Here is a 110,000-nt window from a genome sequence, read left to right on the forward strand (position 1 = left end):
AGATAAGGTCATGGAGTGGTCCATGCAGAATAGAGTCAAACTCAATCGCGAAAAGGGTAAGGAGCTCAGAATATCTTTTGCAAAGAACGAGCCACAGTTTGCACCCATGCTTGTAGATGGTAAAGAACTAGAAGTAGTGACTAATGCGAAACTTCTAGGCGTGACCATATCGAACAACCTTTAATAAGTGGAAAGAACATATTAATGACGTAATCAAGAAAGCGTGAAAGCGTCTCTACTTTTTAGTACAGTTAAAAATATCAAGAGTTCCTAGGCATGATATGTCCACCTTTTATACTGCCCGCATCCGCTCTGTTCTTACGTATGCTTTGCCAAAGTACTTAACAGACGAGTTGGTGCGAGTCGAGAAGCGGGTATGTCTATAATTTTCCCTGAACTGCTCTACCAGGAGACCATCGAACTAGTGAACATCGTTCCCATTCTAGATTTTATCATGAGGCTATGTAATAATACTTTCGACACCATTATAAAGGTCCCTGAACATCGTCTGAACAAGTTACAATTCAACTTAGTGGTCCGTCACGCTATGCCCTAAGGTGCAATAGGCGCTTCATCGCACCCAAGTGCAAGACAGATCGTTTTAGAAACAGTTTTATTATAAGATCCTGTACCGTTGATATTAATACGTTGGTTTTTTAAGTCCCTTTATTTTATTTTATCCCTTTTTCAATTGCATACTTTAATATGTAAAGTATTTAATATTATGTACCCATTATATTAGTTTAATCTTTTGTATATACGCAATTCAGCCTTCGGGCTGCAATGTATATGGCCATTAAACTATCTATCTACCTATCTATCTGTCTATCTGTCTGTCTAGCTATGTCGGAAATCGTTGATCGTAAACGTCATTCAACTCTATAATTAAGAGGGATTCTTCTTTTAACAGGTTATCTTGTAACGATTTGAAATTACACGGAGTGAGAGGTGGTATCAAGTATGACGATAGTTTTCAACTGATAAAAACCAGTGATACTCATTACCTCCCGGTCTACTGTGATATGACAACAGCTAAAGGAGCTTTCACTCTTATTGTGACGAGTGCTCACAACAGCTGGATTCGAGCACAGGTCCCTCGCAGGTAACGATGCATAATACTTCCCCTAGTTGGAGGTAATGTCCAAATTTGATCGCGAACCCACTTTCCTGCGCCACATTAGTCCACATAATTTTGTTCATTGTAATGACGAATATCGTAGTCGTTAAGAGTACAGGCCACGCTAAACCACAGTCGATTTGTTAATTAAACGAATGTCAGTCACTTCGCCATTTTTCCATTTTAAAGAGTTATCATTAGCATTTGGCTTATAAGTCTGCATTCCCGCGTAGAGATATAAGTTTGGAGAGTACTCAAGGAGCAAGGCTGCTCTTGTCTGCGCCTCGCAAAGCTCTTACAAATTCTTCGTTCTCTCCAAACTTTCCAAGTGCCTCATATTTCGATGGATGCCCAGCTGAAGTATGAACCAGTTGTTGTCGACCTTGTTGTTTCACTGTTTACTAGAAATAAAATAACTTTTTAAAAATACAGTGGGCGATGAATCTAAATTAAATAATTTTTTTTAATTAAAACAAGCTCTTACGAAACAAAACAATATGATACCCTAAACTCAAACATAAATTGATGATATTTTTTTCAAAATGTGCTCTGAAATCAAGATTTTGGATAAAAATTGTAGAAAGTGCTTGGCAATCTGATTTCAAAGTCAATAGGCCCATTTGTCGAGGCCGAATAACCGTCTGCTGACCGAAAATTGCAACTGTAAAGTAAAGCAAAGATTACAAAGAAATATTTCGACATAAAGGTTTTTATGAGAAGGAATGCTCAAATTGCTCCGAGTAAGAAGCTAAAATAATTCAGAACTTCTTGCATGCAGGTGACCCGCACGAGAGATTCACCATGCTTGAATCGTTGTTTACTAGAGTTTTGTTTGCGTTGTGTTGACAATTCTGAGAGCTGTTGGGAAAAATCTTGTATACAATGAATATATGGAATTCATATATTTTGAACTGCGGTTGTAGATACGTATGATGCACGATCCTCGCAGTACAGGCCTGATTTTTTTTTTTTTTTTTTCAGGTCTGATTTTCGCAATTGCGAGGATCGTGCATCATACGTATCTACAACCGCAGTTCAAAATATATGAACTTCATATATTCATTGTATCTGATTTATCATCATGGGCTTATTACGAATCAACTTAACGGCCTGCTTCCAGTTGGCTTGTTAACTCAATTGGTAGAGCGCTGTAGTAGTATCGCAGAGGTCAGTGGTTCGAATCCCGTACAGGCCTGATTTTTTTCAGGTCTGATTTTCGCTATTGCATAAATAGCGCTCTCTACTGCGAGGATCGTGCATCATACGTAAAATCTTGTATCTTAACAATTTAAAAGATTACTTTAACATTATACTTTTTGTGTAGTGTAGGACCTCCATTGCCATTAAGCAGAATATGATACAAATAGAAATTTGATTGCAATGAAGTGACAAGAATGGGAAACTGAATTCGTAATGTTAACAAGAAAGTACTTATAGAAAAACTTATGACAGTTGGAAAGCGAATGTTTCGTACTTGTGACATTTCAAATGCAGAATAGAAACTTTCAATAGCTGCTTCTCCAATACCAGTGAAGTAGCCTTCATTTATGTTTATCTCAGCCTCTTCAGTTCGAACAGCAGAGAAATGTTTCTCGAGTCATTTTCCAAAGCCCACCTACCAAGACCATTTCAACGAACGCTGTCACTCGAATCGGATTGGTTTTCCACTTTTCTCTTTCATACTCGGGGTTGAGTTTGGGTGTTAATATTTTACAGGGGATCTAGAGTCCTATTATATTATCACCTGCCCTCTGCCGAATCATTAAATAAATAGATAAATGAATGAATGAACTCCATTCAAAACTCAACTATCGAGATGGAGACAAAAAACCAATATCATTTATTGTCATATGATTCCGGCCACCCAAGTGAATATATCTTTCGAACTTTTGTAATGTTTTTTTGTTTCGTCGTGTTTTGTTTTATTCTTTTTATTTTTTTTTATTCTTTTTCTTTTTTTGTGTGTAGGTTAGTTATTCTTTTCTCTTCTGTATTTGGTCTTTTGAAAATTGTGATCAAGAAAAAGCTTATGCATTAAGACGGATAAAATGAATTAAATTTAGTTGCTGATATCATAAACACATGTATATAACATAGTTTAACATATTTCAAATAAATTTCATTACACTTACTGGAAATTGAAAAAACAAAGGGAAGCAGAACAAAATCCGTATTCTCAGCAGATTTCGCTTCTGCTCATCAAAAAATTTTTGGAAACCAGTAAATAGCTCGTCAAGGTTCAAAAAGCTCGCGCACTTGTAAAACAAATTTAAATCAAGTTGAGAAGCCATGATGTTGGAGTAGAGAGATAACAGGAAACTTTTCATCTAGTGAATCAAACAAAGCGATTCATTTCGTCCCGCAGAACTGTGGATTCATGTCGTGTCATATCACTTGAATCAGACATTTAACAATCGCAGCCCTTTAGTATTTCTTGTACTTATGTTCTCTTTGTTTTCTTTAATTAAGGTGGAAAACAATTGCTCCGGACTTTGTCTTGATACCCAGCAGACGGTAAATCTTTTGAAATACCCATAGCATTTGACAACTCAACCCAAGCGTTGCACCTGCTCCATGAGTATCGGAATAGCCGCCTGCGATGTATGTAAATGTATAATGTTTTTCATTCGTATTCAAAGTGTATATTTTCAGATAGTGACAGTCCAAGGGTCACTAACATGCAGCTCTTTCCAGTCTGGCTGCTTTTTCATTCTTTGTTAAAATTGACGTTGGCAATGCAAGGTAGCGCTATTTATCGAAATCCAACAAGCCACGTTTATTTGGGCAACTTCAGGCGCGATCACTTCCATTACTTGTGGGTTGAAAAACTTACAACCTCCATGGTGGAAAATGGGTTAGAATGCACTCTCCTCTGTGTCGGAGAACCAAAGTGTTATTCGTTGAACGTAGCAGCGTATCCTGACTCCAAGGGCCTTTATCTGTGTGAGTTGTTATCTACCGACAAGTACAAAGCGACCGAAAATTTCCTCGCAAATGATGCCTTTCACCATCAAGGACCGTTGGTGAGTTTTTGGTGATTGTACAAAACAAACTTAGAATGCAGTTGAAAGAGGATGTTTCTTAATATTTCAGTCTCCATGTGAAAGCGCTCCTTGTAAGAACGGCGCTGTCTGTGTTCCTGAATATGTACTGAACTCCTATCACTGTAACTGTAGACCTGGATCCTGGGGAACTCACTGCGAACGAGGAGGTATTTCAAACATTCATCATTTTCTTTGTCGAGTACTATGGAATTTGAGAACAAAAAAAGTTGCAAAGGTTAAAATATTATTTGTTATTATACCTGTTCAGTATACCTATTTCCAGCCCTTTTCTAAAAACTAAACGAATGTCAGTCACTTTGCCATTTTTCCAACTTATAAAGTTCCCAATGAGCATTTGGTTTATACGTCAGCTCTGCATTTTCGCATTAAGATATGAAGTACTTGAAAAGGTTAGAGAGTACTGAAGACGCTAGAGTTCCTCTTGTCCTTGTCGCGCCTTGAGAAACTCTAACACATTTTTCCTTCTATCCAAACGTTCCATGTGATTCATACCTCGATGAATGCACAACTGCCGTAGGAACCAATGAATAAGTTGCAAGTTATCGGATCCTTGTGTTTGCAAAAATATTTTCGGGATCGTCCAGGAGCAAACATTGCAAGTTGCTAGAGGAGAATATGTGGCGAGAGGTTGTTTCGACGTCCAAATACACGATGTTTCGCAGAGAGATCATCACACTTTCGCCGCCATTAAATCTTATTACAAATGAAGCGTACGTTTTTGCGTAACGGACTGAATAAACATGATTAAGACGTGAAATATGTTAGATATCTATCGATAAACCTGTCACTATTCGGAAGGCTTTTTGTAAAATTGACATCGCGTAATGGTTTTGTTACAAAATCATGTTTTTGATAAAAAAAATTACGGCGGCTAAAAATTATACCTCCTCAAAGGAAAGAAGTGGTTGGCAGCGGAAATTTAAATTGTTTTACCGAGCTGCTACTCTTTGAAAGAATGAAGTAAGCGAAGAGAAACACTAGATCATTAGGTCGAGCTCCAGTTCGTTTTGGAGAAATCGAAAGGTTTTTTAGCTACCACACTTTGCTTCGGGATTCTTGGAAGATCTTCTCAGGAACAACAAGATCACGGGAACTCGGGCAAAAACTGAAGAAGTCTGAAGACATGTATTCAGTAAAGACATGTATTCCCTAAAGCGACCCAGTTGTACCGACTCAAAGGAGCAAAGCAGGCTGGATATTCACTCACTTTAATGTATCACGATGATCATGCACAAGCGCACCACTGAATCTCCTGTTGCTTCGAGGTAACTGTTGTAGCGCCCTTTTGTATTTCCGAGCCAAGTAAAAGCTGGAAGTAAACTTTATACAAGTTATAAAACTAGGTAATGTACGTAATGTTATTCTTAGGAACTCTCAATAAACCTAGTACAAGGTAAAAAGTTTATCGGTAAATTTGTTTACATATTTCATGGTTATTCATACGAAAACGTACGCTTTCTCATTACCTCAATCCATTTTTATTTCAAGAGCGAAGTATTACAGTCTAGTAAAGTATGACAGTATAGTTGTGTCTCAACTATATGAAAAGAATTTTGTCGGATTTTCAAGGCAAAACGTCAAATGGAATTCATATAGGAAAGATAAAAGTCCTTCAAAATATTTCAAACATTTCCGGTCTCTTGGTGAAAGAAAAATAGAAATGCTTCATGGTTATGACATCACGCCCTAAACTATTTGCAATATGGTGCATCATGGTGTCTCTTTGATGTGCTTTCTTAGGGAGCGGAATACGAAGCCACATGGACTTTTGTGTGGTCCCAAACGAAGGAGGTTGTTCTCCTCCTGATGGGAGCTATCTTATCCTCACCAAAACGGAAGGCACAGCTTGTAATGCAACCGATCAGATTTTTTTTTTGGACCAAGATGGAGTTATCTATCATACATGCAGCAGGAAAGTAGTTTGTCCACAGGGTAACAGTTTTCTCCATTTACTTTACATAGTTAGTTTTGTTGTTGTTGTTGGCATCATTTATGAACGTTATCTAATTTCTAATTGACTGTTTTCGATGTTCTTGTTATCGTTGCTTATTATTTTAATATAATCAATCATCGACAAAATTTAAGTGAGCTTTTAAATTTTATCTGACAGTAACAACATTTCTAAGGAATTGTTCCCCTTTTCGACCCATTATTCTCCTTTTTCGAGAATAGATTACTTTGCATAGGCGCCAATATTTCAAGGGGGAGGAAAATATTAAAAATCTTATAGTCCAAGTGAGATAAACACTTTTTGATGATCTTTCGTCTCGAATTACACTTAAATTCGTGAGTTCGTCATGCACAATCCGTTTTTGAAACTCAAACTCTGTTCGTCTGTTTCTCCTTCTTTTTGGGTAGACAATAGCCCTACTCGTCAAAAGAAACTTATGTTAAAGGATATGTGCGATCTGAGCATTTCAAGGCATGTCAGGTATGTTGAGGCTGCAACACAATGACAATTTTTGCCTCGTGTTCATACTATGTTCATTCCTTTCCTCCTTTTTTTCTCGTGGTAATTCTTTCCCTGTGCATAAGTTCTCTTTCGCTTCGACATATTCATCAACGAGTTGAGTCACTTGCTAAATAGCAAGTTCCTGGAAGTTGCACGTTTCTCTCTAGAAAAACCTAAATAGAATCGAATTCGGGTCAATTCTGTACGGTTCTTTCCCTACACAAGACAAAACATCTTTGTGTTCACGAGTTCCTTTTTCTGATTAATATCTCGCAAAAGTGAAGTGATGAAATCTTCAAATTGTTTTTTTCTTTTTACATTCCTGTAAAATTACGTTCGTGCTCGTGAAGAGCAATAGTTTTTTAATACATCGCGTATCTGGTCATTTCAGGTTGCCAGTCCATAATAACCTGAAGAATTTAAAGAACAATTTCTGTGTTCATCCACGTGGTGGGTGGCCATTTGAGGGAGTGCATTTGCTGTACTGGCCAGAATGTGATATGGCAAGATTGAAGCTCAACTTCTTTGAACTTGGTAAGACATTAACGCGAAGATTGGAAGAAATATAAAATGAGATACGTTTAAGAGCGCTTTGGAGTGTCGCCGAAACAAACTAATCACAATGTCCAATAAGAGTAAAGGACAATAGAACAAGAAGCCAATGGGAACGTACGATAGGAATAGCCGTGAAAGGTCTAAAGCGCAAGAAAGTGCACGTGACTAAGTCCGGATTGTTGTTTTACATCAGCCACTGATAGCACTAACAACTAGAAAATTCTGAATGGAGATCATTTCAATTTTTCCTTGCAGGTGCACCAACTCCCTGAATTCCAGTGCGAAGAAATATTTATTCCCTTATTGGATATTGTAATAACACAACAAATGCCAATTGCCGCGGGAGCTGCGGTAGACTAGATGTTAGATAATAAAGGCACGAGTTACTGCATTTGCATTCTGAATAGTTGTTTCTAGATCTCTGACAGCAATAATACGGGAAGTCCTACCTAACTCAAAATGCACCACTGAGATGTGTCATGAGAGAGCTAAAAAAGACTGCCCCTGCGTCTTCTGCTGCGGCAGGAGACTGGGAATGACAACACAAAACCATAGCAACGTTACGTAAGATTGCGAAATGTTTGAAATATAGGACAGAGTGGAGGATTTTCTCCGGGGTAACTTAGGTGTAGGTAAAAAGGCTTGGTTAGAAACTTTGGTTAGAGAGAGGTCGATTATCTTTAGCTTTGTAAACCGAATCTTTTGCATATTCCACCTTTACCCATGCGCGCCAATCGTTGTTTTATCTCGGACAGATTTTGTGCCGCGAAAGTAAAACAAACATTAACAATTGCAAGGCCCACAATATCTTATTTTAAGGTGTATTAAAATGGGTTTTCCAGAAAAAAAAAATCTTATCATAGAAACCCAGCAGGAAAAAGTAGCTTCAATTTATATTTGAGAAGAAAAATAATTTTTCATCACGGTGATTGTAACTTCTATTTTCAAAAAAACAAAGAAGACAAAAACTTGATTCTACACATCTTAGTCGCTTTTCCTGGAAATTTGAGAAGAATAGAGCAAATTCTAAATATTTTCCCCTATTTTATGCATGACCATATCTGTCGATAAAAATCAACTAGGAAACTCTAATCCACCTTGCTAAACTAGTGCTAATACTCAATTCGGGGACATCTATTACGAACAAACTAATGGCGCAGTCATGGGTTCCAAATTGGGACCCAGCCACACCAGTCTTTTCGTATTATCGAACACCAACTTTCCAGCGAATACAAGGTCCCCAAACCTGATCCTTATGGTCGCTACATTGACGACTGTATCGGTGCTACCTACTCCCGGGGGGGGTACTCGATATATTCCTGGGTGGGGAGGTGCGGCGCGGCCTCTCATACCCTGACCCTGTTTAAGACAAATATCGCTGATTTCCCTACCCTGAAGACAGAATTCCGATTTTTGATACCCTGTTTAAGACATTTAATGTGCGTGGTATCAATGCCAAAATCAACGGAATTCAATAGTAATTAAAAATTAGAGTTTGTAAAAATTTTGCTGTTTATCTTCCAAGAAAAGATATCCTGTTTAAGACAAAAATTGATAAATCGATACCCTGATTAAGAAAAAAAATGATAAATTCGATACCCTGTTTAAGACATTTAATGTGCGCGGTATCAATGCCAAAATCAACGGAATTCAATATTAATCAAAAATCAGAGTTTGTAAAAATTTTGCTGTTTATCTTCCAAGAAAAGATATCCTGTTTAAGACAAAAATTGATAAATCGATACCCTGATTAAGACAAAAAATGATAAATTCGATACTCTGTTTAAGACAAAAATCTCGAAAAACATACCCTGGCTGGCCGCACGTCCCCATCAAGCCCTTATAAGGGAGCACCCCCCCCCCCCCGTACTTACTCTACCAGAAAAAAGCTAATTTAAATTATTACCGCCGTCAATCCCTATCGCTCGGCTCTGAAATACAACTGGGAAAAACTTGGGAAACTTCCGACACTTCTATAGCTCTTTCTTTTTTTTTTTTTACATCAAAGTTTCAGTTGAGGGCAGCGGTCTATGCACTGGCGTGTACTACAAATCTACAGACTCACATAATTTCTTCTTGTATTAATCTTCGCGTCCATCACACATCAAGAATTTCATTTCTTTTCTTTTTTTTTTTTTTCAGTTTCTTAGACTGACGTTTATAAAGTGACAACTCTAATTTCCCCGACAAAACAGAGTCATCCCCGCGCCCAACAAATTGATCGACAGTCAGCGCTACAAATTCGGATATAAATCAAAACCTGTAAATTTTGGTCAGCCTTTAAAACATAACGTCATAATTTGGATTCACTTTCATAAGTACTCACCTGTAAGATTTGAGGCAGATTTTTAGACACCTCTTCCTCTTTTTCTGTATAACATAATACCATTACCAACAGGAACAGTGCTCAAAGTAAGGTAAGGAAGGTTATGGACTACAAAAGAAAAAAAAAGGCAGTTTTCTTGCGGTGGCATATAATTTCATACTTCAGATTAATACACTATAATAACTATATTTCAAAATTTAAGGTCAAAGATATGCCTTGCCAATGACTTTTCTTTAAAACAAGATCTGATTGTTTTAAATCACTCAAAAATGTAAGCAAAAAGGATTCATTGTATGTTACTAGGGAGTTTAAGCAAATCACTACGGCTGGCGCTGCTACGGCTACCGGAAGTAAAATTGTCCAGAAACGAGTCATTGCGCATGTCAGTGGTACCCATCTAGCCGTAGCGGGAAATCCTTCTACGCGAGTGAGAAGGTTTCGGCGTAGTCTGTGGTACGTGAACTTATCTCGCTTCTTTCTTCGCTTTAAACATTCTCCTGAGCAATTTTAACTATTGAAATACGCTTAACATCTTTAAAAATAGCTTATCGGGAATATTTATCAAGCTTGCTGTCCCATACCGAGTGAATCTACCTTTATTTTTGCAGCCGGGTTTGTCGAAGGATCGAAGCAGTGTGCACATAGAGAACGCAGCGAACGCAAGGAGAAATGCGTTAGTAAAAAGTCTAACTTTTCCTTTTAAAACCTCAAAGACTACTTGAAATTCAAATAGCTGAAGCCGAGGAATGACGAGGGACCGTGTAGAAACTTTGCTTTGGTGTTTATAAGCTCCAAACTGGCAATTTTACAACACGTAAGCTTAAATATTTGAATTCACTCATTCACTGTGCACAGGATCGCTTACAATTTTTTTTTCCAAACGTTGGAATCCCTCGTCCCTTTGAACGAAGTCATTTTGAGTTTTTAGACGTGCAAAAACTACCGCGAAGACGCTTAATTTATTGGTTTTAAACTTCTCAGCCGTACTAGGTTTGTAGTTCGCGTTGCTTAAAGTTGCATTTTGGCGGGCTACGGCGACGTACTCTCCCCAAGCCTCGTCAACCACGATAGCCCTAGCAGCGCCAGCCGTAGTGATTTACTTAAACTCCCTACTTTTACCTTGAATACTTCTTCACTTTAGAGACTTGTCAGCTCCTGTCTGAGCACGAAAAGAAATTCAGGAGCACAGAAAATCAGTGTTTTTTTAAATTGGTAAAGCAATGCCCTGACCAGCGGACTGGTCTGGTTAGTGTTATCCCAGAATGAACATTACAGAAGAAAAATCCCATCTTTTAAAACAATCAGTACTGCCAGAACAAGGACAGTTTCATGTAACCCTGAATGCTGCAGAACACAGTTTTTATTTTTAAACAATTTTTTTGTTTAACTTTATGAATGTGTATTTAGACAGAATCTTCCCAAAATGCCAAAGCCATATAAAATGACAGTATCTTTAACTGCTGTTTTATCAGGGTGGATTAAAGAAGCACTCTGATGAAACCGCCCTATAATTAGAAAACCCAAAGAATTCAGTTATTTCATTATAATGTTAATTTTTAGTGATTAATAAAGCCTTTTCGACAATAATTTTAGTTGAAAGTCAATTCTAGGGCGAGAAATTACGATTTGAAAACCGTTCCCACATTAATTTTCGTAATCTCGGCCAACTTATCTTCGGTCAGCGGTCACTCCCATTGTAACGTGGATTACTCAACACACTTTTATATTTATACGGAAACCTCTTGAAATTTAGTGAAATAGTCTTAGTCTTAGTGTTATAAAAAACAATATATACGATCAAAATACTGTTTTTGAAAATTAGCCACGGGCACTGCGCGTCAAATGAGTAATCTAAGTCACGGTCTCTCCCATTGTGACATAGATTACTCAACACACTTTTACATTTATACAGAAACCTCGTGAAATTTAGTGAAATAGTCTTAGTCTTAGTGTTATAAAAAGCAATATAGACGATCAAAATACTGTTTTTGAAAATTAGCCAAGAGCACGGCGCGTCAAATGAGCAAGACTAGAATATCTAACCATTTCTTCATGTTGTAGAAAGGTAGCATATTCTTCTCAATTATTTTAAGACCTTGAGTGTTGGTCCGGCCGGGGCTCGAACCCTTAACCTCCCGCACAACAGTCCAGCGCTCTATCCATTGAGCTAACCGGAAGGCGGTTGATAAAACTCGATGCAGGGATGATTTGTAAATAAAGAGTTTGAGCCAAAAGGTCAGAAGTGCGCCGTTTCGCAAATTACAAATATGTAAATCTGTAATTTGCGAAACGAGCTCTTTGAAGACTCTAACGATATGTAACTTATGTCTTCCGATTCTATAACCCTTTTCGAAGATAAAAATCGACGCAATGATGAATTTTGAACCTAGAGTTTGAGCCAAAATGTCAGAAGTGCCCCGTTGAAATCAACATCAACAACATATAATATGTATGACCTGACCGCTGACCTGATATATCATCAGGTCAGCGGTCAGCGATGGCGGTCGGTCAACTAATTTTTAGCTCCGTTCTTATGTTTACTTTCCTCGTGTTTTTACTGTTCAGCTGCTTGAACAATCTAAGCCACTACTCTAATTGGCGGTTTTCCTCAATTGGGCATGGATTTGACACACCGGGAAGCGCCCCAGAACCTTCTTCGATGTCTTATCTCGATCCTAGTAGTTTTTGCCGAGTCCGCCATTTTGGATTGAAATCATGGTATATAAGAATGAAGCGAAGGCGGTTTCTCCGAAGACGGCTTCTGTACTCAGCTAACGGAACAGCGTCTTTTAACCCATCTCTCCTGGAAAACAATCTTAGCGGCGACATTCATCCACATCCTGGACCAAACTCTACTTCTAATTCTTCATCTACATCGACGAACACAAATATTAGCTTTCCCTGCAACACGAAGTCAAACATCAGGATTGCTCATTTAAATATCCGCTCCTTGAAGTCCAGGGAACACTTCACTCTGCTAAAGGACTCCGTTGTCTCAAATAATTTCGACATCTTTACGATATCAGAGACTTGGCTGGATTCTTCAGTCAACAACGAGAGCATTCATATTCCAGGCTACACTTTGTATAGACAAGACCGTGGCCCGCACAAACCTGGCGGCGGACTATGTGTTTACATTAAGAAAAACTACAAAGTTTCATCACTGGAGAATGTATCCTCAGTTTCTGATAATAACTTTCAGCAATTGTGGCTAAAAGTGCAAAGTCGCTGTTATAAGTCATTCGTCATCTGCACAGTATATCGACCACCGAGTACTCCATTAAATTTTATAGATGATCTTGCCAACAGTCTTATCGAATCCCTCCTGTCAGGTCTTGATGTCATTATATTGGGTGACCTCAATTGCAACCTCCTTCAAGATAACGCAGAATCCCGTGCTTTAAACGATTTTTGCTCTACTTTTAACCTCACCCAATTAATCAATAAACCAACCAGAGCCACGGAGAATGGGGAATCGTTAATCGATGTTGTGATGACCACGAATGAGAAACTAATTGCTTCAAACGACGTCCTTATGTCAACTATTAGCGATCACAATTTTGTTTACATCTCGCTGAAGTTAAAAAAGCCAAGGATCAAGCCCTGTTACGTCACTATTAGAAGCTATACTAATTACAGCGCCGACAATTTCCTACGTGATTTGTCATATGCGCCTTTTCACATAATAAGCCTATTTGACGATTTCAACGATCAAGTTGATGTATTCAACGAACTGTTCTTGGAAGTACTAAGTCAACATGCTCCAGTCAAGAGGGTTAAAATTAGATCTAAACCTAACCCCTTTATAACACCAGAAATTCGTCAACTAATGAGAACGCGCGAGCAATGGCGCAAACTTGCGGGAAAAACAAATGACCCTTTCCACTGGAACGGATACAGATTTTTTCGTCAAGAAGTGAAAAGGGAGATTCGTGTGGCCGAAAAAGTTCACGTCAGGACTCAGATCCTGGATAGCAATGGAAATTCTAACTCAATTTGGAAAATCATTAACCGGTGTCTACCACGTAAACAACAAGATAGTTTTATGGCTTCTGAGGATCCCACTGGGTTAGCTAACGAATTAAATGATTTCTTCATTTCCGTCGGCAGTATTACTGCTCAAAAAGCCAGGGACTTATCTTTACATCATGGACTTAATGTAAATTTGGATGTGCCGACTCCTTTACACATATCCACCGACGTTAGCCCCGAATTATTCGTTCTCCATCAAGTCACGGAAAATCAGGTAGAAAGGGTGATTAGAAGCCTACCATCTAACAAAGCTCCTGGAATGGACAAGATATCTTCTAGAATTCTTAAAGACAGTTTACCCAGTACGCTAACAACAATTACCCACATTGTGAATAACTCCTTTGTTACCAACACATTTGCACGTGCATGGAAAACAGCTGAGGTTACACCTATTCTCAAATGCGGTAATCCAGATGTCCCTAACAACTATCGCCCCATCTCATTATTACCAATAGTCTCAAAAGTCACTGAAAGGTTGGTACATGGACAACTTATGGAGCATCTAATTAGAAATAATAAACTGGCAGCACATCAGAGCGGAAATAGAAAGCTTCACTCGACAGAAACAGCTCTGTTGTACGTTACAGATCAGTTGCTCCAGGCTATGGATAACAAGAAAGTTTCCATCATGGTCTTATTAGATATGTCTAAAGCATTTGATAGTATTCGACACGACATCTTGTTATCCAAGCTACAAAATCTCGATTTTTCCCAGGGTGCGTTGAATTGGTTTCAGAGTTACCTTTCTAACCGACAACAGTGCGTTCGAATTGGTGACGCAGTTTCTAAAGTACTCCCACTTGAGTTCGGAGTTCCGCAAGGCTCTATTTTAGGCCCGGTTTTGTTTACAATCTATGTTAACGACCTCCTTTCTGTTCCTAAACGTTGTCTATCTGCCTCCTATGTTGATGATTGCAAATTGTATTTGTCCTTTTCACCTGCCGAATTACCCACGTCCATCCTCGCCTTAAACGAAGATCTTACGAGAATATCTCAGTGGTGCTGTAAAAACTCTCTTTTGATTAATCCGGACAAAACTAAGGTTCTAGCTGTTGGATTACCACAACTTTTAAAGAAACTGTCATCATTCAGTATAACACTTTTTGACAAGGAAATAACACCTGTGCCTGTCGTTAAGGACTTGGGTGTTCTTCTCGACACACACCTCAGTTATAACCAACATATCACTGAGATTGCCTCTAAATGCCTTTTTAAATTGTACCAAATTAACAGAATCAAGCACCTCCTGGATAGGAAAACACTTCTGTTAGTAATAAATTCATTTGTCTTTAGTAAACTCCAATATTGTTCAACTGTCTGGAGTAATACCAGCAGCAGCAATATTGACAAGTTACAAAAAGTCCAAAACTTTGCTGGGCGAATTATTCTGGGACTAAGAAAGTATGACCATATTTCGGATGGGTTGCGATCGTTGAAATGGCTTCCTATTAGAGAGAAACTCATTCTAAATGACGCTACTATGATGCACAAATGTATTAACAAGCTTGTTCCAGACTATCTTGCTGATATGTTTAAATCACGTTCTCAAGTCCATAATAGACAAACTCGATCATCTGGTGCTTTGGATATACCTTTATGTCGCCTGTCAACAGGGCAGCGCTCCTTTGCTTTCAGAGGAGCCAAACTCTGGAACTCCTTGAATGATAACATTAAGTCCTTAAAATGCCCCAGGAATTTTAGACGTCATCTTGCAAATGTTTTATTAAGTTGATATATTATATTATTGATATATATTTTGTAATTATAATATTATTGTATTTACATTCTCAATTAATTTATATATTTGTATTTTTTTTTTTTTATTCTATTGAGCTGAAAAGCCCACTTAGGGAGCATCAATAAAGTGTATGTATGTATGTATGTATGTATATATATAGGTGCAAAAATGAGTATACAAAAATATGAATTATCTTACTACCCCATTATATCCTTTCTTTTTCTTTTCTTTATCAAAAACTGTCATCAAACGTACATTATAACCGTAAGACTTTTCCAGAGAAGTAAATGAGAATTAATTCCAAGTAAAACAAATTATACACAAACTAAATACATCTACATTGAAATGCTGCTTTCACTTTTGCCTGACAGAACGCCACTGTTGTCGGGACAGTTACTTTCACTGACATTTTTTAGATCTGCGATATAGCTCCGTCAGCTTAAACAAGTGAAGTCGCCTCTAAATTTTACATAACCCGCAGTGTCATCCTCAAGGATTCCATTTCTCGCGTCAACCTTCGAAAGGCTTTACGAAATCATTTCTCTTGTAGTAGTACAACACAAAAGTTGGATAAAGGAGGAGTGTCAATGGAGTGTATTTTGTTGCCAGTTATCTCTTTGGCACTCCTCTCTGCAACATTTCAAAAATCCCTTTCGAGTATTGTCTAAATTCATCGTCGGCAAAACAAACCAATACAGTTCCACATATATCAAAAGTTATTTCGCTTTCAAACGTCTTAAAAAGAGAGGCTACTGCAAGAGCTCGCCTTTTTTTCTTACTGACTTGGAACGAACGTGAAGGTTCAAGCTTATCAATTTCTCTTGAATTTTTTATTCCTTTTTTTCCGCTTTTCTTTAATATTTTCAGCAACTGGCTGTATGAGAAATGAAGTTACGTAAGAAAGTCCTGTCCAAGGTTTTAGAACTAAATCTAAGGTTGTTTCTTTCTTGTTCCACCTTTTTCAAACTTTAAATGGCCGTGCGTGAACATTTGGAAGGCACTTCATTTCAGAAAAGCACTTTTATAAGCGATCTCCATTACAGGTGGAAGCAGCTTATACCTTGAATCGCAAACCTTTCAGCAGTTCCATTTTATGACTATCGCGGAGCCTATCCTTCACGTCGGTTTTAATTTTTAGCCGTCCCTTCAAAAGTATGGATGCCGTGGCAACAGACACTCTTTCTTCGGACAGTAGACCCTCGCCGCCGTCTTCTTTCTAGTGAGAGTATATCTCAAAACCTCTGCCGAGTTCTCGGGATCTTTTACTTGGTAGAGGTAGCGCTCTTTATGCATCACACATATATCCCATAGTGCGATGGGCAGGGTCCGAGAAAAATTCACCTTGCACTGCTCACAGCTTTTGGCATTTGGGAAGTCGTTGACAAAAACAATATTGAACGGTTAGTCGTTGTGGTAGAATTCTGTAAAGCGATATGGTTTTGCAAAGTCGAGATCGGGATCATGAACCGAATTTGGATCTATTTCCTCAACAACTGGCTCCTGCTCGACGTTGTTATTACCTCGGCGAGGCTACTTCTCAGTCTGGCGACAATTTGCACCAGCACTTCTGGGGACATTGTTAAAAGCGAGCCGAGACTCCAGGTCGTTTTGCTACGCATAATTTTGGATGTGCCGCATTAAGTTCCCTTGCGTTTCAGCCACGGCGATGGAATGCGGGCATAATCCCCCAGTTGCCACAGAGGAAGCACAATCTTTGCAGTTGAATTTTCCTTTCTTATTTTCAACGGTAAAGGCTTTGTCGCTTTCAGTAACACAGAAGTTTCCGTTGTCCAATGGAATAACCTTGAATCGTGCGAGAATTATTTCTGCTTTGCGCCAAATATCTGCTACAACTTGCGATGCAAGTTGTTTTGGCAAACCGCTTTCTTCAAGAGAAATAGACAGCTTCTTTAAGGCCATGTCGTCTGAACTCTTGTCGTCAAGTAATCTTTGACCTAGGACTTTCTTTATGTACGCAGATATTTGTTCGCGTGTCATCTGGGAGCACCTTAGGGGGTCGATACTGAAATTCTCGTATCCTGGTGCAAGGCGGTACTCGCCCATTCCCTACACTGCTTTTATAAATTCGCTGTTCTGCTGCTGGACAACTCGATGGTTGACATTCTCTTAAATTGTAGCCTGATCTATCGACTGCCCATGCGCTTCTTCCTTCATGACATGATGCAAAGCCTCGGTACCTTGGTTATGCCATTTGTTAGGCGGATTACCCAGTCCTGCAGCCACTCGTAAAGGTTTCATCATGCACATTTTCAGCGTATCAGTCAGTGGTCTTATCCGTCCTTTTGTGCTAAACATCCATTTGGTAAATTCAGCAGGCCAACGCAGGCGTGATAACGCCAAAGCGACGTCAAAAGAGTCGTCATCCTCACAATCCACAAGACCCTTGATGCGTCTCCCGTCTTTTTCTCCGCCAAGAATTTGGGAACAACTAGTTCTTTGTTCTTTCGAATCTACTTTCAGTTGTTGAAGTTTACTGTTTAGATCAGCTTCTACGTGGGTAAAACACCTCAGGTGGATGTTTTTGTTCGCTTCTGTTGCAACATCTGAGCTGCTTGAGATGGGGAACACATTTTCGAATCCTTGTTCGAAGGCAAGTTCTCCATCTGTCCCATACGTCAGGGATCGGATGCCTTTGCGATATAACGACGAAGCAAGGTACTCGTAATCTTCCCTCTCCTTGGTGACACTTGTCATCATAGCAGCCAGAGTTATTGGGTGCTTATTAGGCTTGTTTCGGTAGACAAACATTGGATGAGGAAACGTCAGAGTTGTAACATAGAATGGACCCATGTTATAAGTCATGTCTATCCCAATTTGGCTTTTGGGCTTCTCGCCAGAACAATACCTCTTCATCCACATCATCTGGTTGTCGGTCATAGCAAAGGTATTTGGGGCCATAAACTTATCTCCTCGCTTTGATTTCACTCCAAAGGAGACGTCCCAAAGGAAGTCATCATGCTGCATTAAATTCATGGGTTGACAAAATCTGGTCGGCGTGGTGGGCCAGTGTTCCGACTCTTTTTCCGCCCTTCCACATTTCGGCAAGCGTTGTATACCTGCTCTCTATTACGGATTATGTCCGCTGGTGAACTCACGTTGAGAACACCTCCAGCTTCCTCCTCTATGGCGCTGATAATATGGTTTGGTGTCTCACTTGCTTGAGCTACGGCTTTCGCTTTCCGTATCACACTTAGTTTGGTACGATAATACGGCTCACTTTTCTTGTGGCAGTTACCCTGCGCTTTTAAGGATAGCGAACTCGCATCCGGTGGAGCTTTGTACTGCCCAACAGCATACCTTGCAAGCACGCCCTCAGTTTCCACTTTGGCTACTATTCGACAAAACTCTTTTGAAGTATGGTGCCAACTGTACTGCCTTCGCACTTTGTAAACTTGCCCATCAACACTACACTCTTCTGGATGAGCTGTTTTCAAGCTCTCAATAGCGCCATTTTCCCGTAAAACAGCCCTGACTATATCACATGGGGGATGAATGCTTCTTATAACCGCCATTGTCATCTGCAGTCAAATCGCGATGGTCTACAGAATTCTTTATGTCAATCACAAAGACAACATTTTCTCGCACTGCCCGAGGTACTGTGTAGCAAATCCGGCTTGATGGTACTTTCTCGCCAACACACGCTTCCAAGATTTCCGAAATGTTCAAACCTCTCTTGCCTCTACGAAATACAGGGCAACCATTTACATTTTCTGGTACAAAAAAAACACAGTAGATATAAAATATGGAAACTAAGACGGCGCTGTGTATCACTTCAAAACGTAGATTGGGGATAACGAAATTATAATAACATGGCTTTCTTCAAGGAAGATCTGCAATGCACCTCATAATCCTTAAGTGTTTTTCTTTACTCTACGCAGGTTTAAGTTCAAGATTGGGAAACTGCAATGGGAGCGCTCTTCTGTTCAACTTCACCGACCGAAAGAAAAAAAAAACTATTCGAACACAACAAACTATCGCAAAATTGACTTTCATCATGGTCTTTGCACCCCATGCCCCCGCGTTGTTGTTGTTGTTGGTTCTATCTCTTTTAGTGAGGGTGTTTTTACCATGCGAGTCCAACGTGAGGTCTATGAACGAGTTCATAAGATGATATAGACACTTACGTGGCATGGACTCATCATCATCATCATGTTCTCAAAGAGAAGCAGCTTCACGGGTCCTTTTTCGCGACTTGGTGAGCAATTTCTAAAAAGGAAGAGGTAACATCACCTCACGATTTCTCCGATGTGAAGTTCACCACAGGTACAAATAATAATAATACTAATAATAATAATAATAATAATAATAGTAATTTTTATTTTTAGATTTTTTTATTTTTTCATACACTTTAAAGTTAGATTCCGGGTTGTAGGAAGTTACTGAAGAAAGGTTATTTCTCGCATTAAAAAAAAAAAGGAGTAATGATAATAACAATAATAATAATAATTTTTCGTATTAATTTTATTTAACAAAATCAGTTAAATAGTAATAGTAATAATAGTAATAATAATAATGATGATGACAATAATAACAATAATAATAACTAAAACTTAGATAGCGCAATTTTCCATGACGTACATGATCAAATGCGCTTTACAATTAAATAAGATGATTCAAGATAGGCTGAATATACAAGTAATTAAGATAGATAAAATTATCCGTTGAGCAATAACAATTTACAGCGAATAATAACAAATAAAAAGGCTGTTTAAAAAAATATGCTTTAAGATAGCACTTAAAACTTGAAAGCGAGTCAAGACCGGATATGCTACTCGGTAGATAAACTGAATCATGGACGCATGCCTTTTTTGGCTTCTTTGGCTTGTTTCTTGACGGCGATTCATCATCATCGTCAGAGGTAATAGAAATGACAAGTTTTGGTGTCGTGAGTTTGCTGAGAGCTTTGGTCACCCGGAAAGCCACGTCTTTCACCTTCTCTAAGACTCCCACTCGCACTTCTCCCCTTTCTGCACGGCTCGTAAATTTTCCTTTGACAAATTTCTTAATTCTCCCTTTTCAGAACTACTCTTATCTTCATTGACCACTTCAGTAACACTGTCTCCGCTGTCCTCTTTCTCTGGGGGCACACCATCTTCGCTGTCTTCTTTCTCCTGGGGCACACCATTGTACTCTCCTTCCTCGCCTGACTCATTTGGGACACACCCATCCAAACTCGCGAGGGCACGCCTTATAGAGTAAAGGGAGTCAGTGGGGTGAACAACGTCGTCTTCCTCGGCTCTACTGGAATGCGGCCTGAAATAAAAAATTCGGAGAGATATTTAGTGATTGGCGAAAAGAATACTTTTTTTTCCTATTACCTTTACTTCCGGTTTCTGCTCTTTTGTCTTGATAATGGTATCGTACATTTCCCGGCAAGCAATACTGGAATTTATTAGAAAAACGTCCAGGCTGTCACAATTGTCAAATGTCCATATTGTAATGCACTTGTATCCTTTCCATTCTTACTTCCTAATAACTGTCCTCATTTCTGTAGTGACGTTTTCAGAGATAAGGCCATCCCAATAAAATGTTTCGTTTCCCATCGCCTTTTCGTGAAGTTAGGTCGGTCGGTGAGGCCCCAAAAAAAAAGAAAAAAAGAAAAAAGAATGAACACATGAAGGGGTCTGTGTTCCACTTTACTTTTGCAAATTCAATTTGACGTTTAGTCTCCAAGAGATAATTAGATGGTAAAAAATGTATATTAACAGGACTATCAAATTTCTAAAAAGGCTACAAAAAAGAAGTATCGATGATACTTTTAGACAACTGGTGTTAATAAGACAACATCGTGTTCTTGTAAATTAAAGTACTTGCTTCTTTTCAAGTGATTCTGGAAATTCTTTTTTTTTTATTTTTCCAAAAAGAATGGGTCGGTCTAGCGATCGGAAACGAAGTATTAAATTGAGATGGCCTAAACCGTTATTGGTGGGAGGTATATTTTTCTCGAAATCATGCTTTATGGTTACAGTACCCTTTTATAAACGAATATTTTGAATGAATAACTTCCTACTTTGTCCATCCTAGCTACTTTATTCCTGATTTCGATCGTAAAGTAAGTCTGATTTTACACAATGAATACCTCATTCATTCGTAAGTTTGTTCGTTCGTTCGTTCGGTCATTCAGTCATAATAACACTAGCCTGTGTGATTCCTCAGAAACCAAAAATGACTGCGGGGAGTCATCTGGAACACCGCCTAGCAGTAACCTTTTCCATACCCAGGAGCAGAGATGACATGCCGAGTGCGAATCCTGGGCGGGGTATACTTTGAGAAGACCGGTACCCTCACCCCCCAATTCTTTTGATATGGGATGCGTGTCCACGATGAAATACTGGTCGCCATGACAACCGATAACATTAATGTAGCGGCCAGAGCTGTAAATTGCAACGTTGGTAACCGAGCAGGCAGTGGATAATGCATTAACGCCTTTGAGGGGTGAATCCCGTCCATCTTTGGAGAATACTCCATGAGAAGTAACGATCTCTTCACGAAAGTCAAGCTCTACAGATGAAATATTTGCTTTTCGTAGAATAGTGTAAGCCTCTGAAACATCGTACAGCTTTGTTACATCTCGAAAGGGGTTGAACCGCGTGGGTTGAGTCATAATAATCTTGTCGATTTCTCTGGACAGCGCGTACTATTGTTCGGCTGCACAAAAAGAATCCCAATCTCTTCCCTTCCTAGCAATCAACTCTATGACGAGGATAGATAGAAAGGCGCAGCTGTTGGTAGCATCGTCTGGGATATTTTGATCCAGGGGAATATCTCCAACTGCGACAAGCCTATCATGGCGCTCGATTACGGTGCTTTGGCTAGTCGAGAGTGGTATGTCACTGCATAGTGGCTTGATTTTAGCAGCCTGAAACAGCTGGACTACTTCGCGAACTCTAGGCCTGCTCTTAGAACAAAAAAGAGCGCATTGGCGAAAAATTGATTCCATTTCTCGCCAGATTGTTGCTTGAAATCTGCTGTATTTGGAAGATCAAGTCGGTAACATACGTTCTCTGAATCTACTCACTAACTCATTTCGTAAGCTTTGGAAGTTCTTTTGCGGAACCTGGTCAAGCTCGTATTGGTAGGGGAACTCCAAATCAGGATTCAATAGCAGGAAGATAATCATTCCCAATGACCAAACATCACAGGCCTTCAATTGCTCAAGGGACAAAGCTTCGCCTGTGCTAGTGATTATCTCCGGAGCCATATAGACAACAGTTCCGCGGTCGACGTTGGTGGTTCTCGAGTGACATAATGTCTCAGTCTGTTTTTAGGGAAGCTCGACATTCTCCAAAGTCCACCAGTTTGCAAAGGACAGCTTCCTTCTCCCAGGCTTCTCGAATTTCATCCTCGTTGTTATAATGGCAGTAATGCTGGTTAGAAATAAACACTATTCCTGGCTTCAAGTCTCTGTGCGCGTTATTTCTCTCGTGGAGGTACTGTAGGCCAAGAGAGGTGTCTTCCGCTATCTTGCTGTGTAAGCAGGCCAACACTGACAGTACTTCTTCTTTCCCACTCCTGTAATCCAAGTAGTCTTGCAGTGAACTTACCCGACCTTCAAGACCGAATGGCGTGAAATCAAAATATACGTACTCAAGCGTCATTGCTACAGGACATTCGCATACAGCTTTGATTTCGACGATATGCTTGCAATGTAGGGAATTGAGGATCCGCGCCTCTTTCATGAACAAACGCTTCTCACGGTCATGCTGCCGGATGAGCTTCTTAACAACAATCGACCCTCCACCGCGTCGTTTGGCGCTGAAAACGCATCCAAAGCCACTCTGGCCAATCTCGTTCTTGTCGATAATTTCATCCCAAGAAAACTTAGGGATTCCATCTAAATCGGAACTTTGCTTAACAGTTGAAGGACGCCCAAGCAAACCAAAGGATGGAAGCTTGAATGCCATGTTGACCGACAAACGAGTTTCCCACCAAATCTCACACGTGTCACGCATTCCATTGCGTAAGAATGAGAAATAACTAGTAACCTGATATGGAAATGTTTCGGAAAGACTAATATGGTAATTAAAAAAAAGGTAGCAGACAGGAAAAAAGTCCCAAAAGATAAATTGCTTTCTGTTCATAAACTATCAACTGGAATAGGCGGCCGGTAAAAAATAACAAAATTGTTGTAGATTTTAATAAATGTACAAACATACATACGAGGCGGTGCGCGTAAGGTTTCTGACACATGCTACAGCAATGTCAAAGGGCAGAACTCCAATTTTGACCTGGTTTTCATCTGGTACTAACCAAATGATATTAGAGCCTTCAAAGAGCTCGTTTTGCAAATTAAATACTTACATATCTGTAATTTGCGAAACGGCGCACTTCTGACCTTTTGACTCAAACTCTTTATTTACAAATCATCACTGCATCGAGTTGTATCTACGAACAGTGTTAGAGAATCGGAAGAAATACGTTACATAACGTTAGAGTCTTCAAAGAGCTCGTTTAGCAAATTACAGATTTACATATCTGTAATTTGCGAAACGGCGCACTTACTTCTGACCTTTTGGCTCAAACTCTCTGTTTACAAATCATCACTGCATCGAGTTGTATCTACGAAAAGTGTTAGAGAATCGGAAGACATAAGTTACATATCGTTAGAGTCTTCAAAGAGCTCGTTTCGCAAATTACAGATTTACATATCCGTAATTTGCGAAACGGCGCACCTCTGACCTTTTGGCTCAAACACTTTATTCAAAAATCATCACTGCATCGAGTTGTGGCTATGAACAGTGTTATAGAATCGGAAGAAATAAGTTACATATCATTAGAGTCTTCAAAGAGCTCGTTTCGCAAATTACATATCTGTAATTTGCGAAACGGCGCCCTTCTGACCTTTTGGCTCAAAGTCTTTATTTATAAATCATCACTGCACCAATTTGTATCTACGAATTGTGTTTAAGAATCGGAAGAAATAAGTTATATATCGCTAAAGTCTTCGAACAGCTCCTTTCGCAAATTACAGATTTACATATCTGTAATTTTCGAAACGGCGCACCTCTGACCTTTTGGTTCAAACTCTTTATTCAAAAATCATCACTGCATCGAGTTGTATCTACGAAAAGTGTTACAGAATCGGAAGAAATAAGTTACATATCATTAGAGTCTTCAAAGAGCTCGTTTCGCAAATTACAGATTTACATATCTGTAATTTGCGAAACGGCGCACCTCTGACGTTTTGGCTCAAACACTTTATTCAAAAATCATCACTGCATCGAGTTGTATCTACGAAAAGTGTTACAGAATCGGAAGAAATAAGTTACGTATCATTAGAGTCTTCAAAGAGCTCGTTTCGCAAATTACAGATTTACATATCTCTAATATTCGAAACGGCGCACTTCTGACCTTTTGGCTCAAACACTTTATTCAAAAATCATCACTGCATCGAGTTGTAGCTACGAAAAGTGTTACAGAATCGGAAGAAATAAGTTACATATCATTAGAGTCTTCAAAGAGCTCGTTTCGCAAATTACAGATTTACATATCTCTAATATTCGAAACGGCGCACTTCTGACCTTTTGGCTCAAACACTTTATTCAAAAATCATCACTGCATCGAGTTGTAGCTACGAAAAGTGTTACAGAATCGGAAGAAATAAGTTACATATCATTAGAGTCTTCAAAGAGCTCGTTTCGCAAATTACAGATTTACATATCTGTAATTTTCGAAACGGCGCACTTCTGACCTTTTGGCTCAAACTCTTCATTAAAAAATCATCACTGCATCGAGTTGTATCTACGAAAAGTGTTACAGAATCGGAAGAAATAAGTTACATATCATTAGAGTCTTCAAAGAGCTCGTTTCGCAAATTACATATCTGTAATTTTTGAAACGGCGCACTTCTGACCTTTTGGCTCAAAGTCTTTATTTATGAATCATCACTGCATCAAGTTGTATCTACGAATTGTGTTTCAGAATCGGAAGAAATAAGTTATATATCGCTAGAGTCTTCGAAGAGCTGGTTTCGCAGAATACAGCACGGGTTTACTCGTTTCGTTTGGTTTCGTTTGGTTTTGTTTGGTTTCGTTTGGTTTCGTTTTGTTTCCCAAAATACAGTAAGCCGCTGAAACTTCAATATGACGGCTGCAGCAAATCTCGAAAATAGCAAACTTCAAACAGGGTTACCGCAAAACCGAAAATTATCCCATAAAATTGAAAGTATATCTGAGAACGTCTATCTTTAAACTGTATCTGCAATATAGTTATTGGGTTCTTCTTCGCGTATCGACGGGCGTCTCTAGCAGCTGTTTTAGGGTACCATAGAGCTATTAAAAACAGCCGCAAGGTGTCCTCGAGAAAAAATTCATAAAATATTTATAACTAGAGCACATCTGCTTTTCATGTCATCAATGAATTGTTCAAGGCCCTACTATAATGTTATTGCAAAGGAAAGTTCACAGATAATTTCCGACTCATGATGACAAGCCATGGACATGACAGAATTTCAATATTTCGAACATCGATTTTGGCTCGATACGCACTCAACCATTTTTATTTAATTACTCTTAAAAAATAATGATTAGAACAGACTAACCCTGTTTTGGTTACTTTGGTGCAAGTGTCTATCAATATAGAGAGTCCGTGTGATGTGCGATCCTCGCAGTAAATAGCGCTATTTATGAAATAGCGAAAATCAGACCTGAAAAAAATCAGGCCTGTACGAGACTCGAGCCACTGACCTCTGCGATACTAGTGCAGCGCTCTACCAATTGAGCTAACAAGCCAACTGGGAGCAGGCCGTTAAGTTGATTCGTAATAAACCCGTAAAAGTGATAAATGAGATGCAATGAATATATGAAGTTCATATATTTTGAACTGCGGTATTAGATACGTGTGATGTGCGATCCTCGCAGTAAATAGCGCTATTTATGCAATTGCGAAAATCAGACCTGAAAAAAATCAGGCCTGTACGGGACTCGAACCACTGACCTCTGCGATACTAGTGCAGCGCTCTACCAATTGAGCTAACAAGCCAACTGGGAGCGGGCCGTTGAGTTGATTCGTAATAAACCCGTGAAAGTGATAAATGAGATGCAATGAATATATGAAGTTCATATATTTTGAACTGCGGTATTAGATACGTGTGATGTGCGATCCTTGCAGTAAATAGGGTTTATTACGAATCAACTTAACGGCCTGCTCCCAGTTGGCTTGTTAGCTCAATTGGTAGAGCGCTGCACTAGTATCGCAGAGGTCAGTGGTTCGAGTCCCGTACAGGCCTGATTTTTTTCATGTCTTATTTTCGCTATTGCATAGATAGCGCTATTTACTGCGAGGATCGCACATCACACGTATCTAATACCGCAGTTCAAAATATATGAACTTCATATATTCATTGCATCTCATTTATCACTTTTACGGGTTTATTACGAATCAACTTAACGGCCTGCTCCCAGTTGGCTTGTTAGCTCAATTGGTAGAGCGCTGCACTAGTATCGCAGAGGTCAGTGGCTCGAGTCCCGTACAGGCCTGATTTTTTCAGGTCTGATTTTCGCTATTGCATAAATAGCGCTATTTACTGCGAGGATCGCACATCACACGTATCTAATACCGCAGTTCAAAATATATGAACTTCATTTATTCATTGCATCTCAATATAGAGAGTATGAGCGAAATCGATGATTTGGTTGTGTCGGCGATTTTGATTAATATTGTAACGGACTGTTGTGTGACATAGTGCCCAAATATGGTAGCTTCATATTTGGGGCATGCCTTGTGGTCGAGAGAGCAGAGCAGATTGTAAGTGTGTGTGGCTCGCGGATGATATTAAAGACTGAAAAATCAAGTGTTCTTCGCGTTCTGTGTTAGCGAACCCAGCTTACGGTAACAATATATTTGATTTTTACTGACACTGACTCTTAATAGCTGTTTCCAATGCTAGTGAAGTAAAATTTATTTATGTGTATGTCAGCCTTTTCAGTTCGAACAGCGGAAAAATATTTCTCGCGTTATTTTCCAAAGTCCATCTACCGAGACACCTCAGCTACCTTTGTCATTTGAACGAATACTTTTATTCGAATGCCTTTTAAAACTCAGCCATTGAGATGAAGACAAAAAAAACCAATATTATTTATTGTCGTATTATTCCAGCCACCCTGGTGAACACATATTTTCGAACTGTTTTAAACGTTTTTGTTTCGTCTTTTTTTTGACTCGTTTTGTTTGTGTGTGTGAAGGTTAGTTATTCTTTTCCCTTATGTATTTAGTCTTTTGAAAATTGTGGTCGAGGAAAAGCATATACATTAAGTCCGATAACATTAGCTTATAAGCTAATGGGGTGTCTCCCATTAGCTTATAGCTAAAAGCATAGACACTTAAATAAAGTTTTTCATTTCATTTCATTTCATTCGTTAATAATTTAGTTTCTGATATTATAACACATGCACATAACATACGCACGAACCATTTGTTAAAATAAATTTGGTTACACGTACTGGGAATTGAAAAAACAAAGCAAAACAAAACAAAATCCATATTCTCACCATTCTTCGCTTCTACTCATCAAAATTTTTCCGGAAACCAGTAAAGAGCCCGTTAATGTCCAAAAAGCTCTGGTACTTGTAAGAATTTAAAATAAAGTTGAGAAGTCATCATTTTGGGGGAGAAAGATAGCATGAAATTATCCACCATTCATAACAGGGAGCAATTCATTTTTTCCCGCAGGACTGTGTATTTATGTCGTGTCATCGCTTGATTCAGACATTTAACGGTCGCCGCCCTTTGTAATTTCTTTTACTTGTGTTCTTTCTGTTTTCATTAATTGTGGTGAAAAACAATTGCTCCGAATTTTGTCTTGATACCCAGAAGACGGTAAATCTTATGAAATACCCATAGCATTTGACAACTCAACCCAAACGTTGCACCTGCTTCCTAAATGATGCCATTTACAATGATACAAGACAATAAACCCCTGCGGATATATGTTTCATGTTTTTTATTCGTATTCAGGGTGAATATTCTCAGATGGTAGCGCAGTCCAACGGGTCACTAACATGCGGCTCCTTCCAGTCTGGCTGTTTTTTCCTTCGTTGTTAAAATTGACGGTGGCAATGCAAGGTAGCGCTATTTATCGAAATCCAACAAGTCACGTTTATTTTGGCAATTTCAGGCGCGATCACTTCCATTACTTGTGGGTTGAAAAACTTACATCCTCCATGGTGGAAAATGAGTTAGAATGCACTTTCCTTTGTGTCGGAGAACCAAAGTGTTATTCGTTGAACGTGGCGGCGTATCCTGACTCCAAAGACCTTTATCTGTGTGAGTTGTTATCAACTGACAAGTACAAAGCGACCGAAAATTTCCTCGCAAATGACACCTTTCACCATCAAGGACCGTTGGTGAGTATTTAGTGATTGTAAAAAAACAAACTTAGAATGCAGTTGAAATGGGATATGTTTATTAATATTTCAGTCTCCATGTGAAAGCGCTCCATGTAAGAACGGCGCTGTCTGTGTTCCTGAATATGTACTGAACTCCTATCACTGTAACTGTAGACCTGGAACCTGCGGAACTCACTGCGAACGAGGAGGTATTTTAAGCATTCATCATTTTCTTTGTCGAGTAATATAGAATTTGCGAAAAAAAGTTGCAAAGGTTAAAATATTATTTGTTATTATACCTTTTCAGTATACCTATTTCCAGCTTTTTTCTAAAAACTAAACGAATGTCCGTCACTTTGCCATTTTTCCAACTTATGAAGTTCCCAATTAGCATTTGGTTTATACGTCAGCTCTGCATTTCCGCATTAGGATATGAAGTACTTGAAAAGGTTAGAGAGTACTGAAGACGCTAGAGTTCCTCTTGTCCTTGTCGCGCCTTGAGAAACTCTTACACAATTTTCCTTCTATCCAAACGTTCCATGTGCTTCATACCTCGATGAATGCACAACTGCCGCAGGAACCAATGAACAAGTTGCCAGTTATCGGATCCTTGTGTTTGCAAAAATATTTATGGGATCGCCCAGGAGCAAACATTGCAAGTTGCCAGAGGGAAATATGTGGCGAGAGGTTGTTTCGACGTCCAAATACACGATTTTTGCAGAGAGATCATCGCATTTTCGCCGCCATTAAATCTTATCACAAATCAAGCGTACGTTTTTGTGTGACGGACTGAATAACCATGAATAAGGCCTAGTTTATACGTCGCGCTACAGTCGAATTTAATTCAGACGAATTTCATTCAAGGTTCCTCAAGCAATTAAGAAAGTGTCTCTGTAAAAGCGGTCCGGTCGATTTTGCTTGAGACATACATTTCCCTCATTTTTTGTGTGTTGTAAGACATTCATGTGCCTATACTAAAAACCACAATCCGTTTGATCGGATCTCTTTATTTTTCAGAGTTTTACGGAAATTAAATTTCACTCGAACGAAGGCCCGTCGTGACACTTTTCAAGACTTTAATTTGAGACAACTTTGGAGGACAATTAAAAAAAAAAAACTACGGAACTCAGCAAAAAACAAGTACCACAGCCATGTATATTAACTCTATCTTATCCATTGAGGTGACCTTCGTGAACATCACATTTCAATCAATGAAACAGGAAGACTTTAATGACACCCTATCGGTTCGCTTAAGTCACACACGCGAAAACCGATCAAATTCAACGTAAAGTTTTGAAAAAGTGAGGCGTTCTTCACTGATCCAACTAACATAGCTAGAAAGTAGATGCCATAGAAAAGATCACTACAGAAAAAACTTTGCGGCCCGACCCTTGCGAAAACTTAATAACTCCGCGAACTTACCTGATTTTCGGCAATATCCAACTTTGGCGGCCATTTTAAGAGACTTATCAAAACGAAGCGTTGCAGATATAAATCGAGCAGGTAGATCTAAAACCGTCAGAAATACATGTGGAAGCAATTTAAATGAACTTTTCTTTCAATTCAAGTAGCAAAATTTGAAATTATTCGTTAAACTTACCATTCCTACATCCCCATGCAACCATTTCTTCCAACAAATCAAACACTACAACTAGTGTTCAAATTCCCCTCTTCAGTCCAGCTTAAGAAATAAACTGTGCCACCCAAGCTTCGACTCGAATGTGAAGTACGAATCAAATAACACAACTGCTTCATCTTCGAAGCAATATCTTGCTGGTATTTTGATTTTCTGATCGACAAGAACGGTGTTCAGGAAGCGATCGCCATGTTTACCTCATAAACGTACCGCTGACCAGCCTCTAAGTGAGAACAGAACAGCGCGGGGTGGGGTGGGTGGGGGCTTATCGTTATAAGTTATTCGAATACATGCTCAAAAAACTGTAGGACTCTCAGTCTAAACAGTGAAGGCATGCTTAGTGGTACAGACTTCTTTTATTTTATTGTCATAACTTTTTCCTTTAAATTAGAACTGGTATTAATTAATACAGTTATCGATGTATTTTTAACCGGAGTACACATATTACTTTTTGCTTGTCTTCTGTGATATAAAGTAAGGTGTCTTTTTTACCAGAACCTTTCATTTATGCCCCTTTGAACGGAAAGAACACTGTACTTAGAATGTTTGTTCTAAGTCATTTTTACTGTTCCAAAGAATGTATGTAAAATCATTGCTTTATACAAAGCTGACTCTAAAATATGATTTTCCGTAACAGTAACCAATGTCATTTACGTATGGTGTTAATAAAAACTAGCAATGTACAATTTTTAGTGTTTTCCACTTATAAGCTCGACATGAAATTGTCAAGTGAACCATGTTAGTTTCAGCTCGTACCTTTATTCGATCTGACCTTTTATCACTAAACCCTATTCTTTCCATTTTCAATTTTACTGTACATTTTATTTTTTTTCATACGATAACGTCAAAGAGTTTTATAAGTAAACCGATTTTTTGGTGTATCACGCTTGTAAATACAGACATTGAAAGGCCAGCTAAATAAGCTCCTTCCCCGGGCTCCTAATTCTTTGGTTGCTTTCGCCCCATGCCTCTACACGACTCCCTGTTAGCTAAAAAGAGACTTGAAAGACTGCTATGCAAGACATCTTTTCTTTTTTCATTTCAGTTACCCTCTATAATTCTTTATAAGTATGTAAAGATATAAAAAAACACAAAGGTTCTTTACAAGTAAACTGCTTTTGTGTGTGTGTGTGTGTGTGTGTGTGTGTGTGTGTGTGTGTGTGTGCGTGTGTACCACGCTAGATATATACATATACTTTGTTCTAGCAAAATGGTGGCTATTATACACAGCAACAAGGTCCATTACATCCCTGCTTGATGGTGTAACTATCCTTCCACTGAGCACTGGCATTCATTGGTCATTTCCTTAATTTTTGACATTAGAACAGCTTTGGAATCTCTAGATTTAAATGGGAGCTTGAAGAAATTACAGATCTCCTTTAAGAGGCTGTCCGCGTAAGAACCGACCACTCGAATTTCGGCCGATCACCGAATTCCTTCAAATTTTTACTGTGAGATATTTGATCTATTCTATCGGTAAAAATTGTATTTATTTGGTTCGTAATGCTATTTTATCAAATTTTTGGCAACGAGACGTGAAGACGGTCAAAAACAAAGAAAATTGTTTATTTCAGCGTTAATTTTCAGCGTTTCGCTGGAGGCTCTAAAAACTTACGCATTTGTTCAAATAGTATAAATCGGCATGGAGTCATCGAAACGTTGCGTGTTTTTCTCGCTAGTGTTTATTCTTAAATGTCTAACAAAATCTAATGTCATTCGAGTATAAATCGGACATGTGGTATTATTTTACATCTCTTCTGTCGATTAATAGCAAAATATGTAAATTTTGACTAAACAATTAAGAATTATGCTATTTTGGAAATACCACACAAACAGCACTTTTCAAATTTGAGCGAGTGTGCTGTTGTTCCAAGACGCTTTTCTCAAAAGTATAACGGAATCTGGAGTCCTAACTACTATCTGTGTTTATTATTAGGGCTGGCGTACTGAAACAACAAAAACATTTTTGGCAACTAGTCTTTTCGAGCTACAGGAGCTCGATGAACTTTACTAATTTTCAACGATCAAAGTGCATACGACTTAATTTATGCACGCTTGTGGTTACTCCATTTCTCGCTCAAAATCAATATTTGAGGCAGTGCTTATTTTCAAAACTACCAGGGTTGTTTTGTTAAGGTGGGGATGTCCATAAATGCATCCAAACTTGCTCCAAATTTAGCAATTACGAAGGTACAAATGAACATCTTCTGTGTGACATTACCTTTAACTGTCTCATGCGGGCTAAAACATGTTGAAAAAATTCTATTGAGTCAGTCTTGACCGCTGTCTTATGCTGTAAAAAACTAAAATTACTGTCACTTACGGACTAAGAAACGCTCATTCAAAATATGTCATAATGAAGAGAACTTCGTGTCTTACCAGAGCTTGAGAGGATCTCCACGAGAATGGGTCGATTCATACAGTCTTGTGTCAAGCTCCGTTTACCTTGAGAATTGATGTCACGGATCCATTTTTGACTACATCGCGCTCAGTTATTTTAAAGTTGTCGAAAGAAATTGTTAGTGTCAGGAGTGATACTTCTTCCCTTTATTTCAATTTACACTAAAATTTACCTTATCATGTAACAGAATATGTAGTTTTATGGAAAACATATCAGCAATGCCGATTTCAGGCAGAAAGCTCGTCGGAATGTCATTGTTTTTAAGTGATACGGTTAGTACAGCACGAGTATTATTCATTTTTATTGTCGTCTTTTGATTTTGAATATCACCTCCAAGTTTTATCTTTCTTCGTTATTTCTTTTTTGTTTTGTTTTGCTTGTGTGTGTGTGTGTGTGTGTGTGTGTGTGTGTGTGTGTGTGTGTGTGTGCGTGTGTGTGCGTGTGTGTGTGTGTGTTTTCCCTTAGCGTTTCAATAGTTGGGCTAATTTGAAATCATTGAATTTGCAAATGTTTTACGCAAGACGTCCAAAATATTTACTTTGCGACAGGGATAAGCTTTTTATCGAGAAGATTCGCACCGTTTGCCTTCAAGAATGGCGGAATTGTGTTCGTTTTCAAGCGTTAAAGGTGGAAAATGAGGAAGTAGCCAAGGGTGTATAGATTGTGTAACTTTGAATAGCTGTAACGCTGATATCAGCGCGCATTTACACCCCAAATCGATTAGTGAAATTTACCTAAGAAGCGATGAAGCACAACAACTTCATCTTTGTCGGCCGTGAGGGATACAGGGAAACGAATTGGTATTGTAGTCATGCGATATGACTTTTCCGAATCCCAGTATGGAAAAGATGTCTGTAAGCGGATTCTTTGCCCAAAGAAGTCATCAACCCGACGATATTCTAACGAGGGAAATGATGTAGTTTCTTGGCCAAATATTTGCGTGCAGCACAGACTGAAAGTTTCAAGTTTCTTATCGCGCGAGACGTCTCACAAGCAGTATGAGTCATAGCAAATAGAGTTCTTTAGGCCTAGCTGACCAGCAACTTTTTCCAGCATTTCACGTCTTTCTTGCTCCTCTTCCTCTGCATATATTTCCTCCACTGACCTCGATTTCTCGGCTTCCCTGTCTTCTTCTTGCGGCCGGCAGTCTCGGGAAAAACTCCTGCACTTGAGTCTTCGTTAGCCAGTCCTTCGTTTCAATGCGGGAACTTTCATGCGGGAACTATCACTACTTTTTGTCGTCTTATGGAACCGTGCCCTGTTGAGCGGAAGTAATTTTCATTTAAAACGAGGCCTGTTGGACCTTGAGGCCTGACGACTAAATCTTGGTAAGGAATCAACCTTTCCTGCCCGATGCCATAAGCTCTCCATTTTCGCAGTCCTTCCCTCTCAAACTTGAAGTTGCGATATTTATTAAATCCGTCTATCTTTTGTACTTCAAGTGTTTTTTTGGTTTCGTTTGTTGAGCAAACGCTGGCAGTTGTACCTTTAACAAGACGTTTTGAGAGTTGTAGTCATGCTTAAGGAGATGCATAAATTTTTCAGATTCCGTATGGTTGCCGATATAAAAAAAAAGATCTGCTAACTAAACTTTCCACATTCTTAGAGGGATGTGACTGTAACTGATTGGAAAAGGTCTAAACCTTTTATTAAGAATGTAGTACACCGTTTGACCCGTTTTGGTAAGGACTGGTTCGGCGTGCAGAGGGTTTCAAGTTTTTTTTTCGGAACATATCGAGGAATAGAGCTTTACTTATTTGGTAGCAGAGAGACGAGTTGATAAAACAAAGAAAATATGAAAATTAGAGGAAAATGGCGAAAACATAGAAGCGTAGCTGCAAATTCTTCCGCCGACACAACCATTAATGTTTTGAAATCCTACATGAGTCACGCGATGCAAATAAATCTCCACAAATTCGTTTACTTACAATCTACTATAACCAAGTATGAAAAGGCCATTTAAATTTTAAGAGACAAATAGAAGGTGAATCACCGGCGATAATTATCGAAACTAATAGGGAACACTAAATTCATTGATCTTTTAGTGGCCAGTGATTTTGTATTTTAATTTATTTACTTTACTTTTTATTATTTTATGGTATCACGTAAAAACATGGCCATTTCAACGAGATTGCCGCCTGAAATCGTCATCATCATAATTATGTCTTCAAAAAAATTACTTTTTGGTTCATAACGAGGTAAATGCTGGTATAAATTAGAGTGAAAATAGGAAGAGTATCAATATTAAGACACCATTTCTGTGCGATGTAGTTAAATGACACATGACTGAATCAACCCGTTCTCGTGGAGATGTTCTCAAGCTCTGGTAAGACACGAAGTTCTCTTCATTATGACATATTTTGAATGAGCGTTTCTTAGTCCGTAAGTGACAGTAATTTTAGTTTTTTACAGCATAAGACAGCGGTCAAGACTGACTCAATAGAATTTTTTCAACATGTTTTAGCCCGCATGAGACAGTTAAAGGTAATGTCACACAGAAGATGTTCATTTGTACCTTCGTAATTGCTAAATTTGGAGCAAGTTTGGATGAATTTATGGACATCCCCACCTTAACAAAACAACCCTGGTAGTTTTGAAAATAAGCACTGCCTCAAATATTGATTTTGAGCGAGAAATGGAGTAACCACAAGCGTGCATAAATTAAGTCGTGTGCACTTTGATCGTTGAAAATTAGTAAAGTTCATCGAGCTCCTGTAGCTCGAAAAGACTAGTTGCCAAAAATGTTTTTGCTGTTTTCGGTACACCAGCCCTAATACTAAACACAGATGGTAGTTAGGACTCCAGATTCCGTTATACTTTTGAGAAAAGCGTCTTGGTACAGCAGCACACTCGCTCAAATTTGAAAAGTGCTGTTTGTGTGGTATTTCCAAAATAGCGTAATTCTTAACTGATTGGTCATAATTTACATATTTTGCTATTAATCGACAGAAGAGATGTAAAATAATACCACATGTCCGATTTATACTATTTGAACAAATGCGTAAGTTTTTAGAGCCTCCAGCGAAACGCTGAAAATTAACGCTGAAATAAACAATTTTCTTTGTTTTTGACCGTCCTCACATCTCGTTGCCAAAAATTTGATAAAATAGCATTACGAACAACATCGTCTCTAATCCCTTGGATTGTTTGTACCACTTACTGCCTTTCGATAACCGAGATCAACTTATGGAGTTACGACGACGCAGACCATTTAGAGTTTCCTTTAAAACAAATCGGTTCAGAGATACTTTCATTCCAGCAAGCGCAAGACATTTTAACTAACATTTATTACAATTGTATACGTAAATTAGTTCCCTTTTAGGTTTGATTTTATTGTATAGTTCTATTACATAATTTGTACACCTTTGCAATTCAGCTTCCAGCTGCTATTAAGGTATTCTTCTTAATAAACGTCTATCTATCTACGTCTATCTATCTATCTATCTATCCGAATTCACTGGCCACATTTTCTTTAAACTTCATTCTCTCTCAAAAACAATTTTATCATATTTCAGAAAACAGAACCTGCAATGCCATCAAATACTGCAATCCGAAGGCAAAAAGTGGCTCTTACGTCATCGACCCAGATGGAGAAGGTGGAGTGAAACCCTTCCAAGTCTACTGTGACATGATTGACAAGGAAGGTCTCGGCGTGACAGTTGTCAGTCACGACAGTGAAAACAAGACATTGGTGGATGGGTTTGAAGGCCGTGGCAGTTATTCGCGCGACGTTACTTACCATCACACCAGTCTTCTCCAGCTGGCAAGCCTAACAGCTTCATCTGCTCGTTGTGAGCAGTTTATAGAGTACGTCTGCTATCATTCACGGCTCCTTTTCAAAGGTAACATGCATGGCTGGTGGGTGTCACGTGACGGAGAAAATATGACTTACTGGGGTGGAGCCGACTCTAATCCATTCAAATGTGCATGCGGGTTGAGCAACAACACATGCGCAGACGCAAATTTCGGCTGCAACTGCGATAAGAACGATAGGGAATGGCGAAATGACAGCGGTTTACTCACAGACAAGTCCAAGCTTCCCGTGACGCAATTGAGGTTTGGAGATACCGGTGGTAGAAATGAAAAAGGATATCACACGCTTGGACAACTGAAATGTTATGAACTCATCTAAAACTCACAAAAATTGTATCTTAACCATTTAAAAGATTACTTGAACATTATACTCTTTGTGTAGTGTAGGAACTCCATTATCATTAAGCAGAATAGGATACAAATAGAAATTTGATTGCAATGAAGTGACAAGAACGGGAAACTGAATTCATAATATGTAACTAAAAGTACTTGTAGAAAAGCTTATTACCAAATGTCATAGCCACAGTTGGAAAGCGAATGTTTCTATTCAAATACAGAATAGAAACTTTTTAATAGCTGCTTTTCGAATACTAGTGAAGTAGCATTTATTTATATTTATCTCAGCTTGTTCAGCTTGAACAGCGGAGAAATATTCCTCGAGTTGTTTTCCAAAGCCCACCTACCAAGACCATTTCAACGAACACTGTTACTCGAATCTCATTCAAAACTCAACTATTGAGATGGGGACAAAAAACCAATATCATTTATTGTCATATCATTCCGGCCACCCTAGTGAGTATACATTTTGGAACTGTTGTAATGTTTTTTTTTTTGTGGTCTCGTTTTGTCTTATTTTGTTTTTGTGTGTGTGTGCGTGTGAGTATAGGTTAGTTATTCTTTTCTCTTCTGTATTTGGTCTTTTGAAAATTGTGATCGAGAAAAAGCTTATGCATTAAGTCCGATAAAATTTATTAAAGATTTAGTTGCTGATATTATAAAGACATGTATATAACGTACGTTTACATATTTTCAATGAATTTACCTACAAGTAGTGGAAACTGAAAAAAACCAAAGCAAAACAAAACAAAATCCGTATTCTCAGCAGATTTCGCTTCTGCTCATCAAAACATTTTTCGCAAACCAGTCAATAGCCCGTCAAGGTTCAAAAAGCTTGCGCACTTGTAAAACAAATTTAAATATAGTCGAGAAGTCATGATGTCAGAGTAGAAAGATAAATGGAAACGTTTCATCTACTGAATGAAACAAAGCGATTTATTTTGTCACGCAGAACTGTGGATTCATGTCGTGTCATATCACTTGATTCAGATATTTAACAATCGCCGCCCTTTGATATTTGTTGTACTTATGTTCTCTTTGTTTTCTTTAATTAAGGTGAAAAACAATTGCTCCGAATTTTTTTTTTATATCCAGCAGACGGTAAATCTTTTGAAATACCCATAGAATTTGACAACTCAACCCAAGCGTTGCACCTGCTCCATGAGTATGAATAATTGCCTGCGGATATGTGTACATGTACAATGTTTTTCATTGGCATTAAAAGTGTATATGTTCAGATAGTGACAGTCCAAGGGTCACCAACATGCAGCTCCTTCCAGTCGGGCTGTTTTTTCCTTCTTTGTTAAAATTGACGTTGGCAATGCAAGGTAGCGCTGTTTACCAATGGTGGAAAATGGGTTAGAATGCACTTTCCTCCGTGTTGGAGAACCAAAAGTGTTATTCGTTGAACGTGGCAGCGTATCCTGGCTACAAAAGCCTTTATCTGTGTGAATTGTTATCTACCGACAAGTACAAAGCGACCGAAAATCTAATTCCTTGCAAATTATACCTTTCACCATCAAGGACCGTTGGTGAGTGTTTGATGATCGCAAAACAAACTTAGAATGAAGTTAAAAGGGGATGTTTATTAATATTTCAGTCTCCTTGTGAAAGCACTCCTTGTAAGAACGGCGCTGCCTGTGTTCCCGAATATGTACTGAACTCCTATCACTGTGACTGTAGACCTGGATCTTGGGGAACTCACTGCGAACAAGGAGGTATTTTTAAAATTTACTGTATACTTTGACGAGTACTATAGAATTTGCAAAAAATAGCTGCAGATGTTAAAGTATACCTGTTTTCAGCCTTCTTTTAGAAACTAAACGAATGTCAGTCACTTGGTCATTTTTCCAATTTATAAAATTTCCGAATAGAAATTGGTTTTATGCGTTAGCTAGCATTCCTGCATCAGGGTATGAAGTACTTGAAAAGGTTGGAGAGTATTGATGAAGCTAGAGTTTCCCTTGTCCTTGTCGCGCCTTGAGAAACTCTTACACATTAGTTTTCGTTCTCTCCAAACGTTCCATATGCTTCAAACCTCGGTGAACGCACAGCTGCCGTATGAACAAATGAATAAGTTGCCAGTTATCGATCGAATACATGTGTTTGCAAAAATGTTTACGGGATCGCCTAGGAGCAAACACCGTAAGTTGCATGGGGGAAATATGTGGCGAGAGGTTCAAGGTTTCGACGTCCAAATACACGATGTTTTGGAGAGAGATCATCGCATTTTCGCCGCCATTAAATTTTCTCACAAATGAATCGTACGTTTTTGTGTGGCGGACCGAGTAACTATGAATTAGACATAAAATATGTTATATATCTAGCAATAAACCTCTCACCTTGCGGATGGCTTATTCGAAAATTTACATCGCGTAAGGGTTTCGTACTGTTACAAAATCATGTTTTTGATAAACAAATTACGGCGGCTAAAAATTATACCTCCTCAAAGGAGAGAGGTCATTGGCAGCGTAAATTGAAAATTTTTTTACCGAGCTGTTACTCTTTGAAGGAATGAAATAAGCGACGAGAAACACGAGGAGATCAGTAGGTCGAGCTCCACTTTGTTTTGGAGAAATCAAAAGGTTTTTTATGCCACACTTTGCTTCGAGATCCTTGGAAGACCTTGTCAAGAACAAGAAGATCACGTGAACACGGGAAAAACTGAGGAAGTCTGAAGACATAATTTATTCAGTTGTGCATCGCTCCTTAAAGCGACCCAGTTGTACCAACTCAAAGAAGCAAAGCCGGTATTCACTCACTTCAATATATCACGATCATCGCCAGAAATCGAGGACATTTTGCTCCCGCATTCATTGGTCAGCGAATTGGAGTCGGATGAAAACAAAGATGGCGGTCAGGACAAGTTCCGTATAAAATATTGAGCGATTTAAGTTCTGTGGACCTTCTTTATGGAGAAAAAAGCAAAAGAAAAACAACTTTGAACAGATCTCTTGGTAATTTTAAGGCAGAGCAACTCATAGTAACTTTCTGTCTGATGTAATGCAAGGGACATTCTGTACTAAGCTTCAATGTCCACTCAAACTGGCTTTTTTTGTAATCGTATAAGATGTCAGACATTTTGGAAATTGTAGCTTAAACCAATCGGATTAAATAATGGGAGGACCTAGGCAAATCGTACTTGAAAAGGGCTTTTTTCCCAGTTTAAAACACAGTTCAAAGAACGTACTATACAGATCTCTCTGGCTGCTTCTTAATTTTCGCGCGAGAAAATAAATTTATTCAAAGTTCTACTTTAGTATGAGGGGATCTGGATTGAGTTTAATTCCCGTCAAACATTGCTGAATAAGAAAAACAAATATGGCGACAGTTTGAAGGTTTCGCGGAGGGTTTTTCTTTTAACGCTTTCCCTTCTGGTGCGTTCTCAAGGATGTTCTCAGATCACAGTTTCAGATCGAACATGTCTCGAGTCGGAGCTAGGGAATAATCTGACTCGTATTTGTTGTATTTTGGATTTTTGTGGAAATCCCATACATTTCCTTGCACGATTTCGCCGCCACTAACTTCTCAATACGCACGCGCGTCTGGCATTTTGACCCAAATTTCTGGCAATGATAATCATGCACAAGCACACCACTGAATCTCATGTTGCCTAGAGGTAACTGCTGTAGCGCCCTTTTGTATTTCCGAGCCAACTAAAAGCTGGAAGTAAACTTTATGCAAGTTAAAAGACTAGGTAATGTAGGTAATATTATTCTTAGGAACTCTCAATAAACCTAGCGCAAGGTAAAAAGTTTATCGGTAAATTTTTTGACATATTTCATGGCTATTCACACGAAAATGTACGCTTCCCCCGTATGAATTTTACCTCAATCCGTCTTTATTTCAAGAGCGGCGAATAAAAGGGATGATCTCTCTCCAAAATCGTGTATTTGGACGTCGAAGCCACCATTCGCCATATATCTCCGGGCAACTTGCAAGTGTTTAGTGTTCAAAATCGACGAACACCAATAAGAGTTAATCTTCTTTATTCGCGAATACCAACAACACTCGAATAATACGTTAATAACTCTTTTTGTCAAAGCCACGTGTTTACCATCAGGGGGAATTGCAAAACCCCCCCTCATAGACCTAAATGACACACGTTAATTCTATTGCCACACGCAGCAACTAAGTAATGTTGGCCATGGGGGTTACCACAATTCCATGGATTAGTTGAGCGGTATTACCGACTGAGCTACGAAGCGACGATTTGAAAAGGAAGGCAAATTTCAGTGAGTTCTTAATTTCCTGTGCGTGAATAACTACTTTATAACCGAGAGTGAAGTCGTTACGAGAAAATCTTAGTACGGCAAGGCCGAGGTTTGAGATTTTCCTGTAATGACGGAACGGTCGAGGTTGGAAAGTTGTTTGTTATATGGCTTAAAAACTGAGGAAACGAAACATTTAATCAGACGGAAGTCGTTTATTTAATTCACATCCGACGATGCATGCGATTACCTATTCATTCATCGACTCAAACCAAGAGGTAAAATTACCCAATCAGTAAAGTACACACTTTATCACTTATTCCGTCAAGAAAACAGAACCTCAGGACCTTCAAAAAACGTATTTCGGTCTAGTGGTGTTCCCAATTATATGAGGGGAATTTTGTCCGGATTTTAAGGCAAAACGGCAAGTGCAATGCATACAGGAAAGGCAAAACTGCTTCAAAATATTTCAAGCACGTCCGGTCCCTTGTGACTTCATCGTAATGACATCACGCCCTAAACTGTTTGAACTATGGTGACATTTTTAGATAGCGCGTTGACAGAGGTACATCGTGGTGACTGTTTCCTGTGCTTTCTCAGGGAGCGGAATACGAAGCCATATGGACTTCTGTGTGGCCCCAAACGAAGGAGGCTGTTCTCCTCCTGATGGGAGTTATCTTAACCTCACCAAAACGGAAGGCACAGCTTGTAATGCTACCGATCAGATTTTTCTTCTCGACCAAGATGGAGTTATCTATCATATATGCAGCGGGAAAGTAGTTTGTCCACAGGGTAACAGTTTTCTCCTTTTACTTTATGTAATAAGGTTTGTTTTTGTTGTTGGCATCATTCATGAACGGTATTTGACTCTTATTGACTGTTTTCGTTTTTGTTGTTGTTGCTTTCTATTTTTCAGTGAATTTTTAAATTTTCTCTGAAATATTTCTATAGAATTATTCCCCTTTTTGACCCATTAATATTATCCTTTTTCGAGGATCAAACTTGTACCAATATTCCTAGGGAGAAAGAAAATATTAAAATCTTATAGTCCGAGTGAGACAAACACTTTTGTTGAAGATCTTTCGTCTCAATGTACACTTTTTGAACAAATTTAACTTAAATTCGTAAGTTTTTCATGCACAATTCGTTTTGTGAAACTTGTTCTTTGTTATCTGTTTTTCACCCTCTTTTTTCGGGTAGACAATAACCCCACCAATGGAAAGAAACTTATGTTGAAGGAAGAGCATTTCAAGCATCTGAGCATTTCAAGGCAAGTCAGGTATGTTGAAAATGTAAAAGCTGCAACACAGTGGCAATTTTGGCCTCACGTTCATAATACATTGATTCCTTTCCTTAATTTTCTCTCTTGGTAATTCTTTGCCTGTGTACAAGTTCTCTTTCGCTTCGACCATTTATTAATGCCTTGAGTCACTTGCTAGACAGCATGTTCCTGGAAGTTGCTCGCTTTCTCTTTAATAGCTTTCAATGTCTATACCAACAGAACCAAATTCTCCATGGTTCTTTCCTTGCATATGAAAAAAACATCTTTGTGTTCACGAGTTCCTTTTTCCAGTCATATCTCGCAAAAATGAAGCGATAGAATCCTCAAATTGTTTCTTTTTATTTTATATTCCAGTAAAATTACATTCTTGCTCATGGAGAGCAATGTTTTTTGTTCATAAATCACTTATTTGTTCATTTCAGGTTGCCGGCTCATAATAATCTGAAGAATTTGAAGAACGATTTCTGTGTTCATCCACACGGCGGGATGCCATTGGAGAGAAAGCGGTTGGAGTATTCGCCAGGGTGTAATGAAGAAAGATTGAAGCTCAACTTCTTTGAACTTGGTAAGAAATTGGCGCGATGAAATAGGAAATGGGATATGTTTAAGAGCGCTTCAGAGTGTCGCCAAACCAAAGTAATCACAATTTCTTATCAGAGTAAAGGAGAATGGAACAAGGAGCCAATGGGAACGCACGATAAGAATAGGCGTCAAGGGCCTAAAGTGCAGGAGAGTGCACGTGACTAAGTCTGGATTGTAGTTTTACATCAGTCGATGATAGCACCGACAACCGGAAATTCTGAATGGAGATCTTTTAATTTTTCCTTGCAGGTACACCAATTTCCTGAATTCCAGTGCGGAGAAGTACTTATTCACTGACTGGAAATAGTAGTAACACGGCAAATAACAATTGCCGTGGGAGCTGCGGTAGACTAGATGTTAGATAACGACACGAGTTACATATTTGCATTATGAATAGTGGTTTCTCTGACAGCAAGAACATAGCAAGTCCTACGTAACTCAAAATGCGCCTCTGTGACGCATCATGAGAGAGAGCTGAAGTAACGACTGCGCCTGCGTCTTCTAGTGCGGCAAGAAACTGGGATAACAACACAAAGCCATAACGTTACGTAAGATAGCGGAATGCTTGAAACCTTGGACAGCGCAGAGGATTTTTACCGGGTTTAGGTGCAGGTAAAAAGGCTCGGATAGGAACTTTGGTCAGAGACGGGTCGATAATAAATTGGTTAGAGACGGGTCGATAATCTCTGTATACCAAATATTTTGCACATTCCATCTTCACCCATGCACACCAATCGCAGTTTTATTTCAGACACATTTTGTGCCGCGAAATTAAAGCAAACATTTACAGCTACAAGGCTCACAATATCTCATTTTAAAGTATGTAAAAATGGATAACGCATAATGTGAGTTTTTCTCTTCTGTTATTAATAAAATATTCATCTGATCTTCATTTCTCTCCTTGCTGGCATATCTTGGATATCTTTGTTTACCATCATAGCCGAAAACATTGATATTAATGTTATTTTGCTTTTCAATCTTATTGATTTGGCGAATAGTTACCGAAAATTCAATTCCTGAATAATCCAATTGTTCAATAAAAGCTTTATCAACTTTTTAATCTTCTGAGGATCCGCCCTTCTCATGTAGATTCAGGTGTCTAATATGACACCAACGAAAGCATTCATTATCATTATTTTTCATATTTATCAATCCTTTTTTATCATTCCTCAGTTCTGATGGAAGTTGAATATAAGAAGAACCTTTAGATGGATTATATAGAACAGTATTTAGGTAGTGATAATCAACGGATCGTTAACGCCAGCCAGATCCTTCTGACAACCATTGTGCTATTTTATTTAATATATGTTGCTCTGTTAATCGTAAAGAGTCTGCAATTTCTGTATTATTCATTATGTCTAAGGTGAGCAAGTAAAATATGCTGTTTTTTCAATCAGTACTTTTTTATAACCCTTATCTTCCCACTTGTGAAAAGTAAACTTTAATGTCTCTACAAATTTAAGGCCTTTCACTGATTTCATTCAATATCTTTTTAATATATTGACCAACAGCCAATCTCTTGCTCTACATTTGAATTAATGGATCTTCGTCATATTTTATGTTTATTTCATATCATTTAGTGTATCCTTTTAAAGCCTTGTTTGTCTCATCAATTATTGTTCTTGGTAGAGGAACAGGGTTCTTCGTTCTTGGTAGAGGATCAGGCTTCTTTGGTTTAGGCACTGGTTTATAATCATCTTGAAACTCTAGAGGTGGTTCACTAATGTTTTCCTCCTAAGTTTGAATCATCTGTTTAACATTATTGAACGGTGGAGCGAATTTAATTTTCCATGGTGTTGGTTTAGGTTGATATTTTGGAACAGGTCTTAAATTCATTATCATTTCGATGAGCTGGTCTTTTGTCAGATTCTGTAATTCGTTTTTATTCATATCTATATTATATGTAGATATATTTTTTTCATATTTTCTGTATGTGATTTTTCTTTAAGTATATTTCGTTTTTGTGATTTGGTATTTTCCATACTCATATTTTATATAAGTGACTTTTCTTTAAGTGTTTTTCTTTCGGGGATTCCCCAAATTTGAAAAACAAGTTTGAACAAGCTTGAACCGGTTTGAACTGGTTTTAGATCCGCCATTTTGAATTCTTGGAATTTTTGGAATTCTTGGAATTTTCGCGAGTCTGCGGTTTTGGATTTCGACTTTGTTGAAAACTGTTTTTCAATATAGTTTTCAAATTTCTGGATTTTTGGATTTTTGATCTGAATGTTTTCGATGTATTTTTCAAATTTTTAGAGAACTTTTTTTTTTATTTGGACTTTTGATATAGTTTTTTTCCAATTTTATAGCGCAATTTTTTGAATGAGCCAGACAACCCAACTACAATACTTCTTATATACCCAGATACTTAATATAACTTTTGCAATCAATATTTTGGCTATTTAAATGTTTAAAAAGCATATAATTAGTTTTCTTAAAATTTACAGATAACGTACTAATAGCACAGTCAACAACAAACATATGAAACATATGTGTGAACTGCGGTTATGAGACGTATATGAGAACGATCCTTCGCAGTGAAGCACTATTTGAGCAATAGTGAAAATCAGACCTGAAAAAAATTTCAGGCCTGTACGGGATTCGAACCACTGACCTCTGCGATACTAGTGCAGCGCTCTACCAATTGAGCTAACAAGCCAACTGGGAGCAGGCCATCAAATTAATTCGATATAAACCCGTGGATGATAAATCAGACAACAACAAACATATGAAACATATGTGTGAACTGCGGTTATGAGACGTATATGAGAACGATCCTTCGCAGTAAAGCACTATTTGAGCAATAGTGAAAATCAGACCTGAAAAAAAAAAAAAAAAATTTCAGGCCTGTACGGGATTCGAACCACTGACCTCTGCGATACTAGTGCAGCGCTCTACCAATTGAGCTAACAAGCCAACTGGGAGCAGGCCATCAAATTAATTCGATATAAACCCGTGGATGATAAATCAGACAACAACAAACATATGAAACATATGTGTGAACTGCGGTTATGAGACGTATATGAGAACGATCCTTCGCAGTAAAGCACTATTTGAGCAATAGTGAAAATCAGACCTGAAAAAAATTTCAGGCCTGTACGGGATTCGAACCACTGACCTGAATTAATTTGATGGCCTGCTCCCAGTTGGCTTGTTAGCTCAATTGGTAGAGCGCTGCACTAGTATCGCAGAGGTCAGTGGTTCGAATCCCGTACAGGCCTGAAATTTTTTTCAGGTCTGATTTTCACTATTGCTCAAATAGTGCTTTACTGCGAAGGATCGTTCTCATATACGTCTCATAACCGCAGTTCACACATATGTTTCATATGTTTGTTGTTGTCTGATTTATCATCCACGGGTTTATATCGAATTAATTTGATGGCCTGCTCCCAGTTGGCTTGTTAGCTCAATTGGTAGAGCGCTGCACTAGTATCGCAGAGGTCAGTGGTTCGAATCCCGTACAGGCCTGAAATTTTTTTCAGGTCTGATTTTCACTATTGCTCAAATAGTGCTTTACTGCGAAGGATCGTTCTCATATACGTAATAGCACAGTATTTTCAAATTAACTTAATCTCTTCATTCATTGTAAATTCAACCTCGTTTGGATTACTATCGGTAAAGAAAATATAAGTATCATCTGCAAACATTATAAAAGAAAGCCTCTCAGAGAAGTCTGGTAAATCATTATTATAAAGCAAGAATTTTGAAGATTTGCTTGGAGTTATAAAGAACCTACCACCGCATGAGGATGACAGATTAACTTTTACCCTTCGTCCCGTCACCTACCATGAAGTTTTCCAAGCCTTAAAGACGCTCCGTGCAGACTGTTCTACCGGACCAGACCTTAACTCCAGCCCGATTCATAAAGCTAGCGGCGAAAGCAATAGCCAGTCGCTTACTAATATCATTGACAATTCAATTTCGAAGTCAATATTTCCCAGTATATGGAAAGTAGGTCGCGTAAGTCCAATTCCCAAGATAGATAGTCCAACGGACGAAAGCCATTTCAGACCAGTTTCGATACTTCTGGTCTTGTCAAAAGTCGTTGAAAAACTTGTTGCACAACAAATAGTTGACTATATTGAAGTTAGGCGGATAGTTTCTAAAGAAACTGTTTGGGACTGCGTCAGTGGGGGTAACGAAATAATTTAAATAAATCAATAAAGTGGAAATGGTAAATTGGCCACCGTTACGATTATAAAAGCTGACGTTTCGAGCGTTAGCCCTCATTCGCTCCGACGAAGTGCTAACGCTCGAAACTTCAGCTTTTATAGTCGTATATTGAAGTTAATCAACCCTTGAAGCAAACGATCTCTGGATTCCGTATAGGCCATTCAACCACCACTGTCTTATTGCGCACTAGAGATGATATAATCAGGACCATGAAAAAAGGCGAACTTACCTTAATGGTGTTGGCCGACTACTCGAAAGCATTTGACATCGTGTCAAACAGATGGTGCTATCAACAAATCAACTGGCTCGAGTCCACGGTCTTAAACATTAGCTCACACAATTGGAAATCTCCAATCGCCAGGTGGAAGGAGTGAGTGAAACAAAGTTACTGGGAGTAAAACTTCTTAAGAATTTGAAGTGGAATGAACATGTCAAGGATGTGGCAAATGCCTCTTATGGAATCTTACGTACACTTCGTAAGTTGAAACACTTTACAGACTTCAACCTAAGAAAGAGACTTGCAGAATTACTTGTGTTATCAAGACTTGACTATTGTGACTCCGTCTTTTCACCTTTTCCGCGATACTTGCTGAAACGCCTTTAAAAAATTGAGTTTGCTGCCGCAAGTTTTGTTTATGGCAGATATGTTAATAACATTGGAGACATTTTAAAGCTAAATTGGCTTCCTGTGGAAGAAAGGTGGGATTTTAATTTGCTGAAGTTGACCTTTAAAGTGCTTTGTTTTAAACAGTGGCCAACATAACTGAAATTACAACGAGTCCCTAAACGTAGAGAGCTGCACTCATCAGACTGTACTAGACTATAGGTTCCTTTAGAAAAGGGGGCCTTTCAAGACATCTCGGCTGTTTTATTTAATAATCTACCAAAGGAACTGAAAACCTGAGATGATTTGCATGTTTTTGCATAGCTTTCATTTAAATACTTAAAAAAACCGGGCGAAGGCACGCCTTTCGTAATTTTAAATCTTATTTTAAAGTTTTAAGTGTATACAGACTGGAATGTTTAGCTATTTTAAATTTACGATTGTAAATATGAAATAGGTTTTAGTTGATGCTATAATGTATTTAGTTAGTGAAAGATGAAGAGCCACTCTGTGGAAACACTGTCAATACACTTTACTTTACTTTACTTTACTTTACTTTACTTTACTTTACTACTTACTTTATAACAATGGCCCGGGATTCGAACCATGGGGAACTCCAAATGTAACAGTTTCCATACTGGATTCGATTTCATCAATCTTTACAAATTGAGTGCGATTGTACAAGTAGCTTTTAAACCATTTAAATGGGGTTCCATGGATTCCATAAGTATATAATTTAGAGAGCAGAATATCATGGTTGACTGTATCAAATGCTTTCGAGACATCGAGGAATAGGCCGCAGGTAATTTGTTCGTTATCAATACCTGAGTTCAAGTTCTCGGTAATTTTTAAAATAGCTTGTTCGGTAAAATAGCCTTTCCTAAAGCCAAATTGATATTTATATATAATATCATTATTTTTCTGAAAACAGGTAGAGCTGATTATGTATTAATCACTCCAACACTTCTCTAAAGTATGAGAGTGTGGCAATAGGTCTGTAGTTCCCAGTATCAGTGACCTCACCCTACTTATAAATTGGTGTAACTCTTGATATTTTAACACATCAGGTACTATACCGTTTGCGATAGATTAGTTATAGATTAGTTATTGTACCGTTATCGATAGTGGCTCAGAAGCAATTAAAATTAATCTATTTGGAATATCTAGTGCTACTTTGTTTCCATTCAGTTTTTGGAAAAGCCTACAAACTTGTGTTGCCTCGACAGGGAACATGATAAAACTTGAGACTGGTGACTTATTAATGTATTTGGTAGGCTCCTCATCATAATGATCAATGGTGCTTGCCAGGCTTGGGCCTACACTAATAAAATATTTGTTGAATTATTCTGCAATGTCTAATTTATTAGTGAAAATCTTATTATTCATCATAATTCTAGAAGGTGACGTTTTTCCCTTTGTTTTCTGTTTAATTAAAGTACCGATTAGTTTCCATGTAACTATCAAATTATTCCTGTGGAGGTTGAACTGCTTACAATAATAAACCTTTTTACAAACGTTCTCTAAGTGGTTAAGTTTATTAGGATATTTTTTAAATTCTGCTTTTCTTTTTGGGTCATTTTAGAGAAAGTATGTTCTTTTCATGTTTTGTTTATTTTTGATAGATTTGAGGGTACCGTTAGTTATCCAATGCTTACTAAACTGCTTCTGTTTACTTTGGGATATTTGTTTCCACGGCGCATGCTTATTAACAATAAGCTAAAGAGTACTTATGGACTTAGCTGCAATTTCATTTAGGTCATTGCTTTCAATGTAAATACTATTCAAGTCGATTGCTGTGGCTGTAGGTATAGTTCTGAATCAAATCGCCTCTAGTCTCTATAATATCTCCTAAATTTTTGTTTTTGTATCGCCGTTATATCAACAATGCAAAAGGTTGGTAGATGATCCGAGATATCTATTGTAGCAATTCTAGGATAGGAATCGTGGATACGAGTTTCATCTTCTAGTACTAGTGTTTAAAAGGGAGTGAATGATATTAGTAACACGATTCACGAGCTTTGCTTCGTTTAGATTTAACTTTTAAGTTGATACAAAAACATTTTCGTACGAAGATTTTGTTTTGTGTTTATGTTGAAAGTTTAAGCAGCTTACGATCGACTTTGTTTTCTTTAAATGGGTATTAAGGGCAAAATTGCCAACAAAAAAAAAGCTAAAAGGAAATAAAAGGAAAGTACAGCAAAGAAAACGGTTATTTTTAAAAGGGAAAATTGTTTTGTCTGGTTATTTCCTAGTTAGAGTTGGAGGTATTGGAGTTTAATTACAGTAAATGTAAGAAGCACATCCAAGGGATAACAATTTTTGTTTGAGTGATAGAAAGACTTGATTAGCAAGGGCTCTAGTATAGAGTGCAACGCATTCTTCGGCCAAGGGATAATTACGTGAAGTAAAAAAAATCACTTACAACAACAGCTATTGTCCAATAATCAATCGTGTGAACAGAAAGAAGAAAACCTATAGAAGTGCAGCTGAACAGGAATGGCAAAGAATAACAAAATAAAAGTTGATAGGAACTGCGTCTTCTTTAATCATGCAGTCATTTATTAAAAGGGTTCATTCGCCAAAATAACTGATAGACTGTCAGTCGTTAAGCCGACAATACTGACATGTACATATCGTTAAAGTTTCAAGGTTTTTATTAAGAGATAGGTTTCTGTTTACTTTTACTAAATAGGGGCGAACATTTCGAGAAAGCCAAAATTTCAGGTGTGGAATAATGTTTTTAATTTACATTGCATTCCGCGCTGCTATGTATACTTACTTGCCTCTATGGCTTCGTTTGCCTTTGTTGTCTTTGGATTATTGCCTATATGTAAAATAGACATAGCACGTTTCTTTCTTCATAAAGCGATTTGTTATTCACAAACGTGACGTTAATCAGTTTTAGCTGTTTTAGCTCGGGTGTAAAGTTGGGTCCAACGTAACCCTTCTGCTGGTTTAAAAGCACTGCAGCGTGTGCCTTCAAATTCTAATAGGTGTTCAACGATCAAAAATAAATAACTATTTTCTCAAAATGAGAATTATAACCGTGCTTTTTCCTCTCTTTTCTCTTCCAGCGAGGTAAGGGGAAATTATTGTCAAAGAGTTTTCGCAACGAGAGTTCACAAAATTCATGACTAGAATGCAAGTCACCAAGGTCGCGCAGTCAAAACTATGTGTTTCCATTTCCGTTTGCTTGTCATAGACATTAGGTGTTTCTCATACTACACAAAGCGCGTTGACTGAGTGGGAGAAATAAAGGTGAAGTGAATATTTTACCTACTCCAGCGCAGGCGTAAAGATGGGTATGACACCCGTAAAATAGGGAAGCGATCAACTTCACAAGCTTACAATCTCCGCAACAGTGAAGATCTAAACTTGCCAAAATTCTGGACAGCGGCTGCCTAGCCTAGCCTAGTGGTTTCTTTTATAGGGCAGCAAGAGCGCGGAATAGCCTCAGTAACAACACTAGAACTGCTCGATCACTAAGATCATTTAAAAAGCATACAAAGGCAGAACTAGTGAAGAAATAGGATACTGGTATCTCAACATATAACTTTCAGTATAGAATATTTCATAGGGTTAGTTATTATGATTGTTATTTTTAGTAGTATTAATTCTAAGTTATTTATATTAAGTACATATAAGTTGTTATATTCATATCATTAGTCTTATTTATATTATATACACACATTGTAAATTAATTCTGAAAAACCCCTTGGGGAGAATTAACAAAAGTATTGTATTGTATTATATTGTCTTGTACTGTATTGTACATAATCACATAACCCTTCTGCTGGACTTAAAAATTCTCATTGGTGTCCCGTTATTGACAACACATAAGAAATGGCTGGTCAAAAACGAAAATGGTTATTTAGCTTTGTACACATACATTTCTCAGTCTTTTAGTTCTTCTTTTAACACTAAAACATGGAAAATTTGTGTCATCATAAAAAATTATCGCAACGAAAGACTTAAAGTCTCAGAGATCTTGAAATTTAAGTCACTCGTTCCCATGCTCGCTAGGCTGTACCATGAAACAAACGTCTTGCCTGTGCATATATGTTGTTATTTCAAGAATTATTTCAAAGCTGTACTTATTTTTAAAAAGTTACGGACCGCTTAGCTGATGCGTAAAGAATTATCAGTCGTGTTTACAAACGAGAACGGGTGTGCCGACGGGGGAAGCAAGCGGGGGATCCCTCAGGGGCAGTATCCCCCCCCCCCCCAACTTCCTAAAAAGACCCTTGTGAATTACGCAACAACGACAAAAGCTACACAATTTTATTTGACACGAACTGACTCACTGATTAATCAAGGCTCTATGTTTACTATACAGCACAAAAAGTATTAATTAGGCCCTTATCTAAGGCATGGAGAACAATAAAGGCAACGTGAAGAGTTAAAATCATACGCGTGAAAACGTTTTTTATACCGATCAAGAAGCCGAATCAAAGTTAACTTCAATTCTATCATAAAGTTATATGCCACCACAACAAAAGTTAACTGAGAGTAATACTTTGTTTAGAGTGACTTGGTATCAATCATCTAATGAGGAACGTTTTGACAGCGTGAAATTCCTATACGCTGCTTTGAAACTTGGCATTTTTGAGTTTGCCTAAATATCCATGGGTTTATGCATTCCTGGGATACTGATTTTTGAACTGACGGGGGCGACCTTGAAGTGAGACACTTGGCAAGAGACATATCAAACATGTACAGTACCTTCGAGCTCGCTAACGAAAACAAAAATACATACTCTCAACTAACAAGAAATTCTTTTTTGCACAGGTTGAATCATTTGTTGAGTTCCTGTCTTTGTGTTCAACATTATAGGAAACAAAGGGGAAATACAATTTAAAGCCATGCTAAAAATCTAACAATTTACTTTCCAACAAACTTCTCTCACAACACGTTTTAGCCTACTTTTGCTTTCCCCTATTTGTAATCAACATAAGCAACAAAGCAAGCACTCGATAGGCAAACCCCATGGCAAACAAGACTGCTACACATGAGTTGTAGTAATCCAGTGTGTAACCATTCCTTGTCGATAACCGATGCACATAGGGACCCATGACGTCTGGGTAACGAATAGCCTCCTTTTCAAATAGCGCCTCCAGGTACCAGCGGCAGTAAGATAGACTGTAGATCACTTTACCAAATGTGCTTTGTGCCAGTTTACACAGTGTAGGAGAACTGCCTGCAAAACAAGGGCGGAACAGAAATAAGATTGTGTAAATTCACGAAGATAACAGGCAGGCATTGCGGTTAAGAACTCTAACTCGTTTCAGGACTACGTCCGGAAAAATTTACATTGTAGGACTGCCAACTCATACATAATCGATCGTGGGGACACATTGTAACGTGTCACGATTATAAAAAGTTTCGCCTTTGCCAAAAGCTACGCAAAAGACATTCTGGTAAATTTATGCAAGGTCGCACGTTTGGCTCGCCTTGCGATATGGCACGCTTTCATTATCTCTCTCACATTTGTTTGCTTAGGACGCTGAATCCGGAACAACGTAATGTCTAATATTCGAACTTTTAGACGCAAGTAATCAGCAACTAATAAAACTGGGATTTTATTTCAGAATTTCGTCATATTCGAGACAGAGTTAACGAGAAGGGACTGGTCATTATTATTGCCGGGAATGGAAAACTTGGTTGTGCCACAAAAGACTAATTTAACCTTACGATCCCTCATCATTGGCAGTTACTGGCAGTCACTTTCCTGTATTCCACACCCCATCCCCCCTCTATATACTTTATTGGCCAGGCGACTGGCTGATCCAACCTCCAACTCTCCCCTTCCCCGTAACCCGTGTATTCTCCCCCAAAATTTTTCACACCCTTCTCCTGGTAATAAAATATTGTCTAATCGCTAAGGAAGCAAATAATTTAAAAACTCAAAGTGTGGATAGTTTTAGAAACGAAGTCAAATTGATTAGCGTGACGTTGTCGATTTTCGATCTCCGTTATTCCATTCCTCTTCTGCCTTCCCCTTGTTTTACTGTTTGTCACGATAACCTTTCCATTGCTTACCTGCCACAAGAGAGGAAATCAGTGCAAAAGTAACGGATGCCATTTGTGAGTTTTTGGGGCTGAAGATAACGGATATGCAGTATCCCACTCCAGTACAAGCGAACTGAACTCCAAGTGTAGCGGTATAATGAAATGTGAACTTGGCTAAGAAAAGAAGGGTTTAAAAGTTAGAAAAAAGCGTAGATCGGAATCTGAGTGGTGTGTGGGGGAATTAGCGAGACTGTACTACAGTGCGATTTTAACGCATGTATTTTCAAATCTTATCGCATTGTGCTGAATATCATGTTGTCAAAAACTAACTTGTTTTGGTCGACTATGGACATAGGTAGGCTCTGCATTGTGAAGAAAACAGATAAACAATATATAGGGGCCTCTAACAACTATTAGGTTATTGGAATAGGCAAACAGAGGCAAACCCTTTATCAAAAATCATGAAAATCCGTGCCTATCACGTAAAAAAGGCACCTATTTCTACCTCTCGGTGCAATCAGCGGGTACAGCAGGCTCAAATACACAACAGGAGTGATGAGGATTACTGGAATCTGAGCGACATTAACAGCCACAAAGTAGCTAATCCTGTTGACACCAGCTGCGGCTTCACTGCAAAGTTAAATTGACAATGAGGAAGACATAGGAGTAAAAGGAAATAACAAACCACTCGCACTCCAACAGTCCGAGCCATTTCCAAGAAAATCAATGCGTTTAAGTCAGGTTCTTCTACTCATTATGTTTTCAAATAAAAAAAGGAAGTTTTTTTGCTTCCAGTTATTCTTTCGTCCCAAAAGTGAGCTGAACATTTCTTTCACATAACACCACGCAACCTTAGGTCTTCAACGAAGAATCTACTTGTCGTCCCTGCCTTCCACACAGATAGTTATGGCCGTCGTGCTTTTTCTCTTGTCGCACCGCTTCTCTGGAATAGTCTTCCTCAGCATGTTAGGGATGTTGGATCTCTTGACATTTTTAAGACGGCTTAAAACTCCTCTTTTTACACCTGCTTTTTAAATTCATGAAATGATCTTGGTGTTTTATAATCTAATTTTAATTGTTTTAAACTATTTTTGAATTTTGACTTTGTAAATAGCGCCTTTGGACCCATGGGAAAGGGCGCTCTATAAATGTCTTAATTGTTTTTTTTTTGGCCAAATATGGAAAAAGAAAGGATCCATCATCTTCGTACCGATCTCTATAGGGTGCCAAGCCAGTCTATATTCCCTCTGTATTTCTGTGACCCAGTTTACTTCTGACATGGTCAACTCGACTTTTAATATGGTCAACTCGACTTTTAATATGGTCAACTTGACTTTTTACATGCTCAACTTTTGACTTTTTCTATAGTCAACTCCACTTTTTATATGGCGAACTTTTTACTCTTTTATGGTCAACTCGACTTTCTTATATAGTCAAGTTTTGTACTTTTGAATCGTTCCAGAAAGCATTGCACCCAGTCACTAACAAAGATGGCTGCCAATGCTTCACTCTTCAACTTTTGAGGAAAGAATGGCTCAAAAACCCTCTAGAGAACGCAACGGGCACAGATTGTTTCTATTTTTTGACAATTTAAAGCTACTGCTGTCCACAATATCCTCATTTGAAGAAGCAGAAAGATGCAATAACTCGTATTTTGAGCCAGGATATTGACCAGGCAGCTGATCAATTGAGAACTGCCGCAGAGACCATCCAGTTACTCACATCAGACATTGGGAATAACGAAGATTTCATTGATGTGGCATCAATCCTTAACTTGTCTCGTATTATGGTTAGGAACTTGATCGATCAGCTGCAGCAATACAAAAATGGGATGTTAGATTTTCACGATGAAAGGGCATATAGTAGCCCACCTGATTCAAGAAGGAACGATTCGGGAGCGCACCTTACGTCATTGAGGAAGAACAGATACGCTTTTGCAGAGAAATGCATTTTTCTTGGAAAAAGATATCTGATTTACTTGGTGTGAGCAAGAGGTAATGTTGGTAATGTTGGTAACCGTCAACGCTACCACATTTCGAGTGTCATTATTTTGGAGATCGCCGATGGCTTCGAGAGCCTGCTTATAATTAGCTACGGCACACGCCGAGGAGATGAGTTGCAAGTCTTCGTTATTGTCGGTCATAGACCACTTTCATAAATGGCTGCCGGATTAATATTCTTTTGTCTAAATTTAAATTAGCCCTTCTGGCCTCGTTCTCCATTACAAAATTCAAAAGAATACATTATCTCAAGCGAGGCCAGAAGGGCTAATTTAAATTTAAACAAAAGAATATTAATCCGGCAGCCATTTATGAAAGTGGTCTATTTTGTTAGAGTTTTAGTGGAATGAATTGTCGAGGTCACAAAGTCAAGCTGGCAATAGGAAAAGTAAAAAGATGACCATATTATAAATCGAGTTTATCATTAAAAAAAACCAAAAAGTTGATCATATAAGAAGTAAAAAGTTGAGCATATAAAAAGTTAAGTTCACCATAGAAAATGTAAAAAGTTGAGCATATAAAAAATCAAGTTGATCATGTCAAAAGTAAACTGGGTCACAGACATACATAGGCAATATTGACTGGTTTGGAGCCCCATAGATCTCCGTTGTCGTTGCCGTTTTGTCGTCCTCCAACTCGTTTACGCGGTCAACATCATCATTTCCGTCGTTGTTGTCATCGTAGTTTTTGTCTTCGTCTTCATTCTCGTACTCGTCCTTGTGGCCGTTACGATCAAATGAATAAGGGGGAAATTTTCTGAAGAAACTGTGGTGCTGCGTCGATGGAAGTAACAAGGTAATTTTGCGTTTATCAACTGAGTTGATAAAGAAAATTAGCTGCTGTAAAGAGTTCAAAACTGACGTTTCAAGCGTTAGCCCTCCGTCAGAACGAAACCATAAAAACGTGCCGTTTCGCCTTCGTCGTTATCGTCATTTTCAATGTCGCCGTCGCAGCCAAGTTTCCGTCTCCGTTGTCATCGTCGATCGTCTTTCTGACTTACTTTTAACAAAATCTACTCAAGACAAGTACCCTTCCCTCCTTACCGCCAGAAAATAGTCCTGGTGCTACCAAAACATCTCAACGCAGATAACATAGCAGTCAGACCAATTGCTAAGGAACTGAGGGTGACGAGAGTGAAGAATTCGTCAAGGGGAGCCTGGTGGCAGAAAAAAAAAGGATTTTCCGGCAAGTTTAAATAATATTGCAGCTAAAAACTGCGACAGAATGAATGCAGAAAAGCTGGCGACTGGTTTACTTTTTTAGCGAAGGGAGTTTCTATGAATCTCGCCCAGCGCGGAAAGCTAGGCATCAATGCTGCTACTGACAGCAATTTAACTATCACAGTTATTTCATAAATTCAGACTTTCGGAGCCTTGGGCTCTTTCCAAGAAATGCTCATTTGCGTATGCGATGCACTGTAGTATGTAGTAACGAATCTCTCTATGAAGATACATGAAAGGTTTCCAAAAACGACGCTCTTGGTCAAAACTATCGTGCGCACTATGTATCACAACAGCGATAATAATCCTCAACTGCAAATTACGTTAAATACGTATAAATGCCGACTAACCTCTCTTCTCAGGGCCCCAAGGGTACCTCCAGCAAGTAAAACCAGGAACTGATCCAGAAGAAGTGATCGTGACAAACGAAGCTGCAGCCGAATTTCACGACGAAGAAACGTTAAGAACTGACTCAAGAAGTTGGGCATTTTTCTCTCTTGATATGCAAATAGAAATATAAAGGTCAGAAAGGGGTCTAGTTGAATCAAAGGATTGGCAGAAGCATCTGTCAACAATATTTAAGAACTTTCTTCCCAGGTTGGTCTTCACGTTGGAGTTCCATGGTGGACTATACCATATCACTTTTCTTTTGAGATTTTTGTTGCGCTTTTGGGCTGGCTGTGGATCATATGTAAGCTTATAGTCGTAGCCACTTTCGTAGGGGGCTTTTTGGTAAGGAGGGCTGGCGTTATCGAAAACTTATTTGCTTGATGATATGCTGGTTAATCGCTTGTTTATACTTTCCGGGATGTTCTTTAGCAGTGCGGGTGGGTGGTTACTTTGACTGTGAACATAGAGGAGTTTGTTGTTCGGTTTCATGAATGGGTTCTAAGATTCATTTGCAAGGTCGAAGGTTACATCTAAAAAAAACATCCATTACACAAGATCTTCATTCGCCACACTCTAAGGATAAGCTACTCCTGCTTGCCTAACGTCAAAACAATCATCGCGTCACACAACAAAAAGCTACAATCAGATTGCAACCAGTCACAAAATTCACCACAAACACTAGACAAAGAATGTAACTGCTGGAAAAAAGAGCAATGCCCCCTAGAGGGAAAATGCCTCACATCAAACGTAGTCTACCAAGCAACAGTCAAAACTGAAACGTCAACAGATTCATACGTGGGACTCGTGACAAACTTTAAAGAACGGTACGGAAACCACACAGCTTCCTTCCGACACCAAAACAAGAGACACGAGACTGAATTATCTAAACACAAATGGACACTGAAGGACAATAACAAACCTTTCAAGCTAGCGTGGAAAATCATCAAACAATGCAAACCGTACAACAATATTACTAAGAAATGTAATTTATGTCTTTTTAAAAAATTCACGATCATATGTAAAAAGGAACTTTGCAGTCTAAACAAGCGAAATGAGCTAGCAAGTTCATGCCCCCATAGAAACAGATACCTCCTTAAAAACTTCATAATCAAGTAACAATCTCCGAAATTATGCGTACCAGTCATATGACTTATATGGATAAGTAGCGTTGTTTTTATATCTCCAGTAGCAACCGTATTCCAGCTTTTATAGCCAGTAATTGTAAGTTAACGGTCAATAGTTGAAATTACCTGATGAGTGTGGTCATTTTCGACCATACGAAACAGAGCTGTCGTTATAAAACGATGAACTACCTCTGAAGTCTTGGATCAGTTCGTTATAATTATCAGTGCTCCTCTAAGAGTTGAGCGCTCTTCGAAATACATTCAAATTAAGTTCAAGAATTTATATATATATGTATGGTCCTTAGTGGAACTCTCAGGCCAACAAAGGTCCACCGCGCCAGGAGGATCAAGAAAGATTCGCAGTCCAAACCTCACAGCAAACACGAACGTAGAAAGTTTAAAAATTGCGAGGATGGACAACTTCTGACGTAAAAAGTGTAAAAAATTTTAATGAAAAACGTTTCGGTCAGAGACCTTCTTCAGTTATTTACCTGAAGAAGGTAAATAAGGTAAATAAGGTAAATGTAAATAACTGAAGAAGGTCTCTGACCAAAACGTTTTTTATTAAACTTTTTTATATTTTTTACGTCAGAAGTTGTCCATCCTCGCAATTTTTGTACTTTATACGTATAGATATTCTGTATACGATGGAAACCCTAACCCTGTATACCCCAAGTAATCATACTTAAATAGAATAAATGTTTGAAAAGAAAATTTGCCCTGAGCGGGGCAAATAAATGAGTACCTCTATTTTGTCACTGAGTACCTTTATTTTGTCGTCCCAGAGTAGATCTGAAAGACACTTGCTCTATTCTGTCATCGTCTCTCGCAGCTGGATCTGCCAGGCTCCCATCAGCACGGTCTGCATTTACAGTGCCCGTGTTATTTTCGGCAATGTACTGCTCCCAACGCTCGGGTAGAGTACTAGATGATTGATCAGTGCTCTTGCATGATCTGACGATGACATCCATATAAAAATCCGCCGGGTTCACTTTATCAGGTTTTTCAAATCCAAGCCTTTCAAAGTAATTTTCTGCTTCTGGTACACTACCTACAAAGACGGTTTGTCCACCAGGCGCAAGAAAGAGAACTTTGTGAAATTTGCCTTAAAAAAAAACAAAAATAAGGTTCCTTTTCGAATTTAAAAAGAACACCAAGGTAAGTTATGGAATACAACAGCCATATACAATAGAATAGCCAAGAGATTTCTGTTTCCGTTTCGAAACGGCAACTAAGCCACAGCATAAATAATACTTTGTGTGATTTGCACATCAGACTTACTGAATATTTCGTATCTAGGCTGATGAATGACGCAAACAATAGTCAGTTTCTTTTCTTCAGCTATTGCCTTCAACGCATCCACAACCGTCAAACTCGAAGTGCTGTCCAGACCGCTACAAGGGAAACAACAAAGAACATGCAAAGTTCAATGAATCCGGTACTTAAAGCCTTAGAATGTGTAATCAAGTGATAATGGTGGTAAAAGTGAGACACTACGGACCAATGGCAACGACTCATGACATTTCCGCTTTGTTGTCCCTTCAGTGGCTATGGATTTGAAATACCATCAACCAGGAAACGTACGTGCCACACCAAGTCATGCAATTTCGCCACCTCGTTTAAGAAGCGTAGAACCTTCTGTCTTACCTCGTCGGTTCATCGAGAAAGAGCAACTTCGGGTCAGTCACTAATTCCATTCCTATGTTGACACGTTTTCTTTCCCCTCCAGAAATACCTCTTGATTCCTAGTAAGACATAAAAAAAAAGAAAACAATTAGACAAACAAATAAAGGATATAAACACACAGTTCTACGAAAATGACACTTACATCTGTAAGTGAAGCTCCAAATGGCATTAGAAAGAAGCAAACCGAAGTCATGTCACCAAAAAGCTGTTTTCAAAAGCGTAAAATTCTCTTTCATTAGATTATTTTTCAGGGACACAAAAACGGCTCGTCGCTGGTGTTATGCACATTCTCCAAAAGGCAACCATTTTTCTCTCTAGAGATCTCATACCTCGTCTCCAATCTTTGTATTCTTTACTTGCGCTAAATCAAGTTGATCCAAGACCTGTAAAACCAAAAGGGCCAATTTCACACTTTTAATTCTATTAGTTATCTTATTATTGACAAAGTGAGAAGGGTAAGACAAGCCTACCCACTGGTTCCTAATTACCATCATTCAGTTCCGGTATTATACAAGATTTTAATCTACCACATACCTCTTTGACTTTTTTTTTCTTTTCCTCTTTGGAAATCGAGGACGGCAACCTGAGACTTGCTTGATAAATCAAAACCTCCTTAACTGTTAGTTTTCTGTGCATGATATCTTCCTGAATAAAAAAAGTATAAAAGTTCAACAAAGGCAAATAATGTGGATAAGCACAGGTTTAATTTCTTAGGGCCGGACACAGGAGTTTCCTTTTATCCTTGCGTTGAATCATATTCTCATCAAGTATCATTTCAAACGTTGTATCAACAACTCTAATTGTCCCATGCATTTTAGTAAATACAAATCAAATTATAATAAGCTGTTTAATTGTTCTAAGCACGCCATCAAGAACGGCCACCGCCTGCTTTTGAACGAAGCAAAGTTATAATAATTATCGTTTATTATTAAAAACACTTTGCAGTCAAACGACTCAATTACTTAAATGTGTACAATACAATAAGGCGAATATTAAAAAAAAATCGAAATTCCTGAAGCATGGATACCAACGATCAAAAAAAAAAAAGATTGGAGACCGGTACGACAGCAAATCGCCGAAGGAACAACTCGGAGTCAGAACTCTCAGGACACCAGAACTCACCAGAACAATGGGGATCAAAATCTGCCAATCATATTAGATCACCATGATAAAAAGGGCAACGCGTGAGCAATTGACCCCATCGCCTGATGAGGAACAGCACTAAGAAGTCGAAACGTCGCGATCTACATCTCAAATCTTGCAGGACCTAAATTGTGGAACGATTTACCTCTAGAGATTAGGAAATGTGCTTCAGTGGCAACTTTTAAGCAATCCCTTAAAACTCTTTTATTTAAGTTAGCATATAGGTTATGAGATTCGTTTTGTTTTGAGATGTTTTTGATTTATATAGTAGATAACTTAGGCTATATTTGAATTATATTGTATATTGTAGATATTTTATATTATATATTTTTATATTTTATATTGTAATTAGGTAGCGCTTTGGACAATTATTGGATTTTAGCGCTATATAAATAAAATTATTATTATTATTATTATTAAATGACCATATCGTGGGGCAAACGATTAAACAGTTTATTACTTATCACCACGGTGAGCACTATCCTATTTTACGATATCACCTTAAGTTATCTCTTAAAGGAATTATGAATTGTATTTGACTTCTTTCTGTTGCTAAGGCTCGCAATATTCTCTCAAATGCTGTCTTGAAAACACATTGTTAAGTAATATCTACATGCACCAATAGTATATTAAAGGGTTCCTTACTTTTTATGCAAAACTAACCTGCGGAACAAATCCAGTGATGTTTCTTAAAACACCCAAGTCTTGCACAGGGTTATCGTTGATAAAGATATTACCAGTACGTTTCTGAAAACATAAAAAAACTGCAGTAAGCGGTTTAAGTAGACGGTGATCTAAGTAGACTCTCGTGCTTTCTAAGAGCATGTTTTATCAATTCCGCAAATCTCTCTTCACTCTTTCTGTCTATCAAGTCAATTACTTTAACGTTCCTGAAGTGTTAAGTTTATAACGAAAGTTGAACATGCTGGTTACAAGTAACGATTCCACTGTCAGAACAGTAACTTTTATTAAAAAAAAAAGTACGGAGGGAAGAAGGGCTAACGCTTGAAACGTCAGCCTTGTAACCCGTTACGGTTGCCAATTTGCAATGTCAACTTAGTTGATATAACCAATTACCTTGTTACCCCTTCACCGACACAGCACCACAGTTTTTTTAGAAACTTTCACCCTTTATTCTTAAAACGGTCCGTTTTAAAACGCAGCATTTTAAAATGTCGCGCGCGCCTTAATGAATAAGTAGATTCTTGTGGTGCAGGTAACAACTTAGCAGATTATAGACATTGCTCTCTTCTGTATAAGTTCCAATTCTTGCTTTGAAAATTTAGGCAAACTGATGTGAAAGGCCGGAACTGCAAATTCGGTAATTGATCTAATACAACTAGGGTAGAGATGCCCTAAATCAGTGCAAGTAACCTTAGCTCTCTCAAGTTGCACCAAAAAATATAGTCTCTTAGAATATTCCAAGTCAAATCACTAGAAATATTGAGACCCAATAACTTTACAACTTCTAAAGCATCGCCGTTAATAAGAAAAATTCTTGCTACGATTTTGTAAAGGAATTTTGCATTTCTTTACACCTATCAGTGTTCAGCAGGACTCTGTTTTCTAATGTCCTTTGTACTACACGATCTATAGTACATTGGCCGTTGCTAAGTTCCCTTTTCGCGACTGTTTAGGGGAGAGCGGTATCATCTAAATATTTCCATAAACGTGCATTTTTGACAACGAGGTCGTTAACTATAATCAAAAAAAGCCAAGGCACTAATTTTGTTCCCTGCGGGACGCCTGAGGGGACAAATTCCCACTAAGATACCTATCCTTCATCAAGTTTGATTCGCTGAGGGATTGAGATTTGATAGGAATTTCCATATACGTTCCTCCGATACTTCCAGGAACTCTGGGGAGTCATTTTCCAGGGCAAGGTGACTGATGGGGCAAGATAGACGATACTTTTCAAGAGGCTCCAGGAATGCTTTATTGATAGATTCGCCAGATCTTGAGTGGATAAATTCTCAACTTCGTTCACGTGATTAAGGAGATCACCTGAGCAAGCTTTCCCACTGCATAATCGTTTCATCTCTCTCCACCAGGCTCGAAGGTCTTCCTTCTTTACATGCGCTACTCTTGATTCATAAAACTTTGCTCTGCAAAGCTTTCTTTCTCGGTTAACCCTATTTCTATACAATTTCTATCGGACTGAGTCCGCACCATTATTGTGGAAGGCTTGTTGCCTTTTCCGGATTAGATCCTTCAAGCGTTGTGTCATCCAAGGAGCGTCGCGTGTGTTCATACGAACTTTTCAAGCTGGCATCAGAAGGTCAAGGCCTGTGTATATGTATGGTAGTGCCGTAGCATTGTATCGTAAGTAGTAGTGCAATTGAAAATGTATTATTAGCAACAACAAAAATAATACGCAAAAAAAAAAAAGGCTTAAAGTGCACCTACACCCAAAAAATTTTTTTCGCTTAACGAAGTAAGCTTATTTTTTTGAGTATTTCTGCGCAAAAATTTTTTTATTTGCTCAAATCTTCAATTTTCTATGCCCAGTCAAATACGGAAAATCGGCCGCCATCTTGCCCCACGACCGAGTTTAAAGAGGAATGGCTCTAGTGGGTAATGTGACGTCAAATCGAGAACACGAAAGTCTGCTTTTCACACATTTTTACTTGTTTGGGAAGGTTGTAGTCGATAATTGTCCGAAAATATGCCGACTAAGTGTGTTGTAGAAGGATGTAGCAACGTGCGAAATTTGCAAGAGGGTATCGCGCTCCATACAATCTTCATACAACACACCTAGTCGGCATATTTCGGACGATATCGACGACAATCTTCCCAAACAAGTGAAAATGTGGGAGATGCAGACTTTCGTGTTCTCGATTTGACGTCACATTACCCGCTAGAGCCATTCTTCTTTAAACTCGGTCGTGGGGCAAGATGGCGGCCGATTTTTCGTATTTTGACTGGGCATAGAAAATTGAAGATTTGAGCAAATAAAAGAATTTTTGCGCAGAAATACTCAAAAAAATAAGCTTACTTCGTTAAGCGAAAAAAATTTTTTGTGTGTAGGTGCACTTTAAAGTAGTTTATACAGCAAGTTATCGCAATGCCATATTTCTTAATGATAAAAATATTTTGTTTTTCCTGGATCGGATTCGGCTGGCTGAAGGCTCCTGCGGAGAACCAACCATCGAATCCTGCTTCGCATTATTATTGGCCGCTTTTCAGGATGATTTCTATTACTACACCATCTTTAGTTCATCATCAAGGGAAAGTGAAGCAATGATAGCACCAAGAGAAGCTCTAATTTCTTCAGCATCGAGGGAGCGATCGCACTCGCGAGCTCACGAATGCTGAAGTAAACAACTGGCACAATTCACTCGAAATTTTAGCTCGAATGATAGTACTTTTGTTATACTTATTTCAAAAGAAGGACTCACCCCATAATGAGCTTTTCCACTCAGAGTGTTGAGAAAGGTTGTTTTGCCGGATCCCGAAGGACCCATTACTGCAGTTACTTCCCCAGGTAAGAGTTGACCGGACACGCACTGAAGAAGGGCCTTCTCTGTCTGTTGAAATAAAAAGAAATCACAAACCAAGAACGCATTACTACATTAAACACTCTATTACCTACAATGTGTTTAGTGCCCATACACAAATATTTCAAGGAGTAAGGTCTAACTCCTTCCTTGTTACTCTATTTCCACTAGAGATTATGTTCGGGATGAAAAACAAATGTCCAATACAGACATGTTTCCTTTCCACTCCTACTCGTGCAGAAACTCTTGCTTTAACTTTGAGTCTTTTGAAAGGTATCCCGAAGATCGCTTTTTTAATTTCCTTGGCGCTCTTTCGCGCCAAAGTTTATTCAAATGCTTACACGCTCCCCTTCAACACTTCGGCCGCAAATAAAAAAAGAAATGAATCATGCGAATAACAAGATGATAATGATATTCTTATTATCATTGACATATATTATATTTCTCAAATAATTAATGTATCATTTTAATAATCAATTAATTATCCTAATTATCATTATTAATAGCATAATTTGCATTATTATCTTAGTAATAACAATAATAGCAATAGCATTAGCAGTAGTAGCAATAATAGTATCATCTTCGTTGCCAACAGTGTGCGACTAAATAATGTCTTCGGATTCAGAAGTAAGAAAAATGCTCTTCGGCGAACAATCGCACATGAGATTGACCTTTATTCGCTTGCATGACCATCTAGTTCCCTTTTTTAGAGAGAGGCTAAGGTTTTCATAGCGAATAGTGATGGTTTGTGTCTTGGGCTCCGTCTCCTCTCGATATTTGTCCATAGTGTTCCTCCTGATACTCTCTTGCATTCCAAAACTCCGCTTTACAGAGAATCTCTTTGTCAAATAACTTTCAAACAGATCCATAAATTGTTCTTCGTGGTCGAAACAATACAAAAGCAACAGCATGACCACTAATATTCCCAAAATCAGTAAAACACCACCAGGAGCGCTAACAGGAGCTGAAGACCCTTTCTTGCATATGGAGAGAATCTAAAAATAAAACAAAATAAGAGGGTGCTCAAAAAGGAGTTGTGCCACAACAGGGATAGCATCCTCTACATGTCTGCCATGCCGAAATGCAAAACAGACGAGGGAAGATGATCTGATAAGGTATTAGAGACCTTAAGATACCCCGAGATCGGTGTACCGGTACGGATAGTGTACCCGTACACGTAAAATGTTTATATGTGTACCTAATTTGATTAAGATACCCGAAGAGTTATCACGTGGGAATTTGTAACGATTGTTTACAAAGATGGCCGCCGCGGCGGCAAGGTTTACTCTTTTTCTTCAGAAATAAGTTCTCTAAATTGTTTAATTAAGTCTATCAAATGTATCCAAAATTCTCCTTTACGAATGTTCTGTCTTTAGAAAGTACACCAATGATATGCTTCTTCTTCGAAAGCGCGAGCGCACGACACTTGTTATCGCAAACCCCACCATTTGATCGAGGCACATCACCAAGCAATTCCTTTGATTGTCAAATCTAGCATTGACTCCCATGCCATATTTGTCAATGCTAGTGCTTTTGGGAGACACAACCGTTAGAGAAATTCTCAGAAATCCCCCAAATTACTGCCACAAATTGATATCGTTTCAGAGTTCAACCCTCGCATTTGAGATCCAAAGTCAATCCAGTTTGACGCGCTTTCTTTCCCGCTAAGATTTAAAATTGGCAAAAATATTTCAACAGACTTGCAATAACATTGCCAAGGAGTCAAACAATTCAAAACGTCTTAACTCGTTTCTCCATAATGTAGCTCGTCCTTCTCGTACTCTCGTACTCGTAATTCTTCTACGGGTAAACTGGTGTCTACCCCGGAAAAACGGCTGGGTCTACCGGGTAAGATCGATGACGTCATCGCAAAATGAAATAAACATGGCGCTACCCGTTACCTGTACACCGATTTCGGGGTATCTTAAGGTCTCTATTCCCTTTCGTGAATTACGCTTAACTTAGTTGCAAAACTAAAAGCCTAGGATAAGCATTGCAGCTTCGACATGGAAAGCAAAGTAACAAATTTACTGTTTCAAATCAACTTTGTCAAAGACAGCTTCGCTTCGAAAGGTTTGTTGCTTTGGAATGGTCTACCTCTGAAGCCATAGCAAGCAGAAACTCGATTCTCTTTAAATCCAGTTGCAACAAAAAAGGAAATGAAACATAATCCCTACAACGAAATGCATGGCATTCATGGAAAACAGACATCTTTTCTGTAAGCATTTTCTGCTATTCTTTTGATTTTTAGCACTTTTTTTAGAGATTTATATGTATATCTATATTTTTTTAATCTAATCATTTTCTCTTATGCCTTAACTTTTACCCTGGATGAATATAGTTATTGCATTGAATTGTATTCTATCCAAGTTTTCCCGATACCAGTTGAACGACAGTTCCAACGGAGCAACAATTAGCCGAGCTAAATTCGAGGTTGAAGTATTTCCACAAACATATAAGATTTCCATAGTCTTGAACTTGGATTTCAGATGACCAGTAGCTTCAAAACCTTCTGTTAATCTCGCAGCTGTCTGGAACGGTATTTATCAATTTGAAGTTGCCTTTGGAGGTGCCCTATTTAAGCAACAGAACACAATTTTCCGGGCTCTCTAAAGTGATAAAACCACTTGGGATGTTGGGAGAGCACGAGGAAAGCTTAAAAATCACGAGCCGAAGGCGCGTAATTTATAAGCTTTCTGAGTGTTCTCGGACACCTACCAAGTGTCTTTATTAAGTTATAGAGCCCGGAAATATGCGTTCCTTGCTCTTATGACATAACTAGTAACAATGCACACAATGCTCATTATGTTCTCATAAATAATATCGTGACTTTTATCAACTACCAATAACAAGAGGAGATCCTCTTACCGGACAGTTTTGTGGTTCCACGCTTCCATTCCGACAAAAATACCCCCCAGGACATGTCTTTTGGATAGTGACGTTTGGGCAAAAGTTGCCTTGAGGACACGGAACTGGACGTTGGGCTCCAGGGCAAATATACTTCGAAGCTGCACGAGGATCAAAAACAGGGATGGACTGGGAAGGACTGCAGCATTTTCCACTCTCGCGGCACAACTGAGGCGATTTTTTCTAGAAAATTGGTTGAAAATTTCTTGTTCGTCAGCTACGTAAATGATGGGCTCTGCCATTACAGATATGTAATCACGGGGAACGTGACTTAGAACATAGCATTTTGTAACGTAAATGTAAAATTATTTTAAGTATAGTATTTCTTGCATGGATACTTAAAAGTTTATTTTGTCTAAAAAACCGAACTCCTCTTCACCCCCCACCCCCTCCCCCTCACTGTAAGCCTCACCTACAGTAAAGGGGAAGTCAAATCGCTCATTACGGCCTATATCCAAAAACTGATTTTAGCTAAAGACAGCCTTGTAAGTCTCCATAACTGATCCCACTCTCTAGGTATTCCAGCGATATTTCAAAAACTCACTTTCAGTTATAGGCCCTTTTTACTTTTTTTATAAGTATCTCAGCGGTCCGAAATCCTAAATCCTCGAAACTGACTGGCTTATTCAGCGCGCTCCAGCTATCTGACGCTTCCGAGTTTTGCAATTTGTAACTTTCAATCTTTTTACGAGAGAGGCTAAAATATGTAAATATTGCAATAACTGACTCATAGTTATGGATCAAGACAACGAAAGCTATATTAGAGCGAAGGAAAATTTTATTATCCCGAGGAGGAAAACATACTCCAAGATAAAGAAAACGATGTAAGTTGTGAAACCCTGTGCGAAATTTTAAATTCAACTACAAATACACTTCCGCTAAGTCTTTGCAAGTTCTTCCAGTAGAAACCGAAGGAATTCACTAAATAAATTTCGTATTATATCCCCTTGTGTCTAGCAAGAAAACGTGCCTTATGTGACTTCAGTTCTTTGGCGGAAGAAATACAAGATTTACATACGCCATGAAAACAGACTCTCAAAACTTCAAAACAAACATCTGAATTTACATATAAAACTGAACAGAGGTAAATCTTTGAAGATTAATCGTCGTTGAAAATTAAAAATATTTTCAATTACGGTTTTTGTGTGGAGATTATATTAAGTTTAAGCCGCATTTATTTTTTTTTGTTTATGCCGAACCGTAAGACCAGTCAGGCACCCTAGCTAGCATAGCCGCTGAGGCTGGGAACTGAAAGGAAAAAAACATTATGGGATGAGAAAAAGCACATGGAAAGAGAGTTGGTAAACTCACAGGAGTCGAAATAAAATTGTTCAGTTTATTCAGTTGAAAGCGAGTCGTGAGTATATTGTCAGAAGAAGCATTTCCGACATTTGAAGAAAACATCCTCGTGATAATCATGTTACTCAAGTTTGTTTGCCAATCGTTCAAAAGTGTACGCGAATTTTTTTCCTTTCTAATTGACAGGTGCCAGATCGCGACAGATACTTGACAGAAAAATGTTTCAAAGTTTGTTTGAATCAACTTTACTATTACGCAAATAATTTCTTTCGCATGTGCGACAAGGAGTATTACTGCCCCTCTCCCTCCCCCCGGATAAAATGCTAGGCCCTCGCAAAGTTATTCTTCAGCATTTTATCAATTTCATCAGGCTTCCCTGACAATTCACCGCTACTCATTCAAACTCTTGGGTAGAGTGTTATCCCCAAAAACTTTATGTAAGAGACTCGGCCAATATCGAGAACCCATACTTCTCGACCCCGAGTGCAACGAGTTGCACATTAGGCTACCGCTCCACTCACTCTGTCTTGAGTTGATAATGAAAACAAAAACAAAAAGATAAAAAAAATAAAAAAAAACTTACCGTGGCGTTAACTAGTTTATCTCTAACACAGTATGCTCCCGTTGGGCATGGTATGATACACACTTGGTCCTGGGGACAATAGAAGCCTGAAAGCATTTATGAAGTCAACATCTCTACAATTTTATGATAGATTCTTACTTTAAGCCCAGAGATGACTTTACGCCTTAATCGCTTAACTGCTGAGGGTTAAATTCACTCCTCTCCTGAGATCATGTGAACAATTTTGTTCCCTTAGTGAGCTGTTCTCACTATTTAATTTATCAATAATTCTATAAGTGCACGAATATAATCGATGGTAAATAGCTCTTATCTGTCAACCGCGAAAGAAACAACTGTTTCTTATTAAATTTCCACATTTGGACACTGCAATGAACTTGGGCTACTGACTATATCTTAATTTAACAAAAAATCGGAAGTTGTTGTGATTTCAGACTTCAGGAACGGTAAAATGATCAAATATTGTGAGGGAACAATAAACTTACCTTTAGGACAGGGTTCAGGTTTCATCGAAAGTTTGTTGAAGAAAAATCCCGCCTCACAAGCTGACGAGTTTTGAGGTTTCATACAAAACGGTTTTCCCCCGCTTCTCTGCGTTGGACTTGATGTCACCATACTAAGGGTAGGTGTCACTGCTGAAGTGCTACACGGTTTTGCAAACGGACAACAGACATCGCGGTACTTTGCGGGACAGCAAGATGCGAGTAACTCGTCAAAAACATCTGCACACAAAGATTGAAGACACAATTTGGATTGTGTTTTACTTTAATTCTCAATTGATAGAAATAACAAAATCTCTATGTTGAAGACACTTCTGAAGAACCTATTCTTTACTAAGCCCGACTTTTCGTCCTTCTCGCTATAAAATTTGTTAACCTCTTACATTAAACAATACTATTTCATGTTTGGCTTATTGCCTTCGTTTTTCTTTCACCTGAAACAGGAGCCTAAGAAACATTTTGGAGCGCTCATCAACGCTCGTCTACACTCTTTTTTTTTCTTTAATAAGAACGTCTTATTTTGGTGCTGAGGCTAAACGTTCTTAATTTTTCGCGATTTGACCTTGAAAACGTTCTAAACATGTTATTAAAGTTTTGTGGTAATTAATCAATTCGGAATTGACCGGACTAAGTTTGCCTTCAAACTGAGTTCATCCTCTTCATGTCTGTCATTTACGTCGTTCGAGCTCTTTCAGCGGCCGATTTTTCCAGGGAAACAGTCGAAAAAAGAAACGATAAAACACTAAGAGGCGTTTACATAGAGTAAAGAGAGTAAAAAGACTTGTTTTTAAGAAGATGACAGATTACTTCGGCAGATAAATTAAATGAATGAATGGCGTGATCTTGTTAACTTAAATTTTAACTTATGCACACGCTCTATTTCATTTGGAATGGAAGAATTAGCTTGAAAGTAAGAAAATTATTCATGGCGGTTAGTTTCTCTCTGAACTTTGAAGGACAGCTGGTGAATATGATGACATTCCATGCGATCGAGTGTTTTCCTTTGCCCGCTCAAGTTTGATTTTCCAGAAACAGTTATCGATCCCATTTTGTGCGTATAATCGAAAAAACCCTGCGTGATATATCCTGTTCTTTATGATGTAAATTAGCAAAGTGAAACGTTATTATATTAGTGAAGCATACCGTGTTAACCAGACAACCGTAAACAGAAATGTTGAATCGAATTAAAATACAAAATTCGAAAAGTATGCAATTGTATTAAAATTCAAACCGCTTCCATTTACAAACTATCTGGAGATGCGAACATAACCAACCCGAAGATTGCACAAAATTATGCTCATAGTTCGTAAAAACTCACAAGGTGTATTAAAAAGAGCAAGTTCTCATACCTCCGCATTTCTCCCCATAAACCACTTGGCTAACAGAAATTCCGAGAATGAACCAAATTATAATCACTAAACGGAAAGCCATGTTTGTTCGTTCTCCAAGATTCAACTGCCTTTGTTTCGACAAATCGGAAAGATATGAATGCTTCAATTTCACTTTCACTTCTACTCTTTAACCTGAAGCATGCAAGAATAAATCGTTGCTTCTCAACAGCCTGAAAACAATCTTCATCAGACCAGGCGTCTCCAGTTATGCTAATAAGATACAGGGGCATAGTGAAATGTCACTCTGTAGATGGAAACAAACACGGGATACGAAAATTAGGATTGGATTACGGATAGGACCACTGATGGGATCACGGATTAGATGTGAAAAAAATTTCCAACATTTTAAGATAAATAGTAGAAATAAACGAAACCATGTAAGTTACTAAATAATTTGGATATATCAACAAAGTTGAAATGGTAAATTAGCCACCGTAATGATTACAAAAGCTGACGTTTCGAGCGTTAGCCCTTCGTCGGAGCGAATAGATAAGTTACTATCTATAAAGAGTAGAGAGAGAGAGAGAGAGAGAGAGAGAGAGAGAGGTAAATAGCAAAGGATATTCGGAGTTTGACTAGCCAATCAGAGCGCGCCTTCAACGCTATCCACTGTTTTAGTATATACTAATAATGGCTATTGTAATTTGAAGCACGCGCGAGCAACTAGCGTAATTTCAAATCAATGAGAACGGGTTTATATTTCGGAATAAAAAATCTTTCTTTGTTCTTTCTCATGACCTCGGAAGGGCCGAGAATCTTGTAAAACGGAAAAATAATGAACTGAAGGGTCAGTCCCAAAGCACATTCATCAATATGCTTGCTGACTCCCAGCATACGTGTGTGTGGGTCTCTAATTTGTTGTTTATGCTCTGAACTGTCACTCTATTTCTCAGGACATCACCCGTTTCTCCTATATGATTATGTCCACATCCTGCACATGTTATTACGTAAATCAAGTTCGTTGAGGTGCAGTTCATCGAGTGTTTTATCCGAAATGTTTCATTCGTAGCGGAGAAGGTAAATTCTTTACCCTGTTTTAAATGGAGGCATGTTCCGCAACGTTTTGTTTCACAAATTTTAACTTCCGAATCGGTGTCCATTTGCTTGGAGAAATAGGAGTTTGTTAAAACCCGTTTTAGGTTTCTGGGTTGTCGCTGACTATGAATTACTTTAGTCTTCCTCATAATGGACTTTACTGAGGAGTTTTGGTTCAACATTGGAAGTGTTTTCCTGATCAGCTGAAATACTGGCGGATTGTTGGGACTGTAAGTTGTTACCAGACAAAGGAAGTTATTTTCGGTAGTTTTCTCTCTCACCCTTCTTAACTTATCCGTTGTTTGGTTGAGGGCCTTGTTTACACTGTACGTAATCAATGATCTCAGCTGGATATTGTTTCCTCAGCAAGACGCAGACCTTCTCCTATCTTCGAGGAATTTTTCGTCTGCATGAGATATCGACCACAAAAAAAAAATTTCATCTTAAGCGCTAAGAAAAAGACAATCATACATATCTATACGAAAACAAAATCCATTGTGTGTCGGACCAAGCAAATCTGCATGAAGGATAGGGGGTAAGACCGAAGCCATTTCCTCCCCCTCCTCTTTGCGGCATGCGGGTAGGAAAGGGTGGGTAGATGACAAAGGCGAGTTCTCAGGTTGATGGCGAACTTAAAGTGATATAACGGAATAAGAAACGATTGCATGTGATCAGAGCAGATTTAATGAGTAACTGAGGGATGCTTCGCATTATTCTGACATTGGACAGTATCCAATATCTCGCTTCCTAAACTAAGATAGATACTCGAAAAGGAAAATTTTACCATTAATCTGTAATCGGGGTTTTCCACAAAGTTACTCAAAGTTTTTAAGAGTAAAAATTTGATTAAGATAGCAGATAGGAAACGTTGCATACTCTCTTTACCTTTAACTTGAACAAAGTCCCTATGACTACTTTACAGTTTTATTATTATCATAATAATCATCATCATTGTTATTAACATTGATTGTCGACGCACAGTTCGAAGAAATGATTAAACTGCTGATTGACCAAACTGCTGATTGACCAAACTGAACGATAAAGAAAACTTTGAAATTTATATCCAAAATTTACTTCGACGAGTCCAAGTTTTTCATTTTCTGCAATATAAAAAATTAAAAAAGAGGGTGGTTTAGGATGACGAAGATTAAAATGGAGTGCACAGTATGACCTCAAAAAAATTCCTGTGAAATCTTGCTCCAACCGTTACGTTATCATGGCGACCGCAAACTGTGGCACAAAAACATTAGCGCTAATGAGGTCACGAATGAGGTTCAGAACAAAATGCATGAATAACGATAAGGGGAATAATTGAAGGGGAAAAAAAAGATCGTTTTCATATTTAAGACGTCAGTGGTATTTTGTTCTACCGATGTAAAAGTCATTACATTTTTAGAAGTGATCATTGGATTCTGAGAGAGTTAGAAGATATTCTCTTACTGAAAAAAGTCTAATAGGAAAATATTTCCAGATAAACAAAGCACTTCAGGTTGAATTTGTGTGGATTTTAGGATAAAACCAAAGCAACATGCAATTCACGTATAAAGCCATTAGGGTTGGATTACCGGGCTTACATTTATTATAGGAACAGAAGTTGGGGTTGCCTTCTGCTCCTTTTGATGACGACTCTAAGGGAGACGATGCAGTTATGCGTCAAGACTTTGCATTGTACTATTGCGTAATAAGCTAATTTTAAATTTTTTTTCAGGGCAGAATTCCAATTGCCTTGGAAAAATATACTGAGGAAGAGCAGAACAAAATTGATTTAGAACTGTGCCTCTGTTTATCCGGTGTAATACTTTAGAGTTGTTGCTGTAAAATCCTGCTGTCATATATTAATCCCTCCGTAAAGCATTTGTTCAATCACTGAGAAGGAAATTTGCAAATTTGTTGGGGTGATCAAGTCTCAGGCTTTGCTCTTATAACATCTGTAACAAAGTTGCTTTCATTCAACACGTAGAAGTGAGTTGACTTTGTAAGTCCGGGTGGAACAGAGCACTAAAATAGACGAACGCCTACAAAAGTCGTTTGTCCTGATTGCTGACTGTCCATATTCAACTGTGATTGGTCGCTTGTATGCATTCCGTTTTTCTTCGCAGTTACCTAGCCCTGGGTAAGGAAGACGGTTAGCCTATCCCATGGAATTTAAAGGGGACTAGGTTGGGGTCTGTGCTGCCTTTTCAAACTGTTTTGACGGGTTTCTCTGAAAGTTGGACGACATATTTTTCTCTCCTCTTCGTGAATCGGCTCGTTGGTTTTGAAACCAATACTAAAACGAAAAAAGGAAAAAGGAATTATAATTAGCTATTTCAAATATTATAACTTGATTACGGAAAGCTGCAGATCTTGCAACTGTATTCTGATTTTTCTTTAAATGACCGTTATACGAGGGGAACAGACCAGAAATCAGTGTAAGATAACAAACTCTTTAGTTAGCTCACTCTTAGACTCCTGACCTTGGTTCCAATCAGGTACTCCTCATCTTCAGGTATCAAATATGGCCGCTGCATGTATACTCGTTCCAGTTCCCATACTTCAAACATCGAGAAGGTTGTACACTGTCGTTTCTTCTACCCCCTCTTTTCGGAATGTATGGGTAATCTATCGGGCTCATTGTCAGCATCACTAGTGGAAACGACATAATCTGAAGAAGAAGATGATTGTGGGCTGCTATCACCACAGTTGCGTTCAGGACTCAGCGTGTAACAGGAGTCGCAGTGGTACTCAGTCCAAGCTGTTGAAAGACTGGAAAAGATGATTCTCTTGAGCCCAGTGTCCTATGAATGCGGGGACACTTTAACGATCAGTCACTCAAAATGGTCAAGAGATCTCTTGCCGGATTTTGAACGAACGACTCTACCCCTTTACCACGAAGAGCTTCGTTAGAGAATACATTAGGCTGACAACGTCTTTCTCGCCTTATAACGAAAAGGGTGTATCATACCTCAGAATCTAGTTGCAAATCAGTGCGTAACAAGAAATTTATTTATCTTGGGGTCAAAAGGGAATTATCGCATGATCTTCGAAATGAAATTTACTCTGTTACTCAATACGCAGCAAAAATTAACTGATAGCGAGGATATTCATCGATCATTATGGAAAGTGTCAGAAAATGGTAATGGCTAAGATCTTCTCATTGCTTTTCCTTCTTTATTACGTTATAAAAGACTTACACTTCTCTTTAGTGACTTCGTCGAAAGGCGAGAATAACCCAGCGAAGCGTGGCCACCGGCCAGGATTAATAAGTTTTCAAAGAAGGTAGCCATTTCAAAATATTAATAATAATAATAATAGTAATAATAATAATAGCAATGATAATAATAATAATAATAATAATAATAATAATAATAATAATGGTCCAAGGACTTGGATGTCACTCTACAGAAGCTAGTAGGCAGCAAAGCTAAAGGTGTGCTTAAGAAGATGCAGAAGGCGTGTCTCTCAGAAACTCTAAATATTGCGCGCACTTTTAAAGTGGTAATTTAAGAAGGACAATCTAATGTATATATATATATCTTTATATTATCGGTTTTGATAGGTTTTATAACGATGATGTTAGTTTTTAGTCATAATGTTAGATTTTGCTTCTATTTTATTCAGCGATTAGCTCATGGGCTACGCTGCGGCGCCTCATGTTGCTTTTATTATATATGATATGCAGACGTTTTTACCGCATCCTAATAATAATAGTCCTATCGGACTAAGTTCTTCCAATGACGCCAGTTTTAAGCATAGGTTTTAAACATTTATCTCCATTTTAGGATCTATGGGTACACCATTTCAGAGCTCTTAGGTTTATTTGTGTCTGGGGCACATCACTAAGATTTATATTTGAATGTCTAGTGGCTCGATTAAAAATTTCTGAATTTTTTTTTTTTTTTTAGTAAAAGGAAGCCATTTTAGATTATTGAATAATACGACGGATGGTATAAGTCTTTCAGCGACGAGTATAATGAGTATAATGCGTCACACTCTTTTTTGAAGGTTTAAAATACCTCGAAGATGTTCGACATTGCAGCTATCCATAGTTAGTATATACTAAAACAGTAGATAGCGTCGAAGGCGCGCTCTGATTGGCTAGTCAAACTCCGAATATCCTTTGCTATTTACCTCCGAGCAACTCGTGAAAAAATGGCGTCTCGGTTTGCATCCGAGACAAGCGAAGAAATCACTCAAATTAACGATGAAGCAGTCCCTTAAAACACAAAGAAAGCGACGAAATTTGGTTTGGCCGTGTTTAAAGGTAGTGGTTTAAGTTTTTAACCCGGAGTTTATCGATAAAAACCAATGAGAAAGGTTTTGCTTACAAATGCAAATTAATCTTGCGTAACCTCACTAGCTTGAAAATCAAAGTTGAATGAAATGTATGAATTAAAATCAATTTTTGGTGGTGTTTATTATCTCACTGTTTTAGTATATACCAAAACAAATATTCACCTCAGTTTCGGTTGTTAGCGGTGGATATTTACCGAGCCGCGAAGCGGCGAGGTAAATATCCACCACTAACCACCTCCACTTCGGTGAATATTTGTTAATTAATCGAGGGGAATGGTTATGAAAGCCGACGAACTTCAAAGGGACGGCCTATTGTTTAGAAACAACTGTGTTTGGAATGTGCAGGGTCAATGTCACGTGACTAGTGAAAAATCATAACAATAACATGCGCCTTTTAAGTTCGCCGGCCTTCATAACCGTTCCCCTCGATTAACTATGAGCTATCCCATATCATGCTCCCATACAGGAGGGTGGGCTTTATAACACCATTGTACTAGGTTTCCCTTTGACGTTGCTTAAGAAACGGGTTAATATGATTCAAGAGACCGATGCGTTTGGAAAGTTTCTTGCATAATTCATCAATGTGCGATTTGTAGTTCATTTGACTATCTATAACTATTCCTAAAATCTTATGAGAAGAAACTTGTTCTATAACAGAGTAATCAATCTTGACATCTAAGCGTAGGGGTGTGTCTTCATCCAGCTTAGCAGGAATGCGCTTTCCGTGCACTAAAAGGGACTTGGTTATTTTCTTTTTGATGAAAATTTTGTTGCAAGACGTCCATTTTTGAACCGCATCAAGACTGGAATTTAAAAGTTGGGTCATCGAGCATAGTTCCGAGAAATGCGCACTTGCGGTTATTGTAGTGTCGTCCGCGTAAATATCCACAGTTGAATTTGTTAGATGTAATGGAATGTCATAACAAATAACAAAAACAGTGCGGGGCCTAAGACACTTCCTTGCGGTACCCCCTGCTTGATAAGTAGAGAGTCTGATCTTTGACCATCAATACTAAAAAACTGTTGGCGACCAGAAAGATATGATTCAAACCATGACAGCGAAGGATCACTCACTCTATACAGGCGCAGTTTCGTAAGAAGCAATTGATGATCAACAAAGTCAAACGCTTTTCTAAAGTCTAAAAAAACCATACCAGAAAGTTTGTCTTCATCTACATTGAAGAGGATTTGGTCAGTTAAACTGCTCAAAGCGGACTCGGTGGAGTGCCCGGCGCGAAAAGCTGATTGCACTTTACACAGTCAGCCAGTTTTCACAAGGTAATCCATAAAGGAGGCAGCAAGATGCCTTTAACAGACTTCAGAAAATTTGGAGAGCACGGAGATCGGTCTAAAATTGTCCCGACAGTTTTGGGCGCCGTCTTTAAAGAGAGGTGTGACGCGCACCAGTTTCCATTTAGTTGGAAAACAGCCACTCAGTGTAGAGAAATTAATCAACCTCGTCAATGGCTAAACAAAAACGGGTGAGACCAGCTTTAGAACTCTTGACACTAATTTCATCCGCTCCAGTAGCCTTCGATGATGACGAGTTATCAATAAATTTCTGAGTCTCCTATACTGTTATGAGAGGAATATTGAACTGAGTGACGAATATTAACTATTAAAATATTAACTATTAAAACTATTGATACTAACTATTCAAATCAAATATTGGAATATTTTCAAACTGTCACTAAGGCGAAAATCAGTGAGCATGACCATACAATAAGAATATGTGGAAACCTGAAGACTGGTTTACCAGTTTTAAGATCCTTAAGATATTCAATTGTTTCGAGGTAAGCAGCGAAAACGGGAAGAACAGCGAGATACAAAAGACGTTTAAAGCGTCTGCCTGTTAATACTGAGTTACTCTTCTGACGGTTGACGGTAAAAAATTACCCTTTTTGGCGGTTGGCAGTTAAATTTCAGGCACTTTGACGGCTGACGGTTAAAACCCAGTCAGACCCTCTTGTTTGGGAGCAAAAAGCAAACCCCCTGACACCTTTTGTTCCTATGATTAATGTAAACCTGATAATCCAGCCCTAATGGCCTTATACGTGAATTGCATGCTGTTATGGTTTATCCCAAACGTCCACAGAAATAAAATCAAAAGTGCTTTGTTTATCGGGAAATATTTTCCGACCAGACTTTTTTCAGTACGAGAACATGATGCTATAACTCTTTCAGGACTCAATGTTTATTTCTTAAAACGGCAATGACTTTTACATCGGTAAAACAAAGTACCACTGAAGTCTTAAATATGGGAACGATCTTTTTCTTTCCTTCAATTATTCCCCTTATCGTTATTCATTCATTCTGTTCTGGACATCATTCGTGTATTCATTCATTTATGTATTATTGTCTTTTTCTTAGTGTTGAAGATAGTGTAGCTTTTTTGTGGTCGATATCACATACAGACAAAAAAATTTTCGAAGATAGGACAAGGTGTGCGACTTGTGGGTTGGGATATAAATACATAAATAATGTATAATAGTCTTCATTTTATCATGTGATAAATTTGACACATAACTAAAACTTTCTACGCCTACGACGGCGCTGAAACCTGTGAACTTGTCGGAAACTTCCTCCTCCCCCAGCTACAGAATCTTAACATAAACGTTGGACTATACCGGGACGACGGACTTGCCACCACTGTCGCCACACCTAGAGACACTGAAAACATCGAGAAAGAGATATGCCGCATCTTTAACGCCAACGGACTCCGCATCACCATAGAAGCCAACAAAAAACTAATCAACTTCCTAGACGTCACATTTAACCTCAGCCAAAACACCTACCGACCATACGCAAAGCCTAACACCACACTGCAATACGTCCACCACGAGAGAAACCACCCACCAATCACCACAAAAACATCCCCGCCGGTATCAACAGACGCTTATCATCTCTCTCATCCGACAAAGCCTCCTTCGACCAAGCAGCTCCCGCCTACCAGAAAGCACTAGACGACAGTGGATACAGCTACACGCTTCACTATAAACCAAAGCACACGAAAAGACGCAAGAACCGTCTACGCAACAACATCCTCTGGTACAATCCACCTTTCAGCAGGAACACCAGCACTAACATTGGGCATAAATTCCTCGCACTGATAGATAAACTCTTCCCTTAAGACCATAAGCTTCGCATAATCTTCAATAGAAACACAATCAAGATCGATCTCAGTTACAGCTGCATGAACAATACAAAACAAATCATTGACAACCACAACAAAAGAATCCTGACTTCCCACATAAAGACTAATGCTGCCGACACTACCGCCAACAATAACACGAAATGCAACTGCTGACTGAAAAACACATGCGCGCTAGACGGAAACTGCCTCCAACAATCTGTTATCTACCAAGCTACCGTTACACGTAAAGACAACAACTCGACGGATTCATACATCAGACTCTTTGCAAAGGACTTCACGACGCGCAACAACAATCACACCTCCTGCTGCCAACCCAACCTATCTACCCTCAACAAGCTTAACGAACTCGTCTCTTCCTGCCGACACAGAAACAAAGTCCTCCTACGGAACAGCTGACTTGACACTTTTCGCACCAAATCAATTACGTTAATTAATATATATATATATATATATAGGAAGTCTGCAAGTCGATTTTCGCGTGGAACAGTGCTCAATACGTTGAAGCAGAGCAGAATAAATATTGTGAGAGGAAAAAAGTAGTAGTTACGTCCTTTTTTCCTCTCACAATACATATATATAACTTTGAATATGTACATGAATCACTAAGTAAAATATGACAAAAATGATATAAAGGATACTTTTGTTTCATTACGAAAACAGATTAACTAATTTTTTAATTGTAGCATTTTCAAATCATTTCGTTCATTCTGTGTTCTATATATTGAGAGATTTTACGCTGTTAACTACCGGCTTAATTTCCTTCATTCGTGTTATATATATTGAGAGATTTTACGCCGTTAACTAATGGTGTAATTTTGTTCGGTCGGTGTTATATATATTGGGAGAAATTAAGCTCTTAACTAATGGCATAATTTCGTTCATTCGCTGTTATATATATTGAGAGAATTTAAGTCGTTAACTAACGGCGTAATTTCGTTCGGTCGGTGTTATATATATTGATATATGGGAGATTTTATGCCGTTAACTAAAGGCGTAATTTCGTTCATTCGGTATTATATATGTTTGGGGTTGTACAACTCGCTTAGCCAGATTAACCAGAGGTACTAGGACTCTGTGCTTTTTTAATTCTCCTCCAAAGGAGTTGACTTCTACTAAAGCCATGTTTCCTTTCTCTCTCTCTACTCTAGCGAGAAGTACCAACTTATTAAGTAGGACAAGCTTGGGTTAGCTGACCGTGAGAGTTTCTATAGTGTATCCGTTTATTTTGCTAACAGGGGTAAACTGGATGGCCCTCACCGAAGTACTACATACATACATAGCTTTATTTGTTAATGCAGGTTGGTAAATTGGCAGCCGGTGGCTGATGTGGACCTGCCTACGTAATTACAATATTAAACATACTAAGTTATAAAATACATATAAAGCTTGTCAAGGAATAATTACATAAAAGGCTGAGTGTGTTTATTACGTATGGATATAATAAATAAGTATAATCATAATATTAAACATACTAAGTTGCAAAATACATATATAGCTTGTAGATATATAATTACATAAAAAGCTGAGTGTGTTTATTACGTATGGATATAATAAATAAGTATAGTCATAATATTAAACATACTAAGTTGTAAAATACATATAAAGCTTGTCAATAAATAATTACATAAAAGACTGAGTGTGTTTATTACGTATGGATATAATAAATAAGTATAATCATAATACTAAACATACTAAGTTGTAAAATACATATAAAGCTTGTCAATAAATAATTACATAAAAGACTGAGTGTGTTTATTACGTATGGACATAATAAATAGGTATAATCATAATATTAAACCTACTAAGTTATAAAATACATATAAAGCTTGTCAATGAGTAATTACATAAAAGGCTGAGTGTGTCTATTACGTATGGATATAATAAATAAGTATAATCATAATATTAAACCTACTAAGTCATAAAATACATATAAAGCTTGTCAATGAATAATTATATAAGACTGAGTGTGTTTATTACGTATGGATACAATAAATAAGTATAATCATAATATTAAACATACTAAGTCATAAAATACATATAAAGCTTGTCAATGAATAATTACATAAAAGGCTGAGTGTGTCTATCGCGTATGGATATAATAAATAAGTATAACTATAATATTAAACCTACTAAGTTATAAAATACATATAAAGCTTGTCGGTGAATAATTATCTAAAAGTCTGAGTACGTCTATTACGTATGGATATAGTAAATGAGTAGGGAATAAGAAACAATCAATAATAATAAAATTCCTCGTTCTTGTTTCTGCTCAAACACGATTCTTTTGCAAAGCTTTTTTGATCTTTTGTTTGAAGCTTGCATGGCTGTCTAAAATTTTATATGACTCTGGTAGGATATTCCAGGTAATAGGCCCTCTAAAGGATAAAGATGTTCTTCTTATGGAGTAATTGTACTTTGGAACATTAAATCCCTCCGCCCTTCTTAGATAATACCGCTGCGGCTCGGTTTTATGGAATACTCGAAGATAGATTTTGGTGCTAAACCATAATAAACTGAGTAACTTAGTGAAGTTAACTTAAGTTTGTAAACGTTCATTAAGGGCTGCCAGCGAATGTGTTTTAAAGTTTCCAAGTTAACATCCACTAGGCTGTATATCATTTTTGCAGCTCTTAAGCGGATCCGTTGAACATTATGTAGCAATGCAGGGGAGCAGGTTCCCCAGACCACTATACCGTATGTGGCACTTGGGACAATGCTTCGAAAATAAATGGCTTCCAAGACCTTCTTGGGTATTACCCTCAACCGTTTTAGATATTTAACTTTTTGACTAAAGGTCTTACAGACGGCTGTGATCCAAGACCGCCAGGATACTTTAGAATCAATGACTACCCCTAGGCAGGCAGGTACTTTTGTAAACATAACTTAGGATCCTATTACCAAAGGAGACAGGTTTCAGGGGACCAACAGGGCTATTTCTGTTAATTACCATGACTTCTGATTTCCCACTGTGAATAAATAGCTTATTATTTCTACAACAGTTGTATACATCCCCCAGTATTCGATTTAGACCATCGCACACTGCATCCACTGAGGGGCCTATGTAAAATAGTGTTGTGTCATCTGCGTACATATCTATTTCCCCTTCCTTCCTTAATCTGGTCTGGTAGGTCGTTTACTGATAGAAAGAGAATAGTCTTGGGCCCAGAAGAGATCCCTGTGGGATCCCACAATTTACTGCCTTAAGTTCCGATTTGCATCCATTGACAACAGCAAATTGTTTTCGGTCTTTAAGATAGTCTCTTATCTACTTAAGGGCAGAGCCACTGATGCCCAAGGCTTGAGGCCTTAGATCGAATATTGGGTGTGACACACAATCAAATGCTTTTTTATAGTCTATGAACACGACACCCACTACATTCCTATCATCAAGCGCGATTTTCAACTTCTCCGTCAGGTATGTCCACAGTCCTTCAGTAGATTTTCCTTTAATAAGTCCCCACTGATTTTCCTTGCAAAGGCCACATTCGTTGGTAAAGCTATCGATATTTCGGCATGCAGTTGCCTCCAATATATTGCTTGGAATGCTTAGCATCTGAAGTGGTCTGTAGTTGCTTTTATCAGCAGAGTCGCCTTTCTTAAAAACAGTTTGAACCCGTGATATCTTCCATGAGGAAGGTATCCGTGACTGTTCAAGGCTAAATTTAAATAGTGGCGGGAGATCTGTGAAAATGGATGATTCTTCACATTATTTGAGGTCTCTAGGAGAAACGCAATCGGGGCCTGTTGCCTTTCTTCGGTTTATAGTTGACATGTCCTCGAGGATCATGGGGTAGTGCAGAATAAAGTCAGAGCATGTGGGGGAAATCCTGTAAACATGATGCATCTCTGAGTGATATTGAGTTGGTTGAGGGTTAGACGTTAGGTTTTCTCCAATGGTTGAGAAGTAATCATTCATGAGAGTGGCTTTCACACTGTCCATTAAAACAATGTTGCTTTGATCATCTTTAATAGGGCCAATGGTATTTTGTTCACATTCCTGTCTCTTGACTTTCTTAACAAGATTCCCATTGGGAAGCGCTCCATTGAAAGCGCCCCATGACAGACCATGGGGCGCTTTCCATATCTTGCTGAAGTGCTTTTATGTCCACATGTTTATAATTCCTGGTAGTGATTATCTTAGGTGGAGCTTTATCTCTCTTGAACTTAACCACTGCAAAAAACTAAGCAGTGATCCGACAGACCTGTGTCAAAGGCACCGGAGTTTACAATATTTGAGGTATTACTGGTTATGACCAGGTCAATCAGAGTGCTTGAGGAGCTGTTTATTCAAGTAGATTGTGCAATGACATTATGAAGATCAAAAGTTGAAAGTACTCTGAGGAGGCGTCTCCCCTCAGAGTTCAGTTCCGAGTCTCTTTTGGACAGTAAGTCAGCACTGAAGTCCCCCATGAGCAGGATGTTTTTTCTTTTCGTCCAGATTCTCTCTAGTGTGGTGTAAAGAATTTCATAGAATTTCGAGTAGTCAGGAGGTCTGTAGATACATCCAAAAATGAATTGTTATGAATTACAGGTTATATCAATCCAGACAGCTTCAACGTCAGTGAGAAGGACGGCTCTTGCATAGTAGCTAAGGTTGTTTGAGTAATATATCATGCATCCGCCACAACTCGTATGCGTTCTGTCGAGCCTAGCAATTTTATAACCATCGACAGATATTTCGCTTGAATTGATGTCACCTTTTAAGTGGGTTTCGGTGATGGCTAAGACATCCAGCTTGCTATCCAGGAGTAGCAGTCTTATCTCGCCGATCTTATTAAGAATTCCTCTTACATTCGGGTGTGCTATCTTTAGGCCTTTATAGTCAGTTTTAGCCTTGAGTTCTTTGTAGAGGCTGCTGTTACCGATGTCAGAGCTTTCCTCTACTAATTCCACGTTTGTGAGTCTTATATCGTTACAGATAGGACAAGACTAGTCGAAATGTTCAGTGATCTGCATTTTTCTGTAGACCCCTGGAGTTACACGGCCGCACTTGATATGGCACCATTTGTGGCAGTCGTCACAGCTTATGGCTCGGTGGTTTCGAAGTACTTTTTTCTTACAAACAGGGCAACAATTGGTCTCTTTGCCAGAACCTGGGCAAGGATTTAGTTCGATATCTCCGCCGGTGACAAGTCTAGTTATATTTAAGCTTGCATCGGAGTTCGCATAATATGATATGCGAACGGCATGCGGTTTTAACTGTAAACCCTGCGAAGGCATTACAGGCCAGTTCTTGTAGACTGAGAGAACATTCCATTGGGTTTTTGTGTGGTAAAAAGTGTTTTGGAAGCATACTACAACAAGAAAGCTAAGTAAAATGGCGGACGACAGAATTCTACGTCTGGCCGTTGCTTGAGCCCGCGATCCGCTCGGCGAGCGCCCAGGAAAGCAATTAAACGCTAACAGTCGAGCTACGCACAAGGATTGCGCACGCAAAAAGGAACTTCAGTATGGGTAAAACTCAAGGTCAGCTTTACCAACGCAAACACGACCACCTATAAAACTAATTATTCTCAACCATAACAAGCGATTAAAATATCTAGCACGGTACTAAGGAAATCCGTGAACCTAGTTCAAGTACACAGTAAAAATAAAAGATCAAAACTATAAATCTACCAAAACAACACGTAGGCGCAAAAGGCAAGGCTTAACAAACAAAAAGGTTAACTGGAAAAGTCTCAAAATAACAACTTCCAATTTACCTCACAACATATATATTGAGAGATTTTAAGCCGTTAGCTAATGGCGTAATTTCGTTCAGTCGACATTATGTTTATTAAGAGATTTTACGCCGTTAAGTGACGGCGTAAAATCGTTCATTCGGTGTTATATCTATTGCGAGATTTTACGCCGTTGACTAATGGCGTAAATTTGTTTAGTCGGTGTTATGTTTATTGAGAGATTTTACGCCGTATAATTAACGGCTTCATTTCGTTCATTCGGTGTTATATCTATTGCGAGATTATATGCCGTTAACTAACAGCGTAATTTCGTTCAATCGGTGTTATATAAATTGGGAGACTTTACGCCGTTAACCGTGAACGGCGTAATTTTTTTTTAAGTCGGTGTTATATATATTGGGAGAATTTATGCCGTTAAACTAACGGCGTAGTTTCGTTCAATCGGTGTTATATAAATTGGGAGACTTTACGCCGTTAACCGTGAACGGCGTAATTTTTTTTTAAGTCGGTGTTATATATATTGGGAGATTTTACGCCGTTAACTAACGGCACAATTTCGTTCAGTCTGTTATATGTATTGCGAGATTTTACGCCGTTAACTAACGGCGTAATTTCGTTCATTCGGTGTTATATCTATTGCGAGATTTTACGCTGTTAACTAGCGGCTTAATTTCGTTCAGTAGGTGTTATATATATTGGGAGATTTTATGCCGTTAACGAACGGCGTAGTTTCGTTCAGTCGGTGTTATATGTATTGGGAGATTTTACGCCGTTAACTAACGGCGTAATTTTTTTTCAGTCGGTGTTATATATATTGGGAGATTTTACGCCGTTAACTAACGTCGTAATTTCGTTCATTCGGTGTTATATATATTGGGAGATTTTACGCCGTAATATTTTTTAGTCGGTGTTATATATATTGGGAGATTTTACGCCGTTAACTAACGGCGTAATTTTCTTCAACAGGTAGTTTATATAATGGTAGATTTTACGCCGTTAACTAATGGCGTAAAATCGTACAACAAGGACATATATACCTATATATATTTATTATTATTAAAAACTGGATCATTGGATAATGCAATTCAAGACTTTTTATTGGCTTAGCCATTATGGTATATGAGGCAATATACCATAATCTACAAATATGGTAAGCGTACGCATCAGCTTAAAATTAAAAGGAGCTAATAAAATTTAATATTTTAATTTATTGTTTTTAATAAAACAATTATTCCACTCACGCTTGTTGGATATGAGATGATTATAGCCGACTCGGCGCTACGCGTCTCGTTGGCTATCTATCATCTCATATCCAACGCGCGCTTGTGGAATAATTGTTAATTATTATTAAAACAATTTTAGTTGCTATTTAATCTATGGTATAGTCATACCGACCGCGATAGTGGCGTTAAATCTCACAATATACAGACCGTGATAGTCGCATGTTATGTCATCATATATATTCCCTCATGCACCGCTTAAAAAGCGCCGAGTAAAGGGCACGACAGCTCCTCAGATAAATATTAAAATCGCTGACGCGATGCGCGATCGCAATTATCATCGTTGGAAAGCACAGAAATCAAACTCTACATACCACTGGGGAAATGTAATATAGAAGGCTGCGAAATTTTGTGAATCGCGAAATTAAGTCCTCACTTGTCAAGGGAACATTCCAAAGCTCAGCGGCTAACCTCTTCAACAAGCTGTCTGCACATTTAAGACTTTGTTCAGAAAGAATGCTCTCGCATTTTAAGAACTAAAGTTTCGATTCGCATTAGTAGTGATTAGAGACTAGAATATACTTATTGTACATGAATTTTATCCAATTGATTTGTTTGTTTATAATGTTGGTTTATGATTAGCTAGTTAATTATTTTTGCCTTTTTTTTCTTTTTGTGCAGATGTGTAGCTACTCTGTAGATAAACTGCAATAAACCGTTATTATTATTATTATTATTATCATTATTATTATTATTATTATCATTATTATTATTATCATCATTATTATTATTATTAACTATTCTATCATTCAATGTCGTACGATTCCTGCCACCCTAACGAATGTTCATTTTCGAACTGTTATAATATTTCTTGTTTCGTTCTATTTTGCCTTATTTTTATCCCGGTTAGTTATTCTTTTCTCTTATGTATTTGGCTTTGGGTCAAAATTGTGATGGAGAAAATAATGCATAAAGTTCCTCTAAACTTAATGAAAAGCATCGTTGTTGAAAATATAAATGACATGTTTAAAACATACGTCGAAACATGGGCGGGAAGGAATAACATTATGCGTCTAGTCTTTAATTTAAGAAAGTCCTTTACTGATTAATTACTGTAGGAAAATATAATATCTTGGTTACTGTCATGAGAAAGTTTCATCCATGGATAAAAAGATATTATCTAGTTGAGATCTACAACGCAGGATGAACATGCTGACATTTCTTAAAGCTATTTAAAATTTTTGAGATGATATTGAGGTAAAAAAAAATCCTGTTTAAACAGAAAGCTTTCTACTTAAGATGCACCTGTGTAATGGCAATTATAAAACTGGAAGTTGCTCTGAAATTTTTCAATGAGTCGTATCAGTAGAGATAAATGAAGTGATAGTTGCTACAATATTGTTGAGTTACGCCACATCTTTCCTAACTGCGTGCAAATGTATCGGTGTCAAATTGCACTGTGTTAGATAATTGCGAATTATTGCTCCTCCTCTAATAAAGATAAATGTAGGCAAAACTAACGAGAGATACCCGATCAAAACGGAGACAGAACTTCTTTGTGTTATTGTTCTATAAAGAATAAATATATCTTTTTTCAAATATATATGGTTATACAAACCAGTAACTGAAAAACAAAGCGAACTAGGGAAACAAAACAAAATCCGCATTCTCGCCAACCCTGACTTCTACCCATCAAAAGATTGTCCAGGAAGAAGTAAATATCTCGTCAATGTTCTAAAAGCTCGGGCACGTGTGAAAAATTGTAAAAGAAGTCGAAATGATGAATCATCATGGTGGATGTGACAAGGAAAAGGAAGCATTCATCACTGGTTAGAGTAGAGCAGTTTTAATTAAAATTTTGTCTCCCAAAACTGTGTATTCCCGTTATGTCATATCACCTTATTCAGACATCAAACAGTCCCCGTACTTTTCCGCATTTGTTGTGTTTATAGTTTCCTTTCAGCTGAAACAGAAAAAAAGTTCCGAATTTTTATCTTGATATCCAACAAAAGATGAATTTTTTGAAATTCCCAGAGCATTTCACAACTCAACCCAAGCTTTGCACCTGCTCCATTTGTAACATGAGACAATAACCGCCTCATATATGTGACGTATCCTTCATTCGCATTTAAGGTGTTCTGTCAGTCCTGAAGCAATACTCATGGCGTGAAGCAATACTCAGTCATGGCGTGCAGACATGTTTTTGCATTCCTCCTTCTATTGACTATTTTCAGCGTTTTATTTAGCCAATTTACTTTAATTACACCCGAATTCGATCGCTCTACAGTCAGACTCTTCATTGGAAAGGAAATATCTGCTCCACCTACGTTCAACTGTAAGTCAAAACCTTCGAAATGCACACTTTGCGAATTGAATTTGAAGCTCCACGCGTTGTTGCGGTTCGTTAAGCTTGGCCAATTTTGTCTTTGTATACTTCTATCTGGCGATATTGCCGTCAATCCAGGACGTAATAATCTTCAACCTCCTGTAGGCTTCAGAGGTGTATCAGTCTGCCACTGGAACATCCAACGACTGACTGACACTAAATTGGAAGAACTATCGCTATTGCTCACCTCAAACAACAACAGTGCTGCTAAACTCGACGTCTTAATTCTCACTGAGAGGTTCGGATCAAGTAAAATTCCAGACAGCTATTACATGATACCCGGCTACACATTACACAGAAAAGATCGAATCGGGAAGAAAGGTGGCGGCATAATTGTGTATGTAAATGAGAAAGTTATGGCTTTACTTCGAAGAGATTTGGAACTGGATGATCTTGAAACTCTCTGGCTTCAAATTTGTCCTCATAAATCAAAGAGACCGATTTTGATATCTGGTGTTTACAGTCCACCTTCAGCCAACAAAGATTAGAATGAGAGCTTGGGTAAAAATATTGAAAATGCCCATCTCGAAAACAATGAATTGATTATTCTGGGAGACTTCAATTTGGATGATATTGATTTCAACTGTTATTCAAAACATTGTCTCGCAAAGGCACTGACCAGTCTTGGATTAACGCAGATGGTAAATGGGGCAAGAAGACCTGCCTCTGATGCGTGCTCAGACCATATTTATTCTAGTCATCCTGCTAGAATTAGAGAAGTATCCATAGGTATATCTGGACTTTCCGATCACCTTCCGGTCACCATCTTGAGGTGCTACAAAACCATGGATGCACAACGTAAACAACATTCCAAAATCAAATACAGAAATATCGACAAAATCAACAAAGAGTGCTTTCTGCGAGACCTAAGAGAAGCGCCTTGGGATATCTCCTTTGTTTTTGGAGATGCCGATGACATTGTTGAATCTTGGTACAAAATCTTTAAGGACATTCTTGACAATCACGCACCTTTAAAGTCCAAGAGTGTGAAGAAAATCAATCAGCCGAAATGGTTCACTAATGATCTATACAACGAAATAAATAAACGTGATAATCTTCTAAAGAGGGCCAGGAGAACACAAAATGAGCAAGATTGGTTTGCTTTTCAACTGGTTAAAAACAAAGTGACGAGGACACAAAGAAATGCGAAGGAACAGTACTTTAAAACTCAGTTCAGTAAAAATAAAAAATGTCCAGAGAAACTTTGGTCCTTAACTTTGGGACCTATCTAAAGATACAAAGAATAACGACGACTCCGTCCCTATTGCTGACGAAAACAACAACTTGATAAAGGATGACCATTCAATCGCTGAACGCTTTAACCGCTTCTTCATTGATTTATATAAACGTCTCATAAAGGCGACACCTGTACTTCATTATGATGCTCTTCCTGGTCCACCAGACAAATCTAACAGTCAAATTGAGAATTTTATTCCGCAAATAACTCCTAGTGAGGTTAACGATTATCTTCTAAGTATACCTACACACAAAGCCACGGGATTCGATGGGCTTGGTACCAGAGTTCTAAGGATTGCAGCTCCTGAAATATCATGCTCCATAGCTAAAATTATAAATCACTGTATTGAAACTTGTACATTTCCCTCACAATGGAAAATAACAAAGGTTAAACCTCTATTCAAGAATCAAGAAAACAGACAAGATATTCAAAACTATCGTCCTCTTAGTATTTTGACTATTCTTTCTAAAGTCTTTGAAAGACACATCTTCAATGCTGTGAACACCTACTTAACAGAAAATTCACTTTTATACCGCTTCCAATCAAGGTTCCGTAAAATCCATTCCACGGATACTGCTTTGTTGTTTCTTCTGGACCAAGTCCTTCTTGACCTTGATAAGAACAACGCCAGCGGCTTAGTTTTTGTGGACTATAGCAAGGCATTCGACTTGATCAATCATGACATTCTCCTGGTAAAGTTAAGATCATATGGATTTCCAGATAATGTTGTAAAGCTATTGCAGTGCTATCTACTCAATCGCAAACAATGTGTTACTGTAAATAACTCGACCTCGTCACAACTTATGCTAACCAATGGAGTTCCTCAAGGTAGCATATTAGGACCTCTACTGTTTTTAATTTTCGTCAACGATCTTCCCGAAGCTGTTGGATCGGACTCAACTATTCATGCTTACGAGGATGACACCACATTTAAAGCCAGAGCTAATATCGATAACGCACCTTTGGAATTGGAACGACGTCTTCGAGAATACATGGATAAATTAAGTAAATGGTCTAGCGAAAATGGGATGGTCCTAAACGCCCTTAAAACCAAAGCATTAATTATCACCGGAAAGAGGCTACATTCATCATTAGCTGATGGAAATCACCTGTCAGTGACCCTTGATGGGGCCGAAATAGAACAAGTAACTTCTTATAAATTGCTTGGTGTAACACTCGATCAAGATCTTACATTAAGTGACCACATTTCTAGCCTAAAGGCCAAGCTCTCTCAGTGTATTGGTTTATTGAAAAAGATGAAGAGATACCTTCCAATAAAGGAAAGACTCTTATACTATAACGCCTTGATTAAACCCGTCCTTATGTACGGGAGCATGGTTTGGAATATCTGTGACGCTAAAGAATTCCACTGTCCCCTAAGGTTACAGAAAAGGGCTGCCCGAGTAATTCTTGGAGTGGACTCTTATTCTAGAAGTGTTGTAAACTTTAGTAAACTAGGCTGGTTGCCTTTTTTTGATGAAATCAAATTAAATAAATGTACAACGATTTTTAAGAGCCTTAAAGGCGATGTTTCGATTTACATCAGAGACTTGCTCAAGACGAACAGTTCTGTACACAATAGATCTACTAGACATGGCAATTTAAATTTAGTGTGTCCCAAATACCTAAGAAATAACGATGGTGGCAAGGCATTCAGTGTTGACGCAGTTAAGTTATGGAACAGCCTTCCCCATGATATCAAAAATAAGCCTAGTGCAAAACTATTCAAAACAGCTGTGAAAAAGCATCTTATAAGCTCATATAAAAACCTGGACAACTTTGAAACAATATTAAGCAATAGTACATTATCTAATTTTAATTTTTTATAAATTAATTTTATCTTTCTCAGTATTTTTAATCAATCCTGCTATTTCTATTATAGAAGTTTGTAATTATTTATATATTTATTTATTTATCCGTTTTTTGTAATGTTGTATAATCTAGTTAGAGGGCCACAGGTTTGTCAGCTATACAGCTGTTAGTGTCCCCCTCTATAAATAAAGTCCTTACTTACTTACTTTCGAACGGTGACAGTCCAACGGTCACTATCATGCTGCTCCTTCCAGTTTGGCTGTTTTTTCCTTCTTTGTTAAAATTGACGCTTGCAATGCAAGGTAGCGCTCTTTGTCGAAATCCCGTAGGCCACGTTAGTTTTGAAAATTTCAGGCGCGATCCCTTCCATTACTTATGGGGTAAAAAACTTACATCCTCCATGGTGAAAAATGAGTTGGAACGCACTTTTCTTTGTGTTGGAGAACCAAAATTTCATTCGTTGAACGTGGCAGTGTATCCTGACTCAAAAGGTCCTTATTAGTGTGTGAATTGTTGGCTACCGACAAGTACAGAGCGACTAAAAACTTCATTGCAAATGATACCTTCCATCATTACAGACCGTGGGTGAGTATTTGGTAATTATACGGCCCAATATATAAGAAAAAATGGAATGTAAACTAAAAGAGATGTTTATTAATTTTTCAGTCTCCACGTGAAAGCTCTCCCTGCAAGAACGATGCTGTCTGTGTTTCTGAATATCTACTGAACTCGTATCACTGTGACTGTAGACCTGGATTCTGTGGGACACACTGCGAACAAGGAGGTATTTTGTATCTTAAAAATTCATAATTTTCTTTGTTGTGTATTGTAGAATTTGAAAAAAAAAAGTGTAAATGTACTGAGGTTAAACTATTATTTTTCATTATACCTGTTCAGTATACCTGTTTTCAGCTAATTGGAGGTAATGTCCAAATTTGATTCCGGTCCCACGTTGCTGCGCCTCGTTAGTCCACAACATTTTATTCACTGTAATGATGAATATCGTAGTCGTTAAGAGTACGCGCCACACTAAACCACAGTGGATTTGTTAATTAAACGAATGTCAGTCACTTCGCCATTTTTCCATCTTAAAGAATTCTCGTTAGCATTTGCCTCATACATCGGCTCTGCATACCCGCGTAGAGAAGGCCTACTCTGGGGCCTTAAGTCGCCGTAACTTTGGGCGACGTTGGGCGATTTAAGGCGATTTAAGGCGACTTAAGCGAAATTGGCAGAAAAAACATTGCGACTTTAGGCGATTTAAGGCGATTTAAGGCGACTTAATGCGACTAAAGATGACTTAAAGCGATTTTAATTGACTGAAGTGATAAATAATAAATAATATCTTTATTTATTATCCAGCTACACTTAGAGGAGTACAAATAACGCCATAGATGAGTACAAATATCACTCGGTATTTGCACTCGTCTATTGTAGAGTACCGGTTAAACAGGTTTTCTCGCATCGCGCAAGCGAAGAATTGAATACGGAAAAAAAAAAGTGGCGGACAATTTGAATCATATTTCCGACGACGAAGAGTCAGAATGGCTGGAAAATATAGATCCAAGTTTATTAGATGAATTGAACAAAGAAAAACAGCTTGACGACCAGAAAATGTCTTTTCTGTTTCTACTTTCTTCATTTTATGAAGAAAGTAGAAACAGCAACACAACGCTCCAATTCCGTTCCGCTTCGCATACTTCTGTCACGCACTCCTCGTAAAAAAATTCGAAAATGTGCGAACGAAATTCGCTCGCACTGAAATAACAGTTTGGCGTGTTGGATAATAAATAACTTATTAGACGTCTTTTTGTGTAGTATCGCTGAGTATTTTTACTCCTTATTTGTATTTTGACGAGCCTGTAGGGCGAGTCAAAATACGGCAGAACTCGTAAAAATACTCAGCGATACTACACCACAAAACGTCTAATAAGATATATTTATTACCTTTGGCGATAAGAATTACGGTAATATTACAGTAAAAAAAGTTCCAAATTTAAAAATTCAAATTCACAAATTTAAAACACAAGAAATTTATATACAATTAAGTTATGTCAAATCAAGTTAAGTTTAGCACCTCTAGGAAATAAACGATTGCTTGTGCCCAATAGTGCGTAATGCAGGTATTCTGATGTGCGCTTGGTTCGTCTTACAAGATCCGAGGTTATGGCCATGATCCCAAGCCTTGTCCTAAAAACAAATGAATAAAGGCTGATAGTTTCGAAAGAAACTGTTTGGGGCTGCGTCGGTGGGGGTAACGAAATAATTTGGATATATGAACAAAGTTGAAATGGTAAATTGGCCACCGTAACGATTACAAAAGCTGACGTTTCGAGCGTTAGCCCTTCGTCGGAGCGTTAGCCCTTCGCTCCGACGAAGGGCTAACGTCAGCTTTTGTAATCGTTACGGTGGCCAATTTACCATTTCAACTTTGTTCATATATCCAAATTATCTTGTCCTAAAAACGGTTACAAGATGCGCTTCAAATTCTAGGATACGTTTAGACGGCGACTTAAATTGACTTTCTCAGCAAAATTGGCAGAAAAACATTACGACTTTAGGCGATTTAAGTTGACTTTAAGTGACTTAAGGCGACTTAAGGCGACTTAAGGCAATTTAAGGTCCCAGAGTAGGCCTGAGAGATATAGTTAATGCGCTTGAAAAGTTTGGAGAGTACCCAAGGAGTCAGGGCGATGAATCTAAATCAAATAATTTATTTAACAAAAACAAGCTCTAACGAAACAAACCTATAGGATGGCCTAAACATAAACAAAAATTGATGATATTCTAGTCAAATTGTGCTCAGAAATCAAGATTTTGGATAAAAATTGTAGGAAGTGCTAGGCGATCCGATTTCAAAGTCAATAGGCCCATTTGTCGAGGCCAAATAACCACCTGCTAACTAAAAATTACCACGAAAAAAGGAAAGCGAAACTTACAAAGAAATATTTCGACACAAAATTTTTTATTAGGAAATGCTTAAATTGCTCTTTAGAAGCTAAAATATGTTAGAATTTCTTGCATGCGGGCGACCTGTACGAGAGATACACCATGGTTGAATCGTTGTTTACTATAGTTTTGTTTGCGTAGAGTTGTGTTGACAATTAAGAGAGCTGTAGAGCAAAATCTTCCGTTGAACAATACTTTTAGGAAATGTTGACATCAGGGAATGGTCGGCTGTGGCATAGAGTCAGAAAATTCGTTTCGAGTTTCGAATTGCGTGAAGAAGTCGTAGGGTTGTTCACTCGAGAACTCATTTAGACACTTTTACGGCATAAATGTTCATTGTTTCCCATCGAATATTCTTCGGCATACTTACATTTCTATTTGATATTTAAAAACAGTCTATTTCAATCGGACTGGATTGGAAATAAGCGGGAGTTTCGCAGTCAATCGCAGAGGAAATAGTTTTTGCTCAAATCACTACTTTGTTGACGTCATAACTGTGCAAATGGTAAATGAAGTACGTTCGCGCAATATTGAAATTAAGTACACGAATTCATTAGCCATATTTTCTTTAAACTTCATTTTCCCTCTAAAAATTTTCTATCGTATTTCAGAAAACAGAACCCACAATGCCATCAAATACTGCAATCCGAAGGCAAAAAGTGGCTATTACGTCATCGATCCAGATGGAGAGGGTGGAGTGAAACCCATCCAAGTCTACTGTGACATGACTGAGAAGGAAGGCCTTGGAGTCACAGTTGTCAGTCACGACAGTGAAAACAAAACATTGGTGGATGTGTTTGATGGCTATGGTAGTTATTCGCGCGATGTTACTTACTATGACACCAGTCTTCTCCTGCTAGCAAGCCTAACAACTTCGTCAGCTCATTTTGAACAGTTTATAGAGTACGTCTGCTATCATTCAGCGCTCCTTTTCAATGGTGACATGCGCGGCTGGTGGGTGTCACGTAACGAAGAAAATATGACTTATTGGGGTGCAGCTGACTCTGTTCCATTTAAATTTGCATGCGGGTTAAGCAACAACACATGTGCAGATGCAAGTTACGGCTGCAACTTCGATAAGAATGATTGGGAATGGCGAAATGACAGCGGTTTATTCACAGAAAAGTCCAAGCTTCCCGTGACGCAGTTGAGATTTGGAGATACCGGTGTCATTAAGGATTAAAATTAAAAAGGATATCACACGCTTGGAAAACTGAAATGTTACGAACTCATCTAAAACTCACAAAAATTGTATCTTAACCGTTTAAAAGATTACTTGAACATTATACTCTTTCTGTAGTGTAGGACCTCCATTGCCATTAGGCAGAATATGATACAAATGGAAATTTGATTGTAATGAACTGACAAGAATGAGAAACTGAATTCATAATGTGTGACTAAAAGTATTTGTAGAAAAAAACTATTACCAAATGCCATAGCCACAGTTGGAAAGCGAATGTTTCTTATTTAATTACAATTCAAATACAGAATCGAAACTTTTAATAGCTGCATTTCCAATACTAGTGAAATAACATTTATTTATGTTATCTCAGCCTTTTCAGTTTGAACAGCGGAGAAATATTTCTCGAGTTATTTTCCAAAGTTCACCTACCGAGACACCTCAACTAACTTTGTCATTTGAACCAATGCTTTTGTTCGAATCCCATTCAAAACTCAACTACTCAGATGAAGACAAAGAAACCAATATCATATATTGTCATATGATTCCGGCCACCTTTGTGAGGATATATTTTCGAACTTTTGTAATCGTTTTTTTTTTTTGTTTTATTATTTTATTTTATTTTGTGTGTGTGGGTGTGTGTGTGTGTATGTGTGTGTTTGTGTGTCTAGGTTAGTTATTCTATTCTTTTCTCTTCTGTATTTGGTCTTTTGAAAATTGTGATCGAGAAAAAGCTTAAGCATTAAGTCCGATAAAATTCATAAAAAATTTAGTTGCTAATATTATAAAGACATGCACATAACATAAGCACGATAACAAGCGCACTAATCATTTTTTAAAGAAATTTGGTTACACGTACTGGGAATGGAAAAAACAAAGCAAAACAAAGCAAAATCCGTATTCTCACCAGCCTTCGCTTCTACTCACCAAAAAAGTTTTCGGAAACCAGTAAATAGGCTGTTAAGGTTCAAAAGACTCGGGTACTTGTAAAAAAATTTAAAATACAGCTGAGAAGTTATCATGTTGGAGGAGGAAGATAACAGGAAAGTATTCATACTTCATAACACGAAGCAATTCATTTTGTCGCTCAGAACTGTGTTTTTATGTTCTATGATATCACTTGATTCAGATATTTAACGGTCGCCGCCCCTTGGTATTTCTTGTATCTATGTTGTCTTTGTTTTCTTGAATTAAGGTGAAAAACAATTCCTCCGAATTTTTTCTCGATACCCAGCAGACGGTAAATCTTTTGAAATACCCATAGCATTTGACAACTCAACCCAAGCGTTGCACCTGCTCCATGAGTATGAATAACCGCCTGTGGATGTATGTATTATGTTTTTCATTCGTCTTCAAGGTGTATACTTTCAGATAGTGTCAGTCCAAGGGTCACTAACATGCAGCTCCTTCCAGTCTGGCTGTTTTTTCCTTCTTTGTTAGAATTGACGTTGGCAATGCAAGGTAAAGCTGTTTACCAAAATCCAACAAGCCATGTTAGTTTGGGAAATTTCAGGCGCGATCCCTTCCATTACTTATGGGTTGAAAAACTTACATCCGCCTTGTTGGAAAACGGGTTAGAATGCACTTTCCTCTGTGTCGGAGAACTAAAGTGTTATTCGTTGAACGTAGCAGCGTATCCTAATTCCAAAGGCCTTTATCTGTGTGAATTGTTATCTACCGACAAGTACAAAGCGACCGAAAAGTTCCTCGCAAATGACACCTTTCATCATCACGGACCGTTGGTGAGTATTTGATGATTGTACAAAACAAACTTAGAATAAAGTTGAAAGGGGATGTTTATTAATATTTCAGTCTCCTTGTGAGAGCACTCCTTGTAAGAACGGCGCTGTCTGTGTTCCTGAATATGTGCTGAACTCCTATCACTGTAACTGTAGACCTGGAACCTGGGGAACTCACTGCGAACGAGGAGGTATTTTCAAAATTCATCGTATACTTTGACGAGTACAATAGAATTTGCAAAAAATAGCTGCAGATATTAAAGTATACCTGTTTTCAGCCTTCTTTTAGAAACTAAACGAATGTCAATCACTTGGCCATTTTTCTAACTTATAAAATTCCCGATTAGAAATTGCTTTTATGCGTCAGCTATGCATTCCCGCATCGTGGTATGAAGTACTTGAAAAGGTTGGAGAGTACTGATGAAGCTAGAGTTCCCCTTGTCCTTGTCGCGCCTTGAAAAACTCTCACACATTAGTTTTCGTTCTCTCCAAACGTTCCATATGCTTTAAACCTCGATGAACGCACAACTGCCGTAGGAAGCAATGAATAAGTTGCCAGTTATCGAATACATGTGTTTGCAAAAATGTTTACGGGATCGCCCAGGAGCAAACATCGCAAGTTGCCAGAGGGAAATATGTGGCGTGAGGTTGTTTCGACGTCTAAATACACGATGTTTTGGAGAGAGGTCATCGCATTTCCGTCGCCCTTAAATTTTATCACAAATGAATCGTACTTTTTTGTGTGGTGGACCGAATAACTATGAATTAGACATAAATTTTTATATATCTATCAATAAACCTCTCACCTTGCCGATAGCTTATTCGAAAATTGACATCGCGTAAGGGTGTCGTACTGTTACAAAATCATGCTTTTGATAAACAAATTACGGCGGCTAAAAATTATACCTCCTCAAAGGAGAGAAGTGGTTGGCAGCGGAAATTGAAATTGTTTTACCGAACCGTTGCTCTTTGAAGGAATGAAATAAGCCCCGAGAAACACGAGGAGATCAGCAGGTCGAGCTCCACTTTGTTTTGGAGAAATCGAAATCTTGTCAGGAACAACAAGATCACGGGAAAAATTGAAGAAGTCTGAAGACATATTCAGTTGGACATCGCTCCTTAAAGCGACCCAGTTGTACCAAATCAAAGAAGCAAAGCAAGTATTCATAATAATAATAATAACAATTTTATTTAGAAATAATTTCCATAAAATCCTCTACAATACAAAATATTAACAGCGTGAAAAACGATCCAAAATAACTCACTTTTGGCTCACATCTACTCCTTTTTTTGTCAGAGTCTGGAAAACTATAAATAACGGAGTCAAATCTCAGCAGATTCAAAGTCTAATAATCTGATAAGTAAAAGCATATCTAAAATTAATATATACTAAAACAGTGGATAGCGTTGAAGGCGCGCTCTGATTGGCTAGTCAAACTCCGAATATCCTTTGCTATTTACTTCCGGGCAACTCGGGAAAAAATGGCGCCCCGGTTTGCATCCGTGACAAGCGAAGAAATCACTCAAATTAACGACGGTGGTGTATATTATCTCACTGTTTTAGTATATACTAAACAACTATTCACCTCAATGGAGGTGGTTAGCGTTGGATATTTACCTCGCCGCTTCGCGGCTCGGTAAATATCCACCACTAACCACCTCCACTTCGGTGAATAGTTGTTAACTATACAGAAAAGAGAAAGGTGAATGGCAAATCTAGAACCCTATCATAATAATAGTAATAATACGGTATTTATATAGCGCTATTTCTATCACTATTCAATAGCGCTGAATATTAGTGTTATAGATCACACCGATAAAATTTGTAGAACGTAAAAAATATCTAAAATATGAGTAAAAGAAACTAACCAATAAGGTAATCTCTAGTAATGAGGGTAGAAACTGTAACTTATAATGAAATTAACTAATTTACTGGCTAAGTGACCAGCTTATTAACTAATGAACTAATTTACTAACCAACTATCTAGCGATCAAGCTAACTACCTAAATAACTAGTTAACTCACTTAGCAATAGTCTAATTGTAAAATTTATCTTTCGGACAAATGTCATATTTTTCTTCAAGTCAAATACTGACAAATATGACAAACATCACATTTGAACCACATTTGGACCGCATTTGTCTGACGTCAAATCTGACTTTTCGCCCAGTGTTTATTACAATAATCATGCACAAGCGCACTACTGAATCTCCTGTTACCTAGAGTTAACTGCTTTGTAGCGCCCTTTTTGTATTTCGGAGCCAAGTAAAAGCTGGAAGTAAACTTTATGCAAGTTAAAGACTAGGTATACAGATAATGTTATTCTTAGGAACTCTCAATAAACCTAGCGTAAGGTAAACAGTTTATCGGTAAATTTTTTTACATATTTCATGGCTATTCACACGAAAATGTACGCTTCCCCCGTATGAACTTTACCTCAATCCGTTTTTATTTCAAGAGCGGCGAAAAAAGGGATGATCTCTCTCCAAAATCGAGTATTTGGACATCAAACAACCTTTCGCCATATATCTCCAGGCAACTTGCAAGTTTTTAGTGTTCAAAATCGACGAACACCAATAAGAGTTAATTTTCTTTATTCGCGAACACCAACAACACTCAAATAATACGTTAATAACTCTTTTGTCAAAGCCACGTGTTTACCATCAGGGGGAATTGCAAAATCCCCCTCAGAGACTTAAATGACAAAAGTTAATTCTATTGCCACACGCAGCAACTAAGTAATGTTGGCCATGGGGGTTACTACAATTCCATGGATTAGGTGAGCGGTACTACCTAATGAGCTATGAAGCCTCGATTTGAAAAGGAAGGAAAATTTCAGTGAGTTCTTAATTTCCTGTCCGGGAATAAGTACTTCATAACCGTGAGTGAAGTCGTCAATTAATCCGTGAGTGAAGTCGTTACGGGAAATTCTTAATACTGCAAGTCCGAGGTTTGAGATTTTCCTGTAATGACGGAACGCTCGAAGTTGGTAAGTTGTTTATTATATGGCTTAAAAACTGAGGAAACGAAACATTTAATCAGGCGGAAGTCGTTTATTTAATTCACATCCGTCGATGCATGCGATTACCTATTCACTCATCGACTCAAACCAAGAGGTAAAATTACCTAAACAATAAAGTACACACTATATCACTTATTCCGTCAAGAAAACAGAACCTCAGAACCTTCAAAAAACGTATTTCGGTCTAGTGGTGTTCCCAAATATATGAGGGGAAATTTGTCCGGTTTTTAAGGCAAAACGTCAAGTGCAATACATACAGGAAAGACAAAAGTTATTCAAATTATTTCAAACATCTCCGGTCCCTTGTGAAAGAAAAATAGAAGTACTTCATGGTTATGACATCACGCCCTAAACTGTTTGAACTATGGTGACATTTTTAGATAGCGTGTTGGCAGAGGTACATCGTAGTGACTGTTTGATATGCTTCCTTAGGGAGCGGAATACGAAGCTACATGGACTTCTGTGTGGCCCCAAACGAAGGAGGTTGTTCTCCTCCTGATGGGAGTTATCTCATCCTCACCAAAACGAAAGGCACAGCTTGTAATGCAACCGACCAGATGTTTCTACTCGACCAAAATGGAGTCATCTATCATATGTGCAGCAGGAAAGTAGTTTGTCCACAGGGTAACAGTTTTCTCCTTTTACTTTATTTAATTAGTTTTGTTGTTCAGTGTTGTTGGAATCATTCATGAACGGTATTTGATTCTTATTGCCTGTTTTCGTTGTTGTTGCTCTCTATTTCTCAAACTTCTCGTAAGTCATGTACAATCCGTTTTTTGAAACTCAAACTTTGTTATCTGTTTATTTTTTTCCTCCGTTTGTGGATAGACAATAACCCTACCAATAGAAAGAAACTTATTTTGAAGGATAAATGCAATCTGAGCGTTTCCAGGCATGTCAGGTATAGTGAAAATGTAAAGGCTGCAACACGATGACAATTTTGGCCACATGTTCATTCTATATTCATTCCTCTCCTCCTTTTTCTCTTGTGGTACTTCTTTGCATGTGTACAAGTTCTCTTTCGCTTCGACCATTTATCATATAAGGGGCAAAATTACTGAATTGTGATTGGTGAAGACAGAGGGCATTTTTTCTTAATTTTTGTAATTGCCCCGGAGCAAAATAACTTGAAAATGATTGGCTGAAAATCGCTTAGCAACGGCTGCCAAGGTAAAGAAATCTCTGTTTGTTTTGTAACAATGGCGTCCCGTTTTGCGCGAGATTAGTAAGAAAACATTTTGCCCCTTATATTGTAAACAAGTAATCCCATGGTTCCTTGTAAAATTAAGGATTAATATCACTTGTGTTTTCGGAAGTTGCAGAAATTGCCCTCGTCGCTGCGCGACTCGGGCAATTTCAGCAACTTCCGAAAACACGCGTGATATTAATCCTTAAATTTACTCGGCCCCATGCGATTACCTATACCTATTAACGCCCTGACTCACTTGCTAAAAGGTATGTTGCTGGAAGTTGCAAATTTCTCTCTAGAAAAATCTAAGTAGCCCCTCATTTTCATACCGACAGAACTGAAATCTCTATGGTTCTTTCCCTGCACAGGACAAAACATCTTTGTGTTGACGAGTTCCTTTTTGTGATTAATATCTCGCAAAAATGAAAGGATGGGATCTTCAAATTGTCTTTCTTTCTTCTATATTCAGTAAATTACATTCCTGCTCGTTGAGAGCAATGGTTTTTTTTTTCTTTATATATCGCTTACTTGGTCATTTCAGGTTGCCAGCTCATAATAATCTGAAGAATTTGAAGAGCAATTTCTGTGTTCATCCACACGGTGGGAGGCCAGAGGAGGGAAAGCTGTTGGAGTATTCGCCAGGGTGTGACATGAGAAGATTGAAGCTCGACTTCTTTGAACTTGGTAAGAAATTAACGCGAAGAAATAGGAAATGAACAACGTTTAAGAGCGCTTTGGAGTGTCGCAAAACCAAAGTAATCACAATGTCCTATCAGAGCAAAGGAGAATAGAACAAGGAGCCAATGGGAACGTGCGATAGGAATAGGCGTGAAAGGCCTAAAGTGCAGGAGAGTGCACATGACTAAGTCTGGATTTTAGTTTTACATCAGTCGATGATAGCACAGACAACCGGAAAATTCTGAATGGAGAACATTTTAATTTTTCCTTGCAGGTGTACCAACGCCCTGAATTCCAGTGCGGAGAAGTATTTATTCACTGACTTATTGGAAATAGTACTAGCACGAAAAATGACAATGCGGTAGACTAGATGTGAGATAATTAAAGCACGAGTTACTACGTTTGTATTCTCAGGAATAGTTGTTTCTCTGACAGCAAGAAGATAGCAAGTCCTAACCATCGTGAGAGAGAACCAAAAAACGACTGCGCCTGCGTCGCCTAGTGCGGCAGGAAATTGGGAATGACATCACAAAACCATCGCAACCTTACGTAAGATAGCGAAATGTTTCGAACCTTGGACAGCGCGGAGGATTTTTTCCGCGTTTACGTGTAGGTAAAAAGGCTCGGCTGGCCGAGAAACTTTGGTTGGAGAGGGGTCGATAATCTCTGTATACCAAATATTTTGCACATTCCACCTTTGGCATGCACACCAATCGTAGTTTTATTTCAAAAGAATTTGCGCCAAGAAATTAAAAAAAACATTTACTGCTACAAGGCCTACAATATCTTATTTATAAAGTGTGTAAAAATGGGTTTTTCAGAAAAAGAAAATCTTATCAAAAAAACCCAGCAGGAAAAATTAGCATCAATTTGTCATCATATTTGAGAAGAGTAATTTTTCAACACAGTAATTGTAACTTTTATATTTGAAAAAAAGGAAACAAAAAATTGATTCTCCGGCCACATCTCAGCCACCTCCCCTGAAAATTTGAAATAAAAAGAGCAAATTCTGAATATTTTGTCATACTTCACTCATGACTATGTCGGTCGTTAAAAATCAATTGGGAAACACTACTCCACCTTGCCAAAATAGTGCTAATACTCATTCATTCGGGGACATCTACTACGAACAAACTAATGGCGTAGTCATGGGTACCAAAATGGGACCCAGCCATACCAATCTTTTCGTATTATCGACCACCAACTTTCCATTGAATACAACGTCCTCAAACCTGATCTTTATGGTCACTACAATGACGACTGTATCGGTGCTACCTACTCTACCAGAAAACAGCTAACTTAATTTATAACCGGCGTCAATTCCTATCGCTTGGCTCTAAAATACAACTGGAAAAACCTGAGAAACTTCCGACACTTCTTTGGCTTCTTTTATATATCAAAGTTCAATTGAAGGCAACGGTCTATGCACTATAGCATAGGCCCACTAGGTATGTTATTGAGAGACACCCCCGTTAACTAAAACGACGATTTACTTGTCTGCACTTTAGACTGCACACAGCCCTAGAGAATACTCTTGTCATTCTTAACACAATGGCACGGCGTTTCGAATCGTTTCCTTTCTTTGAATGTGGTCGCAACTGTCTCCAGTATCTTTCGGATTTGATTTATGTCCCGTTTCTTCCCATTTGGATTTTGGGAGTTCAATTTTTTTCTCGATTTTCTCCCTCGCTTTTGTGCTTTTCGTCAAGGTCTTACTGTCACATGCTTTACTTTCTGTATCTGGGGATAAACTTCCCGATTCCGCCAGCAAAAGGTATTCTTCTCAGCTAAAATTTGCCGTTCGGTCGGATTTTGAAACTTTCTTTGGTGAAACCTTCAAAATGTACATGCAGACCACTCAAAAGTCCGTACATTCCCCGTAAGACCTAGTTTAGCCCTTGGCTGTGAAAAACATGGATCAGCCGCGTTTTAAAAATGTAATAACCGTTGTCTACCGAAACACCGTTTAAACTGCGTTTTTTCCATAAACAATGTCCAACGTAGACTTTGTTTAAAATCTTCGGAGGAAAAAATTTCAATGGAATTTAGTGAAGCGAAGTTATTTGTTTGATGTCTGTTATATTGGAGGATTTGCTTGCGAACAAACCTTGATTAATCTCCTTATTTTCTAAAGTTGGAAAAAGCTGCTGTGGAAATAGCAAATATGTTCCTTGAATTTATCTCTTCGGTTTCCCTTAGGGGTTGATCTGTTCCCACAGAAGGACCTCAAAAATTCCTGCTCGTACCTCTCAAGCATTCTTCGTCAAAAACATTTCTAAACATGTATTGCAAGAAAAGTTTGTTTAAGAAAAATACTTTGCTAAATGAGAACCAAGAAAATTACGTTTTCAACCTAGAAACATCCTCTTTTAAACTAGGACAGTGATTTTCAATCGAGAAAAGGAGCATACTTATCACAACAAACTGTTGCTGAAAGAATTAAATCAAAATGGTTTAAAGAGAAAATTGTAATACAAAAGACGTAGTTTACGGTGCTATTGCAAAGCAGCAGACTGTGTTGAGAAAGAAGAACAACACTTTCGAGCTAGAAGAGAGAAATTTTGAATTTTTGCATTTTTAATTTATAATTATTAAGAATAAAAAGTTTTATCATAAGGCAGCTACTGTTTCAAGCAATAGATCATTCCTTGAAAAAAAGTGAAAAAAACATTGCAGCAAGACATCAGTGCAACGATAAAAGCGAAGGAATGAAACCTTTATCCGTATTTCTCAGGAATTTTTGCAAACTAAACTAAACTTATTTTCTTCTCTGTTGAATGTCATGTGGTGTTGATAGGGATACGTTTTCTAGCTTTGCAAAAAGAATTCTTAACAGAGAGATTAAAGGAACTTCTTTATATCAAGAAGAGCCATGGCCCTTATTGCGAGAGAAAAACCCTTTTCCCATCGTCGTTTGAATTTAACCTGTAACTTTGCAAGAGTGAAGAGCTTTAAGCAGAAAGGAAACAAAAATTGATTTGATTTTAAGAGCCTCGAGAATTTTTTACTGAAAAAAAGATTTCAGATGAAAATTCTCGGAGCTCTTAAAACCAAATTAATTTCTGCTCTTTTGAAGATTAAAAGGAAAAAGAAAACTGACCAACGGGGCCGACGGCCCCCAGGAGTTGCTTAAACAACTTAGATAAACGACGGCGGGGCTACGGTCGTCGTTTAATTTGAATCAATAAATGTGCATCACCACTAGACCACAGAGACTTTTGGTAGGAGAGCGCGGCAAAAATACAATAGAAGTAGGTTGGCTCCCATTGTTCTTAGAAACAATATGTTATGCATAGGGATTGATGCTAGTTATTTTCATCCCCTGAGACTTTAAGTTCTATTGTGTTCACCTTGCATTCTTGCTTTCCTTTTTACGGGTTGCTTGAATTTCTTTGATGAAGAAAGGAACGAGAGAAAGTTTTCAAGTCCCTGTCTTTTTAAGTCAATAATAAGAATTTTCAAGTAAGAAATGTTTTTCAATCCCTATTTGAGCAGAGAAATTAGATGTTGAAATTTCATTCAAATGTTAGATGAAAAGTGGTAAAACTAGTGTCGATATCAAACAAGAAGTGAGTAACTTAATTAATTTTTCCGTGATTCTCTTCGAGAAAGCATGAAAGCTTCTGTGGTCTAGCGGTAGTGCACATTTAACAATTCAAATTAAACGGCGGCTGTATCCTCCAGTCGTCATTTAATTTAGTCGGTTAAAGCACATCGGAGGGGCTCGGGCCCGGTGGGTCAGTTTTCTTTTTTATTTTTAATCTTTGAAGAAGATTTTTCTTAATTAATTTTAGGATCTCCGAGAATTTTTTTGGGGAATTTTACGAGAAGAAATTCCCCGAAAAAATTCTCAGAGATCTTAAAATTAAAAATATCCTGATTAAACAAGAAAAAGGTAATTTACAACTTAAATAAACGCAAAAATAATGCAATGTAAAAAGATCTTCTGTCATCCTAAGAAATGTTGGTACTTGAAAACTAAGAAATTAATTGATGCTCGCCCTACATAATGAAGTCACAGCTTTTGCTTCGTGGTTCACGTCTTTTTTTCTTTTTTTCTTTTTTTTTTTCATAAATCAAGAGAAAGAGTGGCTACATGAGTACGAAATTCCATCCTTAAGAAATTAAATAACAGATTTTTAAAAAGCAAATTTTTTAATTAGACTTTTAATTGACTATTTTTCTTTATTCTGATAGGACATTTTCTTTTTATCCTCTTTCACTACGGAAAGTATTTTACTCAGGTAGCCATGCCTTCTCTTAACCTTTACCGAATTCTTGATGCTTCACGAAATTGCCCCTTCGCAAAAGATGTAAAATTTTCAACATCATTATGACTTTCAAAAACACCAGAAAAATCTCATTAGATCTATGATCAAGTGATCAGTTGTCAATTTTCTTGAGATCCAACTTTAGTGAAAACTAAGCAGTTCGCCATCAGGTTAAAAGGCAATCACTTAATAACTAGAGCTGAGAAATCCAGCTGGTAAACACATGTATACGACAGCTATTTTGTGGATTAGGAATATACCATTATCAAAACCGTTCTTGTCAAAACCTTTTGAAGGACAGTCATAAAAAAAAATTTATATTTTGGCTATTTATGCAACATCTGCCTCGTCAAAAATATGAAACGGATGGAAAATATCTGGCTTCTATTACACGAGGTAAAATGAATGAATGACTTCTGCTTCGTCTTAATTTGCTGTAGTATGCTTCCCTTGGTAACTGTTGCTGAGACATCAGAACCTTCATAGAAAGAGGGTAAATTAGGAAAAAGTCAACCCACATGGAACGCTTAATAAAAAGGCTATAGAAAAATATCGGGGATCTTTCCAAATTTTTTCTGAATCAAAAAAAAGTAGAACAAAGAAATCGTTTACTCGTAGATAAATACGGGACAACATGAGGCATAAAACGAATCCCTTTTCCTTACTAAGTGAACTAAAAGCTTTTGCTCCAGGGGTTTTCGTTTACCCTAAAACATTGTAGTTTGATAAACACATTATTTCGAACAGACGCTATACTGGAATGAAATCTCTTCCTTAGGTAAACAAACATCGCCAAATTCATCGCGAAAACTCTGTTTAGTTCAAAAGTAAAAATCACGTCCATTAAAAGCATATGCAAATTTCAATTATTTTTGATATGTACTTAATTTCCACCTCTATGGAATTTTCAGTCACACCTTTGAGTTTTAGTTGTCCCCTTTTTCATTCGCCTCGAAAAACTCTTCATAGTTAAGGAAAATAGATTGTTTGAATTGTACAAGTGTTTGGTTCTTCACAAAGTTTGTTGTTCGAAAATATTATTGGTTATAATAATTTTTGTTTTGTATCAATTTTTTTAATTTGAAGAGACAATGAAATTCCCGACTTATAATAGCTCCTTTTTCTCATAATACTTATCATTTTCACCGGAAATGTTTTAATGAGTTCTAACAGAAAAGTTGAGAATCCTCCTTCATGATGCAAAGCCTAGGTCTTTTAAGTGTTATTAACTGAAGAATGTATCCATCTATCTCATTAAAATATTACTCTCATTGAAAAAAAAATCGCCTTTTTTCAAATCACTTACCCCAACAAGTTTAATTGTTAAAGAAAACATCGTCCCTTTTGCTCTCAATTTTTTCCTGTTTTTGCCAATATGTACTACCATGAGAAACATAACGTCGTCTTTGATGAAAGACCTCTTTAAGCAAAGGTCAGAGATTAATAGCCCATTTCCGAATTACCCTTGGCCTCATTTTCAAAACGAGTCCTGGTGCTCATCCTTTCATATGATAATAAGTTTTCATTCACATGCAAATTAAACTCATTTTCACAATAGTTGAGTACCAGGCCTCGTTTTGAAAAAGAGGCCAAGGGTAATCCAGAAATGGGCTATTCTGAGCGCACGTGTCGTTCAAAAACAAAAACTATTGAGTTAATGGCGAAATTTCACAACGATGGTCCATAACCTTTTTGAACCATGCTTGCAGAAACAAATGTGGCAAGTATTTTGGTATTTTTCTAGGAAGAGAATGGCTCCGAAAATTCCACCCTTCAGAGACACCTATAGTGAGAGTTTGGGCCTTTTTTGTGTCAGAAAAAAGAGAGCAGTTATAAAACAGTAACCCTTGACGGCTGCTATATCACGAGATTTATGGAACATACCTTAAGCTGCCGCTTAGACAGGTTCTTCAGAGGCTTTTAGATGGACTTACATTCGGGAGAGCTTATAACCGGAATAAGAAAATAACTTTTTGCATTGACTGGTTTTCAAGTAAGTTGCAAAACATCAGCGTAAATCGTATTGATTTCAAAAAAAATTAGTATAGAATTAAAGACATTTTCAAAAATTAAGTATGAATTTAAAAGAAAGTATTAAACTAATTGTTCTGCAAAAATCTTTTCTAAATTTTCTATGTGAAATAATACAGATTTCCTTTCTCTCAAAACAGGACAAGAAAAGCTCGTGGAAGCTTCGAGGAAGGCTAATGATCGAATGTGTTTTTTGTTTACTGGTAGATGGGCCTATTACGAGGGGCTTATACCAGGGAAGGAGCCGGTAGGGGAGCTTAGAAGCGACGGTTTACAGTAAAAGTAAACAAAAAAGGGCATTTAATTTCGTTCTCTAAGAAATATCGAAAACTCATTAGCTATCTAACAAATTCCTTTTCCTCAACACAAGCATTCGAGGTTAGGTTTTAAAAACTTTCTTTAACTTTTTTTGGCCATGTATTCTTTGCTTGAAAATAATAGGTGTCTCAGGGTGAAACTGAAAATTTAAAAAAATGCATTTTTTCCCGTTTATTTCGAAAAAATTAATCGTGCAAGAGTAAATTATTTGTTTCTAGGATATCCTCGATGCTCCTTGGAAAGTTGTAAAGAACATCACATTCAATTTCGCGCAATTTTTTTTTTTTAAGCAGATACCTGCCTTTACCCGAACACTTACATTGCACGGCCTCGAAAAATCTTTTATATTTAAAGGATTTTAAATAACCACGGAGTTTGTTTCTCCGCGTCTATGAGCTTATTTCAGAT

The 110,000-nt window shown here is 38.0% G+C and overlaps 6 protein-coding genes and 2 pseudogenes across 7 annotated transcripts; 5 read left to right on the forward strand and 3 right to left on the reverse strand.

Moving 5' to 3' along the window:
- Positions 1 to 3,659: 3,659 nt before the first annotated feature.
- Positions 3,660 to 7,580, forward strand: LOC111341674 (uncharacterized). The gene is made up of 6 exons (XM_022948650.2): positions 3,660 to 4,140; positions 4,211 to 4,328; positions 5,923 to 6,114; positions 6,541 to 6,613; positions 7,026 to 7,168; positions 7,445 to 7,580. Exons 1-6 carry the CDS (start codon positions 3,727 to 3,729, stop codon positions 7,459 to 7,461), a joined length of 957 nt encoding a protein of 318 aa, XP_022804385.2. The 5' UTR covers positions 3,660 to 3,726; the 3' UTR covers positions 7,462 to 7,580.
- A 14,979-nt stretch (positions 7,581 to 22,559) lies between these two features.
- On the reverse strand, positions 22,560 to 23,210 carry LOC111341666 (tyrosine-protein kinase SPK-1-like). Its single transcript, XM_022948643.2, has one exon. The coding sequence runs from the start codon at positions 23,208 to 23,210 to the stop codon at positions 22,560 to 22,562; it is 651 nt and encodes a 216-aa protein (XP_022804378.2).
- Positions 23,211 to 27,472: 4,262 nt separating this feature from the next.
- LOC111341667 (contactin-associated protein-like 2) lies at positions 27,473 to 37,944 on the forward strand. The gene is made up of 3 exons (XM_088737962.1): positions 27,473 to 28,649; positions 28,723 to 28,840; positions 36,184 to 37,944. The coding sequence occupies exons 1-3, from the start codon at positions 28,305 to 28,307 to the stop codon at positions 36,798 to 36,800; spliced, it is 1,080 nt and encodes a 359-aa protein (XP_088594088.1). The 5' UTR covers positions 27,473 to 28,304; the 3' UTR covers positions 36,801 to 37,944.
- Positions 37,945 to 38,005: 61 nt separating this feature from the next.
- Positions 38,006 to 44,348, forward strand: LOC148719962 (uncharacterized). Of its 2 annotated transcripts, none has more exons than XM_088737964.1 (6): positions 38,006 to 38,349; positions 38,418 to 38,535; positions 41,577 to 41,820; positions 42,229 to 42,307; positions 42,733 to 42,875; positions 43,142 to 44,348. In XM_088737964.1, the coding sequence occupies exons 3-6, from the start codon at positions 41,649 to 41,651 to the stop codon at positions 43,156 to 43,158; spliced, it is 411 nt and encodes a 136-aa protein (XP_088594090.1). In that variant the 5' UTR covers positions 38,006 to 38,349; positions 38,418 to 38,535; positions 41,577 to 41,648; the 3' UTR covers positions 43,159 to 44,348. The 2 variants fall into 2 exon arrangements, with proteins under 2 accessions (XP_088594090.1, XP_088594091.1); XM_088737965.1 differs by having other exon boundaries at positions 38,007 to 38,349; positions 41,629 to 41,820.
- Positions 44,349 to 51,936: 7,588 nt separating this feature from the next.
- Positions 51,937 to 71,627, reverse strand: LOC111341670 (uncharacterized). The gene is made up of 17 exons (XM_022948647.2): positions 71,374 to 71,627; positions 70,010 to 70,246; positions 69,528 to 69,613; positions 67,607 to 67,828; positions 65,410 to 65,733; positions 64,640 to 64,768; positions 61,905 to 61,988; positions 60,633 to 60,743; positions 60,428 to 60,481; positions 60,060 to 60,157; positions 59,694 to 59,806; positions 59,179 to 59,517; positions 57,249 to 57,394; positions 56,722 to 56,834; positions 54,184 to 54,308; positions 53,709 to 53,852; positions 51,937 to 52,866 (listed from the first exon to the last, which is right to left on the reverse strand). The coding sequence occupies exons 1-17, from the start codon at positions 71,453 to 71,455 to the stop codon at positions 52,589 to 52,591; spliced, it is 2,685 nt and encodes an 894-aa protein (XP_022804382.2). The 5' UTR covers positions 71,456 to 71,627; the 3' UTR covers positions 51,937 to 52,588.
- A 2,768-nt stretch (positions 71,628 to 74,395) lies between these two features.
- Positions 74,396 to 83,432, reverse strand: LOC148719963 (uncharacterized; annotated as a pseudogene).
- A 9,021-nt stretch (positions 83,433 to 92,453) lies between these two features.
- LOC148719964 (contactin-associated protein-like 2) lies at positions 92,454 to 96,598 on the forward strand (annotated as a pseudogene).
- A 281-nt stretch (positions 96,599 to 96,879) lies between these two features.
- LOC111341671 (uncharacterized) lies at positions 96,880 to 103,976 on the forward strand. The gene is made up of 6 exons (XM_022948648.2): positions 96,880 to 98,086; positions 98,157 to 98,274; positions 101,538 to 101,729; positions 101,934 to 102,006; positions 102,836 to 102,978; positions 103,247 to 103,976. The coding sequence occupies exons 1-6, from the start codon at positions 97,673 to 97,675 to the stop codon at positions 103,261 to 103,263; spliced, it is 957 nt and encodes a 318-aa protein (XP_022804383.2). The 5' UTR covers positions 96,880 to 97,672; the 3' UTR covers positions 103,264 to 103,976.
- Positions 103,977 to 110,000: the final 6,024 nt, after the last annotated feature.

This window comes from Stylophora pistillata, chromosome 11 (assembly GCF_964205215.1).
Source record: "Stylophora pistillata chromosome 11, jaStyPist1.2, whole genome shotgun sequence".
NCBI lineage: Eukaryota > Metazoa > Cnidaria > Anthozoa > Scleractinia > Pocilloporidae > Stylophora > Stylophora pistillata.

What these genes read in the sequence shown, in the direction of transcription:
- LOC111341670 (XM_022948647.2), bottom strand. Translation starts at nt 71,455, where the DNA reads ATGGCTTTCCGTTTAGTGATTATAATTTGGTTCATTCTCGGAATTTCT. An exon ending in TTATGGGGAGAAATGCGGAG is followed by an intron (nt 70,247 to 71,373) that starts GTATGAGAACTT and finishes CTTTGTGTGCAG; the next exon opens with ATGTTTTTGACGAGTTACTC. An exon ending in ACCTGAACCCTGTCCTAAAG is followed by an intron (nt 69,614 to 70,009) that starts GTAAGTTTATTG and finishes AAATGCTTTCAG; the next exon opens with GCTTCTATTGTCCCCAGGAC.
- LOC111341667 (XM_088737962.1), top strand. Translation starts at nt 28,305, where the DNA reads ATGCGGCTCCTTCCAGTCTGGCTGTTTTTTCCTTCGTTGTTAAAATTG. An exon ending in TTCACCATCAAGGACCGTTG is followed by an intron (nt 28,650 to 28,722) that starts GTGAGTATTTAG and finishes TTAATATTTCAG; the next exon opens with TCTCCATGTGAAAGCGCTCC. An exon ending in AACTCACTGCGAACGAGGAG is followed by an intron (nt 28,841 to 36,183) that starts GTATTTTAAGCA and finishes ATCATATTTCAG; the next exon opens with AAAACAGAACCTGCAATGCC.
- LOC111341666 (XM_022948643.2), bottom strand. Translation starts at nt 23,210, where the DNA reads ATGGCATTCAAGCTTCCATCCTTTGGTTTGCTTGGGCGTCCTTCAACT.
- LOC111341671 (XM_022948648.2), top strand. Translation starts at nt 97,673, where the DNA reads ATGTATTATGTTTTTCATTCGTCTTCAAGGTGTATACTTTCAGATAGT. An exon ending in TTCATCATCACGGACCGTTG is followed by an intron (nt 98,087 to 98,156) that starts GTGAGTATTTGA and finishes TTAATATTTCAG; the next exon opens with TCTCCTTGTGAGAGCACTCC. An exon ending in AGCGTTTCCAGGCATGTCAG is followed by an intron (nt 102,007 to 102,835) that starts GTATAGTGAAAA and finishes TGGTCATTTCAG; the next exon opens with GTTGCCAGCTCATAATAATC.
- LOC148719962 (XM_088737964.1), top strand. Translation starts at nt 41,649, where the DNA reads ATGGACTTCTGTGTGGCCCCAAACGAAGGAGGCTGTTCTCCTCCTGAT. An exon ending in GAAAGTAGTTTGTCCACAGG is followed by an intron (nt 41,821 to 42,228) that starts GTAACAGTTTTC and finishes TTTTTCGGGTAG; the next exon opens with ACAATAACCCCACCAATGGA. An exon ending in AGCATTTCAAGGCAAGTCAG is followed by an intron (nt 42,308 to 42,732) that starts GTATGTTGAAAA and finishes TGTTCATTTCAG; the next exon opens with GTTGCCGGCTCATAATAATC.
- LOC111341674 (XM_022948650.2), top strand. Translation starts at nt 3,727, where the DNA reads ATGTATAATGTTTTTCATTCGTATTCAAAGTGTATATTTTCAGATAGT. An exon ending in AACTCACTGCGAACGAGGAG is followed by an intron (nt 4,329 to 5,922) that starts GTATTTCAAACA and finishes GTGCTTTCTTAG; the next exon opens with GGAGCGGAATACGAAGCCAC. An exon ending in GAAAGTAGTTTGTCCACAGG is followed by an intron (nt 6,115 to 6,540) that starts GTAACAGTTTTC and finishes CTTTTTGGGTAG; the next exon opens with ACAATAGCCCTACTCGTCAA.